Source organism: Podarcis raffonei, chromosome 17 (assembly GCF_027172205.1).
Source record: "Podarcis raffonei isolate rPodRaf1 chromosome 17, rPodRaf1.pri, whole genome shotgun sequence".
Taxonomy (NCBI): Eukaryota; Metazoa; Chordata; class Lepidosauria; order Squamata; family Lacertidae; genus Podarcis; species Podarcis raffonei.
In genome coordinates this window covers 8,780,639-8,922,412 of record NC_070618.1, presented here as the reverse complement: position 1 = coordinate 8,922,412, position 141,774 = coordinate 8,780,639, and the positions used below count along the sequence as shown (strand labels likewise).

Sequence of the window (141,774 nt, the reverse complement as noted above, 5' to 3'; positions counted from 1 at the left end):
TCTCTAGCATCAGTCAACAAAGAGAAAAAGAACAAAAGACAATAGTCCCACTTCACAGAACACAGTAACACAAACATCCTGTCTCCGTCACTTCCCACTCTATGGAGTCAAAACACATACCGTCATGTGAAAGACAAAAGTCCCATGACTGCAATCTAGATCAGGAATTCTAACACTGTTGTGGGGTTTTGTATGTAGAATCTCTGGGTTGGATCCAGACTTATAGCGCAATCCAATTGTGTCCCCTTTCCCCCCATGAGCTTGTGGTGTTAGGATGGCACAGAGATTCAGTCCCAAGCTATACCCAGTGTTATAAGAATTCTAAGGTCTCAAAAACAACATAAATGTTAATCAGTGCACAAGGTAAACACACATATGTAAGGATATAAACCACATGTCTGAAATAGTACAGGAGAGGAATCCAGAAGCCATCTTAATAACCCCAAATATTTATTCTGCAGAAGGAAATACGGTATATCGGAGAAACTTTTCCCAGTAGTACTTTTCAAATCCTATCTTTTTTGTGTATGAATAGGGTATGTCTGTGACCTGGATTCTTACCATCTCAAAAGAATGGCCACACTGGCTAAGTAATGCGATCAGTGGCCATTATCAAGTGCAGTCGTACCTCAGAAGTCAAACGGAATCCGTTCCGGAAGTCTGTTTGACTTCCAAAACATTTGGAAACCAAAGCATGGCTTCAGATTGGCTGCAGGAAGCTCCTGCAGCCAACCGAAAGCCGCGGAAGCCCCATTGGACGTTCGGCTTCCAAAAATAGTTCACAAATCGGAACAGTCATTTCTGGGTTTGTGGTGTTCAGGAGCCAAAACGTTTGAGAACTAAGCTGTTTGAAAACCAAGGTACGACTGTATCTTGTCAGATAGGAGACACTCTCAAAATTTCGGTGGGAGACTGCCTCTTTCTGTGACATGTGTATGATGCTTTTTGGGTGGTCTTTGGCTAAGGGGTTGGGCAATTTCAATTAATTCAGAGCATACACAGTGTGCTGCAACTTTCAGTTCCTCCAATTATTTTGCATCCCTTCACCCACATGACTAATGCACAAATGCGCTCATGGGTAAAATACATGCTCTGCCCATTTTCTTGGCATGTTTTCATGTTTCATGGAGCAGGTAGCAAAATATGTGAACGCTGTCATCTCTCTCCAGTATAAATTGATAAGTCAGTATTGATAACTAGCACTCAATTCTACCAAGGCTGTCATTTTGTGCTTTTTTAAAAAATTGGTTGATGGACTGCCATAAACGCTTGATTGACAGACTGAACATATTTGCAAACATTTTTCAACACATGCTCCCATCTGCATCATTTCTACCAGTCTGGCTTATTTTAAGAGGGTTTCTTTCTCTTGAAGAGGCCAAGGCTTCTGTGCATACTGCCATCTGCTGTCATGCTGAGCCATGCAATTCACGTGAACATTGATTTGTTTTATTCATTTCATAACATTTATATTGTTGTAATTGATTGGGGGAGGGGTGGGAACCTGCCTCAAAGCGGTTTGCAAAAGATCATCATCATTATTTAACGTTCAGGAGGAATTTTAAAACATTGCTGTTCATAGATCCTGAACACCTTGATATCCCAGGTCATATCAGGGTCACTCCAAGGTGCAGGATCAGGCCCTGGATCGGGACCCCACGCACAGCCCTGGTATTTTTGACATTTGAAGAAATGTTTCTGTTCTTTAAGAGGAAAGTCGAAACAAAAGTGGAGAGAGGAGCACAATAAATGTTTAAATGAACAAATACATGTGCTAGTTTAGAAATAAAATTGGCAGACAGCCCACCTAAAGCACGGGCAAGGAGTGGCAGGAGAGATGACCGAATCTGTGTTTGTTTCATGGGCCAACCTAGCAGATCTATAAACTCGACTGTGAACCCAGAGGGAAGCCTAGTTTTAGGGTTGCCGTATTTCAAAAAGTAAAATTCCTGACACCCACAGAGTGCCAGGCTTTTTTTTTAAGGAAGACCCCCAAATTGCTGAACTTTTTTTTCCTGTCATACAACTGGGTTTCCCCTGACATTTTGCCGACTCAGCAAAATTAGACACACACACACACACACACACACACACACACACACACACTGCCATTTTTACACCTGAAAACCAGGGCATGTCAGGAATTTTCCTGATGTATGGCAAGCCTACCTGGTTTACTTCTCTAAAGTGGGAGGGGGTTACACAGCCACTCCTGATTTGCAGGGACATTTTTGTACACCCCCTGTATTTACCTATGGAAGCTCCTGGTTTTTCAATGGGGGGGAAGTCCCTAAAGCTTCCAGCAGAGGGAAGCCTCCAACTGTAATCGGTTTGAAGCAGGGGACAGAGTTATTGCGGGATATTCTTCACATACAGTGGTACCTCAGGTTACATACGCTTCAGGTTAGAGACTCTGCTAACCCAGAAATAGTGCTTCAGGTTAAGAACTTTGCTTCAGGATGGGAACAGAAATCATACTCCGGCAGCGCAGCGGCAGCAGGAGGCCCCATTAGCTAAAGTGGTACCTCAGGTTAAGAACAGTTTCATGTTAAGTACAGACCTGCGGAACAAATTAAATACTTAACCTGAGGTACCACTGTAGATCTGATACCTTAACTAAATCCACATACAGCAGGGAGCGAAAGGCTATCTAGAGAACTAACAAATTGCCTGACTCTGCACATGGTATCCATCAAAGACTGATTCAGAATTTCTGCCTTCCCAAGATGGAAGACAAACAAGCAGGCTTCAGACTGAAGGATCTTAGTCTAAGTTCCTCCACTGCATACCCTCCAACATTTCTCTGATGAAAACAGGGACATCTTTGGCTTGCCGATCAGAAGGTTGGCGGTTCGAATCCCCGCGACGGGATGAGCTCCCGTTGCTCGGTCCCTGCTCCTGCCAACCTAGCAGTTCGAAAGCACATCAAAGTGCAAGCAGATAAATAGGTACCACGCCGGCGGGAAGGTAAACGGCATTTCCGTGCACTGCTCTGGTTCACCAGAAGTGGCTTAGTCATGCTGGCCACATGACCCAGAAGCTGTACACCGGCTCCTTCGGCCAGTGAACCGAGATGAGTGCCGCAACCCCAGAGTCATCCGCGACTGGACCTAACGGTCAGGGGTCCCTTTACCTTTACCTTTTACTACTATATTTTACTATTTATACCCCACCCATCTGACTGGGTTGCCCCAGCCACTCTGGGTAGCTTCCAACATATATAAAACAATAATGTTTAATGAACATTAAAAAACTTTCCTATACAGGGCTGCTCTCAGATGGCTTGGGGATGGCATAGCTCCACACCCACCAACATTTCTCCAATTAAAATAGGGATGTTCTAAGTAAAAACAGGACATTCTGGGATCAAATCAGAAACCGGAATGTCTTCTGTAAATCTGGGAATGTCTCTGGAAAATAGAGACAGTTGGAGGGTCTGGCACTGCCGAGAAAAAAGGAAGCACTGTGGAATTTAAATTTGATCTTTGCATTGCAGCATGGTAATGTTATTATACATAAGTCACCTGAAATTCATATTCTTTTCCTGTTGGATATTTGTTTATTTTGTTGGTTGCTTTATCTGGCCCAGGGCAACTCAAAGCAACTTGCAACCAACCAACCAACCAACCAACCAACCAAAAAACAATAACCCATGTACAGTACATACATTAAAACAAAAGGGGAAAAGAAATACATTTAAAAAAAACATCCCACCTACTTCTAAAAGGGTTAAAGGTAAAGGTACCCCTGCCCGTACGGGCCAGTCGTGTCCGACTCTAGGGTTGTGCGCTCATCTGACTTAAGATGGCCAGGAGCCAGCGCTGTCCAGAGACACTTCTGGGTCACGTGGCCAGAGTGACAAAGCTGCTCTGGCGAGCCAGCACCAGCGCAGCACACGGAAACGCCGTTTAGCTTCCCGCTATAAAGCGGTACCTATTTATCTACTTGCACTTAGGGGTGCTTTCGAACTGCTTGGTGGGCAGGAGCTGGGACCGAAAGACGGGAGCTCACCCCGCCGCGGGGATTCGAACCGCCGACCATGCGATTGGCAAGTCCTAGGCACTGAGGTTTTACCCACAACGCCACCCGCGCCCCCCCTCTAAAAGGGTTAGGGTTAGAAAATTTGAGTTTGCGCAGTGTGATGCTGTTTCTAATATGTTAACATTTTAAATGTGTGTTTTTTCCTTTTAGTTTTTTTAAGGGTTCTTTTGTAATTGAATGTTAGTTGTAAGTCGTCTTGGTAGGAATCATAAATAAATAAATGCACTTTATAAATAGGTTAAAAAGAAGTGGAAATATGAAAGTGAAAAGTGCCACAATAAAAGTCTGCGGCACAGATATACCCTTTGATTGGAGTGTGGTGAAAAGAAAACAACCACAAACCAGGATAGGTTTAGTAATCTGTATTCATTTATTTCCTTGGAATTCTTTTTTTATATTGTTATTATTAAGACAAATTACATGAGAAGCAAAGGGTGCTAGTATGTTGAAACTAGAGGAGGAATTGCTGTCTTAGTTAGCAGCAATGGTTTCCTGGATCCAGTCAATATAGTTGCAGACCTTGGTGTAGACTCCGGGGTAGCCAGTGAGAGCGCAGCCTATTCCCCATGAAACGATGCCCTGGAGCTCGCCATTGCAGACCACGGGGCCACCGGAATCTCCCTGCGAGACAAAAGAGGTTGCAAGTGAAACATGGCATGCATGCAGCCCAGGTCATGTTGCTTTTCCTTGTACGACAGCAAAAATATCAAATAAAAACACAAGAAGTACCAACAGTGGAGGAATGGCAGATGAAGATGATGGACTTTTGGGAGCTAGCCGACCTGACCGGAAGAGTCTGTGACCAGAAGGAGGAGGAGTACCAGGAGGAATGGATGAAATTTAAAGACTATTTAGCTAAATATGCTAAGATAACTTAAATAGAAATACTTGCAAGTACCAGATTGGCTTAGGATTTAAGTATGTGATAGAATAATATGTCTAAAGTTAATATGAAAAGAAAGATGTTAACTAAGTAAATTTTATGAGAAATTAGTTTTGGAAAACTCCTACAATGATATACATTGAAACTCAGCCAGGGGGGTTCGAGGAAGTCGAATGTTAACAAAAGTGGAACTATTACAGTTAGGATTTATGTTTGTTTGTTTGTTTGTCTATGTTTGCTATAAATTTGGAAAATCAATAAAAAAAATGGAAAAAATATCAATTGAAGTCTTGTTTTCCCTTGAATTCTGGGAATCTCTCTTCTCCATGTCTCTGCCCCAGTTTTGGGGCTTCTCCTGCCAGCCCACAAGAACAGAAGAGCAGCAGCAACCAGAGTTCTCCCGTTCTCACAGTAAAATGGTCACACCAAGCAAGTGTCCAGATAGCATGGCAATGTTGAAATAGGTGCTCCACAGCAAGCGATGAGCCAAATAGTCAGTTTTGGTTTCTGATTTTCCAGATGTAAGTTTAGTTCGCCTCTCCTGGTATGTCCCACAGAGGAACTTACGGTCTTCAAACAAAAACATCTTGGAGGTCCCAGGCCACAGGGAGGTTAGGCTGGCCTCAACTAGAGCCAGGGCTTTTTCAGCTGTGGCTCCGATCTGGTGGAACGCTCTGTCACAAGAGACTAGGGCCCTGCGGGACTTGACATCTTTCTGCAGGGCCTGCAAGACAGAGCTGTTCCACCAGGCCTTTGGCCAGGGCACAGCCTGACCCTCTCCTTTGACAGAGCCCAATGGTTGCTATTAATCTGATTTGAACTGATTTTATAATGAAATGATTTTGGAATGTTGTATCATTTTACTGTTGTTAGCCGCTCTGAACCCGGCTTCGGCTGGGGAGGGCGGGATATAAATAAAAATTATTATTATTATTATTATTATTATTATTATTATTATTATTATTAGTTCTCCACATTTCCACCTAAGGTTTTGTGTGTTTTTTAAGTCCTCGGGATAATTTATCAGCATTGTTGCATGAATTTCTCTGAATATACACATTTTTATATGGCTAATATACAGATTTTTGCAAAGCAATTTCCCGCAATATACTGCAATTTTGAAATGTTATTTTCACCAATAATTCATTTCTAGACACACTTTATCCTAGCGCGTATGTATTTTTTGTTTATGTGACTTGCTTAAAGAACTGCATTGCAATATTCGGAGATGTGTGAATTTAGGGGAGAGCTGTGCTTTGGTTTGTGAGCATGAATTATGTAGGTTTGCCTTCACATGGGAACTGAACTGAATTTCTACCCCCTCATTATGCTGCAGCATAGTTGCTTTACAGTGTGAATTCAGCCTCTGAGGAAGCAAGCAGTGATTCTTGCTTGAGATGCTGATTTCGCCTTCAGACAAAGTGTGCAACGTGATCCTTAGCAAATATCCCCACCTCCACCACAGAAAATGGTGGAAGCAGCATAAACACAAAGTGTATTATGCAAACATGGGTGTAGCCAAGGGGAGGGGCAGGGGGGCAGCTGCCCCCCTCATCAGGTAAAACAATAGAAATAACTGACCAATCACGTCGGTTCTGCCCCTCTAACAAAAGGCCTGCACCCCCCCCCAAATAAATCCTGGCAACACCCATGTATGCAAAGTTCAAGCTTTGCTCCCACTCAGGACTGACATCTTACAGGATACCTGTAACTATTTCTGGCTGCTGCCAAAGAAAGCTGAGAAGCAAAACATTTTTTTGTGGTTAATTACAGTGGTACCTCAGGTTACAGACACTTCAGGTTACAGACACTTCAGGTTACAGACGCTTCAGGTTACAGACTCCGCTAATCCAGAAATAGTGCTTCAGGTTAAGAACTTTGCTTCAGGATGAGAACAGAAATCGCGCGGCGGCAGCGGGAGGCCCCATTAGCTAAAGTGGTACCTCAGGTTAAGAACAGGTTAAGACGAATTAAGTTCTTAACCTGAGGTCCCACTGTATTTTCAAGGGCTCAGAGCTCCTCATTTAATAACGGAACTAAAGGTGAATCCTCTCACCTGGCAGGAGTCTTTGCCGCCCTCCAAGTACCCGACACAGATCATGTTGTCAGTGATTTGCCCTGGATAAGCATCTCGGCACTCGGCGTCAGCGAGGATGGGAGCGTTCAAGCACTGGAGAAGGTCAGGGTAGTTGACTGAAAGGAAAAGGAAAAGGAATGTAACCAAGACAACAAGCCAGGAATGTTGGGAAGAGAGATGTTGTCTATCTCTGTAGGCCTCTAGCCTTATGTCTGCTTCTTGGGAGACGCTTGCTTCTTGGAAGAAAAGCAATGACAAACCTAGACAGCATCTTAAAAAGTAGAGACATCACCTTGCCAACAAAGGTCCGTATAGTTAAAGCTATGGTTTTCCCAGTAGTGATGTATGGAAGTGAGAGCTGGACCATAAAGAAGGCTGATCACCAAAGAATTGATGCTTTTGAATTATGGTGCTGGAGGAGACTCTTGAGAGTCCCAGGGACTGCAAGAAGATCAAACGTATCCATTCTTAAGGAAATCAGCCCTGAGTGCTCACTGGAAGGACAGATCGTGAAGCTGAGGCTTCAATACTTTGGCCACCTCATGAGAAGAGAAGACTCCCTGGAAAAGACCCTGATGTTGGGGAAGATGGAGGGCACAAGGAGAAGGGGATGACAGAGGATGAGATGGTTGGATGGTGTTCTTGAAGCTACCAGCATGAGTTTGATCAAACTGCGGGAGGCAGTGGAGGACAGAAGTGCCTGGCGTGCTCTGGTCCATGGGGTCACGAAGAGTCGGACACGACTAAACGACTAAACAACAACAACAAGCCTTATGTAAAAGGCACGAGGGCTTCACTGATCAGCTCACAAGATATCAAACTTGCCGGGGTTCTTCCATTTCATTTCATTTCATTATTGAATTTATATACTGCCCTATACCTGGAGGTCTAAGGGCGGTTCACAAAAAAAGATCACAATATATAAAATAAAAATAGAAACAATAATCCAGTAACACCCCCCCCAAAAAGGAGCCACATTTTTAAAGGGTATAGGATGTCAATCAGGTCAACCAAAGGCCTAGTTAAAAAGGAACATTTTTGCCTGGCTAACTTCCCTGGGGAGAGCATCCCACAGGCGGGGAGCCACTGCAAAGAAGGCCCCTTCTCGTGTTGCCACCCTCTGGACCTCTCGAGGAGGAGGCACACGAAGGAGTGCCTCAGAAGGTGATCTCAGGGTCTGGGTAGGTTCATATGGGAAGAGGCGGTCCTTGGGGTATTGTAGTCCTGAGCCGTTTAAGGCTTTATAGGTCAAAACCAGCACTATGAATTGGGCCTGTCATCTTTTCTATCTGTCCCATCAGACCTTTGGGGGTCGACAAGAAAGTGAGCTGTTTTAAAAATGCCACCTATGAAGATCTCATAAGTAAAACAGAACAAGGTATTAAACTTAGACCGTATGAAGAAATAAAAGACTCACTTACTGGTTGGTTGCAATACCACCAGGTGAATGATTTGCTAAAAGAAGACAAAAAGAAGGCAGGTTTTGAGGATAAAAAATCTAAGTTTAATGTGGAGGTTGTTGAAGGCAAGAGTAAAATACTGTCTAAAATATATGATATACTACTCGAGTGGTATACAAAAGACGAGGAGGTGAAGGAGGCAATGACCAAATGGGCGATAGATTTCGGGTATAATATTGAATTTGAAAGATGGCTGGAATTATGGAATAAAAATATAAAGTTTACAGCGTGTACGGCACTGAGGGAAAACGTATGGAAAATGATATATAGGTGGTACCATACACCGGTGAAATTGGCCAAAATGTATAGATTAAAGAACAAAAGTTGTTGGAAATGTGGTGAGGCGGAGGGCGATCTCTATCATCTATGGTGGTCATGCAATAAAGTGAAAGGTTTTTGGGAACTAATATATAATGAGCTTAAAAAAATTCTTAAATATACATTTCCCAAAAGACCCGAAGCCTTTTTGTTAGGAATTCTGGGTAAAGAAATCAAAAAAGAAGATAAGATAATATTTCTCTATGCCACTACAGCCGCAAGAATCATGTTGGCTCAAAACTGGAAAATGGAAGTTATACCTAATATAAATGAATGGCAGCTTAAAATGGTAAATTATGCAGAGCTTGCCAGGATAACAGCAAGAATACGAGATCAAGATGAACAGGAATTTCATAAAAACTGGAACAAATATTGGAAATATATTGGAAATAATTTGTAGATGATATTAGCGGGGATGGAGTAACGCTAACAGCAGCTAATATATAAGTTTAAAAACAAAGTACATGATTATAGAATTTTTATTTGATACTTACCAAAAGGGTAGAGGGGAGTCCAAAGGTTTTTTGTTTGTTTGTTTAGGGAAGGGATATAATAAACTATGTAAATGAAAGATATGTACATATATTGTAAGATTTATTAGCATGTTTATTTGTGTACCTTACATTTATAAGAATCTGTTTATTTACAAAAATTTGAATAAAAATGTATTGAGAAAAAAAAAAAAGAAAGTGAGCTGTTTTGTTAGCTGTGGAATTAGGTACTGCTGAGATGGGAACCTTGGTTGAAAGGTAGTTTAAATAATAAGTAAGTAAATAAATAAATAAATAAATAAATAAATAAATAAATAAACAAAAGCTGATGGGTTGACTAAACCATGTTCATACTCACCTCCACTGCTAAGAGTGTTGCCCCACCCTGAGATCAAGCATTCAGTTCCGGCAGCTGCGCATCCGCTAGGCAAGGTGATGGGAGTGATGCGTGAGGAAATCTCAGCATTGGAGCTCAGCTTGATGAGCATGATGTCGTTATCCAGGAGCCAAGAGTTGTACTTTGGATGGCGAATGACCTTTTCAGAATTGATGAACTGCTCGCCTCCTTCCACCTGCATAATGTCGTGTTCTCCAAGCCTCACTTCGATGCGGCTGCAAAATCAAGTGTTGACAGGGTACTGAGCGCACTGTGCGGTGTCTGGCCTGTCAGGGGCTGGACTGAGGAGGAATGGTGGGGGGCCACCCCCCTTCTCCTGAACCTTCCCAAGAACAGGGGGACAATACAGTGGTACCTCGGGTTACATACATTTCAGGTTACAGGCTCTGCTAACCCAGAAATAGTGCTTCAGGTTAAGACCTTTGCTTCAGGATGAGAACAGAAATCGTGCAGCGGTGGCACGGCAGCAGCAGGAGGCCCCATTAGCTAAAGTGGTGCTTCAGGTTAAGAACAGTTTCAGGTTAAGAACGGACCTCCGGAACGAATTAAGTACGTAACCAGATGTACCACTGTATAGATTTAGAACAGTGGTTTGCAGAAGGCCACAGTTCAGAGGATGCAGAGGGGGAAAGCTGGGAAAGATTGGGAGAAGAACAGCAGGAAGAAGACGCATCAGGGGAGAGACAGCTGATAGATTCAGTGTCTATGGAAAGCATTACTGACCCCCCCCCCCCAGGACTAGGCAGGCATTGCGAGTAGTAGAACAGAAAGCTCAGAAGCAGAAAGATCAGATCAGCCACCGTAGGGATGACGTAGAATAGGAGAGACAGACGGGGTAGGAGTAGGAGCAACGCCATTATTTAATAGAAACTGCATTCCTTTGTCTCTCTCTGTGAATACTGAATAAATAAATTCTAATTCTAATAATAATAATAATAATAATAATAATAATAATAATAATAGCTATATATTTATATCATTCCATTAATTGTTGTTGTTGTTGCTATATATTTATTTATACCCCCACACCTTTTTACCTGTCATAAAAATATGAATTGCTAAAAACACAGAAAAACATATCATAAAAAAAAATTAAACATACATCGATAGAGATATGTATCTATTAAAGCTATACAAATTGTTACAATAAGAAACAGCATGGTACCAGCCCGTTCATTAAAATGACTATAAGTGGTGCCTTTCTGCTGTCCCTGGAAATTTTGTGGTTTTTTGTTTGTTTTTTTTAAATTGCACATTAGATTCCAGATTTCATGTAAACCAGTTAGAAGAGTTACTACAATAAAATGGCTGAGCTCCGGCACTTCTTCTTCTAGAAAAAGAGCACTGAAGTGGTAAATAAATTATGTTCAATAAAAAATGGAAATAATCCCAGCGAAGCTCTAAGTACACAACACAATTTAGCGAAAGGTGTGAGACTCAAGACAGAGAAACTTCTGCTTTGTGGCTCAATCCTCATGCTCAGATCTCAGAGTCCTCTTTAAGTTCAGAGGGGAATGCTTGTTCGTTCGTTCATTAAATTTATATCCTGCCCTTTCCCCCAAAGGGACTCAGGAAGGCATCGGGTACTGTGAGACAGTGTTTGACAGATGGCAAGAAGTCTCCAGATTGGATGGGTCTAGTATAAATATTAGAAATTCTGCCTTTTGCCTTTCCTGGATCAATAGAGGGCTTTCCTCATTCTACACTTCAGGATCTAGTTCAGCGCATTGTCCTGGAACACCCACCCAGAATATGCTTTCAAAATCTATATTCAGATGCAGCTACCGATGGCTCCATCATGGCGATAGGCTGTGGTGTTGCTTAGTTACATAAAAACGAGAGGGGTCTACTCTGAACAATCTGGAGCCCTCGAAACCCACACTGGTTCTTCCTATTCCTAAACTCCAGCTCCGCTGAAATGTTGAGATCTTGTGGGTTTGCAGTACAAACACGGCAATGGAGAAAGGAAGTGTCAGTCACTCACGATTTGTAGCAATGAGCAGCTGAGACAACCCATTGTTCATTGATGAGGGAACCCCCGCAGAAGTGGTACCCAGAATTCAGTGATACTTGGTAGGGGACGGAGTTCTTCTCGCAAGTGTATCCTCCCACAATCTTGTCGTCATCATCAAAGGGGCGAGCAACTGACAAAAACAGGGGAAATCAGAAGGAGCACAGACTGCAAAGTAACTTGGATTCTTCAGAAAGCAAAACAAAACCCCCAATTAGGCACAGTTTCTTCTTGATAACAGGACCTGGCCTTGAAGTTAAGGTTAAGAAGGGAGAGGCAGTTGCTCAATCCCTTGGGCTTCATGTGGTCACATCTCAGGAATATCTATATTTCTGGTTCTTAGGGATGTGCAAATCAGTTTTACATATGTTCACCCATAGGACTGCTCTGTCCAGTTCCCATACAAATCTGTATTTAAAAGACACTGCATGAAGATGCACATATAAACATGTGTCTTTTTAAATGCATATTTTTAATCTCTTCTCAGTTTTTGTATTTTCTGTGTACTGTACCTCGGCCCAGTATACCTGAAGGAGCATCTCTATCCCCATCATTCAGCTCAGACACTGACATTCTGCACGGACACTGAGGTCCAGCTCCAAGGGCCTTCTGGTGGTTCCCTCACTGTGAGAAGGGAGGTTACAGGGAACCAGACAGAGGGCCTTCTCGGTAGTGGCACCCACCCTGTGGAACGCCCTCCCATCAGATGTCAAGGAAATAAACAACTATCTGACTTTTAGAAGATGTCTGAAGTCAGCCCTGTTTAGGGAAGTTTTTAATGTTTGAAGTTTTACTCGGTTTTTAATGTTCTGTTGAAAGCCGCCCAGAGTGGCAGGGGAAACCCAGCCAGATGGGTGGGGGTAGAAATAATAAATTAGTAGTATTTTCTCTCAAAAGAGATGTCATATGTTTCTATATGATTTTTGAATTGAGAACTGGAAAGTGCAGAAACTAATGAATCACTGTGTTGCAATCCACATATTAGATCAGATAATTTTACATTAGAATTCTTAAAGAATGAATTCCTCAAGCATCTACAGGAGGCATAGGCAACCTCGGCCTCCAGATGTTTTGGGACTACAATTCCCATCATCCCTGACCAATGGTCCTGCTAGCTAGGGATCATGGGAGTTGTAGTCCCAAAATATCTGGAGGGCCGACGTTGCCTATGGCTCATCTACAGCAACGGTCTTACCTAGACTTCAGAACTCCATTATTTTATAACCTCCTCATTACTCTGTAATAAATTAATTTACGAATCACCTTTTACATCTGTCTCAAGGTGATATGCAGACATACCATAAAAAAGAGCTAACAAATTCTTTTCAAAACAGTACCCAAAACCCACTGGAAACAGGGGCTCATTTTGTATTCTTTTAAAACCTGGCATTTTGAAAGACTCACCTGCTGCTCCCACGAAGGCAATGACCAAGAGGAGTTTCATGATGTCTTCTCAGTGGATTCGTCAATTACAACAGGACTTTCTGAAGGCATCTCTCCACATTTATACCTTCCCTAGGACCTTATCTCCTCAGCCCAAGGTCCCACCAGCTTTCCACTTCCCATAGTCTTGCATCAGCATGGTTAAAATAGACCTTGCAAGTGCCCAAGGTGATAACATAACCCCAGGTGCCTTATATCTGAAGTGAAACATTTCTAGGAATTGAGATGTTGTGGTGTGGGTAGTTCTGCCAATGTACACAGCTGAGTCCTGTCTTGGGCCCTGTTTCCGCCATCTTGGATGCTTATGAAACATCACAAATCCTGTAATCCTGTTCTGTGTGGGCTACAGCCAGCCCAGGGGAGTGCAGCATTCTAAAGCCCGTTGGAAGTGCAGGGCATGGAATTATATGGCAGATCAATGGCAGTCCCATGCTGAGCTTCGGCCAGACTGGAAATATACAGTGCCGAGGAAACCACCAAGCCCTGTTCATACATTGTTCTGACCTTCTTTAGCTTTACAGAGAATTTCATAACCTAATAACCACACTATTCTGGCTAGGGAGTGTTGTGAATCCTTTGTAGCTACAGATCCCACACACATACCCTCCAAATTTCAGGGACAGTCCCAGATTTAAAGAAGCCATTCTGGTTTCTTATTCGATCACGGAATGTCCCGCTTTTCCTTAGGACGTATGTTCACCAGAGAAATGTTGGAGGGAATGGAGTTATGCAGCCCCCAAGCCAAGGAGATAAGTAACTATACAACCTTTAGAAGACACTTGAAGGCATCCCTGTAGAGGGAAGTTGTTAAATGTTTCATGTTTTATTATGTTTTTATATATGTTGAAAGCAGTCCAGAGTGGGTGGAGCAAACCAGTCAGATAGGTAAAAGGTAAAGGGACCCCTGACCATTAGGTCCAGTCATGGCCGACTCTGGGGTTGCGGCACTCATCTCGCTTTATTGGCCGAGGGAGCCAGCATACAGCTTCCGGGTCATGTGGCCAGCATTACTAAGCAGCTTCTGGCAAACCAGAGCAGCGCACAGAAATGCCGTTTACCTTCCTTCCACAGCAGTACCTATTTATCTACTTGCACTTTGACGTGCTTTCAAACTGCCACGTTGGCAGGAGTAGGGACCAAGCAACGGGAGCTCACCCCATCGCAGGGATTCAAACCGCCAGCCTTCTGATCGCTGTGGTTTAACCCACAGCGCCACCCACGTCCCTCAGTCAGATAGGTAGAGTGGTATGATGATGATGATGATGGAATAGGACATCCTTATTTTCATAGGAGAAATGTTGGAGGACACGAGCTTTATGTGTGTGCACCATGCCCAGTAGTAGGAACAGCAGGAACATGCATGCCCCAGAATGCCCCAACTATCCTCAAATAAAAGGTCACCTATTGCCTCCTAAAGGCAGACATATCTCCAATTGCATCAGCTAGTAAAATCTGCCCAGTATCTTCTGAACTTGAATATGGACATGCACATCCGGGTGGGTGTAGTTGTGGTTATTTCATGTGTTTAGATTCTCCTGCCCAGCATATGACAAAATGTTGGCGCAGGGAGCATTCTTTCCCCTACCCTGGGTTGCAAAAGACTTCCCCCTGGCCTTGAGAAGTCAGAAAGATTCCAGAGATCAATTCTGCACTCCCTCATTAGCCTATCTATACAACGCTGTCAGACCCAGGTTTTTCCTTCCCAGAGGGGGAAAAAACTTTCCTGCTGGTTGGTGCCCATAGTTCTGGCACAGAGAATCGTGGAGAATTGTTGCTAGTGTAACACATGCAAGGGGGAGTGATACAGAAGCTTGCAGTTTTTCTTCTTCCCCTGCTCTTTCACATTTCACAGTAGCCTGAAATAGAGAAATTTAACATGGTATCTCCATGCCAGGAAAAGCTTCACCTGTTAATGGCACTGAGTGCTTCTCCTCCCCACCATGTTCATACCTCCTTTTTCCAGGGTTCATACCAGTTAATGCTACTTATCTTGGTTGAGATCCAGGCTGTAGAGAGACAGATTCATGGAGGATAAGGCTATGGGATAACTGTGCCCCTGAAGGACCAGACGCGCTGCTTGAGGGTCATTTTGGACTCACAGCTGTCCATGGAAGCACCGGTCAGTTATGTGTCCAGGGCAGCTGTCTACCAGCTCCATCTGGTACACCGACTGAGACCCTACCTGTCTCGCTAGAGTGGTGCATGCTCTAGTTATCTCCCTCTTGGACTACTGCAATGCGCTCTGTGTGGGGCTACCTTTGAAGGTGACTCAGAAACTACAACAAATCTAGAATGTGGCAGCTAGACTGGTGTCCAGGAGTGGCTACTGGGACCATATAACACTGGTCCTAAAGGATCAACACTGGCTCCCAGTACGTTTCTGAGCACAATTCAAAGTGTTGGTGCTGACCTTTAAAGCCCTAAATGACCTCAACCCAGCATACCTGAAGGAGTGCTTCCACCTCCATCATCCAGTCTGGACACTGAGATCTATCTCTGAGGGCCTTCTGGCGGTTCCCTCACTATGAGAAATGAGGTTGCAGGGAACCAGGCAGAGGGCCTTCTCGGTAGTGGCCCCTCCCTGTGGAACACCTCTTTTCAATGTAAACCTATGTATATAGACCTCCACAGGTCTCAAGTCCTTTGGGGAAGAGATGTGTGACTCATTGGTAGCACTTCCGCCTTGTGTGTAGCAGGTCCACCATTTAATCTGCAGCATGCCCAGGTAGGATTGGGAGAGAACTCCCTCCAAAATCTGCAGAGCCACCCCAGTCCATGCTGACAATGCTGAGGATTTTCAGAAAAGTCTTTGTGCCTGATAGACTGTTCTTTATCAGGCGGTGGATGACCCCCGTTCTATCCTCCAAGCACGAATGGTTCTCCAGTTTGTGACTGATCTGTGTAATACATGGGTTCTGGTAATCAGCTGCTTGAGTCGACAGAGTTTGACCTGGCTTTCTCAAAGCATCTGGCTAGACAATAATGGTGTTATAGATTGTGGGGGGGGGGGATGACTCCTAGAAATTAATAAATGGTAGGGTTTTGATGACTTGGGATGTGAATGGAGAAATACAAGCTGCAGAGGGATTCCTGGGCCAGCCTATGCAAAAGGTCCTGGCCAAGCTAGGGCCATTAAGAAACAATGTGGGGCCATTGAGGGCCATTTGGCAGCACAGGAGAACTGTCCTTCCCCCCTGCCCTGAGGTGTGAACAGACTGGGGGGGTTGGAAGGTTGCCTGGGTAACTGGGTGTGAGGTGACATGAAAAGAGTGTATTTAACAAGGTGTGCTGAGAGGAAGAAGGGAGGAAAAAGAGAAAGAGGTGCCCTGGACTCTAGCGCTGCCCTGCTGGTGGGAACAAGCCCCTCTTGAGATGGCCATGCTTTAAGATCTGGGCTTCATCTAAAATCAGGTGTAAATACAGTGGTACCTCAGGTTAAGAACTTAATTCGTTCTGGAGGTCTGTTCTTAACCTGAAACTGTTCTTAACCTGAGGTACCACTTTAGCTAATGGGGCCTCCCACTGCTGCCACGCGATTTCTGTTCTCATCCTGAGGTAAAGTTCTTAACCTGAGGTACTATATCTGGGTTAGCAGAGTCTGTAACCTGAAGCGTCTGTAACCCGAGGTACCACTGTATGTGAATAAATCACATTTTTAAAGCTACCACAGCCTCCGCCATGTCTTCAATTCCCCAAAGAACCACAGACCCTGGATTTGTGCCTGGTACCCCATGGGCTCTTGCCACTGTTCAGCATAGAAATGGGGAAGCACCTAACTTTTGTAACAATATATTTAAACAGGAGGATTCTCGGTTTTATCCAGGAGGGCAATTCTTCATTATTCATTCATTAGACTCGTATTTGTTTTGGTACCTACATGCATTTTTGTTCTTTGGTTCTTGCTTTTGACTTTAGGGGTGGGTGGGAAAGTTGCTGTCGCCATGGGGGTGGTGATAGCAAAACTGATTTCAGTAGTTAACAGCTGTGGGGGCACTTATTTGTGTTAGCTACTATTCCCCCCCCCCGGAATGTCGTACAATTAATTATGGATAAATAAAGCGGCAGCCTCTAAGAGCATCAGCCCCCAAAGCCAGGTAAGCTTCACTGCCAACAAATGGGTACAAATGGGGCAAGAAATCTACACAACCATTCATTGCCCAATGCATTTATTTTGACACTGAACCCCATTTGGTTCGATTCTCCATTCATTCCAAAATGAACTTACTTCCTTAATGGGTGTTATAATTAGTGCTTTTTTCGGGGGTATGCAGGGGTACGCATACCCCTAAACATTTTGTGAATCTAATGGGAGATGAAACTAAAAAATGTATAAAAAAATAGTTTCTTCTCTAGCACAGTTCCGTTGCTACCCCTGATGGCAGCCTCATTTCTTGTCATGCTGTTTCCTGAGCCTCAGAAGGAAGCGAGCGTTTAATGTGTGAAGTAGGAATTGGAATCTAGCATGGTGATTGGTCAGTTTCGTTGTTACCACCTCCGCTGGCGGCTTCCTTTTCTTTCCCAGTGTTTCCTGAGTCTCAGATAGAAGCGAGCGTTTAATGTGTGAAGCAGTGTGGAATGTGGATGTGTGGTGTTTTACTGATGAAAGTTTGGCCTCATTGAGGGGCAGTATTTCAGTATGAGTAATGCATGTTCTTTGTACTTTTGTCCATTTACTGTATTTAATTTCCCCGATTTGAACTATAAAATGGTCATTTTCTTGAGTCAAAATGAGAGTACCCCTAAACATTTTTTTAGGGGGAAAAGCACTGGTTATAATAGTCAGGAATACTGTGTGACAGGAATGTTTAACACAGATGTCCAGTATAAAAACATCAAAGTATAGAGGGGGGAATTAGTTCACTTTTGGAACTCTGCTAACTCATGAAATAAAAAGATAGCTGCATCACATGATCTGACTTTATTTAGCACAACGGTGCTGAATTAAACAGAAGAAAAGGCAGATATCCAAAGACAGGGATGGATCTTTCAGTTGGCCGCAATTGTTTCTTGGATCCAGTCCACATAGTTACAGACCTTGGTGTATACGCCAGGAAAACCTTTCAGAGCACATCCTATGCCCCAAGACACAATTCCTTGGAGCTCCCCATTGCATACCATGGGTCCACCAGAATCCCCCTGTAAATAAAAGATTTGGGTAGTTAAGAAACGTCTGTTTTTAGTTGGGTACCAATTTATGCATCTGACTATGGCATTCTAAAGGGGAAAAAACAGACACACACACACACAAACACACACACACACACACACACACACACACTCTCCTCTGAAGGTCTTCAAAGGGGTTTCATTTTCCCAACTTAGCACTGGAGATGGCTTGAACCCCTAGCCTCTACTCCACAACAAGCCAATGTTTCCCAGTTTGGATTCAACCTGCCTTCTAGAATGTGTTCTATTTTCAATGTATGGAATATCATCTTCTATTTGTGCACAGCTGGTTTTCCCTGTCTAAGTGAAGAACCTCGCATTTATCCCTATTGGAATTCATTTTATCAGTTTGGTTCCCATTCTCCAATCTGTTAAGGTCATTTCGAATCCTGATTCTGTCATCTTGCGGCATTGGCTAACCCTCCCCCAGTTTGGTGTCATCTGCAAATGTGACCCGCACGATTCTTCTAATTAAAGGCACAAGTGTAGCAGCAACAGCATTGTCTCTCGGTAAAAGAAAAAAAGGCACAAAAAAGCATCTCACATCACAGGAATCTTTGCCGCCTTCCAGGTACCCTGCGCATATCATGTTTGGGGTGATTTGCCCCACCAGGGCATCCTTGCACTCGGTGTCACTTAGAACGGGAGCATCCAAGCACTGAAGAAGCTCTGGCAAGTTGACTGCCCCAAAATGGAGTGGGTGGGGAAAAAAGAATTAAGGAATGTTATTATAAACCAAGAAATTAAGAAAGAAGCAAGAACTACTGAACCACAACATGACCTGTGATATTGTATAGTGTTCCTGGGGCCATACCACTACAGTTTGCAAAGTTCAGGAATTACACCAGGAATTAAACCACCAAAAACTTGCCCTTTCTATGTACCTACTTTGTAGTTTGCTATTTTCCTCATCCCTCCCTGCCTTGTTTTTCCTTTTATGTTGTGTTGGTAAAATGGAAAACTTGCAAGCAGGCAAGTTTTAATTTTAATTGATGGTACATAAGCCACCTTGGGGATGGTACATAATTGTTTTAATTGATGGTACATAAGCCACCTTGGGGATGCGGGTGGCGCTGTGGTCTAAACCACAGAGCCTAGGGCTTGCCGATCGGAAGGTCGGCGGTTCGAATCCCCAAGACGGGGTGAGCTCCCGTTGCTCGGTCCCTGCTCCTGCCAACCAAGCAGTTTGAAAGCATGTCAAAGTGCAAGTAGATAAATAGGTACCACTCTGGCGGGAAGGTAAATGGTGTTTTCGTGCGCTGCTCTGGTTTCACCAGAAGCGGCTTAGTCACATTGGCCACATGACCCAGAAAAACTGTCTGCGGACAAACGTCGGCTCCCTCGGCCTGTAAAGCAAGATGAGCGCTGCAACCCCAGAGTCATTTGCGACTGGACTTAACTGTCAGGGGTCCTTTACCTTTACCTTTAAGCCACCTTAGAAGCCTTTTTTTGACTCAACAGTGGGGGTACCAATGATCTAAATAACAATCCCATAAGAAATGAGTTTCAGTTTAATCTCCCTAACGTACCACATTTCAATATTTGGGCAGGTTTGTTTTCTACTGAGAAGCATCCAAACATGCCATTTCTCCATTTGAAATGGTACATGGGCTGTGGAATAGCCAGGGAAGAAAAGGTTAAGCAGCCCCTGCATGTGCTGCTATAAATTATTCTTATTGGTACTATTCTTCTTCTTCCATTATTATTATTATTATTATTATTATTATTATTATTATTATTATTACCATTATTATTATTATATTCGCTGAATAATTGATGCTTTTTGAATTATGGTGCTGGCAGAGACTCTTGAGAGTCCCATGGACTGCAAGAAGATCAAACGCATCCATTCTTAAGGAAATCAGCCCTGAGTGCTCACTGGAAGGACAGATCCTGAAACTGAGGCTCCAATACTTTGGCCAGCTCATGAGAAGAGAAGACTCCCTGGAAAAGACCCTGATGTTGGGAAAGATGGAGGGCACAAGGAGAAGGGGACGACAGAAGACGAGGTGGTTGGACAGTGTTCTCGAAGCTACGAACATGAGTTTGACCAAACTGTGGGAGGCAGTGGAAGACAGGAGCGCCTGGCGTGCTCTGGTCCATGGGGGTCACGAAGAGTCGGACACGACTAAATGACTAAACAACAACAACAACAACAACATTATTATTATTACTGCTACTACTACTAAAAGTGCTGAGAGGCTGCTAGATGCACCTCCATGGCAATGTCTAGTTTGGCCTTGAATTCCTGCAGAAAGAAAAGTTGCTCTGTGTGATTTGAATGCATGAAACATCCTTTAACTCACATCCATCACTGAGGGTGTTGCCCCATCCTGAGATCAGGCACTCGGTCCCAGCAGCTACACATTTTGAAGGCAAGGAAATGGCTCGGACGCGGGAGTTCAGGTTGGCAGGGGTAGCCAGCTTGATGAGCATAATGTCGTTGTCTGTGGTAACCGGGTCATACTTGGGATGGGGAATTTGTTTCTCTGCATCAATGAGCTCCTCTGACCCTTCCAGGACATTTATGTTGTATTCCCCAAGCCTCACCTGGATGCGGAAACTGAAATATTTGCAACACGTTACAGTGGTCATTATTAAGTGTATGTTACAGTGTGGAATTCTCAGCCAAAGTCCAAAATGTTTAATCTAAACAAAGCTCTGGAATGTGATATGGTTGATTCATGTAGAGCATGTGCAGAAAAGTGCCAGAAAAACCACCGACAAAATGGAAAGAAGCAGAAGTCCCACTAAAGGAAGAATGGATAAAAAAACCTCATGGAATATGCAGAAATGGTGAAACTTACCAGAAGAGTAAGAAATCCAGATAACAAACTTTTTATAAAAGAATGGAAATGGTTTATTGAATATTTACAGATAAATTGTGAACAGATAAGAACATTAGCAGGCTTATTGTAATAACCTGCAGTTTCACAAGAGTATTTATTTACAGTAGATAATTAAATGAGCAAGTGAAATGAATTTGGATATCCAGAAGATTTTATTTTTTTTAAATTAAGGAACTGCAGAAAAACAGGGAAGGAAGTCAAGTTCTGAAATGTTAAACAGATTTGTAAAACTAATGAAATGTATAAACTTGAAAAGTATAAAGAAAAACTTAAAAAAGAAAGAAAAATAAAATCCACAGACAATCTTCCAGGTCATATTTAAGGCCAGGCAGTGATTAAAAAAGGAAGCTTAGGATTGTCAACAACTGTTTAGCAAATGGCAAGGGATATGTGTAGCAAAGCTTTGGAAAGACGCAAAAGTTCCTATGAGGAAATGCTGGTTGCCCAAACTGTGTGAACTCAACTTTAGGTTAATTCTTTGGTTATTATTATTTTCAAATGCATGGATAAGAGAAGGTATACATTCATAACTCAATGGAAGTCTTTTATGTCATTTAGGGAAGTTTTTAATATTTGATGTTTTATTCTGTTTTTAATCTGTTGGGAACTGCCTGGAGTGGCTGGGGAGGCCCAGCCGGATGGGCTGGGTATAAATAATAAATTATTATTACTATTATTATTTCATGATGATGGGGGCACTGACTTGAAAGCTGCAAGCACATTCCCCCTCCCTCACAGAAGCCATCACCACAAACATTTGACCCAAGGTTACTGTGCGGCTATGTGGAGAATTAGGGATGCGGGTGGCGCTGTGAGTTAAACCACAGAGCCTAGGATTTGCCAATCAGAAGGTCAGTGGTTCGAATCCCCGTGACGGGGTGAGCTCCCGTTGCTCAGTCCCTGCTCCTGCCCACCTAGCAGTTCGAAAGCACATCACAGTGCAAGTAGATAAATAGGTACCGCTCAGGCGGGAAGGTAAACGGCGTTTCCGTGCGCTGCTCTGGTTCACCAGAAGCGGCTTAGTCATGCTGGCCACATGACCCGGAAGCTGTATGCCAGCTCCCTCGGCCAATAAAGCGAGAGGAGCGCCGCAACCCCAGAGTCGGCCACGACTGGACCTAATGGTCAGGGGTCCCTTTACCTTTATGTGGAGAATTTCTTTCTTTGATCTGTCCTGAGTAACTGCAGCATGTAGATGCCAAGGTACCAGCCTCCCTGGTGACACCCTAGTCCCATCCAAACTTTGTTAGCTCTGAAAGAAGGTTACGGGGAGAGGGAAACAGAGCCTAAGCAAGGATTTGAATGTTCTTTACTCACGACTGGAAGCAGTGAGCAGCTGATACGACCCATTGACTGCTGATGAGAGAGCCCCCACAGAAGTGATATCCAGCATTCAGAGACACCTGGTAGGGGACCGAGAGCTCCTGGCAGGTGTAGCCTCCCACAATCTTGTCGTCATCATCAAAGGGGACAGCAGCTGTGACAGCCAAGGACAGTTGTCAACCAAGCAAAGTGACGATCACCCTGCTATATTCGCCAGAAATGCATAATCTTATTGAACAGAAGCGTCTTGAATCCTGAAGATCCTTTTACTTATTTTTTGCCAGTTCGCTGCACACAATGACTGGCACCACATTTCTTATGGATAGGCCAAAGATTGGATTGCACGAATGCTTTAAATCAGGGGAAGTTTTTTTGTGGTGCCCTTCAAATATTTCATTTCATTTCACTTTTAATTTGTGTACTGCCTTTCTAGATTACTATAAACAAGGCGTTTTACTGAAGAAACAACAAAATAGACAGCAAAGATTGCACACGTAATAACAGTCTGATCCAATACAGTGGTACCTTGCTACTCGAACAGCTCGTCTCCCAAACAAATTGGCTCCCAAACACCGCAAACCTGGAAGTGAGTGTTCCGGTTTGCAAACATTTTTTAGAATCTGAACGTCCGACGTGGCTTCTAATTGAGTGCAGGAAGCTCCTGCAGCCAATCGGAAGCCATGGCTTGGTTTTCAAACGGTTTCAGGAGTCAAACAAACTCCCAGAACGGATTAAGTTTGAGAACCAAGGTACCAGTGTACAAAAAAGTCACAATAGCTTTAAAATAAGCAACCTATATCAAATAAAGCAATATTCAATAATCCATTAAAATATAATAGTCAACAGTAAAATTAAATACCAGCAAATAATAATTAAACATTTTATACTTATCAATTACAATCAAGAATTAGTAAACTATAATCATAGTCACAATGCATAAAAATTCCAGAAAGCATACGAAACCATGTAAAAAGATCCAACTGAGAAACAAGGACACAGATAAAATTATTTTTTAAAAAATATCTCCTCTTCTCTCTTCTGCTGTTCTCAAATCATGGTCTGGGAAAGTCTACTGGGGCTGGAGGGTTGGGCAAAGCAGGTGGAAAAAGCCATTGCCTGATGGTCAGCAGAAAGTCTCTCTCTCCATATTGATGGACTACAGCTCTCATAATCCCTGACTGTGGGTAATACTTGCTGGGGATGATGGGAGTTGGAGTCCAACAACATTTTGAGAGCCCTGCATCGCCTAAACTTTTACGAGGCACCATCACTCCTGAAGCAACTGTGCCGTGCTAAAATCCACCATGCTCTCTGTTTTCAGCTGCAGAGCAGAGGCTGCAACAAAACTTCTGCACAAACTTCTGCACAAACTAAACGGCCTCGGTCCTGTATACCTGAAGGAGCGTCTCCACCCCCATCGTTCAGCCCGGACACTGAGATCCAGCGCCGAGGGCCTTCTGGCGGTTCCCTCATTGCGAGAAGTGAGGCTACAGGGAACCAGACAGAGGGCCTTCTCGGTAGTGGCGCCCGCCCTGTGGAACGCCCTCCCATCAGATGTCAAAGAGATAAGTAATTACCTGACATTCAGAAGACATCTTAAGGCAGCCCTGTTCAGGGAAGTTTTTAATATGTAACGCTGTACTGTTTTTAACACTGATTGGGAGCCGCCCAGAGTGGCTGGGGAAACTCAGCCAGATGGGCGGGGTATAAATAATAAATTATTATTATTATTATTATTATTTATCATTACATAAGGCTCTCCAGTGTACCGAGTACTGAAGTTATTGCCACAGTTTTCTTTGAAACACAACCCTGTTGAAGGTTGGTTTGGCTAAGGTAGTGCCTTGCCAAATCATGCAGTGAACCGGGGAACTGAGCGAGGTGGAGGTCTTTGCAAAACAGTGGCGATATGGTGGCTCTAGCTATGAATAGTGCTGGCCCAAGACATTCTGGCAGCTGAGGTGAACCACAAAATGGCTCCTCACTGCAACCCCAACTAGGGAAGAAGGGGTGAGTGAAGATCTACATCAGGAACAAGGGGTGGGGGGCAAAAAAACCTTCATTGGGAACAAGGGTGGGAGGAGACCAGCAGTGCCTCCTATCGCCAAAAGGCCTCTGCAGAGGTGGCGTTGGGTATGGGGCTGCCGAGGAGGCAGCAGATGTGGCCTTCAAGGAGTAGGTCACACCCTGGAGACTAGATCTGCTGCCCTGTGGATGCTGCTGCCTGAGGCAATTGCCTCACCTTGCCTCATGGTTGGTCCGGCCCTGACCATGAAGACCTGTAAAGGTAAAGGGACCCCTGACCATTAGGTCCAGTCGTGACCGACTCTGGGGTTGCGGCGCTCGTCTCGCTTTATTGGCCGAAGGAGCCGGCATACAGCTTCCGGGTCATGTGGCCAGCATGACTAAGCCGCTTCTGGCAAACCAGAGCAGCACACGGAAACGCCGTTTACCTTCCCGTCGGAGCGGTACCTAATTATCTACTTGCACTTTGACGTGCTTTCGAACTGCTAGGTTGGCAGGAGCTGGGACCGAGCAACGGGAGCTCACCCCGTCGCGGGGATTCGAACCGTTGACCTTCTGATTGGCAAGTCCTAGGCTCTGTGGTTTAACCCACAGCGCCACCCACGTCCCATATGAAGACCTGTATGTTAGTTCAAACAAACAAACAAACAAACAAACAAACAAACAAGCAAACCCAAGAACAGTCTAAAGCTGGGCCTTTTTTTCAGCCAGAAATCACCAGAACTCAGTTCCAGCACCTTTCTCAGATGCACATCATTGCCATTCTAAGAAAACGAAGGAGAAGTTCATGGAGAGTTCCGGCACCTCTTTTGCTAGGAAAAAATGCACTGGGCTTAGGGCACTACAGGCGGCTTGCTCCATGTGTTTGTATGCTAGCCCTACCCCTGCTCACAACGGCGTTATCCCAGCAGGTTGACAAATATAACTCCTGGATGGCGTTTGCTGTCTCCAATGGAGCCTATGATAGAAAATTATTATTATTATTTTTTTTAGTTGTCCTGAGTTCCAAGGAGAGAAAGATGAAGCAGCATCAAAGGACCCACCCGCTACTCCCAGACAGGTAAAGATCAAGAGGAACTTCATGGTGTCTCTGCCAATGATCACTCTACCTGCTCAGAGTAGAAAACTGGTGGAGGTTTCATGTCCTAAATAGCCGCTAGCAGGCTTTGTCTGGCTGAACGCCCACCTCCCAAGGTCATCACGGCAGCTTTTCACTTCCCAGGATCTCAGGATAATTTGAGCATTTTATCATATGGAAAAGTGATAAAGACATGCTATTTCCAATAATAGAAAAGGCAAATGTTGCAGCCTGAGGCTGCCAGGTCATCCAGCAAACCTGCCTGGCCCTGAACACTGTTTTATAATGTTTATAATGTCCCGAATCCAAACTCCTTAGAGGATTCTGGAGCACATGCTCTGCCTGAGAGTTTCCCATTCCCAGAAGCCCCGCAGAGGAATTGGAATCTCACATTGGTCCATACATGGTTGTTATGTACTGAGTTGAATAGGATCCAAAATGCAGCAGTCTGATTAATCCTAGAACAATAGGATCCAAAATGCAGCAGTCTGATTGGTCCTAGAACAATAGGATCCAAAATGCAGCAGTCTGATTGGTCCTAGAACAATGCAGCAGTATGATTGGTCCACAGGAACCACCCAATCCAGCTCCAGGTGGGAGTGAATCCACAACCTGATTGGCCTACAGGAGAATCCCGGAATTAGCCAATCACGTGCAGCCCATTGTGTAAATAATGTATATAAAGCAGATATTGTGGGGAAACTTCCACTCCTCCTCACCACTAAGAGCTGAATAAAGAGCATGAAATCCACTCTCGACTCCGAGTATATTTCATGGTAAATGGATTCGTACCACTCAAGCACAGTTGCCCACACAGGCAGAGTGATGAGGACACACAGAGGATTTTGTAGGAAGGAGAGGTTACTTTGAACTGCTGTGTCTCTGCTGCTTGCACAGAAATACACAGCTGAATCTTCCTGCTTTGCAGGGGAAATATTCAGGATCAAGCGATCTGTGCTGGGCATATCAGCTGTGAACCGGTCAGAAACATTGCCTGCAGGCTGTTGCTGGGTATAATAGAAGTGAAAGAGGAGCTGTAGACCTGGCTCGGCACCCTGGCGGTACCAGAACATGACGTTGTGCTGATATTTTTGTTCGCACTCAATCCGTGCAGTTTTGTCTTCCTGCAACACCAGGCTCCATGGCTGGGTGATCTCAGCATTTGAGAATCCTGAAAGAGAAAGAGGAAAGTGGAAATTTAAACCTGGGTCTCGGATTAGAATATTAAAAGCTACCTGTAAAGCAGAGAAGAGGATTCTGACAAAGGACTTACTCAATTTTAAGAAGCACATAGCCACACACCAGTTGATCCACATCTCTGAGCTCTTTGCAAGTGTCGAATGTGGCTTTTATGTGACTGTATTATATCGGCTTCCTTCCCCGGCACCAACAGTCTGGTTCTGTCTATATGAACACAACAAAGCTCTCTTAGAAACAGGAGTTCAGTAGTCCTCCCTGTGCAACCCAAACTGGGATTGTTAACATGTTTTGTGAGACTCTTAAATTTGTGCAGAGGTATCAAGATATTCCTCTCACACACACCCTCACCCAGGGATGACTAGCAGAGATGTTTAATCGCAGACTTTGGTCTAGAAATTTGGGTTGTCTCTGAGCAGCTGAAGGAAGCTCCACCTACAAGATAGTCTCACCACATCTCAAAAGGACGCTGTAGTCTAGGAATAGGGAAGCAAAAACAATCACCTTTCCTTTTAGGCTAGCCTAAAGCTGTGGTTTTCCCAGTAGTGATGTATGGAAGTGAGAGCTGGACCATAAAGAAGGCTTATCGCCAAAGAATTGATGCTTTTGAATTATGGTGCTGGAGGAGACTCTTGAGAGTCCCATGGACTGCAAGAAGATCAAACCTATCCATTCTTAAGGAAATCAGCCCTGAGTGCTCACTGGAAGGACAGATCCTGAAGCTGAGGCTCCAAGACTTTGGGCACCTCATGAGAAGAGAAGACTCCCTGGAAAAGACCCTGATGTTGGGAATGATGGAGGGCACAAGGAGAAGGGGACGACAGAGGACGAGATGGTTGGATAGTGGTCTCGAAGCTACCAGCATGAGTTTGACCAAACTGCGGGAGGCAGTGGAAGACAGGAGTGCCTGGTGTGCTCTGGTCTAGGGGGTCACGAAGAATCGGACACGACTAAATGACTAAACAACAACATGAGGGTTATTTGCATTTAATGTAATTGTTACAAGATAAGATATATAAGAATTGTGTGGAGAGACAGAAATCCCTCTCTCCTTAACTCTAAAACTCAAGAGCCTGATGGAATGAATTGGCTGTAGATTCGGGTCAAAGAAAAGAAAAGATTTCTACACAAGATACGCAAATAACTGTCAGGATGTTGTCAGCAGCTCCCAGCTAGTTACCCAGGAAAGTATAAAGACAAGGGAAAATTTATTACCGTCCTTTTTTATTTCAGTCTTTACAGAGAGAGGCTATAGAATCCAGCCTCTTGGATAATGGGGTTGTCCTGAGTGAATCTCCACCCCCCGTCTCTCCCACTTCCTCATTCGTCATTCTCATCATCTCCTCTAGGGGTGCTGCTACATGCCCTCTGTCTTTGAGCTCTTTGCTCTTCTACTTTTAAGGCTTGCCAGGTTCTGGGAGATGGGCGGGGGGGGTTGGAATGCTTCCCCCCCCCCCAGATGATCTTTATTGAATTTTTAGTTACATACTGTACATACACATACATTATATTTCACATTTGTTCTTGCTCTCCCAAGCTGACTTCCCTCCTTCCTTCTTCTGGCTTTTTTATGTCCTCTTTGACTTTTCGCATTGTCTTTGTCCATTTCCCACAAGATTGTTCTTCTTCATTTTTTCCATTAAATGTCCGTAAACAAATAAATCTATATATACAAATTCTTGCTGTCATTCTATATTCATTTACAAATATTGTTCAATAATAATCCTAATATACATTTTTAATTCATTTTGATATTATCATCCAGTAAATTTCTTGTATTTTCCCGTTGTGAGATATTATTTTAATTCTACTGGTTTCCCTATTTCACATCATCTTCTCTATATATAACATAAATTTTCCCCATTCTTTTTGATATGTTTCATCCCCCTGATGTCAAATTTCTGCTGTTAATTTGGCTATTTCTGTGTACTCCATAACCTTGTACTGCCATTCTTCTATTGTAGGCAATTTTTGCTGTTTCCATACCTGAGCCTGCAATAACCTCGCCACTGTTGTTGTGTATAAGAACAGTTTCTGGTCATTCTTGTCAATGTCTTGTGGAATGCTTTCTAAAGACACTGTGTCAGCCAGCTTACTGGGAAATGATATATAATGAATTGAAAAAGATGTTTAAAAGAACGTATGTAAAAGAAACAGAAGTCCTGCTTTGGGGGATGATAGGGACAGAACTACCCAAACTGTATAGAAATTTATTAATGTGTTTAACTACAGCAGCAAGAATGTTACTTGCCCCAAAATGGAACGAAGCAGAAGTCCCAGCGAAAGGAGAATGGATACAAAAACTTATGGAATATGCAGAAATGGCGAAACTTACCGGAAAAATAAGAAATCAAGATAACAAACTTTTTATAAAAGAATGGAAATGGTTTATTGAATATTTACAAATAAATTGTAAACAGATAAGAACATTGGCAGGATTATTGTAATAACCTGCAGTGTTATAAGTGTATATATTTAACGGAGATGAATAAATGAGCAAATTAATTTCGATACGCAGAAAATATTAAAAATAATTTTAAGGAACCGCAGAAAGAGGGGGAAGGAATTCAAGTTTTGAAATGTTCAATTGATTGTAAAATTATTGAAATGTATGAAATTGAAAATCATAAATAATGCTGCGGGCCATAAGCTCTTACCCTCCAACATTTCTCCGATGAAAATAGGGGCATCCTAAGGAAAAGTGGGACATTCCGGGATCAAATCAGAAACAGGATGGCTTCTGTAAATTTAGGACTGTCCCTGGAAAATAGGCACATGTAGAGGGTCCGTAAGCCCACAGTGGCAGATAGTGCTGCTGTTTCTCATTGTCTTATGAAAGAGGACTCTGTAAGTGACTGGTGTGTGTGTGTGTGTGTGGTATAGAGGGCAGGAAGGGGAGTGTTGGCAGAGCTGCAATGTTTATGTGCAGCTGTGAGGCAGAAAGTTCTTGCTGTGCCTTTACTGGCTGCGCAAAAATACACGGCTGAATCTGTCGTTTGTTCCGGAGTGATGGACAGGGAAGCATGTGTCACATTTGTCGATTCTATACTGTATTTCTCCATATTCGACTCCATAGACACAGTTCCATGTACAGAGTAGCCAATGAGCTCCAGCCGCTTGTCTGAACGGTTGCTCTGCTGCCGATACCAAAGGATAGTTGAGTAGGTGCTGTCATCGTGGGAACATTCAATGCTTGTTTTGACCCCCTTCCAGGCAAATTTGAACTGTTCCTTCTGCGTCACGGTGACTCCACTGCAGAAACCTGTAAAAGACCTGAGAAGTGAACAAGGACCCCTAAACAGAAGAGCTAGCTCAGCTTTACATGTCCCAGTTTGGCTCCTAACTTTGCTTTTCTGTTTCCAAAAGGAAGAAACTGCCCTTTCCCTCAACTAAATCCCACCTCATATTTGCACTGAGCTCTTGCATTCAGCAGAGAACGGCCTGTGGAATTTCAAAAGCAGGAAGGGATGAGATGGCAGTGAATGTGAAAAAAATGTTGAAATATACATTTATAAAGAAACCAGAAGCATTTTTATTGGGCATTGTGGGAAGTGACATAAATAGAAAGGAACGTAAGCTCTTTTTATATGCAATAACAGCAGCAAGAATATTATTGGCCCAAAAATGGAAGCAAGAAGAGTTACCGACGATTGAAGAATGGAGGATGAAGTTAATGGACTATGCAGAATTAGATAAACTAACAGGAAGGATTCGAAACTGGTGAGACCAGAAATTCACGGAAGACTGGAGTAAATTTACGGACTATTTGAAAAGTAATTGTGAAGAACAGACGACGTTTGTAGGGTTGCAATAAGTTTTGTGAGGAGTATTATTGGAAGTATTGTAAAAATGGACAAGAGGGAGGAAGATTTGTTAAGAGATGTAAAGGCAATATAAAGTTAAGAAATGCATAAGAAGTGGTTAAAACGGTGGGTCATCAGAGGTGCTGATGGAAGTCTAAAAAGATTGTATAAGTGATAAGTTTTGTGGTACATTTTATAATTTATATGTTAAAATTAATAAAAAATATTATAAAAAAGAGATGGCAGTGAATGGCCCATTAGCTTACCCCAGTTCTTTCCCATCAATTCCTTTATCCCCTTCTTTCCAGTCCTCATACATAGAACCATAGAACTGTAGAGTTGAAAGGGACCCTGAGGGCCATCTAGTCCAACCCCCTTCAATGCCCAAATCTTTAGCCCAATGTTGGGCTCGAACCTGTGACCTTGAGATTAAGAGTCTCGTGCTCTACAGGCTGCACTATCCCCATAATCTCCTCCTCCCCACTAGCATGCCATCCACCCACCCACCCTTGTGGTGCACTTTATGTTCCCCATAGGAATGAAGCACAGCCATTCTTTGGGCAGAAGAAAATTAAGGGATTCCTACAGATCAGCCCAATCACTAAGATCTTCAGTGGAGGTTAAGGTCTAGCAGTGTGGAGACCTGCAGAAATCCAACTTGCTGCAACGCAGAAAAGGACCTTCCCTCTGGTCATAATTATCTGCCTTTAGAGATATGACAAGAACCGACTCTTAAGTAAATACATTCAGTGCTTTTTTTCTAAATGCTTAGGGGTACTCTCATTTTCCTACTCATATTGAAATACTGCCCCTCAATGAGGCCAAACTTAGATTCACAAAATGTTTAGGGGCATGTGTACCCCCAGAAAAAGCTCTGAATATATTATACATATTCAAATATAATATGAATGAAAGAAAGAAAGCAAGAGAAAGAGAGAACTATGGGACACCTCTTCTGCCCAGGACCCCTTTAGATTTGCTGGGCTTCTGCCCCTCTTTTCCCCATCCTGAATACCTGAAGGAGCATCTCCACCTCCATCGTTCTACCCGGACACTGCGGTCCAGCGCCAAGGGCCTTCTGGCGGTTCCCTCACTGCGAGAAGCCAAGTTACAGGGAACCAGGCAGAGGGCTTTCTCAGTAGTGCAACCCGCCCTGTGGAACACCCTCCCACCAGATGTCAAAGAGAAAAATAACTACCAAACTTTTAGAAGACATCTGAAGGCAGCCCTGTTTAGGGAAGCTTTTAATGTTTAATAGGTTATTGTATTTTAGTGTTTTGTTGGAAGCTGGGGAAACCCAGCCAGATGAGTGGGGTATAAATAAAAATTATTATTATTATTATTATTATTATTATTATTATTATTATTATTATTATTATCCTGGCCCTCCTCCTTTCTCATTTCTCTGCCTGCTTCTTTTCTCGGTTGTAAATTCCATATTGCTTGCACGGTGCCCTTTTTATCTCATTGCCGACCCTTTGGTAGATCTCCCCTGTGCAGCTGGGTTCTTCCTTCCTTCCTTCCTTCCTTCTACAGTTGTGGAAACCCTTGGACAGGCTTACCCTGCCTGTGAGAGAGATTCTCCTACCTGCCAACAGCTGCAAGCCAACACCCAGCGCTTTCCACCACATGGTCTCTGCTGCAAGAGCAACGTGGAGCAAGGCAGTTGCTGCCTCTGAGCCTCGAAGAAGAAGAGTTGAAGAGGAGGCTCTTTTGAGTGCACCTCACTGGTGGCAGGAACTGGTTCTGAGACCTTTCTGCCAAGGAGGTGGAGCAGCTGGGGACCTGCTGAAAAAGAGAAGCTCATCTCACTGAAGATAGCATAATCTTAAACTGATAAGTCAATTCAGCAGTCAAAACAACAACCAAGCAGCTAGTCAAATCTGAATGAATTAGCAGCTAGGGATGTCAGAGGAATCCACTATATATTTTCCTATATATGTAATAAACAAACTGAATTTCTTCCCATTCCTAGGTATAACTTTTTTAAAAATGGTTTTCAATATGTTGAAGATTGCTTGTTGTTAAAACAACAACAAAAAAGTGGTAATCTCTCATGTTTGGGGTCAGAAACAGTGCTGAACAGTTATCATTTCCCTTGCCTGTGATGGAGTGTGTTATGTCATGAGGCAAACAAGCAATTTCAAACCTAACATTAATGGAACAGTGGGTGTGCTGGGCAGGACACACAAACAAATGAAATCTAAAACCCAAATTCCACAGTGTAAAGTGTTTTGTTTTAATTTGGCATCATCTAGATTTATAGACTGGGCATTAGAAAAATACTACCTTCTCTATTAATCCATTTATCTCTCCAGGTTTACCATATGTGTACAATAATTCAATGGAATGGTTGGCGAGTTTCCTAAAAACTTACTAGACTGAGGTTTTCAATCTTGTCAGAGATGTATATTGATCACAAACTATTATACTTTGTATTTATTGCAGGTCAGCTCACTGTATCTATTTAGATCAGTCGAGTGTTTTACTTCTGGCGACAGTGCTGGGTTTTTAGGTACATTTACTGACCCTTGAGGGACACGGGTGGCGCTGTGGGTAAAACCTCAGTGCCTAGGGCTTGCCGATCGCATGGTCGGCGGTTCGAATCCCCGCGGCGGGGTGAGCTCCCGTCTTCGGTCCCAGCTCCTGCCCACCTAGCAGTTCGAAAGCACCCCTAAGTGCAAGTAGATAAATAGGTACCGCTTTATAGTGGGAAGGTAAACGGCGTTTCCGTGTGCTGCGCTGGTGCTGGTTCGCCAGAGCAGCTTCGTCACGCTGGCCACGTGACCCGGAAGTGTCTCCGGACAGCGCTGGTCCCCGGCCTCTTAAGTGAGATGGGCGCACAACCCTAGAGTCGGACATGACTGGCCCGTGCGGGCAGGGGTACCTTTACCTTTACCTTTACTGACCCCTGAGGAAGACCCTTGTGGGGTGAAGCATGTCTGGTCTTCAACATTAATTTTATCATTGTTGGTCCCATGAGATCAATGTTTCACCATCAGGTTATTATATTGTTGCATGTATATAACGATGTCCTCTTGGAAATCTCATCCGTTCTTTACGTCTGGTTATATTATGGGGGAGTTTGAAGTTATATAGTTTTTAACAGCCACCCATAAATATTATTTTGCTCACAATTGAATTTGAGGCTCTGCTAGGGCAGGAAACAGAGAGAGGACAAAGCCGGGGGTCCTGAGCTCCTACGCAGCAGCTGATTCTCCTCTGCCCATCACACCTCTAAGGCTTGTCGCCACCCCTATTGGCAAAACCTATTGGTGTTTCACAACTTTCTGACTAGTTGCAGGACCTTAGCCAGACCTAGCAGAGTAAACGCAGAATCCACGGAAGCAATTGGCAACTTGGCTGCAGACAGGATAGACGAAGCAGGAACCAGGAACTTGTAGTTAGGTGTTTATTATATACAGTGGACTATTTACAGGAACAGAACACGGATCTTTAGCTAGCTCTCTCTGACACGACTCACAACTCCTACACTGACACAGAACTCTGAACACTGGGAGGTGTTGAAATGATGTCTGTCTATTTTGATATGGCTCTTGGATGAGTGTAAAATCCACACAGGATATAACAACGTTTGTTTTCAACCCGCTTGTGGAGACTATCAAAGATCATAAAGAAAACAAGAAGATGAGGAAAACAACAAAGAGAAGATGGAATAGAACTGTGAATACTATTTGGACAGAACTGTGCATATTAAAGCAGCAGCAAGAGAGATATTTGGATCCCTTTCGGACCTCGAAGTATGGGTAACCCCAACAAAAATTTTAAAATTTGGCTGTGTAATTTGGAATTAATGTGATTTGATTGGCCTGTTAATAAAAATTATTTTTTTAAAAAAAGAACTCTGAACACTGAACTCCTGAACTAACACATTCCAGTTAGTAGGCCATTAATTATCACTCCCTTGAGAGAGCTTGACCAATCAGGGTGCGGTCTCCATGTCTCTGTTATCTCCAGGCAGACTTACTCCTTCAGATTGCCTTCTGGCTGTCTGCCAAACCTTAATTGACTCTGTGTGAGTAGCTGCACATACACAGTTTCCCAACAACCCCCACCTTAGCAAGCCATGCTCAGTTCTAATTTCAGAGCCCAGCTGGTCCAACATCAATTAAAACAATTGTCTGCTTTTGCAGCTGAGCGCTGGCCATTGTGGGGTTAAGAACCCTCTGCCACTAGCTAAGTCATCTCCGCTCTCCCCTCCATGCACATCAATGAAGTGAGGTTTTGGTAGGAAGAAGAGGTGACTTTGAAATGCTGTGTCTTTGCTGCTTGCACAGAAATACACGGCTGAATCTTCTGGTTTGGCTGGGGAAATGTTAAGGTGACATTGCTTTGTTTCACGCTGCTCAGCTTGGAAACGCTCAGAAACGTTGCCTTGGTGCTGTGGTTGATTTAAATAGAAACTAAAGAGAAGCTGCAGACCCTGTCCTGGGTCTTGCCGGAACCAAAGCATGTTGTTGTGGTCGGTAGTTTGTTCGCACTCCAGCCTGGCATTCCTGCCTTCCTGAAGCACCAGACTCCATTGCTGCCTGATCTCTGCATTGGACCATCCTAGGGGAGAGAGGGAGAGGGAAGCTTGTGAAGAAACCCTTTAAAACAATGTCATAAATAAGAATCCTTGAGTGAAGGTCTTACCTACTTCCAAGAGGCAAGTGGCCACACACCAGATAATCCACATCTCTTCCCCCCTGAGCTGCAAGCAAACGTTTGTGGGCAAACGTTTTAGAACAGCTGCAGCCTCTGCTTCCTTCTCTTGACTTCAGTTTATGTCATTGCAAAGGCGGAGACAGCAATGACTGCCCAGGGCTGCAGTGCGATTCATTTTATGTCTATTTGAAAGTCCCACTGAGAGAGTTCACTGGGGTTTACTTTCATGCCATCTCCAACGCTTCGAATTATTCCATCCACAGTGTCTCTGAATAATTTTTACACATCACCTTGGGAAGACAGGTGAACTAATGCCAGTGTACTGGAAGAAGCAAAGATCACCAGCGTCAAAGCAATCATCAGCTTGGTAGGACTGGTCATGTTGTGCAGATGCCTGATTATCGTCTTCCAAAGCAACTACTCTATTCTGAACTTAAAAATGGAAAGCGTAATGCTGGTGGTCAACAAAAGAGGTTTAAAGTCTCTCTCAAGGCAAATCTTAAAAAATGTAGTATAAACAATGACAACTGAGAAACACTGGTCTGGGAGCGCTCCAGCTGGAGAACAGCCTCTACCAAAGGTGTCATGGGTTTTGAAGACACTCAAACTCGGGACGAAAGGGAGAAACTTGCTAAGAGGAAGACACGCTGGGCAAATCCACACCATGATCAACTCCCGCCCGGAAACCTATGTCCCCACTGTGGAAAGACGTGTGGAACCAGAATTGGCCTCCACAGTCACATATGGACTCACTGTTAAGACTGTGTCTATGGAAGACAATTTTACTCGGCTACGAGTGATTGCCAAAGAAGACTCTCATGTAGGTTTGTGGCTGTCTACACACTGTACATTTAAAACACAAAGCGTGCGTGCGCACACTCACACACGCATCCTGGAACTGTAGTTTATGCCCCACAGAGGTACAATTCTCCAGCACCCTCCACAAACTACAGTTCCCAAAATACTTGGGAGGGGTAGGGAGGTGCTTTGAATCTATGGTGTGCATACAGCCTATATCAGATTGCCCCATACTTTTGAATAATCAGGTCAACTTTAATTGTTTCCATTTTATATGGCAGAGCTGAGAGTTCAGGACAGGCTTATTTGTTTTCTGATAATACTTGTAGGGATCCTCTCTTGGTCCACTGGTTTGCTCTCTGCTGAATGGGGACCTTTTTTTTTAAGCTGAATATACTAATTTCTTCTTCTTTTCTCCAATGAAAGTGAGTTTTGCCGTAGCGCCGCACAAAATCCTAAACCCATGCCAACGGTCTCAGGATAAGGCTCATTAGTTTGGCCACTTCCACATCAAGAAAGAGGGCAAATGTTGGGCATGTGTACAAATGGTCATTTCCAAAATAAGGACATAGATTTGTGCAAGATTTGCATGGACTAATTTATAAATGCAAATTAGGATTGCGAATTACTTCACTGGAGGAGGAGAAAAGAATTTGTACATTCCAGGTCTTGTGAGTTTGTGGATGATCACGGTTATGATTGCTCTATTCACCCCGACCCCCTTTCTTTCCTTCTGAAGAAGCACAGACTTGGCCAAGCAAATGGCAGCAATTGCTATCCTAAATCTGTCTTATTATTAACTAATTATGTGAGCACATGCCTTTCAGGAATGGTGTAACTCAAGAGCTTCTTCTTACTCTTTTAAACATGCCCTGGACCAGGGAAATGTACTGCCCCACTCCCTGTGCTCTGTGACAGCATCTTCCCTGCATTTGAGTATACCATGTTTAGTGATCTCTTTCTTGCTTTCTTTTCACATGCCCTCCAACATTTCTCAGATGAAAACAGTGAAATCCTATTTAATAATAATAATAATTATTATTATTATTATTATTATTATTATTATTCTCACAGTGAGGTTAAATTAATTCAAAGCAGGCAGGCAGGGCAGAGGCTAAGCACTTCCTCTCTCATCCGCTGATTTGTCTATTCAAATACTGCCCCAATTCCCAGCATGTGTGTTATGAGAAAAACACAAGATCATGTCTGTCTCGTTCCACCTTCAGACGCTCATACATATGAAATGTTTTTGTAGGTGGGAAGCATTACTTTGAACTGCTGTGTCAATGCTGGTTGCACAGAAATAGATGGCTGAATCCTCTTGTTTCACAGAGGAAATCTTCAGCTTAAGGCGCTGAGTCTCAGGCTGCTTGGCTGCGAACCGTTCAGGAAGACTGCTGTTCTCCAGAAGTTCTCGATACTGGAAATAATAGAGAAACTGCAGACCTCGATTTGCACCCTGCCGGTACCAGAACATATAGTTGTGCGACTCCGTTTGATTGCATTCCAGCTGCGCAGTGTCCCCTTCTCTCAGCACTAAACCCGGTGTCTGGTCAATGCGAGCATTTGAGCTTGCTGGAAGAGAGGAAACTAAGTGTTATAACATTGGGGGTGAGGGTTTAAACCAGTGTTTTCCAAACTTGGGTCTCCAGCTGTTTTTGGACTACAGCATCCCTAGCTAGCAGGACCGGTGGTCAGGGATGATGGGAATTGTAGTCCAAAAACAGCCAAAGACCCAAGTTGGGGAAACCCTGGTTTAAACCAATGTTACAGATGAGCTTTATATAAAAAGGGTTCGATGAAGGCTTTACCTATTTCCAAAAGCCAAACGCTCAGAAAGCACCAGCTAATCCACATCTCTTCTCTAACGCAGCCACTAGACTTTTGGCAAGTTTCATGTGGCTGTGATACTCTACGCTTCCTTCTGTGGTTCCGTCACACTGACTCCCCTCCTGACATCACAAAGTCAAGGGAAGCAGATACTGCTGGCTTTGCTGCTCTAGTTTAGGGGCACGAAATCTGTGGGCTGTGAACTGTTGCTGGACTCCCGTCAATAGCCCTACTGCCTGGGGCTGATTGGAGTTGAAGTGCAACAACAAAAGTCCCCTTCCCTGTATATAATGCAATAAACCAACATACATTTTAACCTGACGCATCAATGTGCTCCATTTTTAATTGGTGGGACTGAGAGTTTAGGGCATGCTTGTTTGTGTCCAGAGGATATTTGCAACACAATCCTGTTTATGCCCTGGTTTTTGTATTTATTGTCCAATGTTCCTGCTTTTTTATTATGCTTTCCACGATTAAATTCTTTAATGTTACTTCTTCTTTTTCTTGCCCAGGAATATTCTATAACATGACAAGCCACAAATGTTTATATCACTTGTTATATTCTGGCAGGGATATAACTCTGTGTAGACAAAGAGAGAGTTGATTAGGCAATCTCAGTGCTGTTTTTCTAAACAGAGAGGTGCTAGAACTCACCATGAACACCTTCCTTGTTCTCTTATAATGGCAACGACGCCACTGAAACTGAATGCTAGTGTGAATCTTAGTTACTTCCTGTTTTTTTCCTTAAAAGTCACCTCCCAGCTGGATCAGAATAAGGCTCCCATGGTTGTGTTCTGAAAACTATGGCAGCCTACTCAGAATGCTTTCAGAGCATGTGTGGAGGGCCCTTTCCTTGTGAAAGGAACTAATTTCTAATTACTAATAAAGCCAGTGTGGTGTGGTGGTTAAGAGCGGTAGAATCATAATCTGGGGAACCGGGTTCGCATCCCCGCTCCTCCACATGCAGCTGCTGGGTGACCTTGGGCCAGTCACACTTCTCTGAAGTCTCTCAGCCCCACTCACCTCACAGAGTGTTTGTTGTGGGAGAGGAAGGGAAAGGAGAATGTTAGCCGCTTTGAGACTCCTTCGAGTAGTGATAAAGCGGGATATCAAATCCAAACTCTTCTTCTTCTTCTAATTTCTGGTTTCTTTTTAAATGAAGCTGTAAAGCACCCTTTGCCAAATAATTGCACCGGCTGGGGCTGATGCAAGTTCTAGCCCAAAACATTTTGCCCGGTTAGCAAAAACCGATTAAAAGGAATCGTTGCCTCAAAGCATCATCCTATAAAATATATTTAATTTCTAGACCACCCTTCATCCGAAGATCACAGGGCGGCTTGCAACATAAAAACACAAAAAACCATACGGTAATAACAAATGAAAACAATAACCCCCCACACCCAATTTAAAAGGCCATAGATCAGCACAATCAGACACCTTCATCTTCCCCAGACACAACAAAACATGTCTCTCCCCTATCGGTCTCTACGGCAGGCGCTGTAACTCTCCAATGCTTTGACTTCACCCCCCAAAGGCATACTCTTCCATTGTCACCCGAGACAAAAGGATGCCTGCCAACCAACCAACCAACCAACCAACCAACCAACCAACCAGAGATTGTCTAATTAGCCAAGGGCCTGGGATATTTATTGTTTTATTTAAAATAGAAGGAGAGAAATGCATCAATGGCAACTCAAGTGTTCAGCAGCCCTCAATGGACCCTATGATGTAATTCTTAAATGATAAGGCAGGGATAGGGAAATGGTGGCCCTCCATCCGACTACAGTCCCCAGCCAACATGGTCATTATTCAGAGATGATGGGAACTGTAACAACATCAAGGTGACCCTGGCGCAGGGTCTGCGGTGATGAATGGAGTTCCTCTCCCATCAGTCAGACTGAAACGGTGGCAGCACACATTACGCCGGGTGGAATTCCCCAGTCAGAGCAAAACTCCTTTCGAACAGCAGCCCACCCCCTCTAAGGCCTAGTTCTCAAAGACGACAGGTGTCACGTTGCTAAACACAGCCAGGGCAGGCAGTTATTGCACACTGCAGGAAGAGCTCCCCACTACTGTGTATCTTCTGCTAGCACAGAAATACACGGCTGTATCGCTTGCTTCGAGCGAGGAGATGTTCAAGCAAAAGACTTTATTGTCCAGCCGACGAGCCGTCAGTCTGTCCGACTTGATCTCGTTGGTCTCCACAGCATTTTCAATGGAGTAATAGAGAAGCTGAAGGCCCATCCCCTGGGGCTGTTGCTTGTACCAATACATGTTATCGTGTCCGTACGTTTGACTGCATTCCAGCTGGGCTATTCCGCCCTCCTTCACCATCAAACTTGGCGCCTGGTGGATCTCTTTGCCTGCAAGCCCTTGGGGGGAGAAAAAGATGCACTCAAAGAAATTAATCGTATTCATTTTTCTATTTCTACGCATATCTGTGCTACAACTGCACAGCGGTCACATGATTTGTATGCCACGCTAACTGTCCTGGGACTCACCCTACCCCAGCATCTGGGGGACTGGGGAGGGGGCTAATGACCCTCTGTGACTGCTAGCTCCTCCATCCCTCACAGAACTGGTAGGTGGGCAGTATGAAGCTGGTTTGCCTGTACAGTGGTACCTCGGGTTACATACACTTCATGTTACATACGCTTCAGGTTACAGACTCCGCTAACCCAGAAATAGTGCTTCAGGTTAAGCACTTTGCTTCAGGATGAGAACAGAAATGGTACTCTGGTGGCGCGGCGGCAGCAGGAGGCCCCATTAGCTAAAGTGGTGCTTCAGGTTAAGGACAGTTTCAGGTTAAGTACGGACCTCCAGAACGAATTAAGTACTTAACCTGAGGTACCACTGTAGTCAGAGATGCCGTCTATTAAATCTATGCAACTGTTTCAGAAATGGAGGACAGTGTTGGCTTATTAGATTAACATTCACAGAACTGATGAGAACAATCCTCTATAGAGAACTCAGCAGTAGTCAGGAAAATAGCCAAACATTACCCTTCAGCTTCTGGGGTGGCCACTTCTTGCCAGGGCACCAGAAAGCTGGTTAAATCTCCTAGTGGAGCAGTATACCTCTGACTTTCCCCTCCCCAGCCCTTTTCTGCCCTGTCATCTGTGGCACCACCTCTATCAGGTAGGCCACTCACCTGCCGTCCTGTTGGCATGGCAGGTGAGAGAGGGTCAGCAGAGGACTTGAGAGAAAATGAGTGGCAGAAATAGTTGTCAGTATTACTATTGTTATTAAGTTACAGTGATACCTTGGGTTAAGTACTTAATTCGTTCCCGAGGTCCATTCTTAACCTGAAACTGTTCTTAACCTGAAGCACCACTTTAGCTAATGGGGACTCCTGCTGCCGCCAGAGCACGATTTCTGTTCTCATCCTGAAGCAAAGTTCTTAACCTGAAGCACTATTTCTGGGTTAGCGGAGTCTGTAACCTGAAGCGTATGTAACCTGAAGCGTATGTAACCCGAGGTACCACTGTAATGAGATTATTATATATTATTTATGTACTGCCCTTCATCCATGGGTCACAGGGTGGTTTTCAACATAGAAACCCATAATAACAACAGAAACCCATAACAACAACAACACACACACACACACACACACACACACACACAAACACACACAGCATTAAAGACCTCCTGCTAGTATCTGGAACAGTCTTTCTCAACCTGGTGCCCTCCAGGACTACAAATCCTATCATAAAATTGTGGGATTGGAAGAGACCATGAGGCTCACCTCGTCCAATTCCCTTGCAATTCAGGAATTTTTGGCCCAACGTGGGGCTCAAACCAACGATCCTGAGATTAAGAGTCTCATGCTCTGCTGACTGAGCTTTCTGAAGTGCCATCAGCCATGCTAGCCAGGATTGAAGGGAGTTGTAATCCAGCAATAATACATGGATGCCACCAGGTTGCCGAAGCAAGTCCACAGCAAGAGCTGTGTGCCCCAGAAGCTTCAATTCTCTAACTTGTCCTCCTCGTTCTTTTCTTCTTGGTTTGTATCAACCTGAGGGAAATTGTAAGAACATTTTAATTCCAACAGAATGTTTTAGGGTTTCCTGACTGGTCGTTTCCTCCCAGCTACAAACCCACCTGCAGCCAAGAGAGAAACAGCCACACACCACACGGTCTGGACCTTCATCGCGGAGCGTCTGCTGTTTCTCAACCATCTCCTTGCAGAGATATGGTGTAGGCTCAACCGCTCCCCCTTGAGGATGGAAGACTCCCTTGAATGGCCAAGTTCCAAAGGAGAAGCACACATTTAAATGGATTTCCTGCATTTCATGAAATTTATAACACTGCTGGATTTTTTTTTTAAAAAAAGGAAAACAACAACAACACGAAAAGCGGTTTACAAAAATGCATTGCACCCCTCATTATAAAGATGTATTGAAAACACGGACGCAGAGCATTTTTTTAAGCTGACCCAGAGATGGTAGGGGAAGAATTAGGATCAGAGACATCATGCTTCCCTCCCTAAGATGGGCAGAAGCTTTCTGGGCTTTGAGAAGGAGGCACCGGACTTTAATACTTTAAGGTTCTAAACTAAAGAAGAATGGCAACTTAAGCTGTCAGAATATGCGCAGCTTGCAGACTTAGCATATAGAATAAGAGAACATACGTTTAGAGAAGATTGGAAAACCTTTATTGAATACATGGTGGGGAATTGTGTACACTTGAAAACATTGGCAGCATTAAGATAAATTCAACAGTGTAAATAAGTTTTGATGGATGCAATAACGGAATACTGAATGGTTTAGTTTTTGTAAAATATGCAGGGATTTATGATATGCAAAATGAACTATGGAAATAGAAGAGGGGAAGTCATTGAAATTTTAAGGATGTTTAAATGAGTATTTTAAATTGTAAAACAGAAAAATGTAATAAAAATTATATATATAATACTTTCAGGCTCCAATTTACTGGGAACCAGTGCTTCCCCCCCCCCGGGGGTACTCAAGGGTACGCAGTAGCAGCACATCTTTTTGTTGTTAAAAAGTGTGGCACTTACTGTAACAACTTCATGGTGAGCACCTCTTTTTCTAGAAAAAAAGCAGTGGCGGGAACATTTAGGGGACTAGCCCTGTCCCCCTTGTCCAGTGACTGCTTGCCACTGAGCAGAACATACAACTATCTGACTTTTGGAAGACATCTGAAGGCAGCCCTGTTTAGGGAAGTTTTTAATGTTTGGTGTTTTATTGTATTTTTAATACAATAATATTAATACAATGGAACATTGTATTAATAATTTAATACAATGGAACACTCTGTCACAAGAGACAAGGGCCCTGCAGGACTTGACATCTTTCCGCAGGGCCTGCAAGACAGAGCGGTCCCACCAGGCCTTTGGCCAGGGCACAGCCTGACTCCCTCCTTCGGCAACCTTCGCGGAGCTCTGGCCCAATGGTTGCCATTGGTTTGATTTGAATTAATTTTATAATGAATGATTTTAGAGTGTTGTGTTGTGTTGTGTTGTTGTGTTGTACTGTTGTACTGTTTTATTGCTGTTAGCCGTCCTGAGCCTGGCTTCGGTTGGGGAGGGCGGGATATAAATAAAATTTATTATTATTATTATTATTATTATTATTATTATTATTATTATTTTGTTGGAAGCTACCCAGAGTGGTTGGGGAAACCCAACCAGATGGGTGGGGTATGTATGTATGTATGTATGTATGTATGTATGTATGTATGTATGGTTTCTGGGGAGCTAACCTGGCTGTCCCTCTTCGGCTTGTCTGGGACAAGGTTCTGTCATCACGCTTCAAGTTAAGCAACTTCTCAAAAGCAATTTGGGGGACATACAACTGAAGTTCTGAGTGAACTGTGGTTAGAGAACACTGGGTGATCATTGCAGACATGCCATCAGCAACGGCAGTGGCAGCTGCTTCCTGCCCTCCTCCGAACATGAAGGTGACTGGTTATAGTTTGCGTGTGTTTGTGGCCTAGGTGGGAGCGTGGGCAGAGCTGCGATGTTCATGTGCAGCTGTGAGGCAGAGAACTCTCGCTGTGCCTTTACTAGCCGCACAGAAATACACTGCTGTGTCTTCAGCTTGTCCCCGAGGGATGGACAAGGAGGCACGAGTCACTTCCGGTCTGTCTATGCTGTATTGGGCCATCTCCATCTCTGGGTCATTCCCATGCACAGAGAATCCAATGAGTTGCAGCTGCTTCTGCACACTGTTGCTCTTCTGCCGGTACCAAAAAACAGATAAGTAGGATGAGTCATCATGCTTGCAGTCTATGATTGTTTTGCTCCCTTCCCGGATGATTTGGAAGCGATCTTCCTGTATCACGTTGACCCCACTGCAGAGACCTGCAAAACACCAGAGAGACGAAGAAGGGCCCATAATAAGAGAGAGCGCATGTCACAGTTCGGCTCCACATTTCCCCCCTTGCTTGTTTTCTTCTTCGTTCTTTAGTTCCGTCCAACTTTTGTGCTAACTACTTGCTTATACTTCATCAGAAAAAGGTTGTGGTGAAGGTTCCACCCCATAATCCCAGCTCTTCCCAGTCCACTCCCATGCCCCTTTCTTTCTAGTTCTCCTACGCACCCCCTCCTCAATATTTCCCACTCCACATTGCACTGCTGAGCTTCTCTTCCTCAGGAACGACTCAGAGTCTTTCTCTAGAGACCAGATTGGTGGTGAACTCCCTTTCCCTGGTACCCCGGCCATTAGGAATCAAGCCTGCACTAGGCCCTTCTATGTCTGAACTACGAACCACCCCTCCTCCAAAGGCAGATAAATTATTTTTTGTGCTTCTCTCTCACATACATCATACCTCTCCCGGTATTCTCTCTCCTCCTAATTTCTCTTCCCTGTTGCAATTTTCATATTGCTTGTAGGACGCATTTTTCCTATCTCATTGCCAACCACCTTGGTAGATCTCTCCTGAAAGGACTATTCTGTGCAGCTGGTTTCTTTTCAGCCTGCCTTTTGTAAATATGGAGGCCCTTAGATACATCCTGCCTTTGAGAGAGAGAGATCCCTACCTGTCAACAGCTGCAGGCCAACAGACACACCCAGCACCGACCGCCACATGGTGTCTGTTGCAAGAGAAATGCAGAGCAAGACATCTGTTGCCTCCTCAGTGCTGGAGTGGAGTTCCGTTGAAGAAGAGGCTCACTTGAGCACCTCATTGGCCCTGATTCTGAGACCGTCCAGCCAATGAGGTGAAGCAGCTGGGGACCTACAGAGAAAGAGGAGCTCATCTCTCTGCTAGGGGCATATAATCTCAAACTGATGTTAGCTGACACCTGAATGAGTTAGCAATCCTATATTTTTTAAAAAAGTTTTTATTATTAAAATAATTCAGCATTAATACACACATATTGCGAATATACAAGCATACAAACATACATTTCATACAATCCTTAAAAATGTTCAAACATACCTACACTCAATCCCACAGATAATTCCTTTTCTCATCACCATCCACCACCCCTCACCCCACCTTTGTCTTAGACTTCCAATCTGTTGTTGTTGTTTAGTCGTTTAGTCGTGTCCGACTCTTCGTGACTTCCAATCTACTCAATTGCAATTTCTTTCCACTTCTATCGCTTTCTTTCACACACCTTTAACCTAATTTCATGCTTCTTTTTCTATTACACATTGTTATCCATCTTATTTAGTATTTCAGTATTTAAAATGGAACTTGTTTATTCTAATAGGAGTTCTGATTTTTCAATATGGTTTTGCAAGTATCCTTTAAACACCTTCCAGTCCCTGTCTATCTTCTCTTTTGAGATCCTTACAATTTCTCCCGTTGTTTTTGGATATATTGTAATACTCCAATAATTTGGGAAGCCACTCTGTTTTTGTTGGTATAATACCCCTTTTCCAATTTTTCACAATCCTATTTTTATTATGTTTCCTGGGCTACCCATACTGCATCTCAATTTGCAACCCTTATTTCGCTCATAAGCCAAGAAAACTTTACTCTTGCACCCCCATATCTTGTTCTGTGAGCCTTGTTCTGTGTTCTTCAGTTCAAAGTGTGTTCTCCATTTTTTCTCTTCTGTATGCATTCTGAGTCTACTGATGGTTTACACATACAAGTTGTTTTATGACTGGGGGGTCACATATCCCCCTCCAGGTAATAAGAGATTTATGGGAACAACTGTTTTATTTCTCACTTTGGATTCTGTGTAACAGATAGAGAAATTGGCTCTACAGTAAATTTAAGTTAAATCCAAGTACAGCCATACCTTGGAAGTCGAACAGAATCCATTCCGGAAGTCCGTTCGACTTCCAAAATGTTCGGAAACCAAAGAAGCCAATCAGAAGCCATGGAAGCCACACTGGACATTCGGGTTCCAAAGAACGTTTGTAAACCGTAACACTCACTTCCGGGTTTGTGGCATTTGGGAGCCAAAACATCCAAGTACCAAGGCATTTGGGATCTAAGGAACGACTGGACTCCAAAGTAATTGGGCTTTTCATCTGGTAAGAATGTGAGCCTCATATATGCATTATTGTGATTGAAGCTCAACAGAGACTTCACCAAACTGCAAAATTTGTCAAGATTTCAGTGTTTGTACCTAGGTTTGGAGTATTTGCTATAATAATAATAATAATAATAATAATAATAATAATAATAATAATTTATTATTTATACCCTGCCCATCTGGCTGGGTTTCCCCAGCCACTCTGGGTGGCTTCCAACTGAATATTAAAAACAGTACAGCATCAAACATTAAAAACTTCCCTAAAGAGGGCTGCCTTCAGATGACTTTTAAAAGTAAAATAGTTGTTTATCTCTTTGACATCTGCTGGGAGGGCGTTCCACAGGGCAGGCGCCACTACCGAGAAGGTCCTCTGCCTGGTTCCCTGTTACCTTACTTCTCGCAATGAGGGAACCGCCAGAAGGCCCTCGGCACTGGATCTCAGCTGAACGATGGGGGTGGAGACGCTCCTTCAGGTATACTGGGCCGAGGCCGCTTAGGGCTTTAAAGGTCAGCACCAACACTTTGAATTGTGCTCGGAAACGTACTGGGAGCCAATGCAGATCTCTCACAACCGGTGTTATGTGGTCCCGGCGGCCACTCCCAGTCACCAGTCTAGCTGCCGCATTCTGGATTAATTGCAGTTTCTGGGTCACCTTCAAAGGTAGCCCCACGTAGAGCGCGTTGCAGTAGTCCAAGCGGGAGATAACTAGAGCATGCACCACTCTGGCAAGACAATCCGCGGGCAGGTAGGGTCTTAGCCTGCGTACCAGGTGGAGCTGGTAGACAGCTGCCCTGGACACAGAATTAACCTGTGCCTCCATGGACAGCTGTGAGTCCAAAATGACTCCCAGGCTGCGCACCTGGTCCTTCAGGGGCACAGTTACCCCATTCAGGACCAGGGAATCCCCCACACCCGCCCGCCCCCTGTCCCCCAAAAACAGTACTTCTGTCTTGTCAGGATTCAACCTCAATCTGTTAGCCGCCATCCATCCTCCAAGAACCAGACAACCATACCATCCCCAAATAAAACGAATGCAATTTTTAGTAATAAATCTTTTGGAACAAAACATATAATTCATTCAGAGTCCAACTTGGGCAATAGACATTGGCATGATCTCAAAGTCGGACAGAAGCAGAGACTGTAGACCAGAGAAAAACGTTAACCCTCTTGCTTCTCTGATCTGAGATTGGAAGTACATGCTGAGCTCTGTATTCTAGTATAGAGCAGTGGTTCATAGGAGAGACCTTCACTCATATTGTGACTCTACCTTGAAGCACACTGAGTGGTCTTGCTTTGGTGGTCACTAGCCCACACACCTGAGCAACTTCAAAAAATGAGAAAAACCAGGAACACCGCGCAAAACTGCTTAGAAGAATGGTAATGAATAAAATACACCTGTTTCCCTTTCTCCTTTCACTTAAAGAAAAATTCAGTGAGTCGGCTGTACCCGGTATCTCTGGCTCCAGTTCTCCATATTTCTGGTTGCACATGGTGAGGGAGCTGTAAAAACGCTCCCCTTTGTTGTCTTCCATCTTTCTTCCCCAAAGCCTCACCAAGGCGCTGTCTTTTGTCATCCCTGTTGCTCATCTTGCTTAGAAAAAAAGAGATAGACATAGTCGGGAGAGAGAAGACATATTTCTGCCCCTAGGAACATGTAAATGATGAGGGTGGTAAGAAAACAGAAGAATGAGAAGAATTACCGATGATTGAAGAATGGAGGATGAAGTTAATGGACTATGCAGAATTAGATAAACTAACAGGAAGGTTTCTAAACCGGCGGGACCAGAAATTCATGGAAGACTGGAGTAAATTTACGGACTATTTGAAAAGTATTTGTGAAGATCAGACGACGTTTGTAGGTTTGCAAGAAGTTTTGTGAGGAGTAGTATTGGAAGTGTTGCAAAAATGGAGAAGGGGAAGGATGATTTGTTAAGAGATGTAAAGGCAATATAAAGTTAGAAATGCATAAGAAGTGGTTAAAACGGTGGATCGTCAGAGGTGCTGATGGAAGTCTAAAAAGATTGTATAAGTGATAAGTTTTGTGGTACATTTTATAATTTATATGTTATAATCAATAAAAAATATTTTTTTAAAAAAGAAAACAGAAGAATGGGAAAACAAGGGGAGTGAATGTGAGCAGATGCCATCGGCAAGTACAGTGGTACCTCAGGTTAAAAACTTAATTTGTTCTGGAGGTCTGTTCTTAACCTGAAACTGTTCTTAACCTGAGGTACCACTTTAGCTAATGGGGGCCTCCTGCTGCCGCCGCGCCGCTGGAACACGATTTCTGTTCTCATCCTGAAGCAAAGTTCTTAACCAGAGGTATGATTTCTGGGTTAGCGGAGTCTGTAACCTGAAGCATCTGTAACCCGAGGTACCACTGTACTTGGCCTGAGGTTGGGGTATGAAAACCGGAGGACTGGGTCAACCAAGGGCTACATAGCAGAACCATAGCAGGATTCGAAGAAATATAGTTTTCAATCTGGAGCAAAATTCCGGAGTGATGCTCTGGACAAATGCCTCTTTATTTAGAGCACAAGTTCAAACATATTTCTGAGGGAAATTTCCTAAGGCCAATATAAAATTAAGATCAAATCTCAATCCCACACTATTATATATTACAGATACCTGGTGGGGAGGAATTTAAAACATCTGGACTCTCAAACAGGCGTTAAGATTAAGGAAGGTTACCATCTATATTTTGTGAATTTATGATTACATACCATCCAACATTTCTCTGATGAAAATAGGGACATCCTATTAAATAAATAAATAAATAAATAAATAAACCCCCACCCATCTGACGGGGTTGCCCCAGTCAATCTGGGTGGCTTTCAACATGAATAAAAACATAATAAAACATTAAACATTTAAAAAACCTTCCCTACACAGGGCTGCTTTCAGATGCCTTCTAAAGCTTGTATAGTTACTTATCTCCCTGGTTCGGGGGGGTTGCATAATCCATACTCTCCAACATTTCTCTGATGAAAATAGGTACATCTTAAGGAAAAGTGGGGCATTCTGGGATCAAATCAGAAACTGAGATGGCTTCTGTAAATCTGGGATTATCCCTAGAAAAGAGGGACCCTTGGAGGGTCTGTGAGTAATGTATGATTGATTCTCTTTTTCCTCACCACCTGTTGCTAATGCAAACCTAAGTATGGATTTTCTAGATTTTCCATTGTGTACTTTTCCATTGGATAAAGTCCTCGGGGTGGAGATAACCCCAGGATATAAATATGCAATGCTTCCTCTTGGCTTTCCCACTTGAAGAAAACACCATGAAATTTGTTTGGTTCATAGCCTTCTTGGGAGTGGCTGGTAAGTGTCTGGGTTTCTCATGGTTCCTGCCACTTTGAACACTCCTGAGACTGTTTACCTCTTTGACAAGTAGGGGTCACACCCGAAGGGAAGCTGTGCCTCTGTGATGTCTGTCGCTGCCTTCCAGTCCTGACCAGCTTCAGCCAAATGGAGACAAACACACGAGGCCTGTTATTTTAGGGTTATCAGACGTCCCCGGTTTCTGGGGACAGTCCCCAGATTTGCAGATCTGTCCCCGGACAAATTCTGTCCCCGGAATTGCAAATCTCTCCCCGTGGCAGCGGCAGCCTCAGCAGCCTGGAGCCAGCCTGGTAGCGCAGTTGGCTTTGGCTGGCTTCAGGAGCTGCTCGCTGCCGCTGCCACTGCTGAAGGAGAACAGGGGATGTCTGGCGGTACAGATCTCCTGCCCCCTTCCTCTTTGTTTTGACAGATCAGGGGAGGCTCGGGAGTTGTGGGTGGGCGGCGTTTGCCCAGGAGGGGTGCAAGATGAGCAGTTTCTCTGTCAGGCAAGGTGCAAAGCCTTTCAGTCAAAACAAAGAGGGCAGGAGATTGGGGGAGGTTTGGGAGTCACGGGCAGGCGGCGCGCCGTTGCCCAGTTTTTCAAAAACTCTGCGCATTTATGTTTCACAGGGTGTGAAAGAAGGCCTTTGCACCTTTCTACAATATGCATGTGTGCTTGGGCCCAGGGTCTTTTGCTTCACCATCCCCACTACTGACTCCCTGTTGCTACGCAGCTTAAAAAAAAAAAAAGTGTCCCCAGATTCATTGAAAAAAAAATGTGGTAACCATATGTTATTTTAAAGACAGATTCTTGAAGGAGGAGTAGATGGGCAAAGTGGCCAACCTTCTAATCGGAGACATTGGTGGCTCTTTGCTTAGTCTGCAAGTATGTAAGAAACAGGACTTGACCAGGCTAGGAAAGCATCTGGGAGATATGGAAATTTTGAGTTCTCTTGCTTTCCCTTTCACCAGATGTTTCCTAGTACACTGTGCAATTAGACAACTCTTCGCCTACATGGAGATTACAGACAACAAGAACCTTGCCTTGCTAAATGGAAGGAAATAATTGTGGCATGCCAGGGTTTTTTAATTAATGGTAGACAAGACGGACAGCGGGTTGAGTTTCTGCTAGGCTTGATCATTTGCACAGTAGAGCCATGGAACATAGACCTCATGAAGCCCAATCTGTAGGCTGGTGTGTCTCCCAGGACCCCAAATACTGAATTTGATGTTCTTCATTCTTTCCCCAGTTGCCTTCCCCATCAATGATGATGATGATGATAAAATCGTGGGAGGGTACACCTGCCAGTCGCATTCTGTTCCCTACCAAGTTTCCCTGAATTCCGGATACCACTTCTGTGGTGGTTCGCTCATCAACAACCAGTGGGTTGTTTCGGCTGCTCACTGCTATAAGTCGTAAGTTTAAAAAACAAACAAACTTGTCATGCTGCTCCTCTTAGCGGTATTGCTCTGATTTTTTATTTACAGTGGTACCTCGGGTTACAGATGCTTCAGGTTACAAACTCTGCTAACCAGGAAGTGGTTGCTCCAGGTTAAGAACTTTGCCCCAGGATAAGAATGGAAATTGCGCGCCAGTGGCACAGTGGCAGCAGGAGGCCCCATTAGCGAAAGCACGCCTCAGGTTAAGAACCGTTTCAGGTTAAGAACGGACCTCTGGAATGAATTAAGTTCTTAACCTGAGGTACCACTGTATTTATTTTGGTATTCCTTTTGTGAGCAGTAGTAGACACTGCCCCCTGCTGTTAACACTGGAAATAATAATAACCACTGGAACATTTAACCTGCATGAGGGTGCATGGGGTGTTGGATGAGGGGGTAGTACCTCTGGTGGGGGACACGTTGTGCTTCTTCTGGGGTAGTTAGTCTACCTTTGGCTCCCACCCTGCACTCAGCTCTCACCTGTGTCCCCTAGAAGCTATCAGCATGTGGCAGCAGCCACACCCTGGGAACGGCACCAGCTGGCCAGCTAAACCAGGTGAGGGTAGCCACTGGGTTTCAAACCCTTAGTGAATTAGGGACCTCCCTGCATGTGAAGACAAGCTCTGGCGGATTGAGCAGACGAGGCCAACTGTAGGTCCAATGGTCAAGAAGGCTGTTTCTGCACGTGCTGTAGAGGGAAGTGAGGGGCAGGTGGGGCTCATCAACCTGAGAAGGTAGCCCATCTAGGAGAAGGAAACCTCCGATCCTAAACCTCTGCTGCCTTCTGGGGTGGTTTCAGGAGAAGAAAGGGCTGAGGAGTAAACCTACACAAATCCAGAGTGCAGTCCCTATGCCAGTTAGATGGTGCCTTGTAGGCTTCCTTCTGGCAACTCCTAGGGGCCAAGGTTTATTTGGCCTCCCAATAAAATGTTTGACAGCCCCACTCTAAGTTGATGGGCATTGCCATTCAAATGATGTACATGCACCTCGCCTTGTGATCAGTTATATGAGGAGGGGCTTACCTGCTCCTCTCCAATATTTTATTCAAGTTGGCACCCCTTCTGCTGCCAAGCTGGTGCCAAACGTATTCTTCTGCTTTCCTTTGGACCACATCAGAGAGGCCAAGAGGTGGGTCTTGTCATCTGGGCAGCCCAGGACCTCCAGGATTGCAGTCTGGGGAGGTCACTTCGGTGCTGCTACACAGTGGTTTCACCCCCAGAGGCACACACTGCATTGTCTCTCGAGACAGACAGATGCCAACAATTCAGCCTGCCCTGAAGCAGGAACCACATAGCTCAGTAGAAGAGCATCCGTTTTGCGTGCAGAAGTTTCCAGGTTCAATCCTTGCCACCTCCAGGTAGGGTTGGGGAAAAGAGTTCCTGCCTCAAACTTGGAGCACCATTGCTAGTCAGTGTAGACCAGGGTTTCCCCAAACTTGGGACTCTAGCTGCTCTTGAACTACAATTCCCATCATCCCTGACCACTGGTCCTGCTAGCTAGGGATGATGGGAGCTGTAGTCCAAAAACAGCCGGAGACCCAAGTTTGGAAAAGCCTGGTGTGGACATTTCTGAGCTAGATGGACCAGATGGCCTATTTTGAGACTAGAAGCTAACTTGCAACCAATCCCACATTTGTCAGGATTCAAGTCACTTTGGAGAATGGTGTGCTCCAAAGAAAAGGAGCAATGTCAGTGGTTCTGGGGTTGTGTGAAGTGTTGAAACAGGAATGTGGATGATCAAGGTCCTCTTCTTTGTCTGAAACCAGACGTATCCAGGTGAGACTTGGGGAACACAGTTTGACCTTAAACGATGGCAGCGAGCAGTACATTAATTCAGCCAAAGTCATCCGCCACCCAAGATACAACGCCAACACACTGGACAATGACATCATGCTCATCAAGCTGTCCACCCAGGCAAGCATCAACACCCGGGTCAGATCGGTCAGCCTGCCCACCAGCTGCGTGACCACCGGGACACAGTGCCTCATTTCCGGCTGGGGCAACACCCGCAGCAGTGGCAGTGAGTCCTCCTTTGTGTTCTTTTGTGATGCAGGTGCAAGGGCAAGAATTCTGAGTACAAACCGGGGGTGGGGGTGGGGTAGAGAGCAACATGTTAGCCACCCAACCATGTTCTCCCATCTCCTTCTGTTGCCTTAAAAAAGATCTAGTTGCTTTTAACGTGCCCTTTAAAGTTAAGACTAAGATTGCCATTGTAACTTACTCTCTAAAAGCAATACCCAGATTGCATGGGCATAACCAGGATTGAATTATGGGGACTCTTGAGAGTCCCATGGACTGCAAGAAGATTAAACCTATCCATTCTGAAGGAAATCAGCCCTGAGTGCTCACTGGAAGGACAGATCCTGAAGCTGAGACTCCAATACTTTGGCCACCTCATGAGAAGAGAAGACTCCCTGGGAAAGACGCTGATGTTGGGAAAGATGGAGGGCACAAGGAGAAGGGGACGACAGAGGACGAGATGGTTGGACAGTGTTCTTGAAGATACAAACATGAGTTTGACCAAACTGTGGGAGGCAGTGGAAGACAGGAGCGCCTGGCGTGCTCTGGTCCATGAGGTCATGAAGAGGTGGACACGACTAAATGACTAAACAACAACAACAACCAGGATTTATGTTAGGGAGGGAAGAACCCCAGTTAGTTAAGTATTTTTACTGATTAACTTTCATGGATGGGCAGCTGCCCCCTTGTTCCCCGTTGGCTATGCCCATGTAGGGCTGGTCCAAGTACGTTTGCAGAATGATAGAGGCAGGTTGCTCACTCCAGCAGCAGAGTGTGTCTTCATGGAGCCTGGGGTGGGTGGGTGCACCCGGGGCAGGGCATGGCAACCCACCCCTCAATGCTGATGCGATGGCAGCATAAGGACACAAGAGCTATGCGCCCTTTGATTCCAGTCTTGCCCTCACCCTGTGAGGCTGGGGTCAAAGGGTGCGTGCCTGGTGTGTCCCCCCCCCATGCTGCCCTCCCAGAAAAAGTGCACCCAGGGCCATTGCACCAGCAGCCCTCCCCCCGACTCCACACCCCTGCCTCACCCTGCTCTCCACTCCATTCCATGTGTATAAGCCAGGCTGACTGGCAGCTGAATCTTATTTCAACACTGACCCTGTCCTCTTATCATGGGGGCAGTCTCCTTTAGCAGGATGTGGACCAGGAGAATCCCTCCTCATTGCTTCACTTCCCCAAATCACCCCCAGCCCCGTGCCCCAAATACTATCTATAATCTATAGTTACAGGGGAAAGAAAATCATGAAAGGATGTTGTCCCCGTTTTCAAAATCATTTTATTCGTATGCCACCTTTCCAAAGTTGAAACCATGCTCAACATATGAAAAATTACAGGGTGAAAGTAGTCATAAACAATATCAAAAGTCTTCTTCTTCTTTGGTGATCACTCGTAGTCGAGTAAGATTGTCTTCCATAAACACGGTTTTAACAGTGGGTTTGTAAGTGACTGTGGAGGCCAATTGTGGATCCACATGTCCTTCCACAGTGGGGACATTGGTTTCTGGGCGGGAGTTGGTCACAGTGAGGGTTTGCCAAGCATGCCTTCCTGTTAGCACATTTTTCCTTTTTGTCCTGAGTTTGAGCGTCTTCAAAGTCCATGACACCTTCGGTAAAGGCTGTTCTCCAATTGGAGCGCTCAAAGGCCAGTGTTTCCCAGTTGTCATTGTTTATACTACTTTTTTTTTTAGATTTGCCTTGAGACGGTCTTTAAACCTCTTTTGTTGACCACCAGCATTCCGCTTACCATTTTAAAGTTTGGAATAGAGTAGTTGCTTTGGAAGATGACAATCAGGCAACCGCACAACATGACCAGTCCAACGAAGCTGATGTTGAAGAATCATTGCTTCGACACTGGTGATCTTTGCTTCTTCCAATGCAATACTTTCCACGTAAATCATAATAATGAATAAAGATAAAGGGACCCCTGACCATTAGGTCCAGTCGTGACCGACTGTGGGGTTGTGGCGCTCATCTCTCTTTATTGGCTGAGGGAGCCGGCGTACAGCTTCCGGGTCATGTGGCCAGCATGACTAAGCCGCTTCTGGCGAACCAGAGCAGCGCACGGAAACACTGTCCCGCCAGAGTAGTACCTATTTATCTACTTGCACTTTGACGTGCTTTCGAACTGCTAGGTTGGCAGGAGCAGGGACCGAGCAATGGGAGCTCACCCCGTTGCAGGGATTCAAACCACCGACCTTCTGATCAGCAAGCCCTAGGCTCTGTGGTTTAACCCACAGCACCACCCGTGCCCTTCTATCATAATAATGAATACAACATTCCTATTTTCTTTTCTCCTATGCTTCCTGCAGCCAGCTACCCTGACCTCCTGCAGTGCCTGAATGCTCCCGTGCTTTCCTCTAGCCAGTGCGCAAATGCTTATCCAGGCCAAATCACGCAAAACATGATGTGTGTGGGATTTCTGGAGGGCGGCAAAGACTCCTGCCAGGTAAATCTTCTCTCTTTCCGTAGGCACTTCAGTGTAGTGGCATAGAGGTCTCTTGGCAGATTTCTACAGATGCTCAGTTAGTAGTCAGTGATTCAGGAAGGGCAACCCAGCCCGATGAGTGTGGTAGAAATAATAAAATTATTATTATTATGTCTGCTGAGCAAGGTAAACAGGATAATAGCAAGGGAGGGAGGATTTCTTTGGGATCAGGCGGTTCAGAGGGACAGGAGGAATTTCCCTGTTAGGCAGAGTAACCCCCTCCCCCCAGTCTCTAGTTGCCTATTGCTACCATGGTTTAGGGATGGGGAGAAACCCAATTCAGTTTGCATTTAAAGGAGTATCTACCACAGCCGTCCATCAAAATTTGCACTTCTCCAAATTTGCATTGTATTTCTGCAGCCAAGGAATACATATAAAAATGTGTATACGAGGGGAAAGTGTGCATTTTTTAAAATGTGTATATTAGTGAAAATTAAAAAGCACTATAATTGGAGAAATTGCTTTGCAAAAAATGTGTAATGTATATTAGGCAAAATGTGTATGGGAGGGGATATGGGTGTTATTTTCAGGCCCCACAAACTCTTTTATCAGATTCCCCCCAAGGTTTCGCAAATTTCTACCAGGATGGTGAGAATTTTATTACAATCAGCCCCAAAAAGATTTTATACATACAACATCCTTTGTTAATAGTGCAAATCACCTGATGGCTGGTGGGTTCTCCTTATTTGTCCCAGAGAACTGTGAGGAAGAGTCTTTTATATTTGCATTACTAGTACCTGAAGATAGTTTTGAGATTTGCTTTAGCGTTAATCCCTCCTCTTGTTCAGCTGGGATTAATGCTTGAGTTATTGGTCTGTTTGCAAACAGTTGAGCAGACTAAGTTTAAGTCTACTTTCTGCTCTTCATTATAATTGTAGAGAGACCCTATGAGGTCAGTATTAGTTTTGGGGGGCCTGCTGTTTATTTGGCAATTCTGCTGCTTTGAAATCCTGTAAAAACTTACAGTGGGATGAAAGGCCTTGGAAATAGTTATGTACTGAAGTTCTCACCCTGGGCTAGCAGGGGGATACTATAGATAGTTCAAGTCCACATATGCAAATAAGGCATTGACAGTGACGTTCAGTGATTGGATAGTTACGGAAAATGGTTACTGTTGCGTTCTAGTGGAGCTCTATATAACGAGGTTGGCTGAACCCTTCAGTTCAGTTCTGTTCTGGCCTGTGAATAAACAAGAGCTGTTTGAAGAATCGCTGTGTCGTCTGATATGTTCACCCACAACTTAACAGAAATCATGGCTGTTTCAACTTATTGGTTGGAAGAAAATGCCACCCTGTTTATTTATTTAACATTTATACACCACTTGAATGTTGGGTAGGAGAGGAAACTCAAAAAGTGAATAGACCACTTTGCCTTATGGTGAATAGCTTGTCAGTGCAAGCATTCAAGCATTCCCTCTCTGCCCCTGTTCTGGGGGCTTTCCCAACCCCTCCCCAACTCCATTTGGGGTGGGTGTGGGGAGGAAAGGATGGGAAAGCCCCATTGCACAAGCAGAAGCTCTTGTGCAGGGCTTGCATCGACAGGACAAACCTTACTAGCTTTTGAGTTGCTTTAACTGCCGTAGCTTCCCTACCTCCCCATAATCCTTGGAATTATCATTTTGGGGAGGTGCTGAACAGTTTCCCTCAGAAATCCCAGCCCAACTTCACAGTTACCAGGCTTCGGTGGTACTGTCCAAGAGACTGATGCCTGTTTGGCAGGAATTAGACAAAAAGGATCAGTTAGTCTATAGTTTGGCAGGGGCACATTCTACGAACTGTTACAAGGTATTGGAGTAACACAAGTCATATTCCATCTCTCACTTGTACCGCTTACTGAATAGATTTTCCTTGTGTTCTTTCACAGGGAGACTCTGGTGGTCCGGTGGTCTGCAACGGGCAGCTCCAGGGAATTGTCTCCTGGGGCATTGGATGTGCTCAGAAAGGCTACCCTGGAGTCTACACCAAAGTTTGCAACTACGTCTCGTGGATTGATAGCACTATGAGATCCAACTGATCAAAATCGAACATGTTTTGAGAAGATTCACTCTCCTCTCTTTGCATGCACTGAGAGGACATCCCAGTGAATCGAAATGTATGGATTCAATACTCAAACAAATAAAACAGTGATGAAGCTCTTTAATGCAAAGGAAGATCTAGGAATTGTCACTTTGTGGTCTCATTCACCTGAAATAAATACAGTGGTACCTCTGGTTGCGAATGGGATCCGTTCTGGAGGTCTGTTCGCAACATGAAAAGAGCACAACCCGCAGCGGAGCATCTGCGCACGTGCGGGTTGCGATTCGCCGCTTCTGTGCATGCGTGTGACGTCATTTTGCACTTCTGCACATGCGCAAATGGCGAAACCCAGAAGTAACCCTTTCCGGTACTTCCGGGTCGCCGTGGGATGTAACCTGAAAGAACATAACATGAAGCAAACATAACATGAGGTATGACTGTACCTTTGCCACTGGAGAGAAGCACAATCCTTCTGCCAGGCTTTATTTATTTAAACTTTTACCTCTGTCTCTCCAGTGGGGGCCTCCACTGCATCTCAGTCCCTTCTGTGAACAGAAGGAGCCCTTCCATTTGCAGAAAAGACTTTAAGGAGTCAACCCTTTTCACATACATATATTGCATTGAATGCTTTACATGGTTTTCACACAGGTCCTGTGTGTGTGTGTGTGTGTGTGTGTGTGTGTGAGAGAGAGAGAGAGAGAGAGAGAGAGAGAGGGAGGGAGAACTTCCCAGTCAGTTATGTTTCATGTTAATTAGTAGAACATGGATGGCACTTGGATTTTTCCACCTCAGGCACCAAAATATCTTGGGTCATATCTGTGCAGCAACAATTATCATGCACATTCCCCAGTGAAGGGGTTTGTGACTGGTTTCCTGTGCAGCCTCTTCACTGTGTGATCTTGCTTAGCGCAGAAGTAGGTGCCCGTGTCTCTCGGCTTTGCTTCTTTCAAGATCAGATTCAAGCTGAAATCTCGCATTCCAGGGCTCTCAAAGAAGTCTTGAAATTCCTTCTCAATAGGAAACCTGTCTCCAGCACCTTCTCTCGAATAAAACACTAGCTGGAGCCGTGCATCTTTCCTCCTTTCTTGCTTATACCAGTACATGTAGCTAAAGCGGGTTTTTGGTTGGGAGCATTTCAGGATGACTCGCTCATTTCCCCTGACAATCATATCTGCAGACTGGTCTACAGCGCTGCCTTATAAGAAAAAGAAAGGAATGCAGGTAAAAGAAATTAAGAGCTGAATCAGATGGCTTACAATTCAAGGGAGACGTTGCAACTTCATAAAGAGTATGTGTCAACCTGATTAACCCCAGATAATCAAGATTAGCCTATATCTTGCCAAATAGTAGTTTGACAGTACCATTAAAAATTATTGATATAAGCAAAAAATAATAGTGAATTTTGGGGTTAAAAATGTATCCCAGGTTAGAATAGTTTAAAGACCACGGAGTTAAGAGATGGTGGTAATAAGAAGTTGCTTACCTGACGGGAACAGTAAAGTGAGCAGCAAATGGAAGCTTATTGACGGAAAGGAACCTCTCAGCAGACATTTGCCCAACTCCAGGCACAGCAACATCCTTGGTGCTCTTCAGGCAGCTAATGCAATGAAGCGCAGATTGGAGAACAGGATGTGTTGTGGGGAAAGGAGTGGAAATAAAAGAGAAACCACTCAAAAGGGGGGGGCGGCTAGAAGCAGAGTCAGCTGGTCAGGGAACTGTTCAGGGGGGATAATAATACACATTAAATGGCAATCTGGTTTTGCTGAAATTACTTTCAGTAGTTCGCAAATCTGAAAAAGAGAAACAAAAGAAGTTGGATGAGGCCAATAGCCCACAAATGCTTGAATCCTGTTTTTACAGCAGTCAACCAGGTGACTGAGCACATGAGCGTAGCATCACCATTCATGCCATAAAGAAACATGTGGCAGGAAGAGAAGCCAGCGTGTGTGTGAGATGGGTGTGTGTGTGAGGCTGATGTTTAGGCCTGGGCAATGTATCAATCCATTGCCCCGGACTGGTACGAGGAACAGACCGCGATGGCGAATTCACCTTGGTGGAAGAGGGACCCCGGAGCAGTGGTGGTTTCACCTGCGATATACTGCCAGGTGAAGCTGCCATTATGGTCTGGCCCTCATACCACACGAACTGGAGGTTGGTGGGGTCTTGATCACAAGGCATCTGACCCTCACGGGAAATAATTAGCACCACACATCATACCCAGCAGGTATATAAGAGGACGACCCGGCCTGCCCAGGCCATAGACCTGCCCATATTCAGCAATATCAAGTTACAGTATAGGAAAACTGGTGCTATTAACAGTAATCCTTCTAGTTGGTTAATTGGTTTGGCAACTTTCATGCACATGACATGTGATGCTAATTATTTCCCGTGAGAGTTAAATGATAACCAATCAGAGGCAGCTACAGGAGAGCTATGAGATTAAGGTGAGGGTCAGATGCCTTGTCAATCCCAGCAGGTATATAAGAGGACGACCCAGCCTGCCCAACTTGTTTATCCAACTGAGTCCCCTGCCTCCAGATTGTGTGAGCTTCAGTCGCCTCTGCCCAGGGATGGGGGTTCCTTCTCTCTCCTGGAAGAAGGAGATAGCCCGGCCGGAGAAAGGAGGAGGCGGCAACATCAAATGCCCCCCCGGCTTATTACCAAAAGAAAGCGCAAACCCTGCATAAGTCTCACATACTGAAGTGTAGGTGGTTTCCCGTGAGGCAAGACACAGTGATAACAGCAAGAACCTTTATTGAACTACATAACTGGGTAACAGGGGCAAAGCAACTGCTTATATACATTTCTGAAGGCCTGGGCCACTCCCACTCCCAACATGATTGGCTGTCTAAACTTCGAAGCTGCGAATCATGACTCAGAGTTTAACAGCCAATGGCAGAGGCCCAAATCCTGAATTGTTCTGTAATTGGATATCATGTATCGAATCAGAACACAGGAGCTCAGAATCCTTAGTCCAGACTCAAGCTCAGGCAGACACAGACCACTGAATACATAACATGCACTGCCACCCCTTTCCCCCCATCACTCGTCTATTGCTTCCTCCCCCCCACCCCACCCCTCTGTTTGCAAGGAGCTCAACCTGCATAACATAACAACAAAACAAAACAAAATTACAGACACCGCCCACAGCACTGTGAGGCCCCTGCTGGTGTCTGGATCAGTCTTCCTCGACCTGGCACATTCCAGAGGTTTTGGACTACAGTTTCTATAATAAAATCATAGAATTGTAGAGTTGGAAAGGACCACGAGGGTCATCTAGATCAAGGCAGGAATCTTTTACCCAACGTGGGACTCGAACCTGCAGTCCTGAGGTTAAGCGCCTCATGCTCTACCAACTGAGCTATCTGAAGTGCCATCGGCCATGCTCTACCAACTGAGCTATCTGAAGTGCCATCGGCCATGCTAGCCAGGGTTGATGGGAGTTGTAATCCTGCGAAATGTGGACGCTACCAGGCTGACAAGGCAAGTCCAGAGCAAGAGGCGTCTGCCCCCAGAAGCTTCGTTTCTCTACTTGTCCTCCTTGTTCTTTCCTCCTCAGTTTGTATCAACCTAAGGCAAATTGTAATAACTTTTTAATTTAGGGTTTCCTGGCTGGTAATTTTCCCTTCAGCTGCAAACGCACCTGCGACCAAGAGGGAAACAGCCACACACCATGTGATCTCGACCTTCGTCTCTGAGGGTTTGCTGTTTCTAAGCAATCTTCAGTCTTTTCTCAGAGGCCAGGATTTCCTCTCCTTGCAGAAATAGGAAGGCTCAAGAGCTTCCCCTTCGGGACGGAAGGCTCCCCTGCATAGCTGTTTCAAAAGGTGCCACACATTTTAAAACCGATTTACTGCATTTCATAAAATTTATAGCACCGCTTGGTTGTGTAAAAAGAAAAAAACCCCACTCAAAGTGGCTTTCAAAAAATGCATTAAAAACTCACACACCCATTAATGGGATATATTGAAAACACGGACACAGGGCCCTTTTTAAGCCGACCTAGAGATGGTTACTCCAAAAGATCAATGTGGAAGGGCCGCATTTGCTTGTTGTGGAAGTCTTTCTGGAACCATGGACTTCGGAAAAATAAAAACGCGTACAAGTTGCCCAGCTTCTATTTTATCATGACGGTTTGCTCAGCGCTAAAGCACAAAACACCTGCATGCAGGTGAAAGGACAAGGCATTTGGAGTGTTAGATTTGGGCTACGAGGGGTTCTAACTAGATTAACCTTTGCTGTAGTTTCAAATGTGCTTTGGGTGAGGTGTCTGTGTGAATTTGCAAAGCACCCGCCAGCAGGTGAGATGCTTTATAAGCATTATTTATTAATTATTTATTAAGTTTCATTTAAAACTTGTAAGTTGCTTTGAGTAACCTTTCCCTCTATCATGAAGGTAAAGGTAAAGGGACCCCTGACCATTAGGTCCAGTCACGGACAACTCTGGGGTTTGCGCGTTCATCTCACTCTATAGGCCGAGGGAGCTGGCGTTTGTCTGCAGACAGCTTCCAATTCTGTGTCCAGGGCAGCTGTCTACGAGCTCCATCTGGTACGCAGGCTGAGACCCTACCTGCCTGCGGACTGTCTTGCCAGAGTGGTGCATGCTCTGGTTATCTCCCACTTGGATTACTGCAATGCGCTCTACATGGGGCTACCTTTGAAGGTGACCCAGAAACTACAACAAATCCAGAATGTGGCAACTAGACTGATGACCGGGAGTGGCCACCAGGACCAAATAACACTGGTCCTAAAAGATCTTCACTGGCTCCTAGTGCATTCTGAGCACAATTCAAAGTGTTGGTGCTGACCTTTAAAATCCCAAATGGCCTCAGCCAAGGAGCGTCTCCACCTCCATCGTTCTGCACAAACACTGAGGTCCACCTCTGAGGGCCTTCTGGCTGTTCCCTCACTGCAAGAAGTGAAGTTACAGGGAATCAGGCAGAGGGCCTTCTCGGTAGTGGCACCCGCCCTGTGGAACACGCTCCCATCAGATGTCAAGGAAATAAACAACTATACAACTTTTAGAAGACATCTGAAGGCAACCCTGCTTAGGGAAGTTTTTAATGTTTGATTATTTATTATGTTTTATATATTCTGTAAGCCGACCAGAGTGGCTGGGGAAACCCAGCCAGGTCAACAGGGTATAAATAATAAAATTCATTCTTATTCTTATCATACAAAAATAAATGGTTTAATCGCAGCCCTAAACCCCTCCTTGGTAGACCCCATGTACTCTTCTTGCACCACACCCCTTCATCAATGAGGTCTTGCACAAACCATTATTTCTACAGCAGGGGGAGAAACCTTTTCTTAATACTCCGCCTGTAGGATATACCAAACATATTATACAGTATGAAGAATAGGTCAGAGGTGCCTTTAAATGCTGGAGAAATGTTATGGTAATAAAAGAAAAATGGACTTTAAATAATAAGAAAGGGGGAATGAACTCTCCCTGTCACCCCTTTTTTCCTTTCAGTTGGTTTGGTCTGTTGCTTTTCTCTCCTGCTCTGTTTGCAGGGAGCCCAGATTGAGACGGGCTTGGTTGGGAGTTGCGTGTAGGTGAGGAGGAGTTGCAAGCTGACTATTTCCACATGTCAGCAGTTGCCTTTGATATGCAAAAGCATGTTTTGGGTCTTGTAATTGTACTTGAGGGCTCAGCTGTTCACTTCTTCTTCCTCACTTACTGAGAGGCTGCTAGGTCTCTACTTTCAGTTGTGCCAGTTCTAAAGTAGGTTTCCTGGATAAATTTTGCCAGTGTTTTTGATGTTTAATTTGAATATGAAATGTTTGTGTAGGCACACTTAAAAAAAAAAGCCTCTTCATTAATGCCGTTTGGAATTTGGTTGAGTAATGCTTGATATATAAAATACAAACTTCTTTTTAAAGGTATTGCTTGAAAGGATGTAAATTTAGGATGGAAGGTTAATGTGCATATATGCCGTCATTTCTCTTAGAAATGTGTCAGGTGGCCTGCCTAACCAGAAACGTGCTTTGCCTCTTGTTGCCTTTTTTAAAAGTATTTTTATTTAGGTACTAAAAGGTACAGAACATCAAAATAACTGCACATAAATAGTAGAGGGAAGATCAAATACTAGCAATGTGGTGGCCTGGGTGAGAGGGGGGCATTCTTTTCTGCAGCTCCAAAGTTAGGGAATTTCCTCCCTGCGGTGGGTCAGTGTATCTTGCTGTTAACCAGAAGGTTGGTGGTTCGAGCCCACCCAGGGGTGGCTGTGGGCAAGATTTCTGCATTGCAGGGGGTTGCACTAGATGATCCTTTAGGTCCCTTCCAACTCCATAACTCTCAGATTCTGTGTCTACGCTTTGACTAGGCTTTTGGCAAACGTTGAAGGCCCACTACTTTACTCTGATGATTATCACCTGTGTAGTGTGTCTTCAGGACCCTCCCTATTCCTGTGACTAATCTGTTTTAGCTGTGTTTAATTAGGAATTTCTAATAGTTTTAGCATGCCCCAGAACCTGCTGTTGGAGGGAAGGTAATGAATTTAATAATAAAAACAATATTGTTGTCTTTGTAGCCTTAGTTTCCATCACTGCCATGGCTCTGTAGTCAGTCAATATATTCAAAACTTCTGGGATGGGCCGGAAAGCATAAATGCTTTAAAAAGAAACTCAGATAAATGCTTTTGTATTGTTATGTGGTTCAGAGACCTTAGTGCTGTCTTATCATTGCTGTGGTTTGTTTTTTTGAAGGGGGTGCCTAATGAAAAGTTGAATGTAAGTGGGGAGCAAAATGTAATTTGTTAGATGTGAATACAAGGCACAAAAAGTTAGTAGAGAAGTGTATTAAAATAAAATTAGTAGTGATAATAATAGAGCGTGATTATTAGAGCACAGATTCATTTTGAAGGATTGATGTCAGTGGAAAGAAAGCTAACTGAGGAGTCTGACCCAAATTTTTAATACTGCTTTAGTGAATAAGAGATGTATTGTTTTGGTTTGAGATTTCCTGTAGAGATGTTCCAATTCCATTTGCTTCTCAGCTGTGTACATTCTGTTTATTAGAGCTAATTTGGATGCTTGGTAGTACCAAATTGAGAAGTCCCACTCACCCACCGAAAAGCATAAAGTCTGTAACATCTGCAGATAAGTTTAACTTGTGTGTTGTATCATGTATTATGACACCCTCCACAAGTGGTTTATCTCTATTTTTATATATGTGATGGGTGTTTATTACTATTTTGCCATATTTGTTTTTCCTTTTCCCCTTTTTGTTATTAAATTTGCAAATTAAAGTTTTAATTTTTATAGCCAAGGGCTCTACTTATTGTCAAAAGTTCCAAAAAGTAGGGGCAATAAAAGGCCCCTCTGTTTTGTGTCTCTGTCCTAACCATGATTTCTAATTATAGCCTTACTGCTTTTCTGTAAATTATGTATAAGTTGAACGAATTTGGAATTGAACCTCATTTGTTTTAAGAGAAGAAAGAAAGAAAATCTGGTTGTGGAATGCATTGTGAAATCTAGTGATGCTATTTAAACTTATTTGGCAGTTCTTTTTCTGAAATAAAAAAAATAAAAATTAAAGTGTTTAAATCCTCCCTTTTACAAAGCCCACATGATTTTTGCCAATCAGGTGAAGCGTTAATTCTGCTAATCTGTCTGCATGAAAATATTTTTGAATCTTGATTAATGCAGTTGAAAGGTATGAGTCTAATATCAGGATCTTTGCCAGGTTTTGGTACCATTACTAACCTTGAGTCTTTCCAAGTTTCTGGAATTCATCCCCCTTCATTTTAATTCAGATATGATGCCAAGTTTTCTTTAAAATGTTTTGTTTAAAAGTCCCATAAACCACCCAAACCAGGTGTTTGGGATTTTTTTTAAGGCACTTTCCATGTATTTTTACAGTGTGGTGCAATGATTAAAGTATTTGACTAGGGCCTGGGAGAGCAGGGTTCAAATCCCCACTCGGCCGTGAACCTCCCTGGGCCACCTTGTGCCTAACCTACTTCACAGGCTGGGGGGGGGGAACCATACACCCCACCAGGGCCAGATTTAGGTTTGATGAGGCCCTAAGCTACTGAAGGCAATGGGGCCCTTTATATGTCCGGCTGTCCTTTGTCAACAACAAGTTGCCACTGTCTTTTGTGTTGCATATATGCTATATGGTAATTTATGGACCAGTCCGTGCAGACTGTAGGCACCCTATATATAGAAATGAGCAAACCAGTGATATTTTAGGGAGCAGGCTAGCAGGTGGGGCCCATTACTTACATCACAGGAGCCTACACAACACCATTTATTTTTGCTGTATGTCGGTTTTGTTTTACTTGTTTTTTATCTTATATTTTGGAAATGTACATCCAGGTTTTTTTCCTTTAATTTTTTGGGGGGCCCCCAAGAGAGTGGGGACCCTAAGCTATCACTTGTCTGGCTTATACGTAAATCTGGCCACTGCACCCCACCTTGAGACTGTTGGAAGATAAAAGTGGTACAGTCGTACCTCGGGTTATAGACGCTTTCAGGTTGCGTTTTTTCAGGTTACAGACCGCCGAAACACGGAAGTACCGAAACGGGTTACTTCTGGGTTTCGGCGGTCGCGCATGCGCAGAAGTGCTAATTTGCGCTTTGCGCATGTGCAGAAGCGCCGAATTGCAACCTGCACGTGCACAGATGCGCTGCTGCGGGTTGCGAACATGCATCCCGCACGGATCACGTTTGCAACCCGAGCGTCCACTGTATATAGATGTAAATAATTAAATAAATAATAAATGAATGTCCCCAGGAACTCCCCCACCACCCCCCACTTCAGGGGTGCCAGTGACCATTGAGTATTTGTGGTGCCGCAGGAGCCATTAGCACGATGGTGGATGTAGGGGAAGAGAGACCAAGGAAACAAGCTGCCTGTGTTACGCGTGGGGCCCTGCGAGTGGCGCACCCTGACGCGAGGGCGTTCTCCCTCGGGCGGTGGTTGTGGGACCGCGAAAAGCGCTTCGAGAGCTTGAGCAGCCATGCCCCTCTTTGCAGCCTGCGCGCCCGGCTTCTGTTGGAATTGGTTGGTTTGGCCCGAAGGATGCTGCGTTCCGTTGGGCCAAGGTGGCGTCATTCTGTGGCTCCGGAAGGGAGGCCTACAGGCCCGGCGCATCGCTGCGCCATCTTGTCTGCGGAAGGATCGTGTGTTTGACCTTTGTTGTCGGTTTAAATCCTTTTCTGAGGAAGGTCTGGTCAAGTCAGCGGCGTTTGGGTTCCTTTCCCCCTCCTCCTTACTGCGTTACTAGGAGCGGGCAGGTGTCCCTAAGGCTGGGCCCACACGCCCCAGCAGTCCTGAATCTCTGGCAATAACTCCTGCTTTTGTTTCCAGGTCGGGGCAAGATGGCGAGTGACTGGCCCCAGGCGTCCCGAGTGCCCAGCTTTGCCCAAATGCTGAAGAAGAACCTGCCCGCCCAGCCACCGCCACAACCTTCTCTGCAGGCCTCGGCTCCCTTGTTTCCGCAGGCAGAGAGCGCCAAAGCCATGTTTTTACCGGCAGAAACGTCTAACATTTCCACCTTGGCTTCCAAGGTGACGAACATCTCAGGTAATCATATTGGTTTTTGTAAACAGCCGTTTTCGGCTGACGGTCTTGGAAGGCTTTTTTCCTGTTATGTTGGGAGTATCTGAAGGATTTTGCTTCTGTCTGGAGGAAAAGGCAGTTTCTGGCAGTTTTCTTGAATAATTTCTAACCCAGTGTCGCCCCCCCCTCTCTTTGTGGCCAAATGCTGGCCAAAATATCTGGAGGTGGTGTGCCCTGGCCTCTCCAGATGTTGCCATGCTGTCCGACGCTGATCGGAGTTAGGTCACATCCGCACGACATATTTTAGAGCCCTTTTAATTCTGTTTTAACTGCCATGGCTTTGCTCGAGGACTCCTACAAACTGTAGTTTTGCACTCAGAGCTACAGTTTCCAGTACCCTTAACAACTACCATTTCCACACTTCGGGTAGGCCGGGTGAGCCATGATTATTAAAGTGGCATAAGTGTTTCAAATGTGTTTCAAATAAGGCTGTTTCCTATATCTGATGTGATCGCAGCCAAATTAGCATTTTTAACTTACTCTGCTGGTCTTAACCTGTGCTCTTCCAAATTTCTGCTGCTGCTATTTGTTTTTGTTCTCCAAAATCATTTTTGCTTTTAACAGCAAGGTTTCTTCACCGGTCTGGCCGAAACAAAAGATACTCATTGGCCATCTGAATGTTGTGTGAGTTTATACCTCTTAGGACCGCATACCTGTGAAATCAGAATTTTTGGAGACTCAAAAAAAATGTGTGGAGAGAACATTGCCTTTGCTTATCTTAAAGCTACTTGTTCAAAGATCTTCCAGTTAATAGCTCAATGCTTCATCATGTTTAATTGGTTTTAATATATGTTTTTGCTTTAATAATTAAAACCCTATTGAGGCAAGGAATCTAGATGCATTGCTATGGGATTGTGTTCACAGTTCTTTAACCAGCCCCACATTTGTGTCTTTCTTTTTAAATGTTTGTCTTTAAAGTGCCTGAAGTCCCTTAATTATATGTGGAAATATCCCAAGTGCCTGAAGTCCCTTAATTATATGTGGAAATATCCCAAGAACTCCCCAGTATCCATAATAGGCTTTATGTGCAAGCAGTCTACAGTTCAATCCCACTCCACCTGACTGACTCTCATTACCTTTCCTCATTATTCTTGACTGACTCATTATTCTTTCTGTAACTCTCATTACCTTGTTCATTGGGAGAAATACCACATAAATGTCGTTTATAAAAACTTCATAAAGTAACAACCCTGAAAATAAAAATAGCTTTCAAAAAGTTGAAAAATGTCACAATGCTTTTGATAAGGTGAAGAAGCACTTTCTGAATAGCCAAAAATGAACTGACGAAAGCTGCCAAGCAAATATTTTGACTTATGCTATTATCAACTAATGCATTTTAGGTCAAGTTCCTGACTGCCTATATTCCAAAGCAGGACCCATTGTTCCAATCACTTCACTTCCTCCCAAGAAAATTCCGAAGGAATTTGTCACAAAATATAAACGAGGGGATATAAACCCAGTATCTGCTTTGCATCAGTTTGCACAAATGCAGCGTGTACAGCTTGAATTAAAGGAAACAGTAGCAACAGGTAAATATATATATTTTTAAAATTTCACTTTCTTGGGAATCCACTCTATTGTAGTACTGGGACGTTACGGGTGCTGTTTAATAGGTAGCATTCAAAGCTGCCATATCATATTAGTTTGGTCCCTCTGTTATTTCAATGGCTGCACAACTTGATTAAAATCGACCCATGACATACTATTCCTCGGTTGCCATTTAGATATTTTGCAGCCTTTCCTGTGCTACCGCCATTCCTTCATAAAATGTTAGAGAGGTTACTTGCCTTTGCTTGGTTGCTCATAGTATCCTCATTCCCTCATTCCCTGCTCTAGAAATGCAAAGCATAAGTCATAATGCTTGGAATTGGTGAAATCAGTAACTCCATCTAAAACATTTATCTAGAAGAAGTTTCTGTCATTTGACAGTCCCAAATAACTGATTAGAAACCCAATTTATATTGGAAATGAAAATAATATTCAAATATATGTCATACTTGAAGTTCGGTGTCACGATGATATGATAGCTACATCTTGGTTTGGCTGGAGAATGAAGATTAGGAAAGAGCAGCGCTGTCTGCATATCCCTGGAATGATTGGTTTTCTACCAACCTTGAGCTATTAGATACAACGGAATTCAAATTTGGTGAAATGCAATATGCATAAATTATAATAATATAAAACTTTTACAATTGCATTTATCTAAAGAAAGATTTCCTGTGGCACTTTTTAAGGTAATCTCTTGGGATCATACTTTGCATTTTGTGCTGTGGTTGATGGCATTCAGTATAAGACTGGATTGGGGCAAAACAAGAAGGAATCAAAATCCAATGCCGCAAAACTTGCTCTTGATGAATTACTGCAGTTAGATGAGACAGAACCAAAACATCTAGAAAATCCAGGTACTTTTGCTACTATGATGTTTCTCTCTTCACTGTCAGGTTCAGGGGTGGGGGGAACAATGTTATCGTAGACTAACCCAATCTTTTATTCTATATTGGGGCCCTTGCGCTGGGGATACTGAAAAGAGTGGTAGATAGTACTGTATCTTCTTGCCCCCGTTTCTGCCATTTTTTGAATCTTCATAGCGTCTATGATGTGTGTCGGAATATTCCAAAGTTTTGGCCCCACGTGGTCTAGTTGTATTGCAGCCAGTTGATGTGTGGAGTACTTTGACTATTCCAGAGACCAGTTGTGTTGCTTTGTAGCATATATTGGTTGTTGTTGTTGTTTAGTCGTTTAGTCGTGTCCGACTCTTCGTGACCCCATGGACCAGAGAACGCCAGGCACCTCTGTCCTCCACTGCCTCCCGCAGTTTGGTCAAACTCATGCTGGTAGCTTCGAGAACACTATCCAACCATCTCGTCCTCTGTCGCCCCCTTCTCCTTGTGCCCTCCATCTTTCCCAACATCAGGGTCTTCTCCAGGGAGTCTTCTCTTCTCATGAGGTGGCCAAAGTACTGGAGCCTCAGCTTCAGGATCTGTCCTTCCAGTGAGCACTCAGGGCTGATTTCCTTCAGAATGGAGAGGTTTGATCTTCTTGCAGTCTATGGGACTCTCAAGAGTCTCCTCCAGCACCATAATTCAAAAGCATCAATTCTTCGGCGATCAGCCTTCTTTATGGTCCAGCTCTCACTTCCATACATCACTACTGGGAAAACCATAGCTTTAACTATACGAACCTTTGTTGGCAAGGTGATGTCTCTACTTCTCAAGATGCTGTCTAGGCCTGTCATTGCCCTTCTCCCAAGAAGCAGGCGTCTTTTAATTTCGTGGCTGCTGTCACCATCTGCAGTGATCATGGAGCCCAAGAAAGTAAAATCTCTCACTGCCTCCATTTCTTCCCCTTCTATTTGCCAGGAGGTGATGGGACCAGTGGCCATGATCTTCGTTTTTTGATGTTGAGCTTCAGACCATATTTTGCGCTCTCCTCTTTCACCCTCATTAAAAGGTTATTTAATTCCTCCTCACTTTCTGCCATCAAGGTTGTGTCATCTGCATATCTGAGGTTGTTGATATTTCTTCCGGCAATCTTAATTCCGGCTAGGGATTCATCCAGCCCAGCCTTTCGCATGATGAATTCTGCATATAAGTTAAATAAGCAGGGAGACAAAATACAGCCTTGTCGTACTCCTTTTCCAATTTTGAACCAATCAGTTGTTCCATATCCAGTTCAAACTGTAACTTCTTGTCCCACATAGAGATTTCTCAGGAGACAGATGAGGTGATCAGGCACTCCCATTTCTTTAAGAACTTGCCATAGTTTGCCGTGGTCGACACAGTCAAAGGCTTTTGCATAGTCAATGAAGCAGAAGTAGATGTCTTTCTGGAACTCTCTAGCTTTCTCCATAATCCAGTGCATGTTTGCAATTTGGTCTCTGGTTCCTCTGCCTCTTCTAAATCCAGGTTGCACTTCTGGGAGTTCTCGGTCCACATACTGCTTGAGCCTTCCTTGTAGAATTTTAAGCATAACCTTGCTAGCGTGTGAAATGAGTGCAATTGTGCGGTATTTGGCACTGCCCTTCTTTGGGATTGGGATGTAGACTGATCTTCTCCAATCTTCTGGCCACTGCTGAGTTTTCCAAACTTGCTGGCATATTGAGTGTAGCACCTTAACAGCATCATCTTTTAAAATTTTTAAATAGTTCAGCTGGAATACCATCACTTCCACTGGCCTTGTTATTTGCAGTGCTTTCTAAGGCCCATTTGACTTCACTCTCCAGGATGTCTGGCTCAAGGTCAGCAACTACACTACCTGGGGTATACGAGACATCCATTTCTTTCTGGTATAATTCCTCTGTGTATTCTTGCCACCTCTTCTTGATGTCTTCTGCTTCTGTTAGGTCCTTTCCACTTTTGTCCTTTATTATGGAAATCTTTGTACGAAATGTTCCTTTCATATCTCCAATTTTCTTGAACAGATCTCTGGTTCTTCCCATTCTATTGCTTTCCTCTATTTCTTTGCATTGCTCATTTAAGAAGGTGGTCTTGTCTCTCCTTGTTATTCTTTGGAAATCTGCATTCAATTTCCTGTATCTTTCACTATCTCCCTCACATTTTGCTTGCCTTCTCTCCCCCGCTATTTGTAAGGCCTCATTGGACAGCCACTTTGCTTTCTTGCATTTCCTTTTCATTGGGATGGTTTTCGTTGCTGCCTCCTGTATAATGTTACGAGCCTCCATCCATAGTTCTTCAGGCACTCTGTCCACCAAATCTAAATCCTTAAACCTGTTCCTCACTTCCACTGTCTATTCATAAGGGATTTGACTTAGATTGTATCTTACCGGCCCAGTGGTTTTTCCTACTTTCTTCAGTTTAAGCTTGAATTTTGCTATAAGAAGCTGATGATCTGAGCCACAGTCAGCTCCAGGTCTTGTTTTTGCTGACTGTATAGAGCTTCTCCATCTTTGGCTGCAGAGAATATAATCAATCTGATTTCGATGCTGCCCATCTGGTGATGTCCATGTGTAGAGTCGTCTCTTGTGTGGTTAAAGGAGCATATATTTCTCTTAAGTAACATGTTAGGTTGTTATCTTCTCATTTTTTCCAATTTGGTATCTTTGCAGGTCCTCCCAGGAATCTTTCAGAAACTACAACCGTAACTGAACCTCAAAGAACAGCTGAAGCTAGCTACATTTCAAAGCTTCCTTATGGTAGGCATTTTCTGTTTTTCTATCAAATGTATGGTTGTGCATGTTCATTTTTTATCACCAAATAAACTGCTTTTTCCATAGCACAGTTTACAGGTGAGCCACTAACCCAGCGCTTGGGGTGCCAAGCAAGACCTTCATTGGTGCCTTAACATCTGCAGGTGTTGTTTTGGTGATCGCTGTATAAAGTGTAGAATTGTTAAGCTTATAAAGATGGAACTTGGTTGTGGCATCTCAAGTTAGCTATCGCTCTGGTTTTTTCGTTTTTGCTTTGTTTTTGGTCAACTAAAAACAACAATTATTGGTGATATAACCAGAGATGCAGTAGGCTACATAATCTAGTGAATGGCACGGAAGAACTGTTGTGTAAAGATAAGTTTGCTTATGTACTACTTGTATATTCTTAAGAAAGCAGATCATTACTTGAAGTACTCTCTGTGGACTCCCAAGAGAAGGATTTACCATTCCATACTTATTGGCAAAACCTATTTGGTGTTTCGCAACTTTCTGACTAGTTGCAGCACCTTAGCCAGACCTAACAGAGTACACGCAGAATCCACAGAAGCAATTGGCAACTTGGGCAGACAGGATAGACGAAGCAGGAACCAAGAACTTGTAGTTAGATGTTTATTATATACAGTGGACTATTTACAGGAACAGAACACGGATCTTTTGCTAGCTCTCTTTGACACGACTCACAACTCCTACACTGACACACAGAACTCTGAACCTCTGAACTAACACATTCCAGTTAGTAGGCCATTAATTATCACTCCTTTGAGAGAGCTTGACCAATCAGGGAGCTGTCTCCATGTCTCTGTTACCACCAGGCAGACTTACTCCTTCAGATTGCCTTCTGGCTGTCTACCAAACCTTAATTGTCTCTGTGTGAGTAGTTGCACGTACACAGTTTCCCAACAATACTTCCTCCTTATACCAAGGAGAATAAACGTTCATGCACACTATTTTTCCCATTTAGTGATGATCTCCAATATTTCTAAACAGTTGGTTTTGATTCTTTGCTTTATCTTTATAACTTTACTAGAAGGGCTGCATCTTGCGTATGAAAAAATTTCTCAAGCTGTCAGGGAAACATTCAACAGCTTGACTGCTAAATATCCAGAGTACCAGAGTTGTAGCAGTTCGCTGGCTGCTTTCATAATTGAAAGAGGTAAGCACAAACGTTGTTATTGTTTAAATTGCTCTAGGGCAGCAGTGGCAACTTCTGGTCCCCATAAAGCTGCCCTATCCCCCCCCCCCGTGATGTGGTTTGGCTCAAACCATGCTCACTCGTTCATCACTGAAAGTTAGGCATGGGACTGGTGAGCATCTAGCGTCAAATTCAAAAAGAAATATTGAGAGGTGCTGTCGCTTAGGACTTGGCACATACAGTGGTACCTTGGTTTAAGAACAGCTTAGTTTATGAACAACTTGGATTAAGAACGCTGCAAACCCGGAAGTAGGTGTTTTGGTTTGTGAACTTTGCCTTGGAAGCAGAACATGTTCCGCTTCTTGTTGAGTGTGTGCCATTTGTAAATTGAGCCCCCCGCTGCTATGGGAAAGCACGCCTTGGTTTAAGAACGCTTTGGTTTAAGAACGGACTTCCAGAACGGATTAAGTTCATAAACCAAGGTACCACTGTATTGCCTGGCTTGCATTTTACGAATGATGTTAGGTGATGGATAGGCCTGTCAAACTGGCCTACAGGGAGCTGACAGCTTGGGGTCCCAGTCCTTTCTTCAAATTCAGTTTTGCACCCCTGCTCTAGGACGTATCTCTAAAAATATCATTGAATAAAAAGAAAGCTGAATTCCAAAATGGGCAACTAAATTTCTCAAATGTTTGTTTGTTTGTTTTTAGTTAGACAGCATGAGGTGGTCGCTATCGGAACAGGTGAATTCAACTATAGTCAATGTGGTCATCCAGATGGGAGAATATTGCATGACTCTCATGCTGTTGTTACTGCAAGACGCTCTCTTCTTAGGTAAAAAAATAAATAACGCTGCTGCTTTTTCTCAAATTAAAACTGCTGCCGGTACACTTGTACCGTGCCTTGGAGGGCTAAACTGGTCAGGGACCCATACCAGGGGTCTACCGGACTTAAACTGTCATGCCAAGATTGCCCTGGGCCTCCCAGCCAGCTGGGGACTCCCACCCCAGGCTTCAGACCAGCTCTTCTGGGGCCAGCTAATTCTTGGGAATATGTAATTTGACTCTAAAAGTAATTTGACACTATAAGTTTTGTGTTCATCCCGGTTTCTCTAATACAGATTTTAAATGCATCCTGTGTTGTATCTGAAATACTTATGCTTCTTTCAAGGTATTTTTATAGACAGCTTTTGCTCTACTACAGTAAAAATGCTGCCATGATGGATAAGTCCATATTTTGCATTGAGCCATCTTCAAACTTGCTTGCGCTAAAACCAAACGTAAGCATATTTCTCTACATGAATCAGTTACCAAAAGGATCTGCTCAGATTAAGTCCAGGCTGTAAGTATTAGACATTCCAACATTATAAAGTTTAATTCATGCAGATGCGTTTTTCTCATTAAGATGGTTTTACATTGTATTTGCTGCACAAGAAAGTAATATTGATTAGTCTGATTTGTAACACATTATCGCAGTGGTTTGCAGTTACGATTATTGGAAGGCCAACCTACTGAAAAGAAAAAGGGAGAGTAACGTAGAAGTGATGCAAAATCAAATTTAAGTGAAGCCCAGTTCATACAGATAGCTGTTAATTTTATTTTCACGGCTTCAAACATCTATCTTTTGATTTTCCCCAAGCACTGAGTTAGTGTAAATTTACAGTGCTTTGTTCACAACTGAAGGGATAGAACTCTCTTTGATAAATTAACTCATATGCAATTAGCCAGTTATTACCAAACATGTTTTGCTTTTGTATGTATGTATGCAGACTTCTACCCATTTACAGTAGGTTTTTCTGGGCTGTGAACCAGTTATTCTGCAGGAACAGAGGGCACTTTTGGGTGGGCACCACCTGTTTTCATCTTGGAAAGGAGCTCCCTGCCTTCCCAGACTGGCTCTTTTCATATTGAAGGACGAAGACTAGCTGTTACAGAATCCAAGCCTTAAAGGATTCCCCTTGTTGACATAGCTTCCTAGTGGTTGAGAAGGGGTCCTCTTGAAAGAAATAATTGATATTGTGAATGTGACAACAGTTATGAATGTGGAGCCTGTCCGTTATGTGTATTTCCATGTATTAGCATACTATTGCTTGCCAGGGTGATAGGAAAAGGTCAGTTGGAAGGAAATCACATACTGCTGATAGCTCCCTATTAGCCAAAGATACCATAGTTCTTTGAGCTGTTGACCTAGCACAAAAGGAGCCTTGCCAGCTACCTTTAGTCCCTGAGAGGGGCTAGAACTTGAGTTCCGTCAAGCTCTGGCTGAAGAAAGGCCCTGGTAGCAAGGAATCCACTTAGAGACTGACTTCTATTTTGCTATGACTGGGGAGACTGCTATATCTTAATTATTGTGCTATATATTTAATTATAGACGCCTCAGCCCCAATTCTGCATCTGCATTTGAAGCTGATGAGGAACTGTGCCTTCATGTCGCCGTTGAAGGCAAGGTTTATCTCACGGTCTACTGTCCTGCTGAAATTTCCAGAATAAGCAGCATGTCTGCTAGTGACAAACTGACAAGATGGGAAGTACTGGGTGTTCAGGGAGCCCTGCTAAGTCACTTCATTCAGCCCGTTTATGTTAACAGGATCATTGTTGGTAAGTGAGTGACTTCTGTTTATTAAATACTGTTAAAATACATCATAACTGATCACATACTTTCACGCTTGTCTGTTGGGTTGTTAAGTGGCCCCCAAAACAGAACAGCTTCTGAAACATACAGTGACATGAAATTTAGCTTGTAAGTTTGATAAATGTCTTATCTTTTTTTTCTATTCAAAGTATTTAACCAGCTTACAAAATTCAGTACTAAAATATAAAACGACATTTTAAAAGCCTTTCACAACCTAGTGCCCTCCAGATGTCATGGGTTACAGTTCCCATAGCCCTGATGGGAACTGTATTTCGAGATATCAAAACATAGTTTTGAAAAATTTTGCTTTACAGGTTGAAAGCTAAGTCTATCCAATCTCTGGGCCAATTGACATGAAATCAGTTCATCTGTATGCTACACTCACATGGTGCTTGTACTTTTATTCTGTACCCTTTGCATGAAAAGATCACCTCTCTGCCATTTCTGATTGTGAACTCCAGTAATGTTTGAGAGAGAGTTCCATGTTTGTGCACACTTATGCACAGGGTAGAAAGCTGCACTTGGTGTAATAATAATAATAATATTATAATAATTTATTATTTGTACCCCGCCCATCTGGCTGGGTTTCCCCAGCCACTCTGGGCGGCTTCCACAAAGACCAAAAATACACTAAGATGTCACACGTTAAAAACTTCCCTGAACAGAGCTGCCTTAAGATGTCTTCTGAATGTCAGGCAGTTGTTTATCTCTTTGACATCTGATGGGAGGGCGTTCCACAGGGCAGGCGCCACTACCGAGAAGGCCCTCTGCCTGGTTCCCTGTAGCTTTGCTTCTCGCAATGAGGGAACCTCCAGAAGGCCTCGGAGCTGGATCTCAGCGTCCAGGCAGAACGATGGGGGTGGAGACGCTCCTTCAGGTATACTGAGCCGAGGCTGTTTAGGGCTTTAAAGGTTAACACCAACACTTTGAATTGTGCTCAAAAACGTGCTGGGAGCCAATGTAGGTCTTTCAAGACCAGTGTTATGTGGTAAACTTCCTAGTGCACATCCAGTATGCACCTTGTGTATTTAGACTTGAGTCTCTTCTTTCAGTCAATATTAAATATTGAAACACTGGCTGTTTCCTAGTATCTGCGTTCAGTGTGCTACATGTCTTGTTAACTTCTGAAAACTAAGGTTCTATGGGAATGGGGCTTAAAGCAGAGTGTGAATGGGAACTGTACATCTCCATAGAGCAAAGGTTCAGAGTCTAGAAGCATGCCTTGATCTTCTCTTAATATTTGGTGTGGTTCTTAATGTTTTTTAGGGGATGGGAACTGCCATGATACGCGAGGATTGGAAATAGCTATCAAACAACGGGTAGATGACGCTCTCACTTCAAAACTGCCCATGTTCTACATGGTGAACAAACCTCGCATTAGCTTGGCATCTGCTGCTTGCGCTGTACAGGTAGACTTGGAACGCAGATCTCTTAGTTTGAATTGGTCCCAAGGAGACTTGTCGCTGGAGGTCGTAGATGGGCTAAATGGGAAGATCACAGAAAGGTAAATGTTTATAACAAAAAGTACATTAAATTGAAAGAAGCACCTTAGCTTAATCGTCCTCTGTTCAAAACAAGTGGGAAGTTATTTTCATGTGCTCGGTCCCTGCTCCTGCCAACCTAGCAGTTCGAAAGCACACCAAAAAGTGCAAGTAGATAAATAGGTACCACTCCGGCGGGAAGGTAAATGGCGTTTCTGTGCACTGCTCCGGTTTCGGTGTTCTGTTGCGCCAGAAGTGGCTTAGTCATGCTGGCCACATGACCCGGAAAAACTCTGCAGACAAAAGCCGGCTTCCTCGGCCTGTAAAGCAAGATGACCGCCACAACCCCAGCATCAACCGCGTCTGGACTTAACTGTCATGGGTCTTTTACCTTTACTTTTAATCTTGGTTATGCATTCTATAAAATAACTTTGACAGATTAGAGAACTGGGCCAAAACAAACAAGATGAATTTTAACAGGGAGAAATGTAAAGTATTGGACTTGGGCAAAAAAAATGAGAGCCACAAATACAAGATGGGTGGCACCTGGCTTGAGAGCAGTACATGTGAAAAGGATCTAGGAGTCTTGGTTGACCACAAACTTGACATGAGCCAACAGTGTGACGCGGCAGCTAAAAAAGCCAATGCAATTCTGGGCTGCATCAATAGGAGTATAGCATCTAGATCAAGGGAAGTAATAGTGCCACTGTATTCTGCTCTGGTCAGACCTCACCTGGAGTACTGTGTCCAGTTCTGGGCACCACAGTTCAAGAAGGACACTGACAAACTGGAACGTGTCCAGAGGAGGGCAACCAAAATGGTCAAAGGCCTGGAAACGATGCCTTATGAAGAACGGCTAAGGGAGCTGGGCATGTTTAGCCTGGAGAAGAGGAGGTTAAGGGGTGATATGATAGCCATGTTGAAATATATAAAAGGATGTCACATAGAGGAGGGAGAAAGGTTATTTTCTGCTGCTCCAGAGAAGCGGACACGGAGCAATGGATCCAAACTACAAGAAAGAAGATTCCACCTAAACATTAGGAAGAACTTCCTGACAGTAAGAGCTGTTCGGCAGTGGAATTTGCTGCCAAGGAGTGTGGTGGAGTCTCCTTCTTTGGAGGTCTTTAAGCAGAGGCTTGACAACCATATGTCAGGAGTGCTCTGATGGTGTTTCCTGCTTGGCAGGGGGTTGGACTTGATGGCCCTTGTGGTCTCTTCCAACTCTATGATTCTATGAATCTAAGAGAGGCTTCTGGTTTTCCACGTAACCCTAAAACCTGTTAAGGATTTTCAGTAACTTTGCTCTCTATAACTAGTTGAATTCAGACAAGTAACCACTAGTGTGCTCTTTATCGTCACTATTTTTCATACCTAGTTCACCCTTCAAAAGTGGAATTTCAATGGCAAGTCGTCTTTGCAAGGCTGCGATGTTAAGTCGTTTCAATTTAGTGGTTAAAGAATCAAAGAGAGATGATTTACTTAAAGCGGGCACGTACCACGAAGCAAAGGTAAGACTTGATGAAAGGAAACTGGCTGTAAGTGCAGATCTCGTGAATTCTATTTTGTTCATTCACTGAGTTCAGAATTGGTTTGGTTTTAACGCTAGCAAGGGGAAACAGTATCGTAGATCTTGTTATTTGAATAGCTGTTAATCTAAAGGTCACAGTTCAATAGTATTCATTAATCTGGAAAGAAATTCAGTAGTATACGTGGTTTTATTGTATTTTAAAACAAGAGCACATCGATAATTTGTTTACCATGATACAGGGAAGAAATTTAGTAATCTATCCACCTGCTTTAACCAATGTGTTAAATTGGCTTTAATCTTGTATTTAAAAGATAGGAATAGCATGATAAAGTAGCTGATAGATCCTTGTGCCCTCTTCAGCTTCGAACTGTAGAAAGGGCTGGGGCTGGGGGTTAAAGGCAGTTTGCATAGGTTGGTGGGTTAGGAGAGTGTACACTCCTGACAGGAGGCTTAGTTGGGTCAGAATTGAGTGTAAACTTCCAGAATTAGTGCTAAATACAGTAATTCTGCTAAATGAGCCACCACAGCTGCTAAAAGGCCGTGAAGGTCGGTGGTTCGAATCCCTGCAACGGGGTGAGCTCCCGTTGCTCGGTCCCTGCTCCTGCCAACCTAGCAGTTCAAAAGCACATCAAAGTGCAAGTAGATAAATAGGTACCGCTCCAGCGGGAAGGTAAACAGCGTTTCTGTGCGCTGCTCTGGTTCTCCAGAAGCGGCTTAGTCATGCTGGCCACATGACCCGGAAGCTTTACTCCCTCGGCCAGTAAAGCAAGATGAGCGCTGCAACCCCAGAGTCGTCTGCGACTGGACCTAACGGTCGGGGTCCCTTTACCTTTTTACCCATGTACTATATGAAACCAAAGGGGCACATTTGTTGCCAGATGTGAAATATATTGGCATTATTTTCAGCTCTCCTACCCAGCTACATTATGCGAGAGTGTTCTCCCCAGGGAGGCTTGCCTGTCAACTTATTTAAGCACCAAGTGAAAACATTTCCCTGTAACCAGTCCTTTGGCAGATTAAGCAATTTATGTCTTTTTAAATATGTTTGTGGCGGGGGGGTGTTACTGGTTTTCATTTCTTAAATTGTATTTTGTGTTTTTATGTCGTGTACCGCCCTGTGATTTTTGGATGATAATTATTGTTAATAATAATTTTATTAGAGATAAATAGGCCTTTTGGTGCATGTGCATTTCAACAAGCTTGCCGTATGCAAACTTTCAAAGCACATTGTGAGGATTTCTTTATACCAACCTCCCTGTTAAATTATTAATTGAACTTTTAAAATTTAGATTATGGCAGAGTCCTACCAAGGAGCGAAATATTTGCTGAAAACCTACCTGGAGCAGCATGGTTTTGGGTCTTGGATTGTGAAGTCTCCACGTATTGAACAATTCAGTATGTAAAGATTAATATATCGGCTCCGGAGCTCTTGAAGTAGACTAGTTTTTTGAGTTTCTTAACTTTTTCATTGGTTAGTAGTTTTAGATCAATACAGTGTCAACTGATTGCTGAAAAAAATGTACATACGCAAAATAAGTAAGCTAAGTTAATATATGCGGGCCATTTTTATTACTATAGTTTGGTGTTTTATGTGTGTTATGCATTTGCAGTAATATATTTTTAATTGATTTCTCATACTTTGGCGACGAAGCTTTAAAATAAGTGAGGTTGAACAATGTAAAAGTGGAGAATTGTGTGCTGGCAATTATTATTTTGCTAGATTCAGTACCTGCTTGTAATGGCTGTGCAAGTTACCATGTTATCCCCTTGTTTTAAAGATTGGTTGCTTCTCTTCTGGCTTTAAAAGCCACAATTTTCCTTATTAATCATCATTAAACTTTGGTGGGCTATATATTTTTTCAGTTGTGGGCACTCAAGTTTAGGAAACTACAGCAGTAGAAAACCCCACGAGCGCAGGGTCAAACCAAATATGTGATCTACTCATGGTACATTATGGAAAACAGGCCTGCAAGCTTTTCAAGCCCAGTATTTTGTGCATAATTGTGTTTGCATTTGGAAACAACTTGGAAATTGTATCAGGTGTCCTAAATATTTCACTTGCAATTTGACTTCAGAGATGATGTTGATGACTTAATGTCCTTTTCCCTCTAAAATCCTTAAGACTGAAAGGGTCTTAATCACATACCATAGTTTGCCATTAAAATTAATCTACCCAGCTTCATAAAAAGTTGTGTGTGATGCATCGATTTCCGAGAACTAGCAAGCTCACAAATGTTCTACTGCTTCTGTGGTCCAAATGGTAAAAATGTGCAAACCAATAGCCATTTCATTGAAGTTGGTGTCGCCCCTTCAGAAGTTGGTTTATATATGGGCAGATATCTTGGAAAAGGCATTTATTGTGGTTAAGCTGTCCTCATAATCTAAGTTTTTGAATCAAAGTGAAGGAAGTTTCATGTATATTGGCAGTCAAATGCTATTTGCCAGGAACATGCTCGGAACTGAATGGCTGTAATGTATATATTACTGTCTGCATGGAGAGTCTTTGCTGGCCACAAAGCGGAGATGGATCTGTACAGTTGCACAAACAACAGGGCAAACAGCTTTTATACCATGTGAAGCCACTGCCCCCCGAGTATTTTCACAGCACCTTCATTGTGATACCTTTGTGAATGGAACAGGCCTGAGCATCTGAAGACTAGCCTGACCTACACTGTAACTTTTTTTTAAAAAAAGGGGGTGGTTTGTCTCACTGTTTTCTGATTCACATTTAGAGGCTTTGAACAGTAAGATGAGATTTCTAGTTTTTTAATAGGAATTATCCCGGGTAGCCCGCATGGTGCTTTCCAGTTGGCTTACAATTCCCATCATCCCTGACCACTGGCCATTCTCACTGGGCATACTGGGAGTTTAAGTCCAACAACATCTGAGGGGCATCACTTTGGCTGCTCCTAAATTAGTGTGTGTTACTGAGCAATAACTTTTAGCCCAATGAAGAAATAAATGTGTTGGGTTATTTTTTTGTTAAATTGTGGGTTTCCCCCCAATAAAACTTGTTTTTTTTTGCTGAGAATTGTTTGACTTGTGTGGCTTGAAGTAATAATAATGCGTTCCTTTTTACTGGAAAGCTTGATCTCCACCGCCGCCCCCGTTCTTAAAGCCTAGTGCAACAAATCTATGGAGAGTTATTCTTTTTTGATAACTAAACATGTTCACTGGTGTGCATTCCCACAATGCCAAACTTCATGCGCTCATGCTGCTGTGTTAACACGTCCTCAATATCAAAAGTGTACTGGGTTCTTCACAAGACACAAGTGACAATAGACCTTGCCCAACACCCCCTCCTTCATGAACCAAAGGGGGGGCGCATCTAAGGACAAAACAACAAATTACACTACAGAAGTCCAGGAATTATATTGAGGTGATACTTACGGATAACTGTAGCAGATCATTTGGGGAAAGGCACTTTTTCTTCATGTAAACTAGCTAGTGAGAATAATACCTTAATAGTCTGGACAATCGTACCTTGAGTTACAAACACCCCAGGTTACAAACGCTTCAGGTTACAAACTCCGCTAACCTGGAAGAGTTACCTCGAGTTGAGAACTTTGCCCCAGGATGAGAACGGAAATCGCGTGCTGGCGGCGCAGCGGCAGCAAGAGGCCCCATTAGCAAAAGCACACCTCTAGTTAAGAACAGTTTCAGGTTAAGAACGGACCTCCGGAACAAATTAACTAGAGATATCACTGTAATTACTCTTAATCCATTGCTAGAAGACATGGAGACAAATATGAACAGAGGGCATGAGAGAAAACAATACAGAAGTAAATCATGATTCAAACCTAGTGCGGGATGATCTGTCTACTGTCCCAGTTTTCATGTTTATTTTCCTCCAGGCATTTATATACTGAATAGTTAGCATGTCTAAGAAGTGATATAAGGACTCGGGTTGTCCTCAAAATATTGTGAAGGTTTTAAATTAATACAATACATGAAATTGCCCTGGTAATATTGGCAGCCACTGCAAGCTTTTTAAGCACTGGAGTTAAGTGCTGGCAGGAGTCTGTCCCTATTGACAAATATAGCTGCAGTATTGTGCACCAGAGGAGGTTCCAGACAACCTTAAATAGAGTACATTGCAATAATCAAGTCTTGAAATTACCAAAACACAACCTGTCACATCCAGACTATCCTTCCCTGTCCAGATATTGCTTTCGTCTAAGTACCTGCCCTCACTGCCGCTAATGTATTTTATTATTTTATTTCTATACTTTATATTTTTAAGGAAAATCTCAAAGTGGTTTACAGAATATTAAAACATCAAGAAAACAATCTGAAGAAAGTAAAATATAGAGTATACCGTGAAAGCAACATAATTAACTGAAAACTACAATATTAAAGATTTCAAAATAAAACATTACAAAGGAGGTCAACTGCAGAACACATATTTAAGACAAACAAAGTTGACCAAAAAAACTCCAAACATTTCAAAAGAAAAAACATTGCTAAGTGAAGTCAAATATAAAATGCACATTTAAAACAGCAAAATTAACAAGAGTATATACTCTTATAAAGAGTATAAGACACGGCTGTTTGGCAAGCACTAAAAGATATGGGGCAAAAGAATCCAATAGTTAGGGTTTGTTGCCAGGCATAGCAATGTCCCTCTGGTCTCCCCAGGAACCACTTTGTTAGAGCTGGGTGAGTGTGGGCCCCGCCCCCTAGGCCAGGTGGAAAGGGCCTTCATGACTCACAGCCGGGCGATGTCCCTCTGGTCTCACTACATCCCTAGTACTTTTTAAAAGAGAGTCTAACTTCACATCTTCGTTTGTTTAGGAAACAACACACACAATATGCAGCCTATTTAAATTATGTGGGAAATGGACATGGTCTCAGTGACAGAGCAACTGGTACCTTGCTAACTTCCAATGCAACCATCATGCCCCTCTATTTCCCCCTATATCCCTCGCTTCCCAAAGTATTAGCATGGGAGTGTTTTTGGGTGGGGATTTCAGTGAATGAGCTTGGTTCTGAACTCCGTCATGGCATCTAAGAACCAATTCAAGCAACCTGTGCACTGTGCCTGCTGCTCTAATGATGCTCCCCTGATGCATCTCCAGGTGTGTCTAGATAGGCTGGATCATGTGGTTGCTTCCTATCCTAGCATTCCCAGGTACTAAGGAGTACTACTCCCCTAGTATTTTTTTAAAAAAGTCTAATTTCACATCTTTGTTTGTTTAGGAAACAACAAAATTAAAAAAAAATGCAGCCTATTTAAATTATGTGGAAAATGGACAAGGTCTCAATAACAGAGCAACTGGTACCACAGGCACACATTAGCAGAACAAGCAGGGCAAAGACAGGCTGGTCAGTGTCCTCCTTTGGAGAAGACCTGTGTCCATTTGAAGGCCTATCAGAAGGTTAGGATAAGGAGAGGTGGCAGAATAAGGACGGGTGGCAGTTCTCTGTATGATGTCCTCTGTTTGAATGGCTGTCCGTTCCAAATCTGGTTTAAAAGTAAAGGAGGAAAGCAGGGGCCCAAGAACTGCCCATCAGCAGCCAGCCCCTTGGCAGAAGACTGAGCACATGCACACAGGCCCTGGTTCTCTCCACTACAGTGAGATGTATAGTATTCCTCTATAAAAAGTATAGGGTGATATCTAACATTAGTCATGCATTAAAATCATGCATCCAGCTAATTTAGACTCAGATTCACCGAAACCAATGGATCTACTTTGTAAGACTCAGTAGGGTAGTAATCATTTTTAAATGTGCATCTATATACAGCATTTGCAAATTAGTCTCTCTCTTTTTTAAAGCCATGTGTCAGTGGCCACTATGAACAGAGAGGCCAGTTTCTGCAATTCGGAGAATCTAGGGAAGCAGTTGCAGTAAGTGCTATTCTTCAGTCTGTGTCAGAGACTGGCTGAGGTGGAGTGGTGGGAGGCACCAGTTGGGGAACCCCCAAGGGAGACCCCAGAGGAGGAAGGCTCAGACCCTGGGGATTGGGAAAGGGACAGTGAGGGGAGGTCAGAGGGAGAAGATTGGGAGGAGGATCTGGAGGCTGAAGGGACAACAAAGTTTAGTGAGCAGGAAGAACCTGTGGAAGGAAGCAGTTCAGACTCTGAGGCTGAAGCAGAGGAGGGGCGTCAAGAGACTGATGAGGAATCCAGGGAGTCTCCCTCTCCTCCTGAGACAAGCTCCCCTCCAGCCTTGTCTCCAAGAACGCACAGAATAATGAGGAGAGTGGAACAGAGGCCAAAGATGCTCAGATGCTGTTTGAGACTGCTTGGGAGAGGAGGAGCCTCAGAAGGCAGGGACCTCAGTCCTGACAACTGCTCCACTGGGGCAAGACCTACTGGGAAGCGTCGCTGAGTTGTATGTTCATTTCCTTGAATAAAAAGTTGGCTGAGCACTGACAAGTGGCCTTCTTTGTGCTGACCTGCATCTGACTCCAGCCCTAGCAGCCTGGCCCTTTGTTTTCCCCCTGATCATGGGAAGTGCAGTTTGACCCCAACTCTGCTTAGAAGGAAGTCCCAGTGATCCGGCCAGTGTGCTTTGGGGGCACAGCTATAACCCAGTGGTGGAGTACGTGTTTTGTAGGGAGGAGGTCACAGATTTCCAGATATGGCTGCTGGAGGAGATCCTTAGAGAGACACTGTCAGTCACTGATACAAAACCAGATGGGAGCACTGGCCTGATTCAGCTATAAGGCAGCTTCCTTTGTTCCTATGCTTAGGGTTGCAGCCATGAAGCTCAATTCCACGGATGAATTGGGTGGGGCTTCCTCCCAAGGAAGCATACACAAAATGGCAGCTTTAGGCTTGCAGTCTAGGAGTAGCCACAATGGCATCATCCATAGAATCGGAATCGCAGAGTTGGAAGGGACCCCGAGGGTCATCAACCCTCCTGCGATGCAGGAATCTCAGCTAAAACATCCATGACAGGTGGCCATCCAACCTCTGCTTCCAAACCTCCAAGGAAGGAGAGTTCACCACCCTCCTAGAGAGTCTGTTCCACTGCCTTACAGTCAGAAGGATCTTCCTGCACTTAGTCAGAAAGGCCTCTATGGGCATATATGGGCATTGTTGGCAACTGATGCCACACAGCATGGCATTACCCTGGTCCCCTACTCTAAGTAAGTTGACTTGGGAGCAACAAAAAACAGGACCTAAAAACATGCTTGCTCCTGGCTTTTTTTCACTAACTACAGTCAATCCAGAAATCTCTGAGTGTGGCTGTCATGGGAAACTGGTTAGTTTACACATTTGTTGCACATGCAAACAAAAAAATTACACATAACACGGAGCAAAATAACACCGTATTCCAAATCTTGGCTGTCTCTCAGAGTGCACTAATATAAACACTGAACCAGATGGACCCCTAATGGAACATTTCTCCCCATGAGAAATCATCCATTATGTCACTGACATTTTTCTGCCAGGTATGAAAAGAAGAACTACTGAATAGTCATGCAAAGAAGCTATCATCTCAAGCAAAAACCTTTCAGTGCAGTCACTTTATATGTAGTTAGGATACCAAGCTAGACAAGTCAAGTGTGGTCTTATCTGGAATACTGCCAGTCAGCCCCCCTTTTCAAATGGGCCAGTGGCTGCTAAAATGTTAAAGGAAAATACCAGTTTACCATCTTATAGATCAGCCTTCTGCGCTCTCTCAGTGGCAATGTTTTCCTTGCCCAATGCAAGAAAGAAGTGCACCAAACAAGGCAAATTCCTTTAAAATGAATGCTTTTGATTAGGAGAATTTTAAATCTATTGGCAATGGCAAATGAATTAATGACGTCATGCATTACACAACTGTGGTTACAGCAGGATAAAACCATATCCAAAGTAATTTCACACGGTAATTTCACCTCTAACTGCTTTCCTGTAAAACAACAGTTCAACTTCAGTGATGATTATCTGGAAAATGGCTTTACACATTTCACCCAGTTTTGCAAGTTACAATAATTATGCAATCATGTCATGGCGGTTAAAGTTAAGACAGAGATAGAACAGAAAAGAGCACTTAACTTTAAACTGCACAAGGCATTCTTAAGCATCAAACACAGGTTTTTAATCCTCAAAGTGAAATGAAATTTCTTCTGTAGTTAGTGGAGCTGTACATCTATTTCAATCACTCCAAACCCTTCCCATCCACCAACCAGGTATTATATTTCAACAAAGCAATTTTCCAGGGAAAGACGGCCAGTATGCTACAAATGGGAGCAATGATTTCATAGAATCATAGAGTTGGAAGAGACCACAAGGGCCATCGAGTCCAACCCCCTGCCAAGCAGGAAACACCAGCAGAGCACTCCTGACATATGGTTGTCAAGCCTCTGCTTAAAGACCTCCAAAGAAGGAGACTCCACCACACTCCTTGGCAGCAAATTCCACTGTCGAACAGCTCTTACTGTCAGGAAGTTCTTCCTAATGTTTAGGTGGAATCTTCTTTCCTGCAGTTTGGATCCATTGCTCCGTGTCCGCTTCTCTGGAGCAGCAGAAAACAACCTTTCTCCCTCCTCTATGTGACATCCTTTTATATATTTGAACATGGCTATCATATCACCCCTTAACCTCCTTTTCTCCAGGCTAAACATGCCCAGCTTCCTTAGCCGTTCCTCATAAGGCATCGTTTCCAGGCCTTTGACCATTTTGGTTGCCCTCCTCTGGACACGTTCCAGTTTGTCAGTGTCCTTCTTGAACTGTGGCGCCCAGAACTGGACACAGTACTCCAGGTGAGGTCTGACCAGAGCAGAATACAGTGGCACTATTACTTCCCTTGATCTAGATGCTATACTCCTATTGATGCAGCCCAGAATTGCATTGGCTTTTTTAGCTGCCGCGTCACACTGTTGGCTCATGTCAAGTTTGTGGTCAACCAAGACTCCTAGATCCTTTTCACATGTACTGCTCTCAAGCCAGGTGTCACCCATCTTGTATTTGTGCCTCTCATTTTTTTTGCCCAAGTGCAATACTTTACATTTCTCCCTGTTAAAATTAATCTTGTTTGTTTTGGCCCAGTTCTCTAATCTGTCAAGGTCGTTTTGAAGTGTGATCCTGTCCTCTGGGGTGTTAGCCACCCCTCCCAGTTTGGTGTCATCTGCAAATTTGATCAGGATGCCCTTGAGTCCATCATCCAAGTCGTTGATAAAGATGTTGAATAAGACCGGGCCCAAGACAGAACCCTGTGGCACCCCACTAGTCACTCTTCTCCAGGATGAAGAGGAACCATTGATGAGCACCCTTTGGGTTCGGTCAGTCAGCCAGTTACAAATCCACTGAGTGGTAGCAAAGTCAAGACCGCATTTTACCAGCTTCTTTACAAGAATATCATGGGGCACCTTGTCAAATGCCTTGCTGAAATCAAGGTAGGCTACATCCACTGCGTTCCCTTCATCTACCAGGCTTGTAATTCTGTCAAAAAAACGAGATCAGGTTAGTCTGACATGACTTATTTTTCAGAAATCCATACTGACTATTGGTGATCACAGCATTCCTTTCTAGGTGCTCACAGACTGTTTGCTTAATGATCTGCTCCAGAATCTTCCCTGGTATTGATGTCAGACTGACTGGGCGGTAATTATTTGGGTCCTCTCTTTTCCCCTTTTTGAAAATAGGGACAACATTTGCCCTCCTCCAGTCTGCCGGGACTTCGCCTGTTCTCCAGGAATTCTCAAAGATGACTGCCAGTGGTTCTGAGATCACATCTGCCAGTTCTTTTAATACTCTTGGATGCAGTTCATCTGGCCCTGGAGACTTGAATACATCTAGACTAGCCAAGTATTCTTGTACTATCTCCTTAGTTATTCTGGGCTGTGTTTCCTCTGCTGAATCATTTGCTCTGAATTCTTCAGGTCGGGCATTGTTTTCTTTATCGGAGAAGACTGAGGCAAAGAAGGCATTGAGGAGTTCAGCCCTTTCTGTGTCCCCTGTTTGCATTTCACCATCTTCTCCTCTGAGTGACCCCACTGTTTCTTTGTTCTTCCTTTTGCTACGGACATACCCATAAAAGCCTTTTTTGTTGCTTTTAACCTCTCTAGCAAGCCTGAGTTCATTCTGTGCTTTAGCTTTTCTGACTTTGTGTCTACACGTGCTGGCTATTTGTTTGAATTCCTCTTTCGGTGGTTTCCCCCCTTTTCCATTTTTTGTACACATCCTTTTTTAATCTTAACTCAGTTAAAAGTTCTTTAGATAGCCACCTTGGCTTCTTTAGGCACCTTCCATGTTTCCACCTCATTGGTATTGCCTGAAGTTGTGCTTTTACTATCTCCCTCTTAACAAACTCCCAGCCATCATGAACTCCCTTTCCTTTTAGTATTACTCTCCATGGGATCTCACCCAGCACTTCCCTAAGTTTTATGAAGTCGGCTTTCTTAAAGTCAAGAAATTGAGTCCTAGTATGCTTGGCTGCTCCTTTCCGCTGTATAGTAAACTTCAGAAGAGCATGATCACTCACGCCTAATGATCCTTCCACTTCTACCCCACTAACCAGGTCATCAACATTGGTTAGGACCAGATCTAAAATGGCTGTTCCTCTTGTTGCTTCTCCCACTTTCTGGACAATGAAGTTGTCTGCAAGGCCAGTGAGGAATCTGTTTGACCTTTTGCTCTTGGCTGAGTTTGACATCCAACAAATATCCGGGTAATTGAAGTCCCCCATTACTACTATCTCCCTTCCTTTTGCATGCTTGGCCATCTGTTCCAGGAAGGCATCATCTATGTCCTCCGTTTGGCTTGGGGATCTATAGTAAACTCCCACAATGAGGTCACTGTTATTCTTCTCTCCCTTAATTTTGACCCAAATGCTCTCACTTTGGCTTTGAGGTTCTAAATCTTGGATCTCTTCACAGGTATACACATCCCTGACATATAACACCACTCCTCCTTTCTTGTCTGGTCTGTTTCTCTGAAATAGATTGTATCCCTCCATTATTACATTCCAATCGTGGGACTTATCCCACCAGGTTTCAGTGATGCCTATTATGTCATATTTAGTTTGCTGTACCAAGAGCTCAAGTTCATCTTGTTTATTTCCCATGCTTTGTGCATTAGTGTACAGACATTGAAGTCCGTTAATCATTCCCCCATGTCTCTTATTTAAGGATTTTTTCCTCCCACCACTAGGTCTGCGTGCTGTTTGCTCCATTTGGTCTATGACATTTAGATGATCATCTTCATCAATTGATAGACTCCTACCTTCAGGAGCACTGTCTCCCACCACTTACTTTCTTTTTAAGCCAACTTTTTTTAAAAACAAGCACCCAGTCTTCATTCATTCTGTCATAGAATGTTCTCTATACATAGGAGTGAGAAGCAACTGTTGTCCTTTCCAACTGTACCCCAGATTGCAGCCCATTTACTTTGCTCCATAGAATTCAATGGGGTCCACTGAGATCCAAGGCAGCCCCTCTTCCCATCGTCTTTCCCTTATTCTCCTGTGCAGGTCATGTTCCATAGAATCATAGACTCATAGAGTTGGAAGAGACCACAAGGGCCATCGAGTCCAACCCCCTGCCAAGCAGGAAACACCATCAGAGCACTCCTGACATATGGTTGTCAAGCCTTTGCTTAAAGACCTCCAAAGAATGTTCCTGTGGTTTGTAATCCATGAGATTTAGGTGGATTATAAATTCAGTTCCCTTGTCTTTCCAGAATGTTTTAATTTGAAAAGAAAATACTCATTTCCCATCAAAGTGATCCCATGTCGAAACTAAAGACATTTGCACCCACTGTATTAATGCTGCAAGGGACTTTTTTATGTGTGGTTATGACCTACTGGTGGCGGAAAGAGCGAGCCACATTCCAGTGAGTGAGCCTGTCCCTGGCTATGCTACTGGTGTTAGCCCTCTCACTGGTCAGAGCTGAAGGAGTTAAGGGGCAGAGGGATTAGGAGAGGGAGGCTAGGAAGATGAAACAGGTTTGAAAAGGCAACTGAAACCAGCTTAGGTTAGATTACTTTACCAAGATGGAGATTTTAAAGAGAATCAAGAAAATTAAAAATACTTTACTGGAAAACCAAGAGAAAATGAAGATAAATGAAGGAATGTGAAGAGGGGAATCAAGTTTTAGTTACCTTTCAAACTGATGAGTCTTTGGATGAAAAGAAGGAGCACATGAAAGGGTACTTGGATATGAAGTCCGCTTAAAGAAGAGGGAAAATGAGTGGGGAAAATAGAAGGCATTTCTTTTAAAAGGCAACTAGAGAAGTCATTTCATGAAGGGAAAGTTGGGGGGGTTTTGTTGCTGAAGCTAGAAATGTGCATGTGGAAGGGGGAAGCATAGAAGACAAGGAGAGGACAAAGCCCAATTTCATGTGGGGTCAGGTTGCCTTGGAAGGAGAGAAAGACAGGTAAGTTTAAAACTTGCTGAAAAGGCCAATAAAGCATTTTGAGGATGAACCTGCTGATGGCGACTGGAGAGTGGCTGCTCAGGGACATGGCAAGTCCAGGATCCTGTGGGAAAGTGCTTTCTCCAAAGGAAGTTCCTGAGAGTGGCTAGAGTGCTGGATTAGGACCTGGGAGACTCGAGTTCAAATCCTCACTCTGCCACAAAGAGCTCTATCTCTCAGCCTAACCTACCTCACAGGGTTGTTGTGAGGATCCAATGAGGAAGCAGACTAGAACATCAACTCCACTAAGCCTTTCCAGCAGAACCAGCAAGATTTTGAAAAGAAATGGGAAATGGAGCTCAAAAGGCAACTATGGAATAGGCCAGGCAAAATTATCCCTCATGCGTAACATGGCTCTCTGGTGGTAATAACCAAGGTTTTTGGATTTTATTTTTGCTAAGCATCTTCTAGGAACAGCTATTTAGCACATAGCTCAGACAACACAAAGCGGTGACTTTATACAAAGAAAAATTTGGATCCTCCATCACTGAAGGTGATACCAATTTACCAAAATACCAATTTTAAAACCAGGTCTAGCAGTCAGCTTCTGTTGCAGTACCTTCCCACCTGGAAACTAGTGCTGCTGTTGAAGGAAGGTAACTATTAAATACTTTGGACTTTTCAGAGGTGGCGACAGGTGCAAATGCATTCTGATTGAAGGGCTTCTAAGGTGAGTATCTCATGCTTGGCTTTTTCCACCTGCAATTCTTGTGCTGAGACACTTTAAGGTTGCAGTGAGAGGGATCATCACAGCAGCTTGGGCTCATTGGAGGAAATGTACAATATAAATGGAATAACACACACAAACCAAGACAGCCAAGGAGCTTATATGGAGCGATTTTGGTCATTTAATTTTTATTTTTTTTTAATAGAAGAGCTAAGCAAGTTCCACGTGGTTGCCACCTGAGCTTCCAGCAGTAAGAACCTTATGCAGTCAGGACAGAGTACAGATCCTTTCCTGTGTCACTGCTGACTGAGGTCTATCTGCTGGTGGGAAAACCCTGACTTATTCTTTTGCTCCAGCTCTTGCTTTTTACACCCCTCCAAGAGCTCCGTGTATCTAAAGCAGTTGATGCAACATGAGCTCAGTTCTTGATACATCAAGAAGAACCCTGCAGTAGATGTTTGAGGGACACCTGCATTTTGACTGTCCTGCATTAGGCTATCTGCTCTTTTCCCCCACTACTCGGTGATCTTTTTCCGTGCAATGCTTTGTACTGGTCTCTCCTTTTTAATCTCTTCACCTGCTTCATGAAAAAAATGACAGTCAAAATGGCACTCTGTGACTGAACCACATCTAGGTGAGTATCCCTTGCTTGACTAGGGGGGAAATATCTAGTCAAAATGGTACTTGGCGATTCCTCATTCGTTTTAAAGTTGCGGCAAGATGATTTGCAACCTGTTACAATAAAGGATTCTTCTGTATCTTCCCATCTTAAACTGGAGCCTTCAACTCTGGTATATGTCTTGCAAGCGGAGGATTCCAGTGGAGGCAGAATGAATGCTTGAAAGTTATAGAGCTGTACTGAAAGGACTGGCCTTTCCAGCAGCAACGACAAGATTACATAATACTGTAAATGGGAAATGGACGTCAAAAGGTAACTAAGCAACAGGGCAGGCAAACCTATCTCCGATACGTAATGTGGCTGTGGTAGTAATGACTCTAAAATCATTCATTGACAAATGTGCTAAGGGCGTGGATTAGGCTGTGTCCCTCATCGTTTCATGTGCGTCCCTCCCGAAGCTGCGCGCTCAGTGGAAGAGGACGACCATCCCAGGTAGAAGGAGTGTACCATTCTTCGGTCAAGGGTATACGATAGCTGTGCTCCCCTGGTAGAACCTCTAAACTTTTTGCTCAGCATCTTCCAAGAACACCATTTAATGCATAGTTCAGACAACAGAAAATTCAGCACCTTACTTGGAAGTGTCTGGAGTCTTGGAAGCTTGACTACCCTACGTTCTCCTCCAAATGGACCTTGAGCTTGTTTGGAGGTCCTAGCAGTAGGGCGCAGCTATTGTATACCCTTGACCGAAGAATGGTGCACTTCTTCTATCTGGGATGGTCGTCCTCTTCCACCGAGTGCACAGCTTCGGGAGGGACACACATGGAGCGTTGAGGGGGGTAGGGGACAACAGCCTAGCCAGCCAGATCAGCCAAATCAACCCGGCGATCAATGGGGTGACAGATGTTGCAGCCAGATCGCCCTCACATCCTCTTCGCCTGTCACTTCTCACTTTGAAGCGACCATCGCAGCTGAAGGAAGGTAACTATCAAGTACTCTTGAATATTCAGAGGCAAATACCTCACAAGTAAACCCTAAACGCTACATCACAATGATAGCAGCAATATATTATGAGTGAAGGACATCTAGGTGAGTATCTCTTCCTTCGCTGGGAAGAAAATTTATATTGTCTTCCTTCCTTCTGCAACTCTTTGTGCAAAGACTGTTTCAGGTCACAGGAGAAGGACGATCAGACCACCATGAGCTCACTGGAAAAAAGGTAGGTTATTGTTGTAGAAATACATAAAATATACAAATTCCTAAGAAGCTTGCACTTAGCAACATTGGTTATTCAGTCATTTTTTTCAGATGAGCTGGGAACTGAAGACGCCAGGTGGCCGCCATTCCTGTTTCCAAGGGAACTTCTACTGTCAAGATGTCACTGCAGAGAAGGCTTTTTCCTGTGTTGGTCCACAATGAGGTACACTTGCGGGTGGGACAACACTCTTTTGTTCCAGATCTTCTGATTTACAGACGTCTGAGGCAGAGCTGTTTTGTTAACTCCCAAGATGCAATGTGAGTAAGAGCTCTTGATACATCAAGTAAAAACCAGCAGTGTATTATTGAGAGAAACTTGCATTTTGATTGTGTGACTTTAGGTAACCTGCTGTTTTTGTTCCTCTGCTTCTATAGGAGAGAGAAAAGGTGCTGAAGACCCCAGTCTCTTCCAGGTGCATCTCATTGACACCCTCTCTTTACAGTTGTGTCTGAAGAACCCACAACACTCAGATGAAGCCACCTCTTCCTGCAGAGTCACAGAAGTCATGGTGGATGTATTTTACAAACAAACAAACAAACAAACAACTCTTCCCATGGGATTGGTGGGATGGGACTGGGGAGAAACTAGTAACTGTGGATTGCTTTTCACAGACCAGCAGAAGGAACTGCCAGGCACACAAAGTCACACTTCAAGGACTTCCGGGGTGGCGCCATCGGCAATGGCGGACTCCCTCTGAACCGGAGGGACCAGCTCCGCGCGAAATGGGTCGTTTCCACTACGGTGAAGTGGGGACCCTTTAAAAAATCACAGGCGGATGAAGCCTGTGACCATGGGACTCGGCGGGCACCTTTAGCGTCCCCCCAACCCGCAAAGGAACCCATAAACAGGCTCCGAAGCGAAGAGGGGGAAGTGACGCGGTGCTGTGAGTCTACTGCTTTTTCCGTGGAGCGAAGCCGCATAGCCATTGCCGGAGAGCGCTGCCTTTTTCCTGGGACAATTTGGCATCTAAAGAATCACCCGTGAGTACTTAAAACTCGAACAATTGGACTTTAAATAAGGATTGGCCAGTAGAGAGGAATTGGACTTAAAATTTACTTCAATTTGGTACTGAAACGGGAAGGTCTAAACAGGAAGTCAGCCTTCCGTTTCTTTGTAGTCAGAATAAAGCAAAGACAACGTAACTAGAGCATAGAAATTCACTTTTAAAGGATTGGCTTTCATCATTTAAAATCGTGGAACCCCCCTTCGGTAGCAGGAGAAGAAGGGGGACCTCTTTTTGGACTGTTTAAACCTGCAGAAGTGAGTTTAAAGTAAAGTAATTTTTCACCGTCCTGATCCTGGAGCGGAGTGTCAGGACTGACGTTTGAAGCTCATTGACCAGAGACAAATGTTTTTGACAGATAGCTAAAAGAAAAGTAACATAGTGACTCCATTGTTTCCTTTCGCATTTCAAAGGAACAAATATTGACTGAATATCTTAAAAAAGAAACTTTGTTGCTATTGTTCTTAAAAGAAAGAATAAACAAGTTTTCCCCCTAGAGGGAGACTGTGAAATTGTAACCAACTTCAGGAGCTTGCAGCTGTTACAGATTACAATCGTGGGAAAGGACTTGTGACCTTGCAGGACAATGTTTTCAGAAGCTCTGTTGGGTGCTTTCTGTAAAATAAATGCCCTATTGGATCAGTTAAGCCAGAAGACGGATTTGATAACTAATGCGACCAGAAATTTTGAACAGGCAGTAGGAAACTACATGGAGCCTACCCAGGAATTAAAACAGGAGTGTGCTATGACAGCACAGATGAGAGAAGAGGATACTGCTGAATCCTGGGTGTCAGAAATGGAGGGAGTTGCGGCCCTGCAGGATCATGAGCCTCTGGATTTGATAAATGAATTTGGAAAAAACCAGATTTGGAAAGATAAAGTTCGGTTTGGTTGGGAAATGGGGGTTGGAATGACCCTCCCATGCCGGGATGTTTGGACTTTCTGAGTCTGGTAATGGGCCGTCAGATGTTTGGAGCTGTGGGGGCTTTTAATTTTGGAGGGAATCTGAAACAGGTGTTTAAATATCACATGGAGTTTAGTCTGGACTATGGAAATGGGGCTGATCTGTTGAAAAGGGTCAAAAAGATTACTAAGCTGGAGTTCCTACGAGTGAAAGGAAAATATGAAGAAGAGCCGCGGAAGGGACATGGAAGAGACTTGAGGGCCTCGGATATAAGGACACCAGGTTAATGCGCTAGATAAATGGGACAAAAAGGACTGACAAAATCCGGAACCAGGAGGAAGGGACGCTGGATGAAGATTGGAGTGTCTTACTTTTCTTTTTTTTATCATTAGGACTGTTTTAAAATAATTGATGAATGTTAGGAAAATGTTGAAATGGAACTACTTGGTTCTAGTAAAAATGTTTAAAGAATTAGGTTAATGATATGGTTATGAGAAGTTGGTAAAAATAAGATTTAAGTTTTAAGTTTTAAGGTTTGCTATAAGACAAGATGAAAATAGATTAAGATAATGTAAGGACAAAATATTATGAACTATGGAAAGGATTTGCTGTGATAATTATTAACCAGGATACAAGAAAGGGAAGGAGGAGGAGGTCAAAGAAAGAAGGTAATGAAAGTTAGAAATTGGAGAACGATGGATGTATTATTTTTTTCTTTCTATTTTTCTGTTTTGTCTTTTTTCTGTTTTTTCTTTTTTTATATTTTTTAAAAAAATCTTTAATAAATATTATTTTTAAAAAAACAAAGTCACACTTCAAATGGACAAAAAAAAACCCTCAGAAAAATATCAAAATGGAGATTTTAAAGAGAATCAAGAAAATTAAAAATACTATACTGGAAAACCAAGAGAAAATGAAGATTAAATGAAGGAATGTGGATGGGGGAATCAAGTTTTAGTTACCTTTTAAACTAATGAGTCTTTAGATGAAAAGAAGGCGCACATGAAAGGGTACATGGATATGAAGTCTGCTTAAAGAAGAGGGAAAATGAGTAGGGAAAGTAGAAGGTATTTCTTTTAAAAGGCAACTAGAGAAGTCATTTCATAAATGGAAAGTTAGGGGTTTTTGTTGCTGAAGCTAGAAATGTGCATGTTGAAAGGAAAAAAGCAAAGAAGACAAGGAGAGGACAAAGCCCTTCCTTCTAATTTCATGTGGGCTCAGGTTGCCTTGGAAGGAGAGAAAGACAGGTAAGTTAAAAACTTGCTGAAAAGGCAAATAAAGCATTTTGAGGATGAACCTGCTGATGGCGACTGGAGAGTGACTGCTCAGGGACGTGGCAAGTCCAGGATCCTGTGGGAAAGTGCTTTCTCCGAAGAAAGTTCCTGAGAGTGGCTAGAGTGCTGGATTAGGACCTGGGAGACTTGAGTTCAAATCCTCACTCTGCCACGAAGAGCTCTATCTCTCAGCCTAACCTACCTCACAGGGTTGTTGTGAGGATCCAATGAGGAAGCAGACTAGAACATCAACTCCACTAAGCCTTTCCAGCAGAACCGGCAAGATTACGAAAAGATATGGGAAATGGAGCTCAAAAAGTAACTATGGAACAGGCCGGTCAAAATTATCCCTGATGCATAACGTGGTTCTCTGGTGGTAATAACCAAGGTTTTTGGATTTTATTTTTGCTAAGCATCTTCTAGAAACAGCTATTTAGCACACAGCTCATATAACACAAAGCGTTGACTTTATACAAACAACTTTATACAACTACTCGGTCATCTTTTTCAGTGCAATGCATTTGTACTGGTTTCTCCTTTTTAATCTCTTCACGCGCTTCATAAAAAAATGACAGTCAAAATGGCACTCTGTGACTGAACTACATCTAGGTGAGTATCCCTTGCTTGACTAGGGAGGAAATATCTAGTCAAAATGGAACTCTGTGATTCCTCATTCGTTTTAAGGTTGCGGCAAGACGATTTGCAACTTGTTACAATAAAGGATTCTTCTGTATATTCCCATCTTAAAACGGAGCCTTCAACTCTGGAATATGTCTCCAGTGTGTCTTGCAAGTGGAGGATTCCAGTGGAGGCAGAATGAATGCTTGGAGAGCGGTACTGAAAGGACTGGCCTTTCCAGCAAGAACAACAAGGTGACATAATAAATGGGAAATGGACGTCAAAAGGTAACTATGCAAGAAGGCAAGCAAACCTATCTGATACGTCATGTGGCTGTGGTAGTAACAATTCTAAAATCATGGCCTATGATTTCATTGACAAATGCGCTAAGAGGGTGGATTAGGCTGTGTCCCTCAGCCAGTTCGCTCTCACATCCTCTTCGCCTGTCACTTCTCACTTTGACGCGACCATTGCAGCTGAAGGAAGGTAACTATCAAGTACTCTTGTATTTTCAGAGGCGATGACAGGCTCGGATACCTCACAAGTAAACCCTAAACACTACATCACAATGATAGTAGTAATATAGTTCTATACACTACCACTGATGGACATTTAGGTGAGTATCCCTAGCTTGGCTAGGGAGAAAATCTCTGTTGTGTTCCGTCTGCAACTCTTTGTGTTAAGACTCTTTCAGGTTGGGGTGACAGAGTCGGCAGAAGAGGCTTTATTCTGCGTCACCACAATGAGGCTCACCTGCAAGTAGGAGAAGACTTCTTCTTTTGTTCCATCTCCTCTTTTCTTCAGGCTTCCCAGAGCTCACTGTACCTGAACTGAGAGTCACCTGCTGTTTTAGGTAAGTTCACATTCCACTACTCAGTGTTTTCTCCCCCCTGATAATGTCTTTTGTATTGGTCTCTCCTTTTTCTCATTTTCTTTTCTGCTGGTCTCTCCGCAGGTCTCTCCAAAGAGCTCTTCTTAACCTCTTAAGGTTTTCTTTTTCCTGAGAGAACATTCACAGAATGTTCTCTCAGGTTTTGCTTTTCCCCTTGTTGCATTGCTCAAAAAAAAGCAAAAGACGCTGGTGGTCGGCGCTCCTGGTTCCCAGGACGGGGTTCAAATCCCTGCGGTGTCCATGCTTACTTCCAATGCAGCTGCTATCTCTCTCTATCCCTCTCTATCTCTATCTCTCCCTCTCTATCCCACACTGCCCAAATAACAATTGGCTCCCTTTTTCTTAAGCCAAAGTATTAGCATGGGGGGGGGGTGACTTCAGTGACTGAGCTTGATTCTTAACTCCACCATTGCACCAAAGGACCATTTCAAGCACCACCTTCAAGGTTTCCAGGACAGGGTTCAAGTCCCTGCAGTGTCCTCGCTAACTTCTAATGCAACCATCATGCCCCTCCATTTTCCCCTATATCACTCAAATCCCAAAGTATTAGCATGGGAGTGTTTTTGGGTGGGGATTTCAATGAATAAGCTTGGTTCTTAGAATGGCATCTAAGGACCAATTCAAGCAACCTGTGCACTGTGCCTGCTGCTCTAATGATGCTCCCCTGATGCATCACCAGGTGTGTCTAGATAGGCTGGGTCATGTGGGTGCTTCCTATCCTAGCATTCCCAGGTACTAAGGAGTACATCTTTGTTTGTTTAGGAAACAACAGGGCACCCAAAAAAAATGCAACCTATTTAAATTATGTGGAAAATGGACAAGGTCTCAATGACAGAGCAACTGGTACCACATGCACACATTAGCAGAACAAGCAGGTCAGTGTCCTCCTTTGGAGAAGACTTGTGTCCATTTGAAGGGCTATCAGAAGGTTAGGATAAGGAGAGGTGGCAGGATAAGGTTAGGATAGGGACGGGTTAAGGACAGATAGCCTTTCTCTGTATAATGCCCTCTGTTTGAATGGCTGTCCATTCCAAATCTGGGTTAAAAGTAAAGGAGGAAAGCAGGGGCCCAGGAACTGCCCATCAGCAGCCAGCCCCTTGGCAGAAGACTGAGCACATGCACACAGGCCCTGGTTCTCTCCACTACAGTGAGATGTATAGTATTCCTCTATAAAAATTGTAGGGTGATATCTAACATTAGACATGCTCAAGAGTAAAATCATGCATCCTGCTAATTCATACTCAGACTCACCAAAACCAATGGGTCTACTTTGTATGACTCAGTAGGGTAGTAATCATTTTTAAATGTGCATCTATCCAGCATTTGCAAATCAGTCTCCTCTTTCTTTCTTTTTTAAGCCATGTGTCAGTGGCCATTATAAGCAAAGAGGCCAATTTCTGTAATTCAGAGAATCTAGCTGGAGGCTGAAGGGGCAACAAAGTTTAGTGAGCAGGAAGAACTTGTGGAAGGAAGCAGTTCAGACTCCGAGGCTGAAGCAGAGGAGGGGCATCAAGAGACTGATGAGGAATCCAGGGAGTCTCCCTCTCCTGCTGCGACAAGCTCCCCTCCAGCCTTGTCTCCAAGAACGCACAGAATAATGAGGAGAGTGGAACAGAGGCCAAAGATGCTCAGATGCTGTTTGAGACTGCTTGGGAGAGGAGGTGCCTTAGAAGGCAGGGACTTCAGTCCTGACAACTGCTCCACAGGGCCAAGACCTACTGGGAAGTGTCGCTGAGTTGTATGTTCATTTCCTTGAATAAAAAGTTGACTGAGCACTGACAAGTGGCCTTGCTTCTTTGTGCTGACCTGCATCTGACTCCAGCCCTAGCAGCCTGGCCCTTTATTTTCCCCCTGACCATGGGAAGTGCAGTTTGACCCTAACTCTGCTTAGAAGGAAGTCCCAGTGATCCGGCCAGTGTGCTTTGGGGGCACAGCTATAACACAGTGGTGGAGTGTGTGTTTTGTAGGGAGGAGGTCACAGATTTCCAGATATGGCTGCTGGAGGAAATCCTTAGAGAGACACTGTCAGTCATTGATACAAAGCCAAATGGGAGCACTGGCCTGATTCAGTTATAAGGCAGCTTCCTTTGTTCCTATGCTTAGGGTTGCAGCCATGAAGCTCAATTCCACGGATGAATTGGGTGGGGCTTCCTCCCAAGGAAGCATACACAAGATGGCAGCTTAGGCTTGCAGTCTAGGAGTAGCCACAGTGGCATCATCCATAGAATCATAGAGTTGCAGAGTTGGAAGGGACCCCGAGGGTCATCTAGTCCAACCCCCCTGCGATGCAGGAATCTCAGCTAAAACATCCATGACAGGTGGCCATCCAACCTCTGCTTCCAAACCTCCAAGGAAGGAGAGTCCACCACCTCTTGTGGGAGTCTGTTCCACTGCCTAACTGCTCTTACTGTCAGAAGGATCTTCCTGCACTTAGTCAGAAAGGCCTCTATGGGCATATATGGGCATTGTTGGCAACCGATGACACACAGCATGGCATTACCCTGGCCCCCTACTCTAAGTAAGTTGTTTTGAGAACAACAAAAAACAGGACATAAAAACTCTCCTGGACACTAGAACCACCAATCTACAGTGTGTGTCATTTTGGGGGAGTTCAAGCTCTGTTTATTGGCCTTCATCCAGTCCACAAGTGCACAGACAACAGTCCAAACCATGCGCTGCCTGTCCTGGAGAAGTTGAGCAGTGTGTCATCAGTGTGCTGAATATTCTTCGCCTACAAACTCCTAACAACCACATTCAGTGGCGTCATAGATATTAAATAGCACAGGGGCCAAGACTGTAGCCTGTGGCACACCCTGGAGCTTAAACAGTCTCACAGTGGTAATCTCTTGGCATAGCCCTGCAGGAGTGGGAGCACTGTAAAACAGTGCCCCCATCTCCATCCCACAGAACCAGTCCAAGGGGCTAATGCAGTCAATGGTATCAAAAGCCACAGGCGGAACAGAAACTCCTTCCCCAGTCCTCTCTATACAGGTAATCTAGCAGGGTGACCAAGACTGAACTGGTCCCAAACCAGACCAGAATCCAGATTGATCCAGATAGGCCATATCTTCCAGGATGTTTGGTAACTGCTCTGCCATCCCTCTGTCCCCAACCTCCTTAAGGAGGAAATATTTGTGAACAAGTTCTGTGTGTGTAGTTTTGTTTTGTTTTGTTTTGTTTTACTTATTTGTTACCATATTTATATCCCACTTTTCCTCCAAGGACTTCAGGCATTTGAACCAGGGTGGATAAAAATCAATATTTTTAAACAAACCCCAACAAAACAGATTTTTTTAATTTTAATCAGATTTTTTTAATTTTAATCAGATTTTTTTAATTTTAATCAGATTTTTTTTATTTTAATCAGATTTTTTTTATTTTAATCAGATTTTTAAAATAAAATGCTTTTGGAGGAAAAATCTTTCTAAAGATAGTTTTCTATTTAAGTTACATTATAGACCAAAGGACATTCATCAGGAAATAAGGATTTGTTTAAAGTTTTTCATGCATGCTAAAACTGTCTACGTTTCCGCCCCCCCCAATTGTTTAACCGCCTCAGTTAACAAATATGGATACATACGCTGTTTTAGTTAAATAAATTGTTTCAATTGTTATTAATGACATGGTTATTTTTCTCCTTCCAATGAAGTACAGCAGAAATTCCATAATTTCATAATTATCTTGTCTGTGTATTTCTAACAGTATAACCAAATCAGTAATTTGTGACATAACTGTAAAAACTACTCTGAAAATTTATTATTCCAAAAACGAAACCTTCATCTGGTTGTAAATATTAAGATTATACCAGCAAGAATGAGTCTTTCTGTAAAAAGTATCATTTAAATCAAGTCTTACTGACCAGTGATTTAAATCAAATCCACCCTGATCCCCCACGTCCCAGTCCAACTCTATAGCCATGGGCGTGGGCTTTTTCTCGTAGATGTGACTTGAGATTTCTTTCCTCGGGCAACAAAATAATTTGGGCCTGTCTCCATATAGCAGCCATTATCACATACACATACATTCTCCAGTCAAGGGGTTTGTGTTTGGTTTCCTGTGCAATTTCCTCACTGTGTGATATTGCTTAGCACAGAAGTAGGTGCCTATGTCTCCCAGCTGCGCTTTCTTCAAGGTCAGAGGCAATGAATTCTTTTTTACTTCAGGGCTCTGGAAGCGACCTTCAAATTCTTTCTCAATTTGTGATCCTCCTTCTGTAGATAGAACAATGAGCAGCAGCCGTGGGTTCTTCTCACTTTCTTGCTTATACCAGGACATGTAGCTATAACTAGTTTTCAGTTGAGAACATTCGAGGGTGGCTGATGTGTTTTCCCTGACAACCATGTCTGGAGACTGCTTAACAGCACAGCCTGTAAGAATAATTTTATAATTATGATTTATTAAATGTGTATACTGCCTCTCATCCGAAGATCCCAGAGCACTTTTCAACAGAAAAATAATAAAATACAAATGAGAATCAGTTCAGGTGACTTACAATTAAGTAATGATGTTGTTACTATTATTTATTAAATTTCTACACTGCCTTTCATCCAGAGATCACAGGGCGGTTTACAGTACAAAAACACAAAGATACATAACATAATAACAAACAATAACAATACCCCCAAAAAACACAGTTTAAAAGACCATAAATTGTTTTAAGTAGCCAGAGGTGGGGGAGAAGAGTGTTTTTGCCTGGCATCTAAAGATGTGCAGCGAAGGCACCAGGCAACATAAAGAACAGTATTTCTAAAAGATTTGTACATTGTAAACCTTAGAACTTAAGTGATGTTGTCGTTTTTCTGTGACAACTCTAGCATATTCAGAAGAATAAAATAAAACATCCAAAACCCTTTTGGAAATAACCAGGAGAAGAATTGCAGTTTCAGGTTATCTAGATCTATAAGGCAAACATCTGCCAGCTTACTCAGGTCTTGTACAAATTACTGCTTTTTGTGATTCACAACTGGGTCTTGTCACAGTCAAAAGAGGGTCACGTCAATGGTTTTCTTTGAAGGCTTTCACGAGACTTTCACTCTTTTTTTCAGGGACCTAATTGACCCAAGTCAATTAAGACTAGCATATATGAATATGTCAGGTAATATTTGATGTTGCCACTTTTAGCTCTGTTAAAACTATTGATATAAACAAAAAATCCCACATCTGCAAAGTTTGAAGACCCCTGGTTTAAGCAATTGTGGTAATAATAAGCCACTTCTCCGGCTGAGAAGAGTAAAGTGAGCAGGAAATGGAAGCTTTATTGGAGCAAAGGAGCCTCTTGGCAGACATTTGCCCAACCAAGCTAACCCCAGATGCAGCAACATGGCCGACGATCTTCAAGTAGCTAATACAATAAAGCTCAGTCAAATGGGGGAGGTGTTGTGGGGCAAAGGAGAGGGAATGAGAGAAAACACTCAAGCAGGGAGGCTGGAACCAAAGTCAGCTGGGGAGGGAACTGTTTCAGGGAGACAAGGATGGACATTGAACGGCAGTCTGGTTTTGCTGAAAGAAAATATGTGGACCTATCTCAAATAAAGAAATGTAATAAGAGCCAGTGGCCCATGGCGTTCAGAATCCTCACAACAATGAATCAAGTGCCACAGTTCCAACTGGTGCTTCCCACCTGGAATAAGCTCTCCCATTGAGAAGGAATTCTGAGTCCACTTTGAGAGCCCTGAAGCAAACTGGTATTCTTTGCTTCTGGCCTTGAAGAAAGCCAAGTTGACACAGTGAGGTGACTGTATAGGAAACCAAACATAAATCCCTTAAGCAGGGAATATACCGGGAATGTAGACTGCCATGGCTATGATGAAGGAAAAGTCCCCAAATATTTTTGGTGTCAGAGGAGAATAACCCATAGCTGCTCCCACCTCAGCAGGGGTGGTGAGAGAAACCCACTCCATGAAAACCTTGATTGACATTTGCTCCAGTTCAGCAGATTATCAGTGAAAGCAGCAATACAAACTGAAAAACGCTTGGACCTGTGCTTTCTGGGCAAAGTGTGGGATTGCGCTTGTTCACCTGAAGGAAATGCCTTTGCCACTGAATGAACACAAACCTGCCAGGCTGTATTCGGTTAAACCTTTCCCTTCCTCCAGTGGGAGCCTCCACTGGCTCCCCATCCCGTCTGTGAAAAGAAAAGTCTCTTCCATTCACAGAAAAGGTCCTCTGGGTCCAGCACTTTTAAAATTATCTAGCACCAAGAATGCTGTATGTGACTCTTAAACGGTTCCTGCCCCTCACCACCTTTCTTAATGGGACTTGGAGAACCTCTCAGTGAATTCTGCCCCATGCTAATAACTGGGAAGTTGGTGAGTTTTTCTCCTCATGTACCAAAGTGTTTGGGGTCTCTCCATGGTGTAGGTCAGGGGTGTCAAACTCAAATTCATCGGGGGCCGCATCAGCAGTCTGGTCACCCTCAAAGGGCCGGTTGTATCTATAGGACTCAATATGCGCTCAATATAAAAACAAGTGGAGGTTTCCTGAATGCATGTAAAGTGGAGGTTTCCTGTGTAGAACGGCAGGCGCCGCTAGAGGGCAGACGTTCTCTGGCTTGCAGGCTGCCGTGCATGCGCTGAAGAGGCGGCTTTCTTGTGTCAAAAAAAAAAAGCGAGAATAAAAGGTGAAGGCTGGCGGCCGGCGGCGGCTACACGGGCCACATGACGAGGTCTGGTGGGCCGGATTCGGCCCGCGGGCCTTGTGTTTGACACCCGTGGTGTAGGTGGAAGGGGGGCACTTGCCTTCCTCGCAAATTAATGACCTAAATAAATAAAAATACTGTATTTTTCGCTCCATAAGATGCACCAGACCACAAGACGCACCTAGTTTTTAGAGGAGGAAAACAAGAAAAAAACTATTCTGAATCTCAGAAGCCAGAACAGCAAGAGGGATCGCTGCGCAGTGAAAGCAGCAATCCCTCTTGCTGTTCTGGCTTCTAGGATAGCTGCGCAGCCTGCATTCGCTCCATAAGACGCACACACATTTCCCCTTACTTTTTAGGAGGGAAAAAGTGAGTCTTATAGAGCAAAAAATACGTTACCTAAAAAAAGGAGAAACTGGAGGAAGATTTTGGCAGATTTTTCTGAGCATTTGGGATCAAATGAAAGTAATTTAAAACAACTCTTGTTGAGAAGTTTCATTCCGAATCTGCTAGACAGAGCCAGACATAGGGTGATGACAGGTGGGTGGTCCTCTCCCCCCCCCCTAAATCCTAGCTACACCCATGAGTCTGTCCCCATGTAACAGCCATTATCACGTTCATGTATATTCCCTGATGAAGGGGTTTGTGCCTGGTTTCCTGTGCAGTTGGCTCACTGTGTTATCTTGCTTGGCGCAGAAGTAGGTGCCTGCGTCGCTCGGCTTTGCGTCTTTCAAGGTCAGATTGAAGACATACCCATTCATTCCACGGCTCTCGAAGCGGCCTTCAAATTCTTTCTGAATGATATCGCTTCCTCCGAAACCTTCCACCGAAAAAGCCACCAGCCGGAGCTGCGGATCCTTCTTCCCTTCTTGCTTATACCAGTACATGTAGCTAAAAGTGGTTTTCTCTTGGAAACAACGCAGCAGAACCTCCTCGTTTCCCCTGACAATCGTATCTGAAGTCTGCTGCACGGCGCTACCTATAAGAGTGAAAACAAAACGAAGGTACAAGTAAAAGAGATGAGAATTGAATCGGATGGCTTGTGATTGGAGGGAGATGTTCACAACTTCAAAAACAGTGTTTCTAGACCCCAGACAATAATAAAAAGCAGCATACATGAACAAATAATATTTTGACAGTACCATTTTCAGCTATGGTGAAAACTATTGACAGACACCAAAAATAAAAGTGGGTCCTATCTTTCCAACTGGAGTTAAAAATAAATCCCAGTTCAGAAACACTGGAAGGTCACCGATTTTACGTGAGGGCAGTCATAAAATGTCACTTACCTGATGAGAACAACAATGTGAGGAGAAGATGGGCGCTTACTGGAGTAAAGGAGCATTTCAGCAGACATTTGCCCCACCGAGCCAATTCTAGGCACAGCAACATCCTTGATTCTCTTCAAGTAGCGACTGCAATAAAACCCAGATGGGAGAACAGGAGGTGTTGTGGGCAAGGGAGTGGAAATGAGAGAGAAACCACTTTTGGGGGGTGGGAGGTGGCTAGAAGCAGAGTCAGCTGGAGAGGGTGCTGTTCAGAGGAGATGACAAGCTGCATTCAATGGCAACCTTTAGTTTTGCTAAAAGAAATCCCGTGGACAAATCTCAATACAGTGGTACCTCGGGTTAAGAACTTAATTCGTTCTGGAGGTCCGTTCTTAACCTGAAATTGTTCTTAACCTGAGGTATCACTTTAGCTAATGGGGCCTCCTGCTGCCACGCGATTTCTGTTCTCATCCTGAAGCAAAGTTCTTAACCTGAGGTACTACTTCCGGGTTAGCGGAGTCTGTAATCTGAAGCGTCTGTAACCTGAAGCGTCTGTAACTCGAGGTACCACTGTACAAGAAACATAAGAAAAGCCTGCTAGTATAGGCTACCATCTTGTTCTCACAGTGATGAACCTGTGGGAAGCCGCCCCCCCCCCAAATAAGCAGGACATGAGTGCCACAGCACCATAAGGAAAACAAGACAGATGATTGGGGTGGACCATTAATTGGCAACAGATTGTCTATTGTCTTGTCATGTTGTCATTATTATTTCACCACCACAGAGAGGTGCAGTTTGGATTGGGCCCAGGCATCTGTAAATCCGGGGTTACTGTGAGTGTAACAGCAACCCTATGGATAGGTCTGTCCTTTGTTTCTTCGGCTTTTGCCTCTCACTGTATAATCTTCCTTGGTACAGAACTGGGAGCCCGTGTCTCTCGGCTAGGTCAGGGACAACTCAAAATTTTCATTTCTGGGCTCCTGAAGCAGCCTTGAACTTCCTTCTCAGTGGTAGACTCTCCTGCTGGGGGAAAACCAACCATATTAAGCTGGGTGTCCATTTCCCTTTCTTGCTTTTAGCAGTCCATCTAAAGATAATTGGTTTTGTCCTTTTCCTGACCACCACGAAGCGCGAAACTTGGAACAGAGCCTTATTGGGACCTTTGAACACCTCTGAGGAGACATTTTCTTGACTAAGCCAACAGAAGACACAGTAGCATCTTTGATGTCAACCGGGAAAATAGCACAATGAAACATCCGTGGGCAAGAGAAAATGAAGGAGCACCACATACAACGAGAATTCTGGAATAGGTGGGCTTTTGGGCCTTGTCTAATAAGCAGTTCTTAGGTTCTTAGCCTCAACAGAGCAAGAAATGGGACACAATATGGCCTTAGGGCCATAGTTTTAAAGGGAGGCCATGACACAGAAGAGACACTATGCCCCGCCGTCAAACATAATGAACAATCCTCTGTTTCGGGTGGCAAGGAGACTTCTTTTGATGGCTGTGCTTCAAAACATGTACAGTGGTACCTCAGGTTACATTTGCTTCAGGTTACAGACGTTTCAGGTTACAGACTCCGCTAACCCATAAATAGTACCTCGGGTTAAGAACTTTGCTTCAGGATGAGAACAGAAATCGTGCTGCAGCAGCAGCGGGAGGCCCCATTAGCTAAAGTGGTGCTTCAGGTTAAGAACAGTTTCAGGTTAAGAACGGACCTCCGGAACAAATTAAGTTCTTAACCCGAGGTACCACTGTATTTTTGTATTTTATAGTGTGGTAGTTGCACATGTGTTGCATGCTGAACAGATCCAAGTCTTGGAATCTCCTGTTAAGGGTTCTCATGGAGGCAAGCTGGGGAAAACATCAAAAGTTCAGGCAGCTACAGCCCAGCAGGTAAACCATGCCTGGGCTAAACAACTAACCTTGTGTTCAAAGTGAGCACATGTCATATATTTGTACACCACTGACCCCTACTGGAAAGGATCGGTATTGGTATCAGACAAATGAACACATGCCATAGCTATATTATTGCAGATGTAAGTTCATGGGGAGAGGACTATAGGAAGGGATCAGTGCCGGATTTATGTATAAACTAAACAAGCTATATAGGGCTCCACTCTCTTGGGGGGCCCCAAAAAAATTAAAGGAAAAAACACCTGGATGTACATTTCCAAAATATAAGATTAAAAAACAAATAAAATAAAACCTACATACAGCAACAGTGTTTTGTGTTGTGTAGGCTCCTATGATGTAAGTAATAGATACCTATTAGGTCCATAAATTACCATATAGCATATATTCAACACAAAAAACAGTGACAATTTGTTGTTGACAAAGGACAGCTGGACATATAAAGGGTCCCATTGCCTTCAGTAGCTTAGGGCTAAATCCTGCCCTGGGACGGGTTGTAACTATCCCCACACTGTAAATTTGAAAAACAAAACAAAGTTACAAAAAGAATGTAATTGGGATCAGGGAAATGATGAGATGTAAAAAGGCAGGGGTGCAATGAAAAGGAGATAAAAAGATGAGGAAATAAGAGAAGAAAACAAGTCTATGGCCTTATGGCAGGCGGCACATGATGCACTGGGGCAGAAATCTGTGTTGATGTTCATTTGTAAAGATGGCGCTGCAGATATCGCTTGCAAGTTTTGCTCTGAGGGACACAAAAATGTTTTCTCTCACAAGGGCTATTGAAGTGAATGGGAACTGTGCGAGAGCACAGACTGAGGGGAGTGGATAGACTCTTCCTCAGGCCTTGCAGAGCCAAAAGTGTGGACCACTATGAGATGATGTGTCTGCCTCGGTAAAATATCTCCATCCATAAATGTACAAGCTCTTGCACAGCCCCTGTTCATTTAAACAGGCCCTGTGCAGGAGAACTTCCTGGTAGATAGTGCCCCATGTCACATTACGAAAAGCCTTCCCCCTTGTATATTCAGGTGGTCCTGTTTCCTGGGAAGAGAATTGTGTTTGTCTTCCTCAGCTGGTGTCTCACTGTGTGATCTTGCTTGGCACAGAAGTAGGTGCCTGTGTCTTCTGGCTGAGCTCCCTCACAGATCAGAGACAGCCGTTTATTCTGTGTTCCAGGGCTCTTGAAACGGTCTTTAAATTCCTTCTCAACATCAGAAGTCCCTGTTGAATAAATCACCAGCTGAAGCTGTGCATGCGTCTTCCGCTCTTGCTTGTACCAGTACATGTTAATGTAATTGGAATTTTTTTGGGAACAGTCTAGGGTTACATTGTCCCCTTTCTTGACGACCATGTCTTGAGACTGATCAAGAGCAGAACCTATAAGGACAAAAATGCAAAATAAAAGAGTTGATTTAACTGTGAATCGGAAGTATAAAGGGAGAATTGTGTGACATAAGGGTCCCCCAAATACATGGATCCATTTGTGCCCTGCAATTTTTGTGCCTAAGTTGTGCTTTTGTTATCACAACATTGTGGAAAGTACAAAAAAAGTGATATGAGTGACTATTCAGAAGAGGCTGGAATTGAGAACTTCTATTAGCTCCTTTCCCACTTTCATACTTTCGATATCTATAAGGCAAATACAGGGGCACCTCGGGTTACAGACGCTTCAGGTTACATACGCTTCAGGTTACAGACTCTGCTAACCCAGAAATAATGCTTCAGGTTAAGAACTTTGCTTCAGGATGAGAACAGAAATTGTGTTCTGGCGGCGCGGCGGCAGCGGGAGGCCCCATTAGCTAAAGTGGTGCTTCAGGTTAAGAACAGTTTCAGGTTAAGTACGGACCTCCGGAACAAATTAAGTACTTAACCTGAGGTACCACTGTATCAGCAAGCATATCAGATAGATAGATAGATAGATAGATAGATGATAGATAGATAGATGATAGATAGATAGATAGATGATAGATAGATAGATAGATGATAGATAGATAGATGATAGATGATAGATAGATAGATAGATAGATAGATAGATAGATGATAGAGACAGATGATAGATAGATAGATGATAGATAGATATATAGATAGATAGATGATAGATACCGGTAGATGATAGATATAGATGATAGATAGATAGATAGATAGATAGATAGATAGATAGATAGATAGATGATAGATTAGATAGATAGATAGATAGATAGATAGATAGATAGATAGATAGATGATAGATGATAGATAGATAGATGATAGATAGATGATAGATAGATAGATAGATAGATAGATAGATAGATAGATAGATAGATAATGATGATGATGATAGATGATAGATAGATAGATAGATAGATAGATAGATAGATGATAGATAGATGATAGATAGATGATAGATAGATAGATGATGATAGATAGATAGATAGATAGATAGATAGATAATGATGATGATGATAGATAGATAGATAGATAGATAGATAGATAGATGATAGATTGAAACATTTATATTCTCTGTGGATTACGACTGAATGATACCAACACCACTTTCTTGTTTGAAAAAGAGAAGGAGAAGAAGACAGGAAGAGAAAAACAGACAGAGACAAAGAAAAAGAGAGCAGCAGAGAGGTCAGAGAAGGATGAACAAGGGCTGGAAACATACAACAGTTTTCTCAGAGAATTGACATTGGCAGCATTCTGCATGGCATGTGCGTTTATCCTGCCTTGTCACTACTCTACACCCATTTGAGATCAGTATGTACAGCAAATCCCTTTAAAGCTACTGTATTTCTTCAGTCATTCCAGCAAGTGGAGGATTAAAACTGAACCAGGTGTTTCCGGTGGGCGTTATAAACTCGATTTGCAAAAGTCTGGCTTTATATCATGGTGACTGGACACTTACCTGATGAGAGCAGTAAAGCGAGAAGGAGATGGAAGCTCATTGGGGACAAGGAGTGTCTCTGCGGACATTGCCTGACTGAGCCAACTGGAGACATAGCAACATCCTTGGCACCCATCAGGGACCCAATGCAGCAAACACAGGTGGAAGAACAGGAAGTCATGTGGCAAAGGAAGAGGAAACCACTTGAGGACTGTGAATGCCTGAACGCCTGAACCAGTAGAGTACCATAGTAACTTTCTGAACAGATCATAGGGTCTGAAAGGCTCGTTTTTTTACCAGTGCTTCAGCTTCTTGTTCTTCTCCAACCTCCTTACTTTTGCCTCTGAGCGATAGGAGCTCACGGTTGGCAGGACAGCTTTAATTTTACTAGTATTATAATGTCTCTATACAAATGTAGGTGCAGCCGCACTTTGAATACTGTGAAATGTTCTGGTTGGCACACCTCAACAAGGCAGATTGGTTGCACAGCTGGAAAAGGTTCAGATAAATGCCCAACAAAATGATGGATGGGCTGGAGCGTGGGTAGGCAAACTAAGGCCCGGGGGCTGGATCCGGCCCAATCGCCTTCTCAATCCAGCCTGTAGCAGGTCCAGGAATCAGCCTGTTTTTACATGAGTAGAATGTGTCCTTTTATTTAAAATGCCTCTCTGGGTTATTTATGGGGCCTGCCTGGTGTTTTTACATGAGTAGAATGTGTGCTTTTGTTTAAAATACATCTCTAGGTTATTTGTGGGGCATAGGAATTCATTCATATATTTTTTTCAAAATATAGCCTGTCCCCCCACAAGGTCTGAGGGACAGTGGACTGGCCCCCTGCTGAAAAAGTTTGCTGACCCCTGGGCTGGAGCAACTCCCCTTGGAGGAAAGATTACATTGGGGGCTGTTTAGTTTAGATCTGTGGTTCCCAGCCTTTTTGATATTCCAACCTACCAGTTCAAATTTACGTCTTATGGTGACCCATTGTTTTATTGTCACGTGAATTTTGGATGTTTTGCTCTTCAGCCATCAATTATGTGCACTTCAGCTGCAAGTTTGCCTATTTTACAACCATAGCGTGAGGCATCCAAGGAAAAGTGATATGTTGTCACATATAGGGAGTAGTTTTGAATGACTATTGGAGCCAGTGTGGTGTAGTGGTTAAGAGCGGTAGACTTGTAATCTGGTGAACCGGGTTCGCTTCCCCGCTCCTCCACATGCAGCTGCTGGGTGACCTTGGGCCAGTCACACTTCTTTGAAGTCTCTCAGCCCCACTCACCTCACAGAGTGTTTGTTGTGGGGGAGGAAGGGAAAGGAGAATGTTAGCTGCTTTGAGACTCCTTCAGGTAGTGATAAAGTGGGATATCAAATCCAAATAAAAAAATAAAAACTTCCCTCTGATGTGCAGGCACTGCCATTGACACTTACACATCAGAGGAGAGCTGTCACAGCCTCCCAGCGTGAGCACCTTGTTTGCTGATCCAGGAGTATAGCTCAGTTGGCTAGAGCGTGGTGCTGATAATGCCAAGGTTGCAGGTTCAATCCCCGTATGGGGCAGCTGCATAGTCCTGCATTGCATGGGCTTGGACTAGATGATCCTCAGGTTTCCTTCCAACTCTACAATTCTATGATCATTGCTGAATCTACAACAAGACAGCAGTTTCCAAGTGTTGAAAAGCAAAACTCGAGCCTTTCTTGTGTTCTGTTGCAAACGTCAACACAGCATTATTGTCATGTGCCAACAAAACAAATGGTCGTAAGAGGTAGTCACCATATCAGTGAAATATTAAAAGCAATAATTGTTTTGGGTTTGTTCATAAAGCCCTGCGAAGAACCAAAGGTGAACTGTCCTGGAAGCTCTGCAAACACCATCTTGGTAGTCAAGATAAGCACACAATTAATTGGCAGTTGTATCAATGAGCTCATATATTCAGTTGCTTTGATAGAAGCTAATGGAGTTTGCTTTGATGCTATCCTTATCTGTGGGCTTGAGGGCCTGGGCTCTGAGCCCAGAAAGGGGAATCTTATCTGCAAGATTTGGGTATTTGCCACCTATGCCCTCATCTGGTCAGGTGGAGCAATGGGAAGTCCTGGCCAAACTGCCATATGCTGTTTTTTATATAAAGAATATATGAATGTTTGCTTGAGTGAGGCCATATACTTTCTGCAGTGTCTGTCCCAAGTCTCTAAAGGCTAGGAGACCTGGCAGACTGATCTGCTGTAAGTCTGCACCTTTCTTTTAATACAGAATAAAGCACCAGAATTGATCACTCTGGTGTTTTTGACATCCTTCTTTGGGATCCCTGCACCCAACGACTCCCACAAGCCCTTCTTTGGGCCTGCGGTCCAGAACAAGCCAATAATAATAATAATAATAATAATTTATTATTTATACCCCACCCATCTGGCTGAGTTTCCCCAGCCACTCTGGGTGGCTCCCAATCAAACGTTAAAAACAGTACAGCGTTAAATATTAAAAACTTCCCTGAACAGGGCTGCCTTCAGATGTCTTTTAAAGATAGGATAGCTGCTTATTTCCTTGACATCTGATGGGAGCGTGTTCCACAGGGCGGGTGCCACTACCAAGAAGGCCCTCTGTCTGGTTCTCTGTAACCTCACTTCTCGCAACGAGGGAACTGCCAGAAGGCGCTCGGCGCTGGATCTCAGTGTCTGTGCAGAACGATGGAGGTGGAGACGCTCCTTCAAGTATACTGGGCTGAGGCCATTTGGGATTTTAAAGGTCAGCACCAACACTTTGAATTGTGCTTATAAATGCACTGGGAGCCAGTGAAGATCTTTTAGGACCAGTGTTGTTTGCTTCTGGTGGCCACTCCCGGTCATCAGTCTAGCTGCTGCATTCTGGATTTGTTGTAGTTTCTGGGTCACCTTCAAAGGTAGCCCCACATAGAGCTCATTGCAGTAGTCCAAGTGGGAGATAACTAGAGTATGCACCACTCTGGTGAGACAGTCTGTGGGCAGGTAGGGTCTCAGCCTGCATACCAGATGGAGCTGGTAGACAGCTGCCGTGGACACAGAATTGACCTGCGCCTCCATGGACAGCTGTGAGTCCAAAACGACTCCCAAGCTGTGCACCTGCTCCTTCAGGGGCACAGTTACCCCATTCAGAACCAGGGAATCCTCCACACCTGCCCGCCTCCTGTCCCCCCAAAACAGTACTTCTGTCTTGTCAGGCTTCAACCTCAATCTGGTAGCCACCATCCATCCTCCAACCGCCTCCAGGCACTCACACAGGACCTTCACCGCCTTCACTGGTTCTGATTTAAAGGAGAGGTAGAGCTGGGTGTCAACTGCATAGTGATGAACACCCAGCCCCAACCCCCTGATGATCTCTCCCAGCGGCTTCATATATATATTAAACCCACTCCCACAGGCTTTGCAACCCACAGGTTGGGGAAAGCTGGTTTTTAGACCCACCATCTGAGCAGCACATTCATTCTGAAGAGTGCAGCACCTCCTAGTGGACAAACACACCTTCAGCCACCAACTGGCATCTTTACCAGAGCAAAGGTTTATTAAGTCTGCAAAATGCCTCCTCATTTTAATTGCAGGTTGTGCATTTTTCCTATCTAGCAACTAGGGATGGAGGAGAAATAAAATCCAGTGCACATTTAAAGTGGAAACTTATCAAAATCACACTTTGGGGGGGGCTGAAATGCAGCTATCGTTATCGAAATTTGCACTTACCTGAATTTTGCAACGCCGCTCCCCAACTTACAAAAATGCATATAGTTGGGGGAGTGCATAAAAAGGAATATATTAAAAGAAATAACTAACAAAAATGCATTGTATTAGGGAAATTCGCTTGCAAAAATGTGGACACTCATCAAAACGTCATATAAGAATGTATTTATTTGGAGACATTTGTGCGAAAATGCTGACGAATTTTTGTGAGGACTTTTTATGTAAATACAAAAATTAGGGAACTGAATTTAAGGTTGGAAAAAAGAAAGACTGAGAGAACTGAAAGGGGCAGGCCTTTCCATCCCTACTAGCGACAATGTTTTCTCTCTACGCCCCACCCCTCATTTATTTATTTATTTATTTGCTTGCTCACTGCCTTATGTAAACTGCTTGGGTTTCTGTGTATTAAGCAGTGTATACATAGTATTACTTCTTCAAGGATCACTGCCTTGCCTTGGCAAAGGGGCTTGAATAACTCAGAGAAGCTATGAGCTATGCCGTGCAGGGCCACCCAAGATGGATAGGTCATAGTGGAGAGTTTTGACCAAACGTGATCCACCTGGAGCAGGAACCGGCAAGCCACTCCAGTATCCCTGCCAAGAAAACTCCATGGACAAAGACAACAGGCATATGAAAGTTATAGTTTTCCCAGTAGTGATGTATGGAAGTGAGAGCTGGACCATAAAGAAGGCTGATCGCCGAAGAATTGATGCTTTTGAATTATGGTGCTGGAGGAGACTCTTGAGAGTCCCATGGACTGCAAGAAGATCAAACCTATCCACTCTTAAGGAAATCAACCCTGAGTGCTCACTGGAAGGACAGATCGTGAAGCTGAGGCTCCAATACTTTGGCCACCTCATGAGAAGAGAAGACTCCCTGAAAAGACTCTGATGTTGGGAAAGATGGAGGGCCCAAGGAGAAGGGGACGGCAGAGGACGAGATGGTTGGATAGTGTTCTCGAAGCTACCAGCATGAGTTTGACCAAACTGCGGGAGGCAGTGGAAGACAGGAGTGCCTGGCGTGCTCTGGTCCATGGGGTCACGAAGAGTCAGACATGACTAAACGACTAAACAACAACACATAGCATTAATGAATAAGTGCTACCTTGAGACTTTTCATTTATTCTTCATAATGGTACTATATCCCACTTTTTCTTCGAATTGCTCAGGGTGGTCAACAAGATCGACTCCCCCCTGACAATTTATGTGATTTAAATTAATGTGATCCAAAAGTTAATGCTGGCAGGACTGTGCCTTTGGGTTGTTAAAGTTACGTAAATGCCTGTACTGGACATCTGAATGACATAGCCAATTCATTTTAGCTTCTGTTCTTTGAGATCCACCAGGGCAACAGGTATTTCAGGAATGCCTAGGTTGTCTGACACCCCACCCCCCGGGTTCTGTTCATCCTGTCCTCTGACTGCCCACCTCCCTCACGATCAGTTCCTGTCGCTTTATTCCCTTACACAATGAACCGACTAAAGCAGCTGTCACTCACAAGCACTGGCTCCTCCCCTTCTGTGTCAGGGCACATGTCACTCTCCCCTTAACGACACGGATTCTCAATGCATCCATTGTCACGCAAGCAGACTTATATTTCGTTGTTTTTCTTCACTCTCCATTCTGTGCCAGGTCTTAAGTCTTCTACAAGTGCCTTTTTATTATTTATCTCCTTTAATACACCTTAATCTCTCCCTGTTGTCACATAGACATCTTCCTCTTCCTGAAGGCATCTCAAATGCCATTAAAACACCAGAATGGAGACAATGAGCCTTGCTCAAGGTTTCCCTTTCCAAGAACCATGTTATCCTTATCTCTTCTTAAGCCATTACTACCTGTTATTCTTCAGTATTCTCCCTTTCCAACATATCAAAAGCAGCCTCCAAATCAAATGCATGCTTTCCTCTGGGGAATAGCTTTTCTGCACCTGAATTGAGACAAAAGAATAATATGACCAAGAAGGAGAGAATTTGCTGGTGGTTCATGTGTGGTCAGGGAGTATTCCACCTGGTTGCTCAGTACATATTGTTGTTGTTGTTGTTGTTGTTGTTGTTGTTGTTGTTGTTGTTGTTGTTTAGTCGTTTAGTCGTGTCTGACTCTTCATGACCCCATGGACCAGAGCACGCCAGGCACTCCTGTCTTCCACTGCCTCCCACAGTTTGGTCAAACTCATACTGGTAGCTTCGAGAACACCGTCCCACCATCTCGTCCTCTGTCGTCCCCTTCTCCTTGTGCCCTCAATCTTTCCCAACATCAGGGTCTTTTCCAGGGAGTCTTCTCTTCTCATGAGGTGGCCAAAGTATTGGAGCCTCAGCTTCACGATCTGTCCTTCCAGTGAGCACTCAGGGCTGATTTCCTTAAGAATGGATAGGTTTGATCTTCTTGCAGTCCATGGGACTCTCAAGAGTCTCCTCCAGCACCATAATTCAAAGCATCAATTTTTTGGCGATCAGCTTTCTTTATGGTCCAGCTTTCACTTCCATACATCACTACTGGGAAAACCATACCTTTTACTATATGGACCTTTGTTGGCAAGGTGATGTCTCTACTTTTTAAGATGCTGTCTAGGTTTGTCATTGCTTTTCTCCCAAAAAGCAGACGTCTTTTAATTTCGTGGCTGCTGTCACCATCTGCAGTGATCATGGAGCCCAAGAAAGTAAAATCTCTCACTGCCTCCATTTCTTCCCCTTCTATTTGCCAGGAGGTGATGGACCCAGTGGCCATGATCTTCGTTTTTTTGATGTTGAGCTTCAGACCATATTTTGCGCTCACCTCTTTCACCCTCATTAAAAGGTTCTTTAATTCCTCCTCACTTTCTGCCACCAAGGTTGTGTCATCTGCATATCTGAGGTTGTTGATATTTCTTCCGGCAATCTTAATTCCGGCTAGGGATTCATCCAGCCCAGCCATTCGCATGATGAATTCTGCATATAAGTTAAATAAGCAGGGAGACAATATACAGCCTTGTCGTACTCCTTTCCCAATTTTCAACCAATCAGTTGTTCCATATCCAGTTCTAACTGTAGCTTCTTGTCCCACATAGAGATTTCTCAGGAGACAGATGAGATGATCAGGCACTCCCATTTCTTTAAGAACTTGCCATAGTTTGCTGTGGTCGACACAGTCAAAGGCTTTTGCATAGTCAATGAAGCAGAAGTAGATGTCTTTCTGGAACTCCGTACATAGCTCAGTACATAGCAAATATTATTCCACCTTCCATTCTTCTAGCCAATGCATACAAAGGCACTGGGATGAATTGACAACTACTTGAACAAATGGCACCATTTTTTCAAATCGAGGTCAGCTTGTATCAATATTGTATCACTATTACTTAATGAATTTCATATCTCCAAACATATTAGACTACTTGTATTTAGGAGTTTGGTTTTGGCTCTTTCTCACTCATTTATATTGGCTCCTCCACACTCATGCACATGCAACACACAGGTACACAGTGTGTACCCTTAAGTTCGAACATGTCCACACGCCATAATATTATTTGGCTTTCCTTAGCCCTCTGAAATAATGAGTAAAGGAAGCTAACATCAAATGTGTTGGCGAAGCTTTCAACTTCACAAAAACAGGACAGAATGCCAAATCCATGGACTAGTGAAGTCCTTGCGGGTCTCTCATCTAAGTAAATAAAATCCGAGATGAATGATGTGAGTCAATTGAAATCCTTTCCTAAGACACAGATTAAGTGTCCTCTTCTCAGTTTTCTCCTTTTCCAGCAGATTAGTATGATCAGCCTATGATGGCTCAGTTAAGAATTAGGCAGTGAACAAGCTCACATTCTGCATGCTAGAGATTGGGAGGGCAGGGCTGAGGAGGGAGCTTTGATTGCATTATGTAATGAGATCCAATGAACAAAGAGAAGCACAGGCCTTTCACTGCACCAAAGCAATTGGCTATCAAGGGCCCATTTTCCTATCAACTACTATTCAAATCCTGGAAGCTTTGCATCCTTTGGTGGTGCTTCCTGTCCCGCTCCCTTCAGCCAAAGGCAAGAGAATTTTTCTCTAATTTATATTATAATAAATATGCATAATACATATATTATGCATAATACATATATTATGCATAATACACAGGTTGTTGTCTTGAGTAACTGTACTGACATATACAGTGGTACCTCGGGTTACAGACGCTTCAGGTTACAGACTCTGCTAACCCAGAAATAGTACCTCGGCTTAAGAACTTTGCTTCAGGATGAGAACAGAAATCGCGCAGCAGCGGTGTGGCGGCAGTGGGAGGCCCCATTAGCTAAAGTGGTGCTTCAGGTTAAGAACAGTTTCAGGTTAAGAAGGGACCTCTGGAACGAATTAAGTTCTTAACCTGAGGTACCACTGTACTTCATAGAGTGTAGATATGCCATGAATAAAACAGTTTCTATGTTTCCAATAGAAAACCTACAAAACAAAGAAAACAGGTATGTGGTCATGATCCAGGGATGTGGTCATGATCCAGTTACCTCTGCAGTCACTAGAGCTTTACACAATCAAATACTTTCCGAAGGTGTTTTATACGTTTTGCACAATGCCTGTGCAAGGAAAAACACACACACCAGACCTGCAAAAAGGGGAAAGGGGTAATAGCAGCAGTAACAAATATCCATTGGGAAGGGTGCCATAGCATTATGTAATATGATGCACTTATCCCACCTTCTGAATCTGATACGAAGAATAAAAACCATTGCCCTTCCTCTCTGGCACTGGTCCCAGCAAGTCCCAGCTTTTCATATAAACCAGGTCTCCACAGTAGAAGGTGCTAGCTAGCTTGAGGGAGATCTCACTGAGAGAGCGAGAGAAGAAAGGGTGCTCCCTGCTCCCAAGAGGATGAGCCACCCATGTATGAAAAGTCTGCTGTTCCTCTTGTCCACCTTGTGCCTCTGCTCCAGCCATTCCCCAGTTCCTCCACTGCGTTTCTCGGCGTTCCTCGACCCCACACACCAGATCTACCTGCGGTGGGACCATGAAGACAGTAGCAGCTTGATGACTTTTGAGCTGGAAGCCAAGACAACGGGATGGGTGGCTTTTGGCTTCACTGTTCACGGAGAGATGACCGGGGCAGACTTTGTGATTGGCGGGGTCCTTCCTGACGGCAACGTCTATTTCTCAGTAAGATGAAAATAATATGAGCTGTTGCTTCCTCTTTGCGAGGAGTTTGTATCTGCACATACCAGGGAAGGGAGAGGGAGGCTGCTTTCATTGTGAAGGAAGTTACAAATGGATCTAGAGGTGATGGGAGCAAGAGAACCTGTGCTTCCAGAGGTCTCCATTGTGTAGGCTCCCTACACAGACCCATTGAACATCAGGTCAGCTTGCAGATGGGGCCACACTTTGCTGCCCAGCTGAAGGTAAAGGGATGGTGTAGCACTAGAAAATGGAGTGTCCAACAAAAATACAGGAAAAACAGCAGCAGCAACAACAACAAACATTATAAGCTTCCCAAAACAGGGCTGCCTTCAGATGTCTACGAAAAATCATATAGGTGTTTTAACTCTTTGACATCAGCTGAAAGGACATTCCACAAGATGGGTATGAGTGCCGAGAAGGCCTTGTCCCCTGTAGTTTCACTTCTCGCAGTGAGGGAACTGCCAGAAGGCCCTCAGAGCTGGACCTCAGTGTCTGGGCTGAACAATTGGGGTGGAGATGCTCCTTCAGGTATACAGGGCTGAGGCCGTTTTAGGGCTTTAAAGATCAGCACCTGTGCTTGAAAACTGGCCCTGAATGTCTGAGCGGCCTTCATTCAACAGCCTTGTGTTTGGGTAATACATATGTCCTATCTGCAGTGGCTTGTTTGTAATGCAGTATAATGGTATACATACATAGATATTCCAGAGCATGGATATACAGATTGACTAGCTCTCAGAACAGGGGAAGGTTGTCTGTACAGTGTTTCAGATGAGTTTGGTAGGCATTTTTCTTTCTTCCATAGCTTCCATATTTTACTCATGGCCCAGAACCCTATGCATTGTCATAAAGTATTGATCTGAAAATGGCCATTTTTCACTATTGCTGCTGCCCTTTTGAATGCCCCTTACTCTGCCATACACGAAGCATCATTAATTACTGCCTTCAGGCAGGCTTTCCTGGATTCCTGTTTTTAGATCCGTTTTTATTATTGTTTTCATGCATCTTTTGTACACTGCTCAGAATTTCTTAAAGTATTCCGTAGTTTAGAAATACTTTTAAAGAAGATACAATATGCCTCTCAGCTAGGGATGGCAACAAATTGTGCCCCAGAAGAAAACATGAGATGGATTTGGAATTAGAATGGACATGCAAATTAGTGGTCAAAGGCTATCCCCCCAAAAATGTGTTGCTGATGAGGAATTTGAATGCTCTTTTGACTTCCTGTGTTTCCAAAAGTTTGTTCTCCCTGTTTCACTCAGGACTGGCATGGTGTAGATGAAGAAACTGTCTTGGAGGACGAAAGCCAAGACTATGAGCTGCTGTCCTTGACCCAGGATGAGACAACCACAACCATGGCATTCAGGCGATATTTTCGTACCTGCGATGAGCATGACCTGGACATCACGGTAACCAAAGCAGCCATATCCAGCTACAGTTCACATCCAAGTCCAGCGGGCTTTAGAGCGGATTGTGTTCTAGCCCTTTTAAAAGTCTCGTTTGCTAAAATGCAAGAGGCTGAAGTGGGTGCTTTGCACTCCCAATAAAATCAGTGGCACATAAAAAAAACCACAGAACTAAAATATTAATGCAACGGTACTTAGAGGAAAAGGTTTGTAACATGAGGTTCCTAGATTGGGTGGGTCTCTGGGGGGGGAAATGGAATGACCCCACATCTTCACCTCTCTGCCCCCCAGGCTGTTCTGGGGGGGGGTGCATAGGGAGGAGAGAAGAGGCAAGCCCTATTGCGCAAGCAGAAGTCTTTTTGCAGAGCTTGCACTGGTGGTGCTGCTTAGCTGAATCCCACCAAAAATATAGCAAATGGGAGGATTTTATTTTCTTTCTTTTTTTAACATCTTTATTGAAAATGCAAAAAGTACAGAATTATATGTGCACTAAACATGGTGAGATGTAAATAAAAGAGTGAAAAAGAGAGAAACAGCACCCGTGGAAAAGGGAAAATAAAGGGGGGAGGGAGGAAAACCCCCAAACTGTATATTTTACGAAGTTGTTATTGTACTTTCCCAGATCTTAACCTATTACAGCGTTTGTAAGAATGGATTCCAAATGTCATTGAATTTGTCCATGGCAAGTTTGTGTTTATATGCAAGTTGTTCATATGTTGCGAGTTTGGATAAGTCTTCAATCCGATTGTAGAAGGGAGCTGCATTTTTAATTTTTCCAATTCATCAGTATCAGTCTTTTTGCCGTGGTCAGGGGGAGGAGAGTCCACTCAGATTGTCCTTTTGTTCTTTTAGTTGCCAGCTTACCTGCAACAATATGATAAAGGAGGGAAGATTTTTCTTTTTAACTTTTCCCTGCACAGGGTGACACACTACGACTGATTACTGGCTATGGTACGGATGACACAATTGACTTCTTCAAAGGGAGAATAATCCACAAATCTCTTTTCTTGATGCTCCTGTCAACTGAAGATGAATTGCACTCACCCAGTGTCTACAAGGTGTATGACCTGAAGCTCAACGATGTGAGTAGTACCTCCCTAGCTGCCTTACAGCAAAGTGCATGGATCTTGTTGGATATTTCCATTCAGCACCATAAAGTCTCAGTGTTTCCCATTCAGACAGATTTCATTCATTTATTCAAACTAGTGATCGTGTTATTGACACGGGCGTATATTTTTCACTGTTTGCTTTTCAGCGTACGTATTATTGCAGCTTGAAGTAAAAATACCAATTTGCAAATCACTTAGACAAATAATAACATTGTATTGCAAATAAATATATTGACATTGGTTTCTTCCACGCTATTAAATTCATTTTAACCATTTCAGAAGAGTGGCTGGTTGTACCCAACAAAGCTCCTTCCTTCACTGTTCAAATCACCCTCTGCAACATTTTTTCTTTCTTTTCTCGCGCTGTTCCTTTTTGCTTAAATCAAGGGAAATTCAGTTGCTCAACTTTAAGAGAGTTAGGCACTCATCTTCCCCTAGAGCCTTCTTAGCACTAAATGTTGTCCAACAACATTAAACCTATTTGCAAAACTTAAAAAAAAAACAAAAAACTGATGAGTAAGCTTTTTCTGTAGCAGCAATTTCCCCAAAGCATTTCTGGCAAGGTAACATTTTTAACCTAAATATGTGAGTTAGAAAACCTCCTGATTTTATAGTGGAACAGTTTCTGAGGATGTGCTGCTAAACCTTAACATTAAACATACAGAAAATAGAACACCAGAACAGAGAGAGAGAAAGAGAAAGAGAGAAAAGGAGAACAATATCCATCCAGCAGATTTTCCCGGACATTTCCCAGACGCATGGCAGCCCTATACTCATCTGAGTATTGTTTTTTTAAAAAAATAATTTTTATTAAGTTTCCTATTTCCAAATTAAACACATCAAATCAATTAGTCCAAATTATAACAATACATATCATATAATCCAATTGTTTTCCAAATTATAAATTTTTGTGGGGGGTACCCATGCTTCTTGATTGGCAGGAGTCCAATCCTCGAATATTTGTTCTGCTTCCATATTAAGAATGATGTTTCCAGTCTCCTCTTCTCAATACTTGTCATTACTGTTTTTCCTTTCCATTTTCCTCCGATATGCTCCGCAAGTGGGTTGAAAAAGACAGTCTTATTTGTATTTCTGTGTGGGCTTTGTGCTGCTCTCTCGTAAATCACTCTCCTCCAACAGTCCTTTCCGCTCAAGCGAGTAATCGCCATTTTTGTCGTTCCAGTGAAATACAGTCTAGAAACTCGCTCTTTAGCTTTTCCGACCTGTTGCATCGTAAATTAGTCTTTTTCCAGGAGGGCTGCCCCTTCCAGTTTGCAATCTCCTCGAAAATAATATATCTTCGGCTCGCCCTCCCCAAGACCAACTCCAGCATCACAGGTTTATTATCAAGTTTCCATTCTTACTGCGTCACAAGAGAGAGCCCTTCTTCTTTCCAAATCCTTCACAGAGTAAAACCTTTAAGTTCATAATTATTCCCACACAATTCATTTTTAGTCCCATTTGCATTTAATTTCTGTGACAGATCTTCAGAGGGAGGGTTATTAGTAATCACATAGAGCAAAAGAAATAAAAAGTTGTTAACCCCCCCCCCCTTAGTTCCGGCATTCCAGTCCACATACCATATTTGTAGTGCTTTGATGTAATCTTCCATCTCAGTCCGTCTCAGTCTTCTTCCTTTCAGTGGTAAAATTGTTAGCAGATAAAAACCTCCTGCCTCTCTTGAAGCATGTGCATTATCTTTCCCAATTTTTTCCCTTTTAAGTAACGCAACTAGTTTCGCACCTGGAAGCAGCTTCGGAGGAGTTCCGAGACCCGCCGAGGGTTGTGCACCCAGTGCCTCACCCCCTCCTTCTTCCGAACTCGGGGGTGATTTATGGCAACAGCGGGTGAAAACGGCATATCTACCCCCCTGGAGAGATGAAGGGAGACTGATATACTCCCCATAATCAGCCTCTAATTACCTCGTGCGAGCTGGATAGATGTTAATATCCGCCATCTTCCAAGGCCCCTAGCGCCCCCCCCCATCTGAGTATTGTTGTTTTTGTTTAGTCGTTTAGTCGTGTCCGCCTCTTCGTGACCCCCTGGACCACAGCACGCCAGGCACTCCTGTCTTCCACTGCCTCCCACAGTTTGGTCAAACTCATGTTCGTAGCTTCGAGAACAATGTCCAACCATCTCATCCTCTGTCATCTCCTTCTCCTTGTGCCCTCCATCTTTCCCAACATCAGGGTCTTTTCCAGGGAGTCTTCTCTTCTCATGAGGTGGCCAAAGTCTTGGAGCCTCAGCTTCACGATCTGTCCTTCCAGTGAGCACTCAGGGCTGATTTCCTTTAGCATGCATAAGTTTGATCTTCTTGCAGTCCATGGGACTCTCAAGAGTCTCCTCCAGCACCATAATTCAAAAGCATCAATTCTTCGGCGATCAGCCTTCTTTATGGTCCAGCTCTCACTTCCATACATCACTACTGGGAAAATCTGAGTATTACAACCATTGAATACAACCCAATGTATTTAACAATTCTGGTGGGTGGGGAGACTGATCTACCACTGCCCCAGAAGATGAGCATTATTGCATCCTGCTAGTGCAGTGGATTCAAGAATACAGTGGTACCTCAGGTTACATACGCTTCAGGTTACAAACGCTTCAGATTACAGACTCCGCTAACCCAGAAATAGTACCTAGGGTTAAGAACTTTGCTTCAGGATGAGAACAGAAATCGTGTGGTGCCGTGGTGGCAGCGGAGGCCCCATTAGCTAAAGTGGTACCTCAGGTTAAGAACAGTTTCAGGTTAAGAACGGACCTCCGGAACGAATTAAGTTCTTAACCCGAGGTACCACTGTAGTCATTTGCTCAAAGGAAATCAAGTATTCTCATGATCAAACTCTTAATGGCAGGATACCATAGTAGGATGTCAGCAACATACAAGCACTCTTCAAACCTGAGCTTCCTTTTTAATTTAAAAACTGGTGTACTCATGTACCTGAGCATTATGGATATGCAAGAACTTGTCTCTCTGTGTTGGACAATATTGCTATCCTCCTGTCCAGTATCCTCGCCTTTCTTCAAAAAGGTTGACACCAAGCGGTCCACAACCTGCCATCCCTTCAGTCGCAACCTCCAATCTGCTGCCCAAGGAAAATTGAGTTATCTTACCTCAACTTGTTTTTATTATTGCTTGTAAGCCGCTCTGAGCAGGGCCTTGGCTGGGGAGGGCGGGGTATAAATAAAATTATTATTATTATTATTATTATTATTATTATTATTATTATTATTACCTCATGTTAGGGCCAGCTTCCGCTTTTTTATTGTCACAGAAAATTCCACGAGTTGGCAACCCTACAACGTTCAGCATTGTTTTGACTTTGTTTTGCAGTTCCCTATCCCAGAGGATGACACCACCTATGCCTGCACTTTCATACCGTTGCCAATAGTCAAGGAAAAACATCACATCTACAAGGTAACTGTGGGAAAGAAGCATAGAAAGGTTTCAGCCGAAAACCTCACTGTAAGCCATTTTTTAGGTGAGGGGGTGTCACATCAACACTGACAAACCATGCCCTCCATCCAATGAACGGGGAGGAATTTAAATTCGCTTGAAAATTCCCCCAGGGACCACTCAATAAACTTTTGCTGTTGTTTGATAACTCCAATGCACATACGTAATTCATATTTTAATAACATTTCTTCTTCTTCAGCACTGGCATCACAGACTCCCACCCCCTGCCCACAAGTGCCCCTGTTTTCCAGGGACAGTCCTGGATTAAAAAGGTTAAAAGTGGCGCTGTGGTCTAAACCACTGAGCCTCTTGGACTTGCCGATCAGAAGTTCGGCAGTTCGAATCCCCACTATGGAGTGAGTGCCCGTTGCTCTGCCCCAGCTCCTGCCAACCTAGCAGTTTGAAAGCACACCAGTACAAGTAGATAAACAGGTACCACTGCGGCAGGAAGGTAAATGGTTTTTCTGTGCGCTCTGGTTTCCAGCACAATGTTCCATTGCCCCAGAAGTTTAGTCATGCTGGCCACATGACCTGGAAAGCTGTTTGTGGGCAAACGCCGGCTCCTTCGGCCTGAAAGCGAGATGAGCGCCGCAACCCCATAGTCACCTTTACCTTTTACCCTGGATTTACAGAAGTCATCCCGGTTAATGAAGTAGTTTTTGTATTGTTTTATTGTTGTTAGCCGCCCTGAGCCCGGCTTCGGCTGGGGAGGGCGGGATATAAATAAAATTTATTATTATTATTTTATTATTAGTCACTGTTTTTCCTTCTTTCTTTCTTCTGTCTACAGTTTGAAGCCATGATCACACCTCGAAACGAAACCATGGTGCACCACATCCTGGTTTATGCGTGCGGCAATGCCAGCGTGCTGCCGACTGGGGTCAGCGACTGCTACGGAGCTGATCCTGATTTTGCCCTCTGCTCCCAGATAGTCGTGGGCTGGGCTGTAGGAGGAGGGGTGAGTATGTGGGAACTTCCCAGGCCATGAGAACTGCTTTTTCACCTGTGGTCAAACTACTGCAGTGAAGTTCAAAACTGATCTCTGAGAGAGTTTTGGTGCTGTGGTGGTTTTTTTAACCGGGTTCCGAGGTTTCACTGTTTCTGGGTTCATTTCCCCGGGGCTAAATTCTCCTGAGCATGTGCCACTGAAGTGAATGGGAAGCTCAGCAAAGGTGCCTGGTCCAATCTAGATACTGGGCTGGGGTTTGTAGCTTTCTGAATAAAGGGCCTTCCTAAAAACTTTCAGCTCCCTTAACAAGCTAACATTCACTGGTGCCATACGACTATTTTAAATATTTGGTCTAGAAGATGTGATCGCTATTGATCCCTGCCAAAGGTTTTACGGCCTTATGTGTCTACCCAACAGCAAGTCCCATTGAATTAAATGAGACTTACAGACCCTCCAAGTATCCCTATTTTCCAGGGACAGTCCTGGATTTATAGAAGCCTTCCCGGTTTCTGATCTGATTCCAGAATGTCCCACTTTTCCTTAGGGACCTATCTTCATCAGAGAAACGTTGGAGGGTATGGAGTTATGTGCCCCCCCCCCAAGCCAAGGAGATAAGTAACCTTTAGAAGACATATGAAGGCAGTCCTGTATAGGGAAGGTTTCCCCCCATAAGGTTTAATTGATGTTTAATGTTTTATTATGTTTTTATATATATTGGAAGCCATCCAAAGTGGCTGGGGCAACCCAGTCAGATGGATGAGGTATTATTATTGTTATTGTTATTTTGTTATTATTATTAAGGGTAGTAGTAGTAAATTGGACACCCCTATTTTCTTTGGAGAAATGTTGGAGGGTATGGGCTTACTCACAGGTAAATGGGTTTAGGACTGCTGCCTCACTGAATTTGTAATATTACTGACTTCTGTGCAAAAAGCTCAGAAGCCAAGAGAACAGTCAACTGATCATTTTTTAATAGCTGTCTTTCTTCTCCCCGACCAACCAACTAGAGCTACATGTTCCCAGATGAAACTGGAATCTCCTTAGGTACACCAATTGATCCCCAGTGGATCCGGTTAGAAGTCCACTACAGCAATTTTAATGGAATTCCAGGTGAGTAAAGCACATATATTGATTGCGTAAGAGGAAGGTGATGTGTTGATGAGGAGCAGGGAACACAGCCAGAGCATGGAGAGAGAAATTGGGTATGCTTCACTGGGGGGGACTAAGGGTCCTACAGCATAGGCTTCCGGCCTATTTCCAGGAGGAGGGAGATTGAGGCTAAATTGTAGGTGATGCTTGAGGAAGTTTATGAAATTTATCTGAGGATCTCAGGGGTGGGAGAACTTGTACCGAAAGCTCCAGGAGTTGTAGTTTGACAGATATGTGCCTCTCTCAAGAACTACATGTCTCAGGGTTCCTTAATTCCTGCTGATGTTTTGATTGCAGAGGAAAGGAGAGCCAGTGGGAGGAGTATGGCAGTCCTAGACATATAAAGAGTGATGGACACAGGACGGCCAGCTTCTGCATTTGGAGGCCATTTTTTTTATTTAAAAAATTGGTCTTACTGGATTAGAAGTGTCTATGGAGAAATGTTAGGGCAGCTGTTATTGAGCACCAGGAGACCCGGACAACGGGAGATGTTGGTGTCGGGGACTGTGGCCAGCGGAAGCACTGATACAGTTGTACCTTGGATCCCAAACGCCCTGGAACTCGGACGTTTTGGCTCCCGAATGTCACAAACCCAGAAGTGATTGTTCCAGTTTGAGAACGTTCTTTTGGAACCTGAACGTCCGACAGGGCTTCTGTGGCTTCTGATTGGCTGTAGGAGCTTCTTTCAGCCAATCAGAAGCTGCAATTTGGTTTTTGAATGTTTTGGAAGTTGAACAGATTCCGTTCGACTTCCAAGATACAACTGTACTCTGTACTTGGGAAATGCTTCTGGAGTTGGCACTTCTATAAATATTCGTATTTCTTCATGTCCTTTAGTAAATATTTATCACTATGAGGAACTTAGCTGGATAGTGGTGAGGTAGGCCCCATGTGTCACCCTGGTGAGAACTGAGGGTCCATCTACGCCAGCAATGTTTAGCAGCCAGATGCCTCTGGAAGTTTGCAAGTAGGACATTAAGCTGACGTCCTGTTTGTCTGTTTGTTGTCCTTGTTGAATGTACAAGTAAGGTAAAGGTAAAGGGACCCCTGACCATTAGGTCCAGTCATAACCGACTCTGGGGTTGCGGCGCTCATCTTGCTTTATTGGCCGAGGGAGCCTGCATACAGCTTCTGGGTCATGTGGCCAGCATGACTAAGCCGCTTCTGGCGAACCAGAGCAGCGCGCAGAAACGCCGTTTACCTTCCCGCTGGAGCAGTACCTATTTATCTACTTGCACTTTGACGTGCTTTTGAACTGCTAGGTTGGCAGGAGCTGGGACCGAGCAACGGGAGCTCACTCTGTCACGGGGATTCGAACCGCCGACCTTCTGATCGGCAAGTCCTAGGCTCTGTGGTTTAACCCACAGCGCCACCCACGTCCCTTTTGAATGTACAAGTAGATGTATACTATCTTGATTATCGGAAGCCCCCAAAATTTTCTCTCATGTGGTAAAGTGGCCTCTCACCATGGGCTTATCCACTCTTCTGTTTGCCCCAGTGCTTTCCCCTGGGAAAACCAGTGGTTTAGCGCTAAATCAGAGCAAACAGCAATTGAGTTCTTCACAGAACAGGATTTCTGGGGGAAGGCAGCAGGGCAAAAGCAAAACTGCTCAGACCCATACCTAGAAAGCAGAAAACAGTTTGGACTCATGATTTTCTAGGCATGGAACAAGGTGAAGTGTGAACAAACCCTATTTTCAGTTGCACAGAAACTTATACAGAACCAGTTGCTCAGCTGAGGGTTTTCTTTCCTAAGGCCTGATTGACAACTCGGGGATACGACTCTATTACACTACGGAGCTGCGTCCTTATGACATGGGGGTTCTACAGACAGGATTCTTCACATTTCCAATCCATTTCCTCCCCCCTGGAGCCGAGTCCTTCATGTCCTACGGTGTCTGCAATACCAGTCAGTTTGATGATGTAAGTTCCGGAGTATTCCACAGCCCTTCCCCCGCCCCAGTTCAGTAACAAATGCTAGCACTGAGCGTTGATACTTCATATTCAGGCTACTATTTCTTTTCTTTTTATAAGATATTTATTAAGATTTTTTAAAATATTACAATAAAATAAAAAAGAAGAAAAAACAGATAAATAACAAAAATACAGAATAAAGAAAATTAAAAACACATAGATTTTCAGTTGCTTATTTTCCTTTAACTTGTTTCCCGGACCTCCTCATACCTCCCTTTTTTGTATTCCACCACAAATTGTTAGTTCAGCAAATCCTTACCATTATATTATTACCTATTTATAATCCTTTTTTTCATATTCTCTTAAAGCATTACAGCTGGAAACCACTTAATTTCAATCCAACATCATTCTAACATTCATTAATTTTACAATATTTCTGTAGATAGTCTTTAAATTTCTTCCAATCTTCTTCCACCGACTCCTCTCCCTGGTCTCGGATTCTGCCAGTCATTTCTGCCAATCCCATATAGTCCATCACCTTCATCTGCCATTCTTCCAAAGTGGGTAGATCTTGTGTCTTCCAATACTTTGCAATAAGTATTCTTGCTGCTGTTGTGGCGTACATAAAAAAAGTTCTGTCCTTCTTTGGCACCAATTGGCCGACAATGCCCAGAAGAAAGGCCTCTGGTTTCTTCAGGAGGGTATATTTAAATACCTTTTTCATTTCATTATAGATCAGTTCCCAGAAAGCCTTAATTCTTGGGCACGTCCACCAAAGGTGAAAGAATGTACCTTCAGTTTCTTTGCATTTCCAACATTTATTATCGGGCAAATGATATATTTTTGCAAGCTTGACTGGGGTCATGTACCGCCTGTATATCATTTTCATAATATTCTCTCTTAAGGCATTGCATGCCGTGAATTTCATACCTGTGGTCCACAACTGTTCCCAGTCAGCAAACATAATGTTATGTCCAACATCTTGTGCCCATTTAATCATAGCAGATTTCACCGTTTCATCCTGAGTATTCCATTTCAACAGCAAGTTATACATCTTTGATAAAATCTTAGTTTTGGGTTCTAACAGTTCTGTTTCTAATTTTGATTTTTCCACCTGGAAGCCAATTTTCTTGTCCAAATTATATGCCTCCATTATCTGATAATAATGAAGCCAATCTCGCACTTTGTTTTTTAGTTTCTCAAAGCTCTGCAGTTTTAGTCTATCTCCCTCTTGTTCCAAAATTTCCCAATATTTCGGCCATTTGGCCTCCATATTGAGCTTCTTCTGGGCCTTTGCTTCCATTGGTGACAACCACCTTGGGGTTTTATTTTCCAATAAATCCTTATATCTTATCCAAACGTTGAACAAAGCTTTCCTGACAATATGGTTTTTAAATGCTTTATGTGCTTTAACCTTGTCGTACCACAAATATGCATGCCACCCAAAAACATTATTGAAACCTTCGATTCAACTGCCAGTCCATAGCTGTCAACTTTTTCCTTTTTTAAAGGGAAATTCCCTTATTCCAAATAGGATTCCTCGCAAGAAAAGGGAAAAGTTGACAGCTATGTGCCAGTCCAGTCAGTATCTGGCAGGGGGATGGGGACAGACGCCATCTTGTTCTTCACCTCAGGCAACCAGATGTCTTGGGTTGACCCTGTAGCTCCCTTAACCAACCAGTTTCTTTCTGCACCACCCCTGTGGGGCTCAGGAGCCCAGTTATGTCACCCCTTGCCAGCAGAGCTGGCAGCCTCTCACCCTTTTTCAAACACCCTCTCTTGTGGAGTGTTCCCTCAGCCTCCTCTCCCCTCTCCTTGGATGTCCTCCAGGAAGCCACTACTGCTGCCCCTGGTCAACGGTCTATAAACTGTCCCACCTCAAAGAGAGATGCCTCCCAGAGGCACCATTCGCCCACAGTCAAGGCTGCTGCAACAAACAAGCGTTTTCAGAGGCAGAGACTCCAGAGGGCATCAGAGGAGGGAGGGAAGCAAAGAGGGGCATTCATGGCATCCCATGGTGCCACGGCACACTGGTTGAAAACCACTGCTGTAGCTAATAAGCAGCAAATTGCCAGCGTGGCTGTTCTGGTGCTGAAATTTGGCTGCCAGAACATTCCATAGATGTCTGATGATTTACTGAGATGTTTGCCAGGGCAAGTGTTCAAAGCATAGTAGCCAGATCAGCGGCAGAGGAAGCTGTTCTGGAGCCTGGGGCGGGACGCCCACGGGTGGGGCGAGCTGCCCATAGGGACGGGGCGCATTGCAGGGCCTCCAGGGTCTGCCTGCCTCCTCCCACTCAGCCGCTCTACAGCTGGGGAGGAGGTAGAGGGCAGACCATTTGGGCAGTGGGGAGCCTGCGCGCGCCCAAGCCACCCGTCTCTCCCAGGAGAGATGCGTGGCTCAGGTGCGCTGCAGGCCCTGCGGTGAGTGCCGCCTGGCATTTTGTCACCCCCTTCAGTGGTGACACCAAAGGTGGCATATACCCACCGGACCCCCTCTTCCTCCGCCCCTGGGCCAGATGCCATTCACGGGCTTTTTCCTCCTCTTTTTGGATTGCAGATGAATGGAGTTCCAGTGCCTGATATGCATGTCTTTGGTTACTTGCTGCATACCCACTTGGCTGGGTTGGGAGTGAGAGGAGTCCAGTACCGGTAAGAAAAGCCAGTGTCTATGTGGGCCACACCTAGTTTTTTGGTGTGTGTGTTTTTTACTTCTATTAATTTATTTTTATTTAAAAAATTTGTTTGTGATACAAAACAAACAAATAAGCAAGGAAAGGTACATATAAGCATCTCCACTTTCCGTTCATAGCCTTTTTCACAGTTCGTTTATATTCGGTGTGAGACACTATTGCCCTAGAGGCCTAGACATTGCGGGGAAAAGAGAGGGAAGGATTTTAAATCTTTGTTTAAAAATATATATTTATTTGATTTTTCAACTTAAAAATTTACTCATGGTGTGTGTAGGTAAAGGTAAAGGATCCACAGACAGCTTTCTGGGTCATGTGGCCAGCATGACTAAACCATTTCTGGCGCAACAGGACACCATGACAGAAACCAGAGCACACGGAAACGCCGTTTACCTTCCTGCCGCAGCGGTACCTATTTATCTACTTGCACTGGCGTGCTTTCGAACTGCTAAGTTGGCAGGAGCAGGGAGAGAGCAACGGGAGCTCACCCCATTGCAGGGATTCAAACCGCCAACCTTCTGACTGGCAAGCCCAAGAGGCTCAGTGTGTAACACGTGGGGGACAGGAACACAGCCAGAAAACTCAGTGCACTGTTCATACTGAAGACTGAAACGCATGTCAACAGATGTCATTTCACTTAGTAATATTAGCTCTTAGAAATGTTTGTCAGGAAGGCATTAGATCAGATCCTGGTTGCATCCCAGTTACAGTTTTCTCTCAGCAGCATCTCAGGTTTGTTTGTCCCTCCTGTTTCTCCACCCCCCCACCCCACTCCCAGGAATGGAGAGCAGCTGACGGTCATTTGTGAAGACAACAAGTACGATTTCAATCTCCAGGAGACCAGAGGCATGAAGGAGGAGGTCATTTTCAAATCAGTACGTCACCCCAGTGTTTCCCTTAGAACCACGGTTTGGTGGGAAGAAGCCATTTTCAGCAGCGACCCTCTGCTGCTATAGGTTTGACCCTGCGTCCTCTTGTGTTTTACAGGGAGATGAGTTCCTGGTGGAATGTCACTATCAAACCAAAGACCGGACAGGACTGACCTTCGTAAGTCCTTGACTGAAAACCACCTAAGCCCAGGGGTCAGCAAACCTTTTCAGCAGGCGGCCGGTCCACTGTCCCTCAGACCTTGTGGGGGGCCAGACTATATTTTGGGGGGGAGGAGAATGAACGAATTCCTATGCCCCACAAATAACCCAGATATGCATTTTAAATAAAAGGACACATTCTACTCATGTAAAAACACACTGTTTCCCAGACCATCCGCAGGCCGGATTGAGAAGGCGATTGGGCTGAATCCGGCCCCCAGGCCTTAGTTTGCCCACCCATGACCTAAGCGTTAGGGGGAAGGTGGTTTCGGGAGAGGACAACTTTTGCTAAATCCAATCTCGCTGTCCCCAGAATATCCAGATATTTTAGTAACAGCTTGCAGGGCCACCTAAGGTTTTCAGGTGTGGTGGAAGGAGGGGAAAGCACAGGCCAGTATCAGGGGAGCTGGCGGGGTGAGATATGGGGCAGAGTGTGCAGAACAAGGGGCGAGATGTGGATTTGTGAACAAATCCCACAAATCCCTTACTGATTCCCACCTGCCAGGGAATTGACCCAGTTTCTACTCTACAAAGGCACAGGACTGTAGTGCCTGTCTCTGCTATTCTCCCTGCACAGCACTGTCCCGACTCTGGCTGTGCTGATACCTGGAGCCAGCAAGAGCTGCTGTTGTGCTGCGGCCAAAACTGTTATGTACTGAAGTTCTCACCCTGGGCCAGCAGGGGGATACTGTAGATAGTTATGCAAATAAGGGATCGAAAGTGACGTTCAGTGATTGGATAGTTTTAGAAAATTGTTACAGTTACGTTGTACTGGAGCTCTATATAAGCAGGCTGACTGAACCCTTCAGTTCAGTTCTGTTCTGGCCTGTGAATAAACAAGAGCTGTTTGAAGAATCGCTGTGTCGTCTGATATATTCACCTACAACTTAACAAAAACCCTCTCTCTCTCTTTTTACAATTTTTAAATTGGTTTTTGCAGTTTACGTTTGTCTTCAAATCATAATCATAATCATACACAAAGAATTCCCTGAATCCTTGGACTTCCCTCTGCTCTTCCGTGGATTCCATTGACATTCCTTTTTCAACTGCATCTTATACGATTCTCCATTTTCTTAAAACTCCCTAATTCCCCATAGTTCTTGTTACATTACAAGTGTTGTTACAGTCCTGCCAAAGTTTTTAGTTGTTTACAATGTTCTCTGAGGTAACTTATAAATTTTTCCCATTCCTTAGTAAAATTTCTATCGTCTTGATTTCTGATCTTCCCGGCTGTTTTTGCCATTTTGGCATAATCCATCATCTTTATCTCTGGCTGGCACTTTGTCTTCTTTCTGTCTCTGGGCCCAAAGTATCCGTGCTGCTGTCCTCACATGCGTAAATAGTCTTTCCTGCTCCTTTGTTATTCAGTGGTACCTCAGGTTACATATGCTTCAGGTTACATACGCTTCAGGTTACATACGCTTCAGGTTACAGACTCTGCTAACCCAGAAATAGTGCTTCAGGTTAAGAACTTTGCTTCAGGATGAGAACAGAAATTGTGCTCCAGCGGCGCAGCAGCAGCAGCAGGAGGCCCCATTAGCTAAAGTGGTGCTTCAGGTTAAGAACAGTTTCAGGTTAAGAACAGACCTCCGGAATGAATTAAGTACTTAACCCGAGGTACCACTGTATCTGCACCTAAAATTCCTAATACAAAAGCTTCTGGTTTTTCAAACTCTTGCATCTTAAATGAATTTGGCCTTTGTTTTCCCTCAGGGCGGTCCAAGTACTCTGAACGAAATGTGCCTGGCCTTCCTCTTCTACTATCCTCGAAACAACATCTCCAGCTGCATGGGATACCCAGACATTCAGCAGGTGGCCCATGAGCTGGGCCAAGAGGCAGCAGAGTGAGTGTTTCTGAGAAGGCGCCTGAATGCCACAGCAGGACGCAGACAGCATCCGATCCGCAATCGTGTCGCAGGATGGAGGCAGGCAGACCGTTCTAAGGCAGCGGTTGCCAATCCACGGTTTTTTGTGGGGGCTAAACAGGCCTCCTTAAGTAGATTTTTCGGGGGGGGGGGCGCATGCAATCCAATCCATCTTGGCAGTGGTGTCCAAAAAGTAAAAAAAAAAAGGGGCACAGCCCCCCCCCGATAGGGATTTATACTTGTTTTATTTATTGAATTTATGTACCGCCCTATACTCAGGGTGGTTCACAGAAAAGATCACAGCATATATAATCAGAATAAAAACAACAACCCAATAGTCACATTTTGAAAGGGTATGGGGTGTCAATCAGATCAACCTGGTTTAAAAGGAAAGTTTTTGCCTGGCACCTAAAGGTGTATAATGAAGGCGCCAGGTGAACTTCCCTGGGGAGAGCATTCCACAGACAGGGAGCCACCACAGAGAAGGCCCCTTCTTGTGTTGCCACCCTCCTGACCTCTTAAGGAGGAGGCACATGAAGGAAGGCCTCAGAAGATGATCTCAGGGTTTGGGTAGGTTCATATGGAAAGAGGCGGTCCTTGAGGTATTGCGGTTCTGAGACATTTAAGGCTTTATAGGTCAAAACCAGCACTTTGAATTGGCCCCACCCTCAATCTCCCTCATCAGCTGATCCACAGAGTTTGGGGTGGCTGTGTGCCCCTGGGTGTGACTGCCTTGGGAAGGCGGCTGTGTAGGTTATCCACACTCAATACAAGCATGAGCCCCCTGGAGGGTTGCCTGGGGTAATCTGGGTCATTGTCAAGCCAAAAAAAAGGTTAGCCACTCATCCCTGTTCTGAAGTGTGATGGAAGAAGTTTGAGCCACCCATTGGTCGCCTTCCTGGGTAGAGAATGTGTGTTTAAAGCTCAAACCACATTCATCCTCCTTCGGAAGGCCCATACGTCTGCATCCTTCCAAGGTCAGCCTCTCTTTCCATGCTGCCAACTTCCTATGGTACAGCTCCTGTGAAGCATTAATCTTCTTTTCCTGTGTTCCTCCTCAATTTCTCCCCTCCAGTGCAATGGAAGGAATGATGGCTATAAACTTGGTGGAATGGGACCAAGAGACCATCAAGAAAGCAGAGAAGGTTTGCAAGGAGGCCAATCAGATTGTGGTCATCAAAACAATTGATGTAAGCAAGGTTTTGGGGGCTTTTTTTGGTATTTGGTGTTAACATCAGCTGGAAAAATCAGAAAGGGGATCCAAAGTTTCTCTGGTTTCCTTGCAGTTCCCTCCTTTGGCCAGGGCTTGATGGTGGCAGCATAAGCTGACTCCCTGTCTTACACCCTTCTGCTCCTAGGATCAGGTCCTGATCTTGGTTCATTCAAGTCCCGAGTCTGACACCGACCCATAAGGAACAAATGTCACATTATGTTGGTGAAGGAGCTGTGTCTTTAAGTGTGGGCTGAGGTGGGATTAAACAAATGGCTAATGCAAGAGGGTTTGATCCAGATCAGGACCCTACACTGGGGGAAATAGAGGTGGTTTAACCAATGGTCCCCTCACAACTGCAATTTCCACAGGGGGGAAAGCTCCTGATGAAGTAAATGGGAAGTTTTTCCAAGGCAAACTCCAGACACAGGCCCCGTGTAATATTTAGAACCACAGAGCCTAGGGCTTGCCGATCAGAAGGTTGGCAGTTCGAATCCCCGTGACGGGGTGAACTCCCGTTGCTCGGTCCCAGCTCCTGCCAACCTAGCAGTTCGAAAGCATGTCAAAGTGCAAGTAGATAAATAGGTACTGCTCCAGCGGGAAGGTAAACGCCGTTTCTGTGCACTGCTCTGGTTCACCAGAAGCAGCTTAGTCATGCTGGCCACATGACCCGGAAGCTGAACGCCAGCTCCCTCGGCCTATAGAGCGAGATGAGCACCGCAACCCCAGAGTCGTCCGCGAGTGGACCTAACGGTCAGGGGTCCCTTTAACTTTTAAAGGCTTAAAGCTCCCCTACCCTCACACAAGAGCGCAAATCAAAATCTTAGGGGGGTGTCCAACAGTGCATGAGTGGAGTTCCACTCACACAGTGGGACTTGCTTTTCCTCTCTCACCCACCCATCCTCCCCAAATCTGCTCCATAGGGTGCCCCCACCCTCCCAAGCTGATTTTTAGGGTGGGTGGGTGGCTGGGGGGGGGGTCCAAGAACCTCAGTGTTGTTCAGTTGTTGCTATAACTGCACAGCCTTACCTGAAAGTACCGTATTTTTTGCTCTATAAGACTCACTTTTTCCCTCCTAAAAAGTAAGGGGAAATGTGTGTGCGTCTTATGGAGCAAATGCAGGCTGCGCAGCTATCCCAGAAGCCAGAACAGCAAGAGGGATTGCTGCTTTCACTGCACAGCGATCCCTCTTGCTGTTCTGGCTTCTGAGATTCAGAATATTTTTTTCCCTGTTTTCCTCCTCCAAAGACTAGGTGCCTCTTGTGGTCTGGTGTGTCTTATAGAGTGAAAAATATGGTAAATTTGTGGTGGGTGGGAGAACAGAACTGTGAAATGGTCCCTGGAGCTTGTTCCTTTAACAGCTCGTTTTTCAACCTACCATAGAATCATAGAATTGTAGAGCTGGAATTTCAGCTAAAGCATCCATGACCAACCTCTGCTCCCCCCCCCCCCCAAATATCCTTTATTAGGCATAGCAAACCACACATTATCAAACAGACACCGTATACAAATTGTGCAAAATACAAGCTCAACATAACAAGGTTTGTCCCAGTCAGATCTTTAACTCCAAAGAAAATCAATTTGCATAAATAATACAGTACAACCACTAAATCTCTTTATAATGGCCCAGTCTTTCTACATGGACAGCACTCAGAAATTCAGCCACTATTAAAGTAATTTGATCATTACTGTACGAAAGCAGGTCCTGAACCGTTGGTGGCAAAGAAGTCAGCCTATTGAGTTGTAAGGCCTCTAATAATTATCTTCTGGCATAAATGCCAAAATCACAAGAAAAGAAAATATGCTCCAAAGTATCAGGTTCCTGTTTACTACATTTGCAGAGACGCTCTGATTCTGGGAGAGCGTCTCACTATCCTCTCACTGTCATTGAGGGAAACATTAAATCTGGCTAACATAAACACCCTGCACAATTCATGATTCTTCAGATTTGTCATGTATCCCTTTTGAAAATCTCTACAGAAAGGGAGATTTAAATAGAGAGGAGAGCAAGTTCTGTGCTTTGCAACCACAAGTCAACCTCTGCTTAAAAACTTCCAAGCAAGGAGATTCTACCACCTCCCGAGGGAGACCCTCCCTCATCATTTTCCATTTCAAACTACCGTATTTTTCGCTCTATAGGACGCACTTTTTCCCCTCCAAAAATTAAGGGGAAATGTGTGTGCGTCTTATGGAGCGAATGCAGGCTCCTTGGCTTCAGCAATAGCAACGCGAAGCCTCCGAAGCGCAGAGGGAGCGCTCCCTCTGCGTTCCGGAGGCTTCGTGTTGCTTTCGCTGAAGCCTGGAGAGCGAGAGGGGTCAGAGCGAGAGGGATGGCTGCCTGAAGCCTTCGGAACACAGTGCGAGTTCCTGCTGCGCTCCACAGGCTTTGGGTTCCTTTTGCTGAAGCCGGGAGAGCAAGACTCTCCTGGCTTCAGCAAAAGGAACCCGAAACCTGCGGAGCGCAGTGGGAACTCGTGCTGCGCTCTGAAGGCTTCAGGGATCTTTGAGGCTGGCGGTGGGGGAAAGCAGAGCTTCCCCCCACCCCCAGCCCCACAAGCTCGGGGGGTAGTGGGAAGTCTGCGCGCAGCCTTTGCGCTGCTCCCTGACCTGGTCTTTGAGGCTGGCGGTGGGGGAAAGCAGCGCTTCCCCCCACCAGCCCCAAAGAGCAGGTCAAAAAGAACCCGAAGCCTCCAGAGCCCAGTGGGAACTCCCGCTGCTCTTCAGAGCCTTTGGGTGAACGCACCTTGAACGCACAGAACGCACCTTGTTTTAGAGGGGGAGAAAAAGGAAAAAAACCTCTCCCCCTCTCTGCGCAGCGCCCCTTCAGCGAAACGGAAAGGAGAAATGGAAGGGGCTCCGTTTCTCCTGCTGCTTCGCTGAAGAGGCACTGAGCAGAGAGGGGGAGAATTTTTTTTTTCTTGTTCTCCCCCTCTAAAACAAGGTGCGTCCTATGGTCGGGTGCGTCCTATAGAGCGAAAATACGGTATGTCTTATCTCTCCAAAAGAAGTAGTACCAGCCTCACAACTACAGCAAAAAAATAGGTGTAGATCCTTAAAGTTTTCTTTCTTTCTTGACCTCCAGGAGGTGGTGAGAAATGAGACTGGCTTTGTCCGAGACATTGTTGACCTTGAACCAGAGCCCTGCAAGGACATTTCCAGATCCCCGCCTGCACCTCCGCTAGAAAGGAAAGCCAAGCACCAGGCGACTCCTCCCACGGTGACCTCCAAGGCTCTCAACCCAACGGGCAACTTTCCTTTTGCTGGCCTGTTCTTCATCCCTCTGGCGTTCACTTGGCTTCTCGCCCCTTCTCAGAGCAGACTCTGAACGTCCATTGCCAATGAATAGTTACTGGCGGTCGTTCACGTGCTAAAGCTTCTCAAACTGCTCTTACTCTAGTTCTTTTCTTAAATCTCAGTGGGCACCTGTCTCCGGATAATCCTTTGGTACTGTGTGAATGAAGTGCAAAGCTGGAGCAAGTCACTCAGGGCTGGAGAGAAACCCAAACAGGTCGCCTTGAAATTCAAGATGGCCAATTGTGGGTGCTGCTGGTGGTTGTTTTTTAATCACTTTGAATGCACACTAACCTGCTAACAGGAACAGCGCATAGCTCCCCCTCTGTAGAGACAGACCTTCCAAGTCTCCCTATTTTCCCGGGACAGTCCCGGATTTACAGAAGCCGTCCCATTTCTGACTTGATCCGCTTTTCCTTAGGATGTCCCTATTTTCATTGGAGAAACGTTGAAGGGTATGTAGAGATACAGCAGCTCCAATTCCCCAGATAAACCATGGGGCAAGGAAGGGAGAAGAAGGGTCCTGAAGTTCCTGTAGTGCCCCCCCTGAATTTTAGAGCATTCCCTCCCCTTGTGCTCAAGCAAAGGAGAATACACCGGTGGTATGGCAGGAGAGGTTTACCTCTGTATTGTTTCCCATAGCAAGATGATAGCTTTTGCAGCAAGAAAAAAAAAGGACTTATTTTTAATAAACCTTCCTAATAAGAATAATTATAATGGGTGATCCTAACCCTCAGCAAAGCAAAAAATAACACCTTTACCTTCGAGAAGGGAATGATGGTAGCTCACCAGAGCTCAGTTCTGGCACCTCTCAGATGGGCGCCATTGCCATTCTAAGAGAATGAGGGAGGTGTTCATGGTGAGTTCCGGCACCTTCTTTTCTGGAAAAATAGCTCTGGTAACTACGCGGGTGGCGCTGTGGGTTAAACCACAGAGCCTAGGACTTGCTGATCAGAAGGTCAGCGGTTTGAATCCCCGCAACGGGGTGAGCTCCCGTTGCTCGGTCCCTGCTCTTGCCCACCTAGGAGTTCGAAAGCACGTCAAAGTGCAAGTAGATAAATAGGTACCACTCTGGCGGGAATGTAAACTGTGTTTCCATGCGCTGCTCTGGTTTGCCAGAAGTGGCTTAGTCATGCTGGCCACATGACTCGGCCAATAAAGCAAGATGAGCGCCGCAACCCCAGAGTCGTCCACGACTGGACCTAATGGTCAGGGTTCCCTTTACCTTTTAAGCACCAACAAAACAGTTTTGCTAGATATAAGAGAGGCTTTCCCAACTTCTCAGTCACTGGAAATTATGGTCGTTGGCTCCAAGGAAGCATGGGATTTGAAGATTTCTCTACCTGTTGAATTGGGTCAGAAGGAGTCAGAAAAAAACCCTAAATATCTCATGCTGGCAGGCAGGGAATGATAGATGGAACACTGGAATTTCTTTCT

The 141,774-nt window shown here is 44.0% G+C and overlaps 5 protein-coding genes and 4 gene segments (V, D, J or C); 3 read left to right on the top strand and 6 right to left on the bottom strand.

Annotated features, from left to right (window-relative positions):
* Positions 1-4,428: 4,428 nt before the first annotated feature.
* On the bottom strand, positions 4,429-13,138 carry LOC128404644 (anionic trypsin-like). Its single transcript, XM_053370398.1, has 5 exons — positions 13,083-13,138; positions 11,652-11,811; positions 9,629-9,882; positions 6,981-7,117; positions 4,429-4,662 (listed from the first exon to the last, which is right to left on the bottom strand). Exons 1-5 carry the CDS (start codon positions 13,120-13,122, stop codon positions 4,513-4,515), a joined length of 741 nt encoding a protein of 246 aa, XP_053226373.1. The 5' UTR covers positions 13,123-13,138; the 3' UTR covers positions 4,429-4,512.
* A 4,886-nt stretch (positions 13,139-18,024) lies between these two features.
* LOC128404641 (trypsin-like) lies at positions 18,025-27,079 on the bottom strand. 3 transcript variants are annotated; one of them, XM_053370394.1, is made up of 6 exons: positions 26,836-27,079; positions 26,605-26,733; positions 22,454-22,613; positions 20,594-20,850; positions 18,832-18,968; positions 18,025-18,257 (listed from the first exon to the last, which is right to left on the bottom strand). In XM_053370394.1, the coding sequence occupies exons 1-6, from the start codon at positions 26,876-26,878 to the stop codon at positions 18,108-18,110; spliced, it is 876 nt and encodes a 291-aa protein (XP_053226369.1). In that variant the 5' UTR covers positions 26,879-27,079; the 3' UTR covers positions 18,025-18,107. The 3 variants fall into 3 exon arrangements, with proteins under 3 accessions (XP_053226369.1, XP_053226370.1, XP_053226371.1); XM_053370395.1 differs by lacking the exons at positions 26,605-26,733; positions 26,836-27,079 and adding an exon at positions 25,528-25,567; XM_053370396.1 differs by lacking the exons at positions 26,605-26,733; positions 26,836-27,079 and adding an exon at positions 25,528-25,567 and having other exon boundaries at positions 22,457-22,613.
* A 2,502-nt stretch (positions 27,080-29,581) lies between these two features.
* Positions 29,582-32,245, bottom strand: LOC128405334 (T cell receptor beta variable 12-3-like). The segment is given in 2 exon segments: positions 29,582-30,021; positions 32,151-32,245. Coding segments are annotated over 2 exon segments (483 nt in total).
* A 6,958-nt stretch (positions 32,246-39,203) lies between these two features.
* On the bottom strand, positions 39,204-42,125 carry LOC128404646 (T cell receptor beta variable 6-1-like). The segment is given in 2 exon segments: positions 39,204-40,230; positions 41,963-42,125. Coding segments are annotated over 2 exon segments (381 nt in total).
* A 7,470-nt stretch (positions 42,126-49,595) lies between these two features.
* LOC128404642 (trypsin I-P38-like) lies at positions 49,596-57,700 on the top strand. Its single transcript, XM_053370397.1, has 5 exons — positions 49,596-49,641; positions 50,892-51,057; positions 52,847-53,100; positions 55,411-55,547; positions 57,450-57,700. Exons 1-5 carry the CDS (start codon positions 49,602-49,604, stop codon positions 57,597-57,599), a joined length of 747 nt encoding a protein of 248 aa, XP_053226372.1. The 5' UTR covers positions 49,596-49,601; the 3' UTR covers positions 57,600-57,700.
* Positions 57,701-63,105: 5,405 nt separating this feature from the next.
* ADAD1 (adenosine deaminase domain containing 1) lies at positions 63,106-80,545 on the top strand. 3 transcript variants are annotated; one of them, XM_053370392.1, is made up of 12 exons: positions 63,106-63,160; positions 66,921-67,136; positions 68,513-68,701; positions 69,407-69,574; positions 72,238-72,324; positions 73,367-73,492; positions 74,182-74,305; positions 74,642-74,812; positions 75,842-76,068; positions 77,369-77,606; positions 78,959-79,091; positions 80,401-80,545. In XM_053370392.1, the coding sequence occupies exons 2-12, from the start codon at positions 66,932-66,934 to the stop codon at positions 80,512-80,514; spliced, it is 1,782 nt and encodes a 593-aa protein (XP_053226367.1). In that variant the 5' UTR covers positions 63,106-63,160; positions 66,921-66,931; the 3' UTR covers positions 80,515-80,545. The 3 variants fall into 3 exon arrangements, with proteins under 3 accessions (XP_053226367.1, XP_053226368.1, XP_053226366.1); XM_053370393.1 differs by lacking the exon at positions 63,106-63,160 and adding an exon at positions 63,171-63,329; XM_053370391.1 differs by lacking the exon at positions 63,106-63,160 and adding an exon at positions 66,623-66,778.
* A 25,403-nt stretch (positions 80,546-105,948) lies between these two features.
* On the bottom strand, positions 105,949-106,749 carry LOC128405333 (T cell receptor alpha variable 12-3-like). The segment is given in 2 exon segments: positions 105,949-106,310; positions 106,621-106,749. Coding segments are annotated over 2 exon segments (465 nt in total).
* A 2,789-nt stretch (positions 106,750-109,538) lies between these two features.
* LOC128405332 (T cell receptor beta variable 6-1-like) lies at positions 109,539-111,495 on the bottom strand. The segment is given in 2 exon segments: positions 109,539-109,891; positions 111,402-111,495. Coding segments are annotated over 2 exon segments (447 nt in total).
* Positions 111,496-119,859: 8,364 nt separating this feature from the next.
* Positions 119,860-140,876, top strand: LOC128405212 (putative DBH-like monooxygenase protein 2). Its single transcript, XM_053371615.1, has 13 exons — positions 119,860-120,195; positions 121,473-121,619; positions 122,537-122,698; positions 126,060-126,143; positions 126,973-127,140; positions 128,139-128,241; positions 130,037-130,203; positions 132,754-132,845; positions 133,662-133,758; positions 133,871-133,930; positions 135,685-135,815; positions 136,912-137,026; positions 140,129-140,876. The coding sequence occupies exons 1-13, from the start codon at positions 119,914-119,916 to the stop codon at positions 140,369-140,371; spliced, it is 1,851 nt and encodes a 616-aa protein (XP_053227590.1). The 5' UTR covers positions 119,860-119,913; the 3' UTR covers positions 140,372-140,876.
* The last annotated feature ends 898 nt before the right edge of the window (positions 140,877-141,774 follow it).

Excerpts from the sequence above, each read along its gene's own strand:
- LOC128404644 (XM_053370398.1), bottom strand. The coding sequence starts at position 13,122 with ATGAAACTCCTCTTGGTCATTGCCTTCGTGGGAGCAGCAG. Across the intron at positions 9,883-11,651 it reads GCTGCTCATTGCTACAAATC|CCGCATCGAAGTGAGGCTTG; the intron begins GTGAGTGACTGA and ends TTGATTTTGCAG. Across the intron at positions 7,118-9,628 it reads CAACACTCTTAGCAGTGGAG|TCAACTACCCTGACCTTCTC; the intron begins GTGAGTATGAAC and ends TTTTCCTTTCAG.
- ADAD1 (XM_053370392.1), top strand. The coding sequence starts at position 66,932 with ATGGCGAGTGACTGGCCCCAGGCGTCCCGAGTGCCCAGCTTTGCCCAA. Across the intron at positions 74,813-75,841 it reads GCTCAGATTAAGTCCAGGCT|ACGCCTCAGCCCCAATTCTG; the intron begins GTAAGTATTAGA and ends ATTTAATTATAG. Across the intron at positions 77,607-78,958 it reads AATGGGAAGATCACAGAAAG|TTCACCCTTCAAAAGTGGAA; the intron begins GTAAATGTTTAT and ends TTTCATACCTAG.
- LOC128404641 (XM_053370394.1), bottom strand. The coding sequence starts at position 26,878 with ATGTGGATCAACTGGTGTGTGGCTATGTGCTTCTTAAAATTGA. Across the intron at positions 26,734-26,835 it reads TATGTGCTTCTTAAAATTGA|GATTCTCAAATGCTGAGATC; the intron begins GTAAGTCCTTTG and ends TTTCTCTTTCAG. Across the intron at positions 18,258-18,831 it reads GCGGCAAAGATTCCTGTGAT|GGGGATTCTGGTGGACCCAT; the intron begins GTGAGATGCTTT and ends TTTTATTTACAG.
- LOC128404642 (XM_053370397.1), top strand. The coding sequence starts at position 49,602 with ATGAAATTTGTTTGGTTCATAGCCTTCTTGGGAGTGGCTG. Across the intron at positions 49,642-50,891 it reads AGCCTTCTTGGGAGTGGCTG|TTGCCTTCCCCATCAATGAT; the intron begins GTAAGTGTCTGG and ends TTCTTTCCCCAG. Across the intron at positions 51,058-52,846 it reads GCTGCTCACTGCTATAAGTC|ACGTATCCAGGTGAGACTTG; the intron begins GTAAGTTTAAAA and ends GTCTGAAACCAG.
- LOC128405212 (XM_053371615.1), top strand. The coding sequence starts at position 119,914 with ATGAGCCACCCATGTATGAAAAGTCTGCTGTTCCTCTTGTCCACCTTG. Across the intron at positions 121,620-122,536 it reads AGCATGACCTGGACATCACG|GGTGACACACTACGACTGAT; the intron begins GTAACCAAAGCA and ends TTCCCTGCACAG. Across the intron at positions 127,141-128,138 it reads GCTGGGCTGTAGGAGGAGGG|AGCTACATGTTCCCAGATGA; the intron begins GTGAGTATGTGG and ends CCAACCAACTAG.